Source organism: Punica granatum, chromosome 2 (genome assembly GCF_007655135.1).
Source record: "Punica granatum isolate Tunisia-2019 chromosome 2, ASM765513v2, whole genome shotgun sequence".
In the NCBI taxonomy this organism is placed as follows: domain Eukaryota; kingdom Viridiplantae; phylum Streptophyta; class Magnoliopsida; order Myrtales; family Lythraceae; genus Punica; species Punica granatum.
The window spans coordinates 16,058,128-16,202,306 of NC_045128.1; the positions used below are offsets into that span (position 1 = coordinate 16,058,128).

Below are 144,179 nucleotides of genomic sequence, written 5' to 3' on the forward strand. Positions count from 1 at the left end.
GTAAATTAAACATATTTTATTCTCTCATTATCTTTTATTTATGGAAAAGAGGCAAATATTTGGGGTGAATTTCCAAAAAGAGTTCCACAGATCTCTCTCTCACGTCATGCTACCAATACTATTGTTTTATTGCCCATTTATCTCTCATATAAGATTGAAACCAAATTCACCCACAAAAAAAAAAAGGAAAACCATTATCGGACAAAGAAGAAAAATCGTTCTTCTTACGTGCAACGCCTCTTAGTCACTCTCGGGCAAATGTTGTATATGTACAATTATTTCTTTCCAACTTTATTGATTTCAATTTATTTTTTTCCCTTAGTTTTCAATCTATGACATATCTTATTTGTTGGTGCAATTAGAACTATCAATGTCATCCTTTTGAAACGAAAAAATGATTGGGAAATGTAAGGTTTTTATAGTTTTTAAGATCTCGCATGTAATCAAGAATTAAGTAATTGGCCACCCTAATATCAAAATGTTGAAATCTCGAAAGTGACGGTGAGCGCCCATTTCCGGCCCAGGCTCGGTCGCTACCGGGAACATGCCTCGGGTACATTATCAGTCTAAGAGCGGACCTAGACAAGAAGAAAATGTAAAAGGATATTTTCAAGACATATCAGATAACTTTTCGAATGCTACTCTTAAGCATTTATTATATTCGGTGCCATTTTTAAAATTAATACATAAGTAGGCAATATTTTTGCAAGGCCTACACTCAAGAAAAATGATTTCCTAAAACAACGTGTAATTCCTGGAGATTTTATTTTTAAAACCTAACTATTCGTATTTCTCCTTAAAAATTGGGGCAGCTTAATTATTCTTGAATGATAAAAACTCAAATGCCTTTGATTCCCACATTTTATCTTATAGAGGAAGAGTTCGAGACCAAGAAATCAATACTCTCGTGTACCAAAAAACATTCATTGCGGAGTATTTTTGAAAAACGAATTTTCCATCAATTTTACACTGCTCTCTAAGAGAGAATTGCATAAAAGAAAATTAATTTCTCACGGTCAAAAATATTTTCAAATGAATTTTCAAGATGAAAATATTTTTCGGAATTTAAAAATATTTTCAGATCAAGTTACACCGGAAAATACATTAAAAAGGGTAAAAACGGATTTCCCATTTATTCTAGGGGCAAAAGATTATTTGCAGTCATGAAATCTAACTTAGATTTAGAAAGGCTACAAATTAGACCACCGGAAGAAAATGACCCTCGGGAGGCTAATGCGGAGTTAGTAACTGTGCCTCCCCTCACGTAACCGTTCCCGTGACGTCATCGTGATGCCAGCTGGTCCCAGAGCAGCTGGCGTCCAGACACACTCCCAGAACAGCGGAAAATCAGTTTTCGACTCCCGTAACTTTTAAAACATTACAAAACAGCCCCCAACTCCCCTCCCTCTATAAATAGAGGGTGGTTTTCATTTCAAGAGAACTTTTGGCAATTTCCATGTGCTGGAGCTCTTGCTAAATGACACCTAATTCCTAAATTCGACCAAGTTCAAGCATAGTGGAGTAGGAAAATCGAAGGATATCCACCCGATTCCGATCTTTAAGCTCGATTCCTCCAAAACGACTTGGATAAAGGTAGTTAAGGGCCTCCAAGGCCACTGTACAGTCCGGGATCCGAGCTTTCTAGCTTGATCTCGGGCCAATTTCTTCTTCTTTTCTTCATCTCTCGGCTTTTCCTATAATTACATAGTATAACATCGTGTCTTTCCTTTCATTTTTTTATGTTTCGAGTTAATATTCAGAAAAATAATGATATATTCTTGATAATTTCATTGCTAAGTCACTCCCCATGTGACTCTTGATGCCGATGTTCGGCAAGGGATATGAGTCGGAGTGTTGCAAATTTATGTTTCGGTAAGTGTACATATGTATATGCGCATATATATATATATATAGCTTCACTCTCTTTTCCTTTCTATCCTCCTCTTTAACATTCCCCATCGTGATCTCTTGATATCGGAAATTCCGATAGAGGAAAAGTGATTGGAATGTTGAGGATTGTTTTATTTCTTGTTCTTTACATTATCAGTTAATTCACGTTGTTAGATTAGATTAAATTCCAACTCGCTTGTCATTTATTTTGTTTATTAGAGCCGAACCTAGGTTTAACCGGTGTAGTATCATGCTTACGGTGTTCAAGTCTTACTTGATCTTCCATGTCTTGCTTTCAGGTTTTAGTAGTATAAGAATGGCCGAATGGTTTTGATTGTTTTAAACTGGTTAATCGTGCTCACTCAACTTAATAAATTGCTTGATAACCCTCTAGTGGCATGATTAGGCTCTGTTACATCCCGACTTGTGCTAGAACGGGCTAGGATCGGTTAAGCAAACTCGAGCATGGTTGAATTAGCTAGCAAAAATCGCAATGATATTTAATTGGTTAATCTAGCTAGTTTAGCTTTCGGCCATACATAGGAGTAAATGTTTAATTTGTTATTTTACTCATTTTTATCATGAGATTGAGAATGGAAGCTCTCGGTATTGTCCCTTGCTCTCGGCTAAGTGGGATTAGAGTGTCATTAGAAGTCAAATTGTTTAATTCGACAATAATTGGATGAATTTGCCTAATTAAAGTCACGGCCACTTAGGATTATTGACTAATTTGGGCTCGTGTGGTTTAGCTAGCTAAGAAAAAATGGTGAATGATCATTCTGTGCTTTGCTTTTGAAGTGGCCGAATGCATGCTTGTGTGCCTAAGAGTCAAATTGAGTCTAATTTGTCGATTGAAGTCTAATTTTGTTAATCATGTACACAAGACTCTTAATTCATGGGGTTTTGGGGAATTAATCACCCACTTAGACAAGTGACCTAGGGTTAATTGAAAGATCCAAGTGGTCTTGAGGGCTTAGGACTCTTAGAGTCGGTAATTAAATTGTCTCAGTCTCATTTGGCTAAAATGGGCATTAATTAACACAAGAGTCCAATTTGAGTGGTCACATTGTCTAATCAAGACTAAAATTGGCTAATCACTTCAAGGCGACATTTAATTTCATGATTTTTGGGATAATCCACTCATTCAATGAGTCATAGGATTAATTAAAAGGTCTCATGACCTTGTGGGCTCTAGGATCCTTTCTTTCAGAATTTTGGGGGTTAAATTGAATAATCACTCACATTTGGTTCCAAATAAAAATGAAGAAAATGAAAACAAGTAAAATGGATAGACTAAGGACAATTAACATAAATTTATCTCTAAGTTAGGGGCCTTGGGCTCATTTTCTCATTTTCGGGCTCTAGGCCCACTTTTCTAGGTCCACTGCATTGGGCCAAATAAGGCTCATTTTGCACAAATGTGACGAATGGTGGTGAATGTATGTATATGGGCCGAATGTGTGTCTCTCATTACTTGTAAATACGTATATGTATGACTAAGACCTAGACTCATAGCTGCAATAATTCGACTTCAATTACTAAAATCAACAAGTTAGAAAATTTAACTTATGGAAGGGTTCCATTTTAGGCGAAACAATTGCTTGTGAGCGATAGGATCATAATAGCGACCCCGAATTCGGATCACTAGTTCAAAGGCCGACAAATAAAATCCCTAGGTGATTAGTGTCTCGACTCGGTAGTGAATTAATAGGTGACTCACTGGCCTATAAAAATGGCAAATGACAATTACAAATATTTCAGTTATCACTATATTCAAAATTTAACATTGCTTTTATTTATCTTTTTATTTGCAATTTTCTATCATCACTATGAATTACTTAGTTTTAATATTTTATAAGACCAAAGTAGACGGTACTTTTGCACCCACTAGTTCTTGGGTCCTGGATTCGCCCCTGCCTGCACGACCATGGACCAAGAGGGTGACATTATTATTAAAGGGTTTCACCCTAAAGATACTACGGTTCCTATCAATGCAAAGGGGAACATATTGGCTCAAGGAATAGATAAGGAATGGATGTCGGAGCTTGGCAATTAATTCATATGAGCCTTAAGCCAGAACTCTCAACTCGATGGAATGGATGGCCTGAAAGCCGGTCCTAAGAGCAATGCGACCCCAAACCCCGAAAGTTTCATAGTGCGTGGATCTCGGCCTCACAAAGCCAAGATAAGCCACACCTAGATTCGGAAGCCTAAGCTCAGATGAAAGCCTATTCCTCACCCGGGAGCTCGAAAAGGGGTAGAAGAGATAGGTGTCGAATGATCGCCATTGACAGGATTTAGAGGTGCATGGTATTGAACTACGGGCAAGGTAGATATGTAAGTGCAATTACAAGGAAAAGTAAAGATACGAGAAAATAAAGGATAAAAAAAATGTAAAGATAGGTTGAAGATGCACGTTGTCTTGTTGTGTCGAAGGGGGACAAAAGAAGACTAACTCGGTATTTATAGACCTAATTATAAAAGGTGACGCCCAAAATACCGAGATTAGTAAACGTCTATTCAAATGAGTAACTAAACTAATGAAAGTAAATCCTATGCTCATGGAAAATAATATTCCACTTATTATCATCCTAATTAGAGCAACCAAGGAGAATTAAATCTACACTAAACATGGATGCCACCTTGCTGTGCATTGACTTTGAATTTCCCCGTAAACTCCTTTATATGCATTTCCTTAGCTAATTTGGAATCTGCCATTTATTCTATCTCTTGCCATATATATAGTCTCTTGCATGACAAGAATAAGGCAAGATATTCCTCTACCATCTTGAGCTCGTGAAGGTCAACCTTCCAATTCCTCCTCTTCTCATATTTGCAATCAAAGGTATCTCTTGCAAAGGAAATTCGTCAAATTGAATGCAATGTCAAGTGTGTAAGGATTGATGCCTGCCTAGAGGCAATATGTATTAATTCTGTATTATGACATTTATATACCATGAGGCATTTCTATGATTGTATGGTTGCGCTATCATTTTTACACGATAACATCCTTGGAATAGTATGTTTGATGGGCATCAAGTATGATTCGATTGTGAAATCCTTATCAATGATGAACACTGTTCCTAAACGTCAGGGGTCGAAGTATTATCATTAACTAGAATGATGGTAACACAGTGAGACTAGTGTGGTGGTAATTGATGACCAAGTCTGACAGAGAATGGATGTTGAGACATCAAGTCACACCACATGTATGCATTAGGAATAATGCATACTGGACTGACCCGTCATGAAACTTCTATATGGGTCATTACGAGATTGTCATTAGCAGTTCTCATAGTGACTATGCTGCAGAGGTCCCTTGACTTGATGTCATCATTGATCCCTACATGGTATGCCATATACTTTGATACTATCAAACGCCAACTATAACAGGATGGTTATAAAGGTAGTAATTGGGTATATGTCGTAGAACATAGTGATGAATGTGAATGACCAAGACAGGATTTATCCCTCCTTCATAACGGGGGATATATCTAACTGAGCCCCTTGGTGGATAAAATCTAAAAGTGTATGCGCATACCCAAATGAGTCAATATAGAGATATCAAGCTCATTTGTTCTGACAGACTTACTTAGCACCAAGAAACGAGATTGAGCCATACAAGGATAACAACGACCATACTTTGGGCTCAATCGAGATACAAAGGACAAAGGGATCATGTTACGCGATAACATAGTCCATATGTTTGTCAAACAGTTGACTTTTCGATTACTTGGGTAGCAATGATACATTGTTAAATGTCGATCACTGTTTGCAGTGTCCAAATGGAGATTTCGGCAATACTGCCAACGTAATGCGGAACGTATAGGGTCATACGCAACAATCGAATCAACGGGTGATGAAGGCAACCTCATCGAATAGAGATTAGATGAATTTAAGCACAAGTTGGAAATATCAAAAGTTTAATGAGATTAAACTTCCCAATTGATTGGATTCTAATTACTAGATTTAAAGGATCGAATAACGGGCGAATGGCGACAACACTTGGTCCAATCATATGATGACAAGTGGACCAACACGTGGCATAATCATACTATGACACATGGCACGATATGGTTTGACACTTTGCGAGTTCATATGATGGCAACTGGCCTTATTAGAAGTCGACATGTGGCGAGACACATTATTCACACCCAAATTACGGAGCTCGTGAGAAATGTGTCAAGCAAGATGGACTTCATCAACATATTTGGGATTATGAAGACAGGCCACGACCTAATGGATTGAGCAAGCAAGGGCCCAAACATCAAAGTAGCCAGTAAATAATGTTTGACATGTAACTCGACCCAAAGCTCACAACATAACCTAATAAGGACAGCTAGAAGTGGGTTGGCGAGATTGTAGGTAAGAGTTGTGGATTTCCTTCCAAATTAAGGCTAAGAATGAACCTAGATAGCCGAGTATATGGCTGCAGCTCAACAAGATAGCTGAGAACTACTTCCTCGGTTAAGCATGGATATAATTGGAAACTTCTCCAAGATTGGCAGGACATACTCTTCGTTGGAGCAACTTCTTTATTTTAGCTGGTCTTTCATCTATTTCCTGGACTTGAGTTAGCAAATAAGGGCACCACCTATGTTACTTCCCTCGTTTGTTATTTTTCCTTGTTATGTAGAATAAGATTGAATGCAAGAAAGGTCATCGATTGTACCTTTCCCCGCGACCACACGCACAACGACTCTACGTCAATTTCTCTATCTATCTTACCTTTCGATATCTCTTATTACATGTCATCTACATTCCCGCACTTCTATATCATGCACTTCAATACTATGCACCTTTAATTCTCGCACAAAGTCGATCTGCCAGTATCCTTATCTTTTTTGCACCCTTTACCTACAATACACTAGCTTTTCAGAGCGTCTCGCTGATCCGTCGGTTTTATCCTTTCTACCCCATTTCGACTATTCGGGGTTAAAAATGGTTTTCATCGAGTCAAGGGTTCCAGCCTAAGACTTACTCTTTCGGCTACCACCAGCTAAGATATGCTATCTTCACGGACCTTCAGAGGACTGTGAGCCTATCACTCGAGCCGAGGCTCCCAAGCCAAAGCTCGCCCTTTTCGGCTACCACTAACTGAGACTCACTCTCATTGATCCTTTAAGAGGCATGACCCTTATTCTCTAGATCGGCTTCCGAGCCATCTCGAGACACAAAGATTGGCTTTCGGGTTGTCTTCATATAAGCGTTGGATAATGCATCGCGCGCATGTCTGGGAGAATCTAAACGGCTTAACCCTCGAAACTGTGACATCTTCTGCAACAGTTCCATCATTTCTAGACCAGCATCATCATCAACGAAAACCTAGTCGCCATCTAGTCCTACGGATCTCAAGGACAGTAGTGCAACGCACTAGCTCGTGAAGATGGCTAGTGGTTTTACGCCTCCCTCACATCTTGGGACCTCGCCCTAGCATGCCTGTCAACCTAACCATCACATGGCAGCTGGAGAGTGGGTCGTGAATTCCAGGCGAAACACATGAATTTCACTTTATCTAAGACAGCCTTCCGCCTGGAGATATTTTTTAATAGGGGATGCAAAAGGCAGAATAACATAATAAATAGGAAGACTCAATATGTACTTCATGATACCCACGAAAAAAATAACCTAATCTTGTTTGAACCCAATCTCATTAACGAACAAAGCAAACAAGGGATTTTATTTCCCTCGGTACCCTTCTCCTCCCAATCCTTCACAAACCCCACCTGACCCCACCCCTTCATTCTTGGCTATCCAAACAAGTGTTAAAAGAGTCATTTGGTTTCGAGAACACATTGAGGCTGACAAGCTGCATTGATCGTCGTGGACATTCAGAAGAGGAAGGGCTAGAAGGAGAAGATTTTGCCATTGGACGAGGATGAGGACAAGCTATAATTCTCTTCTTGCATTAGCAATACACTGGTGCTTTTGCCAATAGAGCAAATGAACTCTTTCCAATGTAATTTTCACGATTTTATTTATTTAGTCTTTTTTTTCTAACATTGAAACAATTATAACTTTGCTATAATTGATGATGTTAGAGATTACTTAGTGATGAGGGTGCGTTGGTTGCTACTTCTACACAATTATTATTCCCATAGCCAACCATTGATGACTGAAGGTTGAGCCAAGTCCGTCAAAAAAAGTGTTATGCAATCATAAAACATAAGCCTAATAAGGCGTTTGGTATGGGTTATCGCAAAAGGATTGCCAGCAATTTTGTATTAAATTACTTGGGCCCACAGCATTACCTTGTTTGGTGACACCTTAAATTTGGCAATCAATCTTACAAAGGTAATTTACATAGCCACTAAAGTGGTAATCTACATTGCCTTAAGGGGTGTGCGATGTGGATTGCCACCAAATGGTAATCTTAACTTTCAAGATTGCCCTCATCTTCAACACTTCTCTTTCTTCTCCATAAGCACAGGTTGCAGCTCCGCCAATACCCATCTAGCTCCTTATTCTTAATGAAGTAAGACAGCTGCCATCACCATGGCCATCACAGCCACCATAGTTGCCATCCCAGCATCACCACCATCCTAACACTACCGCCACGCCAAAACACTTCTACTGCCTCCAACCTCATTGTCCTGGTCTCCATCTTCTTCTTTCTCCACTCTACAAATCCTAATTTCGAGTTTCCGTTTCTTTTTTTTTCCCTTATGATGGAACTCGAGTTTGGAGACTTCGAAATCGAAGCTTCTCCCCCTAATCGAAGCTCTGTGCTTCGATTTTAGCAGCAACAAGGGTCGCAAATTCTTCAAACTAGAAAGGATGTGGTAGAGATGTGGGGAAGAGCACTGAAGTGGAACAGGTTCCGACATGGAGGCATAGAGAAGAGATGTAGGAGGTGCTAGATATGGCTTTATAGTTTCTTGGATGCGGCTGTGGTGTTATTACAGATAAGAAGAAGGAAGGGGAAAGGGGTTGTCATTGAGCATTTTAGGAAGTTTGTCCTTAACTTTTAGAAGAGTTAATAAGCAATTTGGGCACTGAGATTGGGGTGTTACATCAATTGAGTCCTCGACTTTTTTTACATCAATTTAGTTTCTTAAATTTGAAAGTTACATCAATTGAATCATTGACACATCAATTAGGTTCCTCAGTTTGCATAGACATATCAATTTAAAGCTTGAGTTTATAAATTTGTATCAATTTGATCCTATGGCACATCGAATAGGTCCTCTTTTAATGAAAATACATAAAAAGATTCTTTTTGATACATCAATTAGATCATTCCATTATGAAGGTGTTAAGTGAGGACTAGGGGTGTGTACGGATACCGAGTATATCCGGAACCGGTCGAAACTTATCCGTTATGATAGGATCCGGGTAACTCGTATTGAAAATAAGGTAGGATTCATGTATTAAAATAAAAAGCCGGTGAAAATCAGTCCCGGTTCCAATTCCTGCATATAGGGTATACAGAACCAAAACCGAAACCAGTACTTAGACCCGATAATAATTTTTCCTAGTTATATTCAAATATATTTCTCCATTTTACTTTATCAATTTCCCATCCCTCTCTCTCTCTCTCTCTCTCTCGGTGGAAGTTTCGCATTCCTTATCGTCGGTAGCTTTGGTTCGATGATCTCGGTGTATCCTCGGTGAGGCCTGATCGTATTACGGATGTTTAATTTTGTGGATGGATTGATGAGACATATTACTCTTTGTTGTAGATGTATTGTGGATTAATCTAAATCTATGTCGACATTTTATTTTGAGTAATTACTGATAATGGATGAGATATTTTCGGTTTTATTTAGCGAGACAAAAAATTTTTACAAGTTTAAACAGGGTACCCGGAACATGTTGTATAATACAGGTTCCAGGTAGATTCTGGTTCCATGACTCAACGGGGTAGGGTTCGGTTCCAAAATCATAGAACATATTCCTTACAAGGCAGGGTCTAAATATCGTGAAAAAAAACATAGTACCCGAACACCCCTAGTGAGGACCATGTTACATCATTTAGGTCATTCATTTTCTTTTCTTTTTTTGTTTTTTTATAGAAAATTTTTAGGAAAAAAAAATTGGGGGGAAAGCAGCCCCAAATCGAAACTCCCCCCTTTCTGGTCCCTCTGTCTTTTCTCACCTTGGGGGACCGTCGGAACTTCCCCCTCCGCTCCCTATGTTTTTTCGAAAACAGAAGGAGTACATGGGGGAGCTCCAGTGGGGGTTCCCCCTCTTTTTTTTTGTCACACAAGAAATGAAGTCGTTCTAACAATCCATATCAAAACGACGATGTTTCTTGCTGTAATTTTAAGTCTTTAAACGACGTCATTTTGATTTAGATAATCAAAACGACATCATTCGTCGTTTGACAAAGGAAAAAAAAATCGAGGGGGAGCTCCGGCATGGGCTCCCTCAATAGCGACCTTCCCCCAATGCGAGGTCGCCGGAGGGTATTAGACTCACCGATCAACCTCACCTAGGGCGAAGGTCGTCGTGGGGGAGCCCCCATCGGAGCTCCCCCACCCCCCCCCCCCCCCCCCCCCTCTACTCCCACTCTTTTCTAAAAGAAGGAGCAAAGAGGGGGGAGCTCCAATTGGGAACTCCCTTACCCCACCCCCCCCCCCCCCCCCCCCCAGGCGAGGTTGACTTGTAGGTCCAAGACCCTCAGGTGATCTCGTTTGGGGAAGCCCCCAATCGGAGCTCCTTTACTTTTATTTTTAATTTCTATTGAAAAAAAAAGGAAATGATATAACTTGATCTTCATTTAACACCGTCATAATGAAAGGACCTAATTTAGAGAAAATTATCACCGTCATCCCTCTGCTTTCACGTTGCCACCAATTTAGTCCATCTTCTAATTTTGCCACCATATTAACCCAAACGTTTGCCTTCCGCATATCAAAATGGTCCTTGACGTCAGACGAGGTAACGGAAGTCTTACGTGGCTGTACATGTAGACTAAACCCAATTAAATCGTTTTTTAAACCCCGAACACGTGTCAAAGTCAAAACGCCACCGTTTGAAAGCAAATCAGAGAACACATGCTTACAACGCCACCATTTTTAGCATGCCATGAAACTCTCCAGTTTTGAAGCGTAAAATCGATTGCAACCCTAATTTCCCAAATCAAGCTTCTGATTTGGAACCCTAATTCCCAAAATCCAAGCCATTTTCTGTCGATCAAAGGCACGTCGAAGACGAGGTTAGCTTCTGATTTCGAACCCTAATTCCCAAATTCTTCTTATTCCGAACCCTAGTTCCCGAAATCCAATCCATTTTCTATCGATCCCAGGCACGTTGACGGCGAGGTTGGAGCTGACAATGAGCTACCACTCTTGATCCGACTCTCCTTGGTGTAATTTAGGAGATTCGTATGAACGGAGTAGCTTGAGCGTCACAGAAGCACAGGCATTCTTCTGCAATTGCGGGTGAAAAGCTGTGAGGATGATTTCTAACACCTATGCAAACCCTGAAAGGCCATTTTATTGATGTCCATTTTGGAAGAACGACTCAAAGTGTTATGGCTACTTTGAGTGGGAAGATCAATTGATGAGCGCACCAAATTTATCACAGGAATAGAAAGTGATAAATCAATTGAGAGGAGGAATGTGCATTACGAGATAAAGGTGAAGAAACTTACTTGTGTATGTTGGATTATGGCAATGCTGGTGGTGATGTTGGTGATGTTGCTTGCCATTGTCGTTCAAGGCTGTGGCATACCGAGGATGGCAGTTGTTTGGTTGGGCTTGAATGGGTAAAATAGGTTGATGCTACTTCATGTTGGTGCTTTGGTAGTTTAGAAATTATTGTTAGGCTTTGTCTCATGCAATAGCTACTTAGGTTTTACATGTTGGTAGATATTGGTCGAATGTTGGAATAACTGTTAATGCAACTGCATATTCTGCAAATGAGGCAGTATATTATTGTAGGCATTCCAACTGTGATATGTAACTTGTGACCAAGTAATGGAAACCGACCATTTGGTGTTGTTCTTTTACCTAACCAGTTGCAATTCTGATATTTCATTATGTTCTTATATTCTGATATGTAACTTGTGACCAATTGCAATTTCATTCTATTCTGAGTTGAACTTGCCTGGAATCTATGTACTTACCACTGTACTGCCTAGAAGGCAAGCAGTACTCATATTCTGTTCTGGTTTGGTCTGTTTCTGTTCTAGTGCAGTATGTTTCTGTTCTGGTCTGGTATGTTTATGTTCTGGTGCAGTTGGTCTATTTTTGTTCCGTTCTATATTGAATTGCCAATGGAGTACAGTCGGTGCTACCTGGGCTGTTTCTGTTGTGTTTCAGTTTCTGTTCTGTTCTATTCTGGTTTATTATGTTTCTGTTATGTTTTGGTCTGGAATGTTTCTATTCTGGTGCAATTGGTCTATTTCTGTTCTATTATGTATTGGATTGCCAATGGAGTACAGTCAGTGCTACCTGGGCTGTTTCAATTTCTATTTTTGGTCTTTTTTGTTTTGTTCTGTTTTGGTCTGGTCTGTTTTTGTTCTGGTGCAGTTGGTCTATTTCTGTTCTTTTATGTATTGGATTGCCAATGGATTACAATCGGTGCTACCTGGGCTATTTCAATTTCAGTTTATGTTATGTTCTGTTGTTATACCTTACCATTTGGCATTCTAGTGGTCTGAACTGGCTGTTTTGTTCTGTTATTTACTTCTACCTAGCCAACTGCTCCAAATGTGTCTGTATGGTTATGCAAATAGACCATGAACAATCAAATGCAGTTGAGGGACAGTTACATAATACAGAAAAGACCTTAAACAATTCTTGTTGGCATTTCAATTGTCAGTCATATGCAAAAAGATGATATCAGATTACAGAGAACACAGTCATATACATAATGTTGTCATTCCAATTGCTAAGAATACTCATGATGCGATTCCCATTGGCATTCCAATTGTCAGTCATATACAAAAAGATGATACTAGATTACAGAGAACACAGTCATATACAAAAAGTTGCCATTCCAATTGCTAAGACTACTCATGATGTTCTTGCATTCCAATTGTTAACACTACTCCTGATCCTTCTGAGATGCTTTCCTACTGGATCTCCAATCTGTGCTGATGTGCTTGCTGGACTTGGTAGAAGATTCTTGAATGGAAGAACCTATCTTTTTCATCATACTCGTAGTGAACCTGCTTGATGCTAAGAAAGTCTCCCTTGTGACACATTTTTCCCTAGGGAACATAGAAGATGCAGGGTTGATTCTTGATGGAGCATTTGACACTAATGGAGATACTGCATTGCTGAATTGTGACAGTTGGATTTGAGGACTCAAAAAAGGAGAATGAGGCCTGCGTGGTAGTGGTCTTGTTGCAGGTAGGGATGGGAAGCTGACATGAGGAGAAGCTGACGATGCAAATACAGATCTTGGAGTGATATGACCTTGACATGGTCTGATTTGAAGAGTAGATCTACTATGAGGTGTTGGAATGAATATAGGGACTTCTTGCACATATTTGCCCTGCACCTCGACAATGTAAATGTATTCAAACACTAATGAAAATGTGTTTTCATTCGGGATGTAGCTAAACAGATTTGCCTTTACCTTGTCATGTGATGGTATGATATTAGAGATATCACTGGACTGATGGAGCTGAGATCCTGGTCCATTTTCTTTGATAGATATTACCATAATAAAATCTTGTCAAAATACATTTACTCTAATCAAATTTACAAATTACATTCAATTTAAAAGCATAGAGCAATACATTTTCTTTTGGATTATTGTTTGTCATCTTCCATTTCTTTCCTTTTGTTGTTCTGCCGGTGCACCTCCTACTATTATGGCCATTTGCACCACACTTTCCACATGTTTGCGGTTTGCTCTTCTTGGCCATGAAAGAATTCTCTGGAACATCATTGCCCTTTCTTCTTTTCTTCTTAGGCCTGCCACCTCCCATGTTATACATTAGAGGTAAGATAGTCTCGTGGCCAGTCTTATTCTACTGATTTTCTCCTCTAACTGACAAGATGAATGGCATTTATGTAGTTTGTCATGTCTCTTTGGAGTAATATTGGTGGACATAGACTTCAAGGTCTATATTGTTATAACATAAATATGCGACTGCATGTTGACATGGAATCTCACAGAGGTCCCATTCTCTGCATGAACAAGTCTTGTCTGTCAAGTCCACCACATACTTCTCATCATGGCTAAAAATATGCTGAACCTGGAACACTGTATCATCTGCATCTCTAGCCCAAAACGCATGCAATGAATTACTGGCCACTTTGCATTGCTCTAGCTTGCTTTGAGTAGCAAGAGTGATAGGACCCTGATACTTAGCCACCTGGTTCCTACTTTTATTCATCTTTGACATGAGATATGTCCTTATGTCTTCCAGCATGGTCGGGATGGGCTTGGCTCGAAACTTCACAATACAACCATTAAACCACTCGCATATATTGTTGAGCAAAGATTGGTTCTTGCTTTTTGTAGTAAATGTTACCCTTGTCCATGAGGTAATAGGCAGAGTACTCAAATAATTCCAAGCAGCCATATTCATTTGTTTTACCTTATCAAAATTCCTCCAAAACTTTGCCATTATCTTAGATTTTGCACAATCCCACACTTTCCTTCTCAAATATGCTTTGGGCCAATGTTTCCAAACAATAGCCTCTAGGCGCTTAACACAAAACCTATTATTAGCTTCTAGGCATAACTCATGCAATGCTCCTTTAATTCCCTGCAAAACAAAACAAAACAAAAACATAGGCAACTTAGACAAATAAATTATCTACATTTAATACTAGCATAACATTGACAAATATGGCAACACATATGAACTCCCATTCAGTTACCTTCTGCATATCATAGATAAACTCCCATCTATGTGCAATTGGGTTTCCTATATCCTCAAAAAGTCGTGTCAAAAAGAAAGTCCAAGTCTCCTTTGTCTCATGTTCCATTATGGCATATGCAATCACTTAAAATGCATGATTTGCATCTTGAGTGACTGTTGTTAGAAGCTGGCCTCCATAATACCCTTTGAGAAAGCACCCATTGAAACCTATCAGAGGTCTACAATCCCTTAAAGCCCCTCTCTTGGTTGCATCAAAGCAGATATATAACTTGTCAAACCTTGCAGGGGACGAAAGATCTGGTCTCTCAACTCCTAGCTGAAAAGTAGAACTCGGATTGCTTCTCCTAAGTTCTTCACAATAATCCCAAAATTTTGAGTATTGCTCCTTCTCTAATCCATTTATAAACTCCTTGGCAATATGTAAAGCTCTATATAGCTTAATTTATGCCACCTGAATCTGGTATGTGGTTGCCATGTACGCATAGGCATCAGCTGCAGTCATCTTGGGTGTTAGTCTTAAGATATCCACAAGTTTCTTTACAATCCATTGCATGTCTGCTTGTGGGAGTACCATCTTCCTGCTGCATGTATTATTTGGATTAAAATACTTCACCTGGTAACACCCATAAGCTTCAGCCCAAGAACATAATATCTCCCAATCACATTCCTCACTACCGCACCTCACCATGCATCTCACTTTGTCATTTTTTGGAAATTGTATTGGTCTTCCTTGTGCAATAATGTAGTTCATCACTGCTTCTTTGAACACATCCAAGTTGGGAAACAACATGTACAGCTCCAAATAAACATTACCAAATGCTGCTGCTTCATTAAACTTGAGAGGCTTCGACTCTTCCTCCTCATCTTCACTGCCTTTGAGGCTTTCAAGCTCTTCTGTGTAGTATTCCTCTTCTTGCTCAGGAACTTCCTCAGTCGCCCCATCAGCCCTCTCAACTAGTATTGCAATATCATCCCTTCGACTTTGGCCCAGTCCATTCTTGGGCTTTTGATTATGGGCCCTCCATTTAGGCTTATTCCCACAAGCATATACTTCATTGCTAGACTCAGAACTTACTTTACTATTCTCCAAACCATACACCTCAGATTCAATATTAGTATCATCATCCACATCCTCCCCCATCATCCCCTTCATAATCATCATATTGATATCATCATCCCCATCATTCCCCTCATTCCCCTCATCACCATCACTCTTATCATCCTCGCCGTCATCCCCATCATCATCACCATCAGCATTTCTCTCACCTTCCGTTATAGCCTCATCTACTACTTGATGCTAAAAAAAGAAATATACTTCTCTTTCTGCTAGATTTGCATTTCTAAAAACAGCATACAAAAGTCTTACATATGTGTCATTCTTAAAAGAACTTAGATCATCATTCATACCAGACCCAGGGTACAACCAAAAGCAGTTCTTACAGTTCTCAAATTGATTTTCCCCCTAATGCTCTTCGTATAAATACTTAATCTGTGAGACGGACACATGGTCCATATCCATCATATCCCAAGCATCAACTTCTCCCCCAATGTAGGCCACGTGGGGTTCAATTTGCAACACACCCCCATGATGAAAAACTAAAGTGTAGAAGTCAAACCTATCTTGCGCCATTCCAATTGTCATACATAGACAAAATCATAAACAAACAGTTAATCACCACCACATTGAAGCATCCGGAACCATAAGCACTACATAGACAAAATTCGCAGACAATTTGTTCAATCACCACAACATTTAAGCATTCGGGACCACAAGCACAACACAAACACAGAAAAAAAAAATCGCAAACAAACCGTTAATCACCACCACATTGATCTGAGACCACAAGCACATCTCCTTTATTCATTTCACCAATAAAACACTAAACAATGAAAACGGGCAGTTCACTGACCTAGATTTGTCCAAAGGTCGGTTTCCAGTGAACAGAGAGTCCAATTCCTCCCTCCTCTCCACCAATTGTGCCGCGATTTTTAACTTACAGATGTTGATGAGCTGAACAATGACAAACTAAACTTCACTGACCTAGATTTGTTCAATGCTCGGTTTTCAACAGACAGACATTCTGATTCCTTCCTCCCTTCCACCAATTGTGCCGCGATTTTTAACTTGCAGATACTCATGAGGGGTTTTTGTCAGCCAATTCTCGCGACAGCCATGCTCGAAATCCAGAGGATGGGGGACTACTGCCACCCTTTCGCGCTCAGCCAGCCTTTATACTCATAAACGTTGTCGTTTGCATCTGTGCTTTAACTCATCCTTCTATTAGCTAAACAAGGTCGTTTCCTGCATTAGGCGTCCATTTGGTTCAAACGCTGTCGTTTCAAACCAGGCACGTGTTTGAGGTTTAAAAAACGATTTAATTGACGTAGTTTGGTCCACATGTGCAGCCACGTAAGACTTACGTTATCTCATCTAACGTCGAGAACCATTTTGATATGCAGAAGGCAAATGTTTGGGTTAATATGGTGGCAAAATTAGTAGAGGGACTAAATTGATGGTAATGTGAAAGCACATGGATGACAGTGATAGTTTTCTCCCTAATTTATGTATAAAAAATAATAACTTAATACAAATTTATAAACTCAAGCACTAAATTGATATGTTTATGCAAACTGAGAAACCTCATTGAGATGTCAAGAATCCAATTGATGTAACTTTCAAATTTAAGGGACTAAATTGATGTTAAAAAGAAAAAAAGCCGGGCACCCAATTGAGGTAGCACCTCAATCTCAATGACCAAATTGCCTATTAACTCTGTTTAAAAATTCATTATAAAATCAAATATTATAAAATAAGACAACCAGTAATGTCAATTGGACACCAACGTAGCAATATAGATTATCGGTTATTTAAATGCCGACAATCCATCCCGAGGTAATGTGGATTCCCGGTAATTTGATTTCCGACAATCCACAAACGCCACCTAACAGTTCTTATGGATCAGGAAAGGTAGAATGAGGACATGCCTTTTCAAAAAAAACTGATCTCGATAAATTACTTCAGCTCTCAAGTCGATCATGTGATATAATCTCTACCAGTACGATGCATATGGCCATCGACGTGCAGTTCATACACCGTTCTGTCCGTAAGAGATGATCCATCTCGAGATTCATCAAAATCTTAATAATAGTGCATGTGACGATGAGGGAAGCAAGCAAATGTCAGATTAGCTCGTGCACTCTCAGTAGTTACCAACACAGCCAGATCAAAATTTCCCCTCACTGTAATGTGCTGTTACAAATCACACAATCATCATTCGTCTGCTTTGGAGCGCTTCGACTTTTTCTTCCTGAATGGTGGTTCTCCAGATGTTGCGATATATGCCTCCGGGTTGATATCTTCGCTGAACTTCTGCTGACCAAACTCCTTGGCCTTTCTCTGTGAAATAACCAATTCAAGTTCATATGATGCATTAGACATATGTTACAGTGATTACAAGTACACATTTAGCAATTAATATATTATTATATATCAAAACAATCGGATCCCGGCTAATGTTCCTGAGTATGTAAATTAGACCTTATAGTATAGTTTCCATTTCAAAATTCGATTAAATGCATTTGAACAAACTGATTAGACGAAATATCAGAAGATATCAAAGTGTTTGAATACATATTCTCTGCCACATCAAGAGCATACCTTCAGGGACTTGGCCAATGCAGCAACCTCACTGTTGTCAATGCCGGCTTCTTCAGGTATTTTCTGTGTGGGCTCCTGGACCAGCAAAACCATGACCAATAGTTAGTAACCCCTCCAAGCTGACAGAGCAAGAACATGAGATGAGATGTTCAAAGGAACCCTAAAAGAGTTTGAACACAAAACCTCTGGAGGAAGAAAGGCAGCCTCTCTTTTCCTTTTGTTTTCTGCAGTTTTCTCGGCCTGCTTCTCCTGCTTCTCCAGCCATTTCTTTTCAAGCTTCTTTTTGTTGGTCAGGAAGTATTCACCGCTCTCCAGTTGCAAATCAATCTGAAAAACATTATTTTTAAACGAAATCACCAGTGAGTCTCCAACAGATAAAAGACTCCACGTGAGCATTATAAGGTGCACTGATGAATCTCCACTCCTAAAGCAAGATACTGAAGTTGCAATAGTTAACTAATGAAAGCCGGCTTACCTTGCTAGGTTGCGGAGGAGGAGGAAAGGGTGTGTATGTTTTCTTCTCTTTACTTTTGACCTTCTTGCGTTTGGCAGTCTTCCTGAAGTTGTTAATCCAATAACTAGGGTCAACATAGAACCTGATGACAGCCTGATGATAATAGACAAATATATATACAGCAAAGCATACTTTTTAAATTTTGGAAGAAACCTATCCCAGTTCTCATTAGCAAGGGCTGGATCTTTCTCCAGTTCCTTCTTTATCATGAGCACCTGAAGATCAAAGGAAAATGCTAATCTGAGACTCATCGAATGCAGTTGAAACATTAAAGCATGAGCCTGAAACCATCCTAGATTACCTTGATGTGATATATAGGATGCATTTTATTCTGCATGCAGTCTTCTACGATTCTTCTAATTTGCTTTAGTCCCTTAAAAGACCCCATCGCAGCGACCGTACTTCCCTGCACGACAAACAAGCAAAACAAATCATTCATATCCCCATAGAACCGTGGCAAGAATAAATAACACCAACATCGTATACAAAGAAGTGGGATGAACAAACTGAGACAAGGTAAGAAGTGATTTACCAGTACCACTATATAGCACCCAGTTAAGATTTCAAGCGCCTGCATAAGACAGACATTGTGTTAGACTGGAATGTAAGACTATAAAAGCATATACATTCACATCAGCCTGTTAATGACGAAAAGCTCCACAGGAATACTAATAACAGGATATACCTTTAGAGTAGAGTTATTTGGACCAATAATTTGTTGCCGCCTTTTGACAAATTTCTCCTGCATAAGGGCACAGTGATTAGGTCAAGGTTGCTGCTATGAAGCTTGCAGTGAAAGAGACCGAATTAGGGCTCTGTATACGTCGGAACATATATAGAAAGATAAACAGCACTAAAATTGAGATAAAAGTAAGCACCTTGTTTCTCACTAAGCTAGCAATTTTTATGATGTCGCACTGCACTTCATCATCCAATATTTTTATTGCCTGTAGTCCACGGAGATAATAAAGGTGGTAACCAAGAATAAGATCGAACTAATATCATAAAAAATCGGCATCTCACATAGCATGTATTGTCGATGAGAAGAAAAGAAGAAGGCTGAAGCATCACAAATGAAAATAGCATTCCATGAAATGCTTCTACTTTTCATTTTAAAAGATTAAAATTGACAAAAGAGTTAAGGAAGAGTACATACATGAGGAGCAGGAACACTTCTAGAAAGGAGTCTAATAAGATCCCTAGCTTTAATTATGATATAAGGGTCCTTCGTCTTCCTGGTCGTTGAAACTGTCATGGTGCCTTCATTCTGATTCGAATTGGGAAGGAAAGGAAACACAATGCCTGATTAGTATGAAATGCCATGAATTAACTAGAGTTTTTTCAGGGAAGAGAAACCATCCAAAGAGTTCACATTGCCACCATAAAATGAATAAGGGCAATTTGATTTGCATCAGTAGCCTGATTGAATATATACTGCAAGCATTTGACTTACAAGGTTCAGCTCTCCAACAATGCCGTACTCTTTCAGTGCAGATTTCACGGATGGCCATACCTCTGGCAATTTTTTTTCTGGGCAAGGCAGTGCAGAGTTAGAGATATGAAGACACAAGCTGGGATGACAGAAAATAAGAAACTAAATCGGCAGATAATACAGTTTACATTATAGCCAACTTCGAATTGACGATTGTAATTATGCATTATAAGAAATAAAAGCGCCGACTTATTTTACCCCATGCAACATGACATCAGAAACAAAATGCATTCAGTATCTAATTCTGATTCTAATCATTGAAAAAGATGAGATAGATAAATTAACCCAGGCAATTCTCAGTATCTAATGAGACTCCACTGTTCCAATCATCCGAAAAAACAAACTCCACTGTTGCGAGGCGCAACTAGTAGTAGCTTCTATTTTTTTCCTTCTGATATCGAATCAAGGGGAGATGTTTTCTAAATCTTTTGCACGACAAAGTAGTACGTTAGATCACGAGACCAAATCAGAATCCATCACAACAGATTCGGTAGCTTCCGGACGAGCCAGCCAACCAGCATGAGAGCACCTCAGTGATATTATACGAGCAGAACCAGGCAGATTACAGAGTGAACGGGCTACGATGCATTAGCAGCAAATAAGAACAATCAAATGAGTATATTAGCTTACCTAGATATTTAGGGAAGAGAGTGGAGAAAGAGCTAACTTCGAGCATGCCGCCTTCGTTCCAGGAAGGATCGAACTTCTCAATCTTCCAGTGATCGATGTTGGGGTCTTCGTCCCATGGCTTGGGCTTGTCGTGCTTCCCCTTGTGCTTCCCCTTCTTCTCCACCTCCTCCTCCTTCTCACCCATTCCTCCTTCCCTAACTTCTCACTCCGCTCACTTTCACTAAACAGCAACAACAACTCCAATCACGGTTTCCCTTCGATAGACTGACTATAATCCTGGAAGAACTCAAATGAAAGCTGAGTGAGCGGTGAGCGATGTTGCACGTACCTGCCCCGACGAGAATGGCGAGCTTCCCAAAAGGGAGGGCCACCTATGCCGGCAATGGAGCGGATGGTACGCGACCGGATCGACGAACTAGCCCCGCCGGAGATCGCCGAGTTCAGTTCTAAAGCCGAGAGAGAGAGAGAGAGCGGAATCGGAGAAATGATCAGCGGCGAGATGTCAGGCTTGCGCTTCAGCGTCGGCTCCAATGGTGAGCTGAGCCTCTCCACTTAATTAAGCCCTACCCTTCGGAGCAGAGAGTCGGCATGTCAAACGGGCTGTCAACATTTCGGACCGAAAGACAAGACCGAAAACCTTGCTGAGGGGCAGAGGATGTAATTAGATCAAATTGTAGGGGCAAGTGTTAGTCCCCGCATCCTTCCTCTTCGCTCGTTGTCGGCCCATTTCGTGTCAGACAGATTGGCCCACTAATGTCTTGTAGGCTGCCCAAGAAAGAAGATAAGATGAACATAATTCAGCGAGTAAATTACATGGTGGTACAAAATTTATTATAAATATAACATTTTGATATAAATTTTATAAAATAAGACAATCAAGTAACAAATTTGTTTCAGATTATAAAAATCAATTTCAAACCGTTAATTTGGGACGCCGTTAACTTTGTGCTATCGTGGCTATGGACGTGTCATATTCTTATGACGTGGCTCTTGCGAAAAGTAACACAGATTCACTTTATTACTTGGAATCTTAATTCATGATCAACTTGTTAATGTACTCCATTTTTTTCTAGGCTCTGATGCAAATGCCAATAGAACCATGCTTAAAAAAAAAAGAAATTAAATTAGAATTATAAATTAATTGGGAGAAATTACTTACCTTGTAAATATTATGCTCAAATAGATAGGAATACCCGAACCAAGAGTTTGTATTGATATCGGTAAAATACCTCACCGCATGCATATGAGCTCCAAAATCGGTTTTTATAGAGATGTCCATGCAATTAAAATAATTTCTCTTAATTGTGACAAAATTTGTTATTTCTTTTATCAATTGATGGTATTGGTGGTAAATTTTAGATTGAACTGGCATTGATATACAATAATATTGTGAGGCCATTTAATACAAACAATTAGTGGAGTTTATCATTCATAACCAATTTACTACTATCAAGAGGTGGAAATTAATGATTTTCATATTGTAATAATTAAAATGATAAAGTTATTGATCATAATTTATATTTTTTCACATATATATGTAATATGTATCTTTTCATAAAGATATATTGACCATAAGACATATATATATTCTATTAGAATAGATTTTACTTATTTAATTTTATCCTTCTATCTATTTATTAGGAGGAAGTCAATATATATATATATATATATATATATATAGATGTACTTATACATATGCATGTAACTTCACTATTCATTGTGTTATTTTTACTCAAATCTCATATATTAAGCTTTGTGAATTTGAATAATTTTCGCTCGATGATTCAATTATTTTCGTGGGAGATTACTTAATAAAACTCTTATGATTTTAGATATAATTTTAAAAATTTAGTCGTTAAGTTTGAATTTATATAATTATGAGTATGCTTAATTTTTCTAAAATTATAAATATTTATTTGCTATTAAAACCAAAATATGTGATTTGAGTTCTTCTTAGCCGCTTTGAATGTTTTCTTCATTTACATATATGCTATATAGTAATATATGTTATTATTTATTTTTTATTTATATGACTATAAATATTCATGATTTTTATAGTTTTCATAATTAAGTGATTTGAATTAGTAGTTTCTTCATTTTCATATTTGTTATTATTAATTACAATAATATGTATCATTATTTAATTTTTTTTATATAACATATTAGTCTATGTTATATAATATATAAAGATAGATATAGATCGTGTTGTATCATATTTATGGCGTCTCGGAGCCCATTTATTTTAGACAAATACGATTAATAAGGAGAATGCCCATTCAACTACTGCATGTAACGGATAAACACACATACGGAGTGAGTGAGGAAGATAATTACCGATACTAAGTAGCAGCAAAAAATTTGTATCAATTTTTCATGAGATTATGCATGGATCAAATATATCACGGCGAATTCTTCATAGCCAATCAAGAACGTCTTGTTCAAGCATATCCATTACGTGTTGCTCCCCGGACCAATTTCCTGACCTGAGCATAAAAGATCACTAACGGCACATCACTTGCAATAGCAGTGGTCCAACAAACAGGTGCAATGCAGCTCACTTTGACGAGTGGTCAAATGGGCCTTGAGTGCTTCTCCAGAACAACGGATCCCATAATAAACTGACACGTGATGTGCGCCCAGTCTAAGCCCAGGCCCATCAAAGCTCGGGCTTAAGTAGTAGTGGACTGGCCGGTGTATAAAACAGGACCTAAGAGAAAGGCCCATCGACAACGAGAGGCAAAAAATTAGCCCAAGACCAAGGAAGACCAAGACCGGTCACGGTGACCCTCAACGATATCGTTAGATGATAATGCGCCCTTAAGTTGGTACGGTGGGTGCCGATCCATCTGGTATTACCCACCTGACATATTTAGTTGATATAATCTATGTCACCGCACAACTTAATATATCTGCTATGGTTACATTCGACATGATGCATTTGCAATTTCGATTAGGATGCAAACCTACGGATCTAGAACATCTCAGTTACCGTGCGTTGCGTTGAGGTATACAACCCTGCACAACACCCTTTACAAAAAAAATGTGCATGCACTACACCCTTCAAAAAAATGATGCACTTGCCCCCAGGGATTTCATAACTCAGCTCGTTAAATCACTGGCATTTGCACTTTCAACGGGAGCTCCGTCCAGTGCCCGTTCAATTTTTACTGGATTGCACGTTCAATCAGCAATATAATGGCTCGTCTAAAGGTTTCCAAATAGTCATATAGTCGCACCATCAAGTCGATTGAACTGTCAACAGTAGCAGTAAATATCAATGTACTTCGCACCGACAAAAAATAATAAACTCCCTCGAGGAGGACTTGCTATTAGTGACCTAAATTGATGATTGATTGATTGATTTATTACCGTCTCCATTGTGCCGGCTGAAGGGAGCTAGCTGCAAAGTGCAAGTAACCATCAAGCCCAAGTCTCAGACAACTGCTGATCATTTTCACTCCAAAGCCTGTAACCCCGACAGTTCGTACAATGAACTGAAACAAACTAGCATGTAAATCGGAACCAAAATTACAATGTGCAGGTAAGTTGCCCTATCCTGGATGATTCTGTCTGTGCTCCTCCCTCAGATATGGTCCCCATATGTTATGGTCCTAGCATACACATACAGACAATTGCAAGAACCACCTGAATCTTGTCCAACTCCAACCTGCTGCTGCTTATCTTCTAAAGGCGGCGCAGCAAGCAACTCATCATGTTCATGATTGCCGTACAATAGTCCAGTCCTCAGTTACGGGGTTCTGATCTATTCACCTCAAATGACAACCCTACAACTCAACAGACAGAAAATGCCCCCAAAAACAAGAGGCACACTTTTGTCCCACCTGCACGTTTTCTTTGGTTCAGGTTAAAGAAAGCTTAACCTTCACCCCTGTGTGACTGGATTAGTCAAAAGCCCTTCCAATGTCAGAAATGTGTTTGGGGTTATGTAACTAAACCAACCACAAAAATTAAAAACAAAATACACAGGATACTTTCTCAAAAGGTAATGTACAACGGGCCAGTTTTAAGAAAGAAATGTCGGAAAATACTACTCCTTATCCTTTTTGGCTACTTTCAACAGAAATAAAACGAACAAAAAGAGTCCACCACCCCTCCACAGAGAAGCTGTTCTGTTTAGGAGCTTACAGAGGGATTCTCAGTAGCAGTAGAAAATCGGATTTCGAAGACCGTCTTTGTTCAGCTGATAGATAGTGCAAACTACAGATGATTTTGTAATGAGAATACTCTCATAATGTTCAGAATTTAAAAGCAAACACTTGAAAACTGCAAATATTTTAGAAGTAGCCAACCGAATGTAGTACTAGGGCAAAAGCAAGTAGCAAAAACATTAGCTCCTTTTGATGATTTAAAGATTCTAGCCTTTGTACCAATCACAAATACTGCTTTTGCATGAGCTCTTCAAACTTCAGAACAACCACCGATGCAGTACTAAACTGATCCATCAGATCTGCAAAGTGAATAAGTAAAACATAAAAAGAAAAACTTTTGTGTTGTTAAAATGCCTTCAAAGCTGAATCACTTCAAACGAATGTTGCAGCAAAAAATAAAAGGATTTGCCTTTTCAATGACCCAGCAGTTTCAACGTCTTAGTAAGATCATTACTTAGAACTATCTCAATAGGAACAATTATGGGAAAATCAGAATCAGATTAACCCAAACCATAGCCGGCGTCCTGAATTTCAGCATGGCTTGCGAGTAATCCTTCAGGCCTATCATTCAACTAATATGCTACAAAATGCATTAGAAAATAACAATTAACAATATATGTTCGATAATGCAGTATATTTGGAGATGCCACCTGATTTCCTACTTGGAAATTTGAAATGACAAGATGACTCTTGAGAGAAGCATGATTTGAATGATAATCAGTGAAGAGTCCATTTTTCCAACTTTGAACCTCCCGGACCAAAGTACTTGACCAAGCTAGTTGCACGCAAGACTTAAACTATATTTGACTTTTTCATTGGTATACTTTTACAATTCCAACAACTCATTCTGCAGACACCATGTAATGGGCTTGAAAAAGGGCATGAACCAAGCCATGCTAAATTTGAGGGTCTTCTTTCCCCCAAAACACTACCCTTCCTCCAAAATTGAATAAAATTCATTTTTAAAAAAACACATTTTCTGAATAAACGCCTTTTAAGGTCGGGAAACTAATCCTAGAAATAGGCACTTGTTTTACTAATATTTGACTTTTTCATTGGTATACTTTTACAATTCCAACAACTCATTCTGCAGACACCATGTAATGGGCTTGAAAAAGGGCATGAACCAAGCCATGCTAAATTTGAGGGTCTTCTTTCCCCCAAAACACTACCCTTCCTCCAAAATTGAATAAAATTCATTTTTAAAAAAACACATTTTCTGAATAAACGCCTTTTAAGGTCGGGAAACTAATCCTAGAAATAGGCACTTGTTTTACTAATAACTAGTCACCCACATGTAACAAACTAATACCATGCAAAACAAATGGATGAGGGCAGGAATTTTAACCAAAAAAGAAAAAAAAGATTTTCATAGATGGTAAGTGCGGTACCTTATAGGGTCTAGTGACCCATATATGGCCCCGTGCCTGGATACTGTCCAGAATGCTGCCCTCTCGGTGGAGCAGCTTGCCCAATCTGCTGTTGCGTTGGATACGCAGCTTGAGTTCCGTAGGCCCCAACCACTCCTGGGCTAACCTGGCTCCCATATGCTGCCTGCAGTCCATGTCCCGCACCTGGCACGGCTGGGTTCACCGTTGTGGCTGTTCCAAGGGTCCCTAGCAAATTACCAATGCCCAACCCCGCCCCCTGAGTTGCCAGCAGAGCTGTAATTGCCTGTCCTAGTGCTGGGTTCAGAGCTGGTGCTGCTGCTGTGGCCCCCTGACCAATCCCAATTGGTGGTGCACCAAATTGGCCCACTGGCCCAGCACCGTAACCTAAACTATCAGCCCTCCGAAACTGAGAAGTCTGTCCATTCTGCTGTTGCTGATTGTGGTGAGACTTCCCAGGTTTTGGCCCATCGATGGCCTTCTGACAATGCAAGATATGCCCCTCAAAGTTCTTGTGGGGCTCCTCCAGAGCTTTCTTTGCACTCTCCACATTCTTGTAGACAAACAAGCAGAAACCTTTTGGCTTCCCAGTCACCTTGTCAAGCCCCAGAGGCCCTTCCTCAACCTCACCGTACTTGGAGAAGAACTCAGCCAGTTTCTTTGGGTCCAATTCGGCTCCAACATTGCTGACATAAATCTTCCTTTGGGTGTACTCCGACACAGGCTGTGCAGGAGCTGCAGCCTGTTGATTGGTGGGAACTGGCCCAATAGATGCTAGCTGGCAAGCAGTCATGCGATTTCCGATCTTCTTCTGGGGCTCATTGAGGGCATTTCGGGCACCACGGCGGGCCTTGAAAAGAATAAAGCCATAACCTTTCGATTTCCCGGAAATCTTGTCACAGACAGCCTTGCAATCTTCAATCTCGCCATATTGCTTAAATGCGTTGATTAGGGTTTCAGTGTTGGTATCCCAGCCCAGCCCATGCACGAAGACCTTGCGGTGCACGGGATCCTCATCGGCCATCTTCCTAATGCGTTTGGCAACATCTTGATGTCTGTTAGCAGCTTCAAGGAGGAGGGTAACCAGCTGGTCCTTGCTGAAAGGTTCAAGGAGCTTCTGAACAGGTTCTTCGTCTTCATTGCCATCTTCTTCTTCTTCTTCTTCTTCTTCTTCTTCTTCTTGCTCGTCATCACCATCCTCCTCCTCCTCCTCCTCCTCCTCCTCCTCTTCCTCCTCCTCCTCCTCCTCTTCCACTTCCTCTTCCACTTCTTCCACCTCTTCCTCCTCTACTTGTTCGTATAAGTATTTCTCTTGCTTGGGGTTTTGGTTCACTGCAGCTTCCTGTACCTGCTGTTTCTTGACAGGTTCCGTGGTTTCTGCAGTGGACTGCTTTCTCTTCTTAGCCATTGCTGATCCACCCACCAGCCGAAAGGGGATTTCTTCTCACAGAAGTTCAAAAGCAAGTGATTCAGCAACAATTAGAGCAGAGATATTATTATGGTCAGACAGAGAAAAGAAGGCGCAAAATCGTAACATCCATGACAACCTCAAAAGCGCATTCCTTCGATCCACAATCATTCAATTCATTTAACAAAAAGAAAAATTACAACAGAAAATTATGTAACTCTTCTCTATCCACACTCCCTCAGTCAGTCATTCAATCCATCCAAAATAGAATAAAATAGGGACCAAAAGAAAATCTTTTCTTCAAGATAAAAACCCAAGAACAGATCTTTCTTCCTTCCTAATCAAACCCAACAAAAACTTCAGCCAATTTCGATCGAAGCATAAAGAGTGAGCAAGTTTGAGTGATGGGTCGCTCGAGCTCAAGCAAGCACGACCGACCAATCAAACTGAAAATGAACGAATTAAGATGACGATCCATTCATGAAAGAGTGAGTGAATCGCATAAAGTGGACTGAAGAATAAATCCACCAAGCAATTGACTCACAAAAGAGACCAGAGGAAAGCTCGAGTTCGGAGGAAAGAATATCGCGTCTGTCTTACCAGAAAGAGAGAGAGATAGAGAGAGGAGATGCGGCGAGGGGAGAGAGAGCGGCGCCGGCGAGACGGAGTGCGCCGATATATGCTTTCAGAGGAAAAACCCTCTAGTTCAGAATGCATGTATGGGTGTGTCCAGAGGTATCGTATCGTATACATATATATATATATATATATGTATATATATGAGATAAACTTCCCGAGGCTCCTTAAAATTATAAAATTTTAATTGATGATTCCTTACTTATAATAATGTGGTGAGCAACCACCAACGAAATTACTTTGATTAAAAGAAATTTACTGCAATTAATCGAGTGATTAAAATTTATTATTTAATTTATTACAATTTAATTGATACTTTTTTACATCACGTAGCGAGGTAAAATTCCAAAAAATCTCTTTTAAAAAAGAGTGTTTACGGAAATCAATCGGACCGTGCCACGTCGTAGATTATCGGGTAATTGTCGATGTCGAAATAATAAGAAATTTATTAAATAATAAAAAAAACTTATTATTTTGAAAATATTAAATACTTGCTAGCAAGACTATTGTTGAATAAGAAATTATCTTGGTAAATAATAAGAAAGTTTTTTCAAGCCTCGATAAAACCCTCTTTTAAGGAATCTCCATGCCCTAGCAACACTCTATATATGTAAAGATGATAATATTTCCCTTAATTTGGAGAAATCCCAGCCCCGTCAAATCAACTGCTAGATATATGTAGGTTGCGTTTGGTTTCATAGTAGGATTTTAAAATCAGATTTTGATTTTGATTTTGAGTGGAATAAATGGGGCCCACCTTTGACTTTGTATGAGTTATGTTGTTTTGTTATGGAAAAAAGTGGTATAAATGGGGCCCACTCTTTGATTTTGTATGAGTTATTTTGTTTTATAGTGGGTAGAGTTAAAGTTAGAATTGTTATTCTAAAATACTATTCTAAAACCAAACAAGCCAGTAACTACTTTTTTGTCCGAACAATATCAGGTTTTCTCTGATCTTTTTTCAGTAACTTTTATACTCAAAATACACATTAAAAGAAGAATGTAAATATGAAAATAGATGTCATTCATATAATGTATTGGATATCATATATTACACAAATAGTAATGTCATTCCTCAAATAATATTTTTTGAAATAAAGTTTTAAGTTTCTAGATTTGTACTAAATATCTTTCCTCAAAATTAAGTTTTTTTCTTTATTATGTCGGTAATTGTCTCATTATACTTTCATAGGTGGAGTTACAAGCCAGATCCTTAAAATAATTTGCTTGGAACTTATTTTTATAAATTGATTCTTCCATACATCTCTAGGAAATATACTAAATTTGCTAAATAACTCACCAATTACTGAGTATGCGAATTCAGTAAAAATAATGAAATATAGTGTACCGTATATACCCATATAAAAATATAATAAAAAGAGTTAATAACAAAATTTACATGTTAAATCTGTTATCATTACCAAATGTAAAATATTATAAGAATGTGATCGGAGCTACACGCAGAATGAAGATAATGTCAATTTAAAAATTTATATATTGAGCCAAGTGTATTATTCTATGAATTATACTTTGTTTATTATCTAGTATCATATTAATATATTAATGTATTATTTCAATATTGAACCATGTACGGTGAATTCTATGTATTTAGCAAAATTAAAAGAAAAAGTTGGTATATTGGATAGGTTTATAGGTGTAGAGAGAGAAGAAAGTTCGAGAGGAGACAGTCATTGGAAACTAGAGAGTGGAGAGGGAGGACAGAGGAGAGAAAAAGAGGGAGTGGAAGAGAAAACAGAAAGTCGGTGGTTAAAGAATATGGTTAATTACATCAAAGATATAAAAAGTTTATAAAATGTAATACTTTGAAATAAAAAATATTATTTAATTAAGATTTGATACAAAACGTTCGAATTTGTAACAATCAAGTGCACTCCGTTATGTATCATTTAATACCGTCGCGATTTACTAATATGGCATTATGACGTGTCACAAGTATATCTGACATGGCTCAAAGTTTAAATAAAAAATTGATTTTAAAGTTTTTATTATAATATAATGAATATAAAAACATAATATCAATTAATAAGAATATATATTTAAACTTATTGGTATTTATATTGATTGAGATTTATTTTCATTAATGTTCATTTTTTCAGGAAAAAGTATATAAGTAATGAGTTTGTGCTTTTCCAAACAATAGATTTATATAGTTATACTCATATAGTTATGCTTTTCAATTTTTATTTTGTTAGATCATAATCTTTTTAACTTGTGAGATATCAATTTAAATGATATTTATGAATTTATGTTTACAAGACGAAAAATATAACATTGAGTACGTGGTCATCAGTTTTCTTCCTTGGAGCGAGCACACCATGTCATAAGGGGAACACGTATTCTAAACATTTATTTTTTCTACTTTTAAGTAAATATTTTATTTTGTACATATAACTGTGTTATTAATATTTTTAACCAAGTAATAGGATACTAGAGAAAATATATTTTGTACTTAGACATAGCATTTTTTTTCTCACTCGCTATAGAAGAATATGGAATTTTTAGAGTAAATGAGAAAACAAGTTTCAGATGGGTAAGTTTAATGCATTAGATAGTGATTTAAGGAGTCTATCCATATTAAATTAGAGCAATTAATGTGCTATGAGGACATTTTGGTACAATGGATAACAATTGGAGTGGATTATAAAAAATAGGATGTGGAAATAGCCCCGGCTCCCAGCCAATATATTATAAAGTAAAATGTAGTTTGCCCTCTTCCCCCCCTCCTCCCGAGCTTTGAGCCTAGTGGTAGAGTGCCCCTTAACCAAAGTGCACCGAGAATACTTTCCGATCACTTTTTCTAAGAAAAATTTATATTTTATTAATTTATTAAATTTAACAATTATGAAATAATTTCAAAAATAAAAAATGAAAAAAACAAGAACATAAGATCGTCATTTAGGGAGAGGGAAGAATCTCTCCCCAAATCCTTGAAACCAAACACCCTCAATCAATTTCTTCGGTGAAGTTGCTCCACGGTTTTGCCGAACTTTCATGCAAATCTGAGAGCTTACAGTTCATAACAATTCCTCGAGCTTCAAGATTAAACCTGTAATTTCCATATAATCCAATAGTCTGTTGTCTTTTGCTGTATCAATTATGTCCCAAAATTGGTTATCGGATTTGTTCATTGCCTCCATCTCTCTCTCACATCTTATAAAGGGGAATCGATTTTGCTTATTTGAACTAATTGTCGCATGAGCATGTACTGTGATGGGATTGTTGAGGTAATGAATGGATCTAAAAGCATAAGGAGCCATGTTGTAATGAATTGTTTGCCCAAATTGTTGTCTGCTTGCAATTTGTATGATAATACTCATTTGTTCTGTTTAAAGAATAATGCGTATGAATTGTTGGGTTTGTTTGTTGCCTCTAAACGACGTTCTTCTCTTATGTTCCTCTTTTCTTTTTATTTTTGAGACTATTGGTAAATGTTGAATATCAATAAATTTAAAATAAATAAATTTATGCTGAAAAGTAATCGGAAAAAGTAATCAGGGTGGACTTTGCTTCTTTTTCGATAGGTTGGGTGGCACAGTGAAAAATTTTAAAAGTCAAAGGGCACTTTGCATCTAAGTTCAATGCTCAGGGGAACGCTTATAATATTATTAATATATATTTTATCTACAGTTAAATCGTGTTGAGGTTTATATATGTGTGCCTTATTTATTATTTGAAAAAATAAATATAAAATTCATGTATTATATTATTATTTATATATGTATGTATTTTTAATAAATATTTTGCTAATATAAATTACTTATATATATATATATTTACAATTATCCCATTATTTATTGGATTGTAGTCAAGTTTACATACATAGGGAGATAGATAGATGTATGTTTCATAAAAAAAATCACATAAATGTATGTGTATATATATATATATATATCAAGAGAGGATGTAGTGTATTGGCGGACGCGCTTGTCTGTTGACCCAGACCCCATTTGTTTTTGCATTGTAGTCAAGTTTATATACATAGGGAGACAGATAGATGTATGTTTCATAATATATATATATATATATATAAACATATATATCAAGAAGATGTAGTGTATTCGCATATGCCCTCGCATGTTGACCTAGGAGTCGCAGGTTCAATATCTGGTGAGACTATCAATGTCCCATTATTAGTTATGAAGTATTCCTATTTCGTTCTACGAAATTTTGTGCCTCATTTATAAACAAAAAAAAAATATGTAATGCACATACATACATACTGAATAAGGAAGATATTTATTTATAACTTATATATCGAAAAATGAATATTAAAAGTCCAGTGCTATACTTACGCAAAATTCCCTCTATTATCTCCTTTATTTGCGTTTTTTTAGTAAGCAAATTCTCAAAGGTTTCAAAAGTCGAGTAAAAACTATTGGGGACTGGATTTGGGCCTTGACTCGATCAGGCACATGAAGCCCGGTGACATTGGACAGAGCCCAGCAAAGCATAGTAAGGCCCAATACGGTGAGGTGCGACGCAGGCCTAGGTCCATTACGCTAATCCCGTTAGCTGTGTTGATCCAATTGCTTATTAGTCCGACAATTAAATATATCAATGTAATTTATCCCTAAACTCTCTATAAGTACTTGTTATGTATTTATATTTAAGGCTAATTGACATCTTGCACTTTTTCCCTCACACATAGGACTCACACTAACTTGAGCATCGAAGAGAGAAATCAAGACACCGATCACAAAAAAAACCTATCACAAAAAAAGGAGAGTAATTCAGCACGTGCGAAATGTGTATAGAAGAATCAATATTTATTTATGAAAGAAACCTATTAGATAAATAATAAATTAAACCTCTAGATTTCAATGAAGTTCAAATAAATTCACTAATTTAGAGATTTAAGATATTTCTTGGACCTTATGTTTTCTCATTCTCTCTAAGTAATTAAGTTATTGTGATCACGATAATCTCTTGTGTCATTCTATATATATGTGTGTTATTGTTGATAGTTGAACCCAACATGGAAAATTGAAATATATATGTGTGTGTGTCGTATATATATATATATATATATATATGTGTGTTATTGTTGAGAGTTGAACCTAACATGGAAAAATGAAATAGAAAATCACGAGTTTACAAGAGATTTGATATCACTATTTATTAGTTCGAGTTTTTTGATTGAAATTTGGCTCAGTAGTTTACGTGTGGGCTCCGCATTACACCAAGTTCAGTCCAGTTTCGAGATAAAGTGCGCCTCAGATGTCACTTGTGAGTAAAAAGTCCCAAGCATGGAAGTCCAAACCGGGCTTGTAGTAAATTATTGAGATGGTATTAAAGTCCACATGACACATGTAGATGAAGTGTCATAGTCACGCGTTGCCACATGAGGGCGAATACTGAGAGTTGAATCCCACATGAAAAATTGAAATAGAAGATCACAAGTTTATAAGTACCATAATCTATCAGCTGGAGTTTTTGGGTTGGATATGAGTACAATTGTTTATAAATCCAGTGAAATTTTTTACAGTTATCGTACATGAATAACTAAATTTCTTTAAAATTATATATACAATCAAAAGATAATGTAGCACAATGGTGTACACTGTTGTCTGGTATTCAAGAGGTTCTAGGTTCAATACTTATGGGACTATCCGTACCATTTATTAACTATTATGATTTTTATTCCATTGTGCTAGACTCACGAGCTTCTTCTATAATCAAAAAAAATTATGTATACAAGTATAAATAATAATCTCTATCTAAATAGGAAACATTGCCCTTTTTGAATAGATAGATCTGCCATAATATATTTTACATTTACTAATTTCCTCTTTTTAAAATAACAAATTTTCCTTTGGGCTCCTAAATATTTGTTTACAGGACATTATGCCAGCTCTTCGCCCTAGGTCTAAAAACTACATAAAATGATTTGAAGTTTTATGGATAACTTTAAGTAATTGAATATATGATGTATTTTAATAAAATGAAAATGTTCTCATTTTATGAATTTGTGAAAAATAAAATAATAATATAATCAATTTTCATGATTGGATCTTTTTATATGGATAAACAGTGAAAAAATATTACTTATAACACAAAAAGATTAGTGTATAAATATAATTCTCAAAAAGATGCAATATACAAGAGGAAAATCTATCATTGAAAATGAATAATACGGATTGAAATGAACATATAATTGATATTTGTGAATGTACGGGATACACATATTTTTTTAGAAAACGATAATAGATAAAGAGAATAAAGTAAAATGCTTAATGTCATCCTATATTATTTAGGAAAAAAATGAGAAGCTTCTATATGATGGGGACGAAAAAATGTGAAAGTTTTACATGGAAACGTTGGGGATTTGTTTCCATAGGTGACATTATTTGTATATATATAGTAATCGTAAAAATAATGTGGGAAATCTCTTGCATAATAGGGACAATCTAGATAAAAGTTGGAGGAAATTTTTTTTTCAAAATAACTAGTACCACTATGATTGACAGGTCAAAGTGATTCAATCATCTCATCGTGAAATATCAATTGTTTGGTAAACCCTGTGATTCACATGAAAGTATAATACTCCAAATTTGGCAATTGAAGAGTTTTATAAAACATGGATATTATAAAAATAATAATAATGCACTCAAGAGAGAAATGACTTCCCACTCGTAACGAAAAGTTAAAAGAAAAACAATGCATATATATCATAATTTGTGTATTTCGCATTTTTATACAAGGTCAATTTTAATTTTCTAGATGACAATTGGGGTAAAAATATTTTTCTTGAAAAGAACTGGTCTAGGCCAGAATAATTAGATTATTTATGCCGACGGTTTAATTGGATTACCTACTATCCTGTCCGAATTGGGTTTAAAAGCATAGAAAAGAAGGCAAATTTTTTTAAAAAAATGTAAAAGTAGAAAAGAAAAAAAGAACTTGAAATTAAGGTAAAAAACCGGGTAGTGGGGAAAAGTTCCCCTCCCGCCTTCTGGTCTCAATATGTGAGCAGAAATCATATCTTTGTGCATGCTATATTCATTCCAATATGGGAGCAATTGCGGCTATTCAAAGCTTTTCTTTACCAACAATTATACAAATATATGTGTCATATACTATTACTTTTTTCTTAATTATGATATGCTCGTGATAGTATATTATAGACACTAGAAATTTCCGTTTCAGTATTCATATATGTTTCATTAAGATTAGAATATACACATATAAGTATATATACATATATACACTATGGAGATGGCCTGTGCTATGCAGGGTCATCAATGCCACTAATTATAGATCGTAAAATATAAATATGAATGATATTCTTTATTTATTATTTAAGTAGTGACAGATCATCAAAGTTTATATGGAATTCATATAATTGATATATATTCATTGAAATAATGATTGCATCTTATATTTGAAAAAACAAGAAATAATTATTTTACTCATCTAAATTTGGCATACCGTAATAGTTCTTTGAACTGCATGACTTTCTTTCCGTATACGATCATAGCTTGTTCCAAACTCGTAGAGATTCTCTCCATAAATCTCTTTGTATAAGGAATACTGTTGTTCATGACCTGTAAGAGAAAATCATGTTGTTAGAAAAAAATAGTAATAAGAATGGATAAAAAAGAAACTCTCTCGACAACAAAACACGAAAAAATGAAGAATATGTGGTTGTGAGGCTCATATATAGAGGTGTAAAATGGTATAAAATATACATGTTAAAAAATATTGGATTGCACACATATCAATATACAATTGCATGATAGTAGCCTTCATGCATATTGATAGGTGTATTTTGTTAAGAAAAATACATATTCAACTCGGATATGTTTTAAAGTGCCAATTCATAGAAGATAGTCCATTTTGTAAATAAATTTATTTTAAATATTGTATATTTTATTTCACTTTGTAATTTAAAAGCGATACATTACTTAACTATAAATTAATTAAATGCGACGAAATTAATTCAAATTTACTATTTTATAGGTAACTTTTTAAGAACAATGAACGATATATTAATATTATTCACCCCACAATTAAGTAAACACATATGTTATTATATTATTTCATACTTTATTATTTACTTCCTCGTTAAGTAATGTATATATTTTTATATAAAAATTTAGGGGAAATTATTAATTATATATTGCAAAATGAAAATTTTTAATTTACATAATAAAACAAAATAGCAATTTGAACACATATTTCTTCCTTTCTTTATTCATCGAAATTTGAATAGAATATATTATAAGTAATATAAATTTATTAAAATATACTAAAATATAAACGAAAATGAATTGTAATCTAATGTGAACGCATTTATTTCTTTCATTTGTTTATTCATCGAAAGTCGAATAGAATATATATTATAATTAAAATAATTTTATTAAAATATATTAATAAATAAACGGAAATGGTCGCACGAATGCAAAATTCGAATCATACTCTCCCCAATATCGCACGAAATAGCTCAATTAATGAAGTTAGTAATCATTCTCTTTGAATAATATCAAAGTTAATATATCTTTAGTAAGTAGCAAAAAACAACACATTTTGTAATTTCTGGAAAATTATCTGAAATTTATATATTACTTAATTTTCAACTAAGTAAATGTGACAAATTCAATCAAAATTTATTATTTTATCCAGTAAAATATATAGAAAAAAATTGAAATTATGGGTAATATAGAATCCATATTACCCATAATGCCTTTAACCCCAAAACCCTAAAACACTATGTCATAATAGATCCTAGCACATGCCCTAGAGGGGTAGAATGAGATCCGTAGTACGTGAGAAAATCACCAGCTTGATCAACTATGCTACTAATCAATTATAGGATGAACTTCATGAAAACTCATAGAAAAATAAACAACATATTATATTATTTATTTCATTGTAAAGTAAACGTATATATTCATATATTATTTTATAATATTATTATTTACTTCCTTGCCTCATAAAATGAAATAACAGTGTGAACGCACTTATTATTTTCATTGGTTTATTCATCGAAAGTCGAATAGAATATATTATTAGTAAAATAAATTTATTAAAAATATAATAAAAAAATAAACAGAAATGAATCACAGTAGCAAGAATACATATTTGAATCGTACTCTCCTTAACATTGCACGAAATAGCTCAAGTTTCATGTAGATATATAGAATATAGATATAGATATATAGATGTAGATAGATAGATAGATAGATATAGATGTATAGATAGGGAAAATTGCATCATCAGCACAAAAAGTTTTGCAATGTCTAACGATTGGTACAAAACGTTTTTTTTCCTCACTATTGGTACAAAAGGTTTGAAAATTGTAACAGTCAAGTATATTCCGTCAATTTTGCATTAATGTTGTCAATTTCTGCCATTGTTGCAGCTAACGTGGCGCAAGGCTGCTGATGTGGACAAATTCAACCCAGATGGTGAGTAGCGGGAAAAATCATGACATGGCAGTGGTATTGTTTAATTGATGTGACAATTTGATACAAATTTTTTTTTGCATTATAATTTGTTAGTACAAAATATTTTAATGATGTAACTTATTAGTACAAAAAGATTTAGCAGTGTAACATGATAGTATAAAAATTATCAAGGCAATGTAACATATTAGCACATCGCAGTTGAAGTTTTTGTATTATTTTTGCAGGCTTTTACACAGAGTTTGAGTGAAAATATTGTGGTAAAGTAAAACTTTGCCCATTTGTTTCATATGGACTATAACTAGAATTGAAGAGGAAGAGTTTGACAGATAGTTAACCAACTTAAAAGGATTGACATATCCTTGTAGAAGTCTTTAAGAGGAGCACACAAGGTTGAACATATAATCACATCATTTACAAAATCCTACCACAATCTTCAAAAAAGGGATCATACATATGTTCATAAGGATGATAATACCATTGATACTACCTATTAGTCACAAAATGAAACTTCAACTACGATATGCTAATATGTTACACTGCCATGACAGTTTTTGTACTATCATGTTACGCTGCTAAAACTTTTTGTACTAACAAGTTACATTACTAAAACATTTTGTATTAACAAGTTACAATACAAAAACTTTTTGTATCAGATTGTTACATCAATTAAATAGTGTCACTGCCACGTCATGATTTTTCCTGCCACTTGTCATCCGGGTTGAATTTGTCCACGTCAGTAGCCTTGCTCCACGACAATTGCCATGTTGGTAGAAATTGACACGAAGATTAATGGAATGTACTTGATTGTTACATTTTTCAAACTTTTTATACTGCTGGTAAGAAAAAAAAACTTTTTATACCAATCATGAGACATCGTGAAATTTTATGTGCCAATGGTACAATTTTCCCTATATAGATATATAGATATAGATATCTTAAATGCTTATACAAAGTTGTTCGATTTCAAGCAACGTGAGAGAGCATACGAAAACATTTCATGCTCTCACAATTTTGTTTTTTACTTCTTCATTATTATAATATTTTATTATATTATATTATATATTTCATTTAATTTTTATCTTTAACGAATAAAATAAGAAAAGAAAGCAATTATGTTCGTATTCCTAATTTTGTTTTATTAGGCAATTTAAAATTTTAAATATATTGTTTAATTAATAAAAAAATGAAATAATCAATCTATTACATTTTCTTTTTATGCTCGATCCTCTTCATCACTTTTCTCCTAAAAAATGAAAAACTAATAATAGTACATGATAGATTTGAGATGAGTTTTAGGAAATTTACCATAATATTTATTTTTTTCTCTGTCCTATTCTATAAAAATTGATAAATATATTTTTTTATTTTGAATATTACAAAAAAACTTCATTTGTAAATTAGTGAGATAAAAAAGAGAATATATAGTCCACACGTGAAGTGAAAAAATAGTGTTGTACCTACCGTTTTACTTTATATTTAATATTTTAGTTTAGTATATTATATACTTTATTCAATTTGTAATGAATAAAAAAAGAAATTTTTTCATTTACGCATGTTGTTTTGTTGGGCATAAATTAAAAATATAAAAGAACTATTTCGTACCGAGATAAGAAAAATGAATGAGACTTTTTATTTTCGTAAATATTCTTTCTTTCCGTCTTGATTAATTAATTGATATCATAATCACTGCTTTTTATGGGTATTATTTCCGATCTTGAGAGAAATTTTCTTTTTTTCTTTTAATTTTATTTTATCATTACTTTGGTTATTGTTAATATTTCGTAATATTTTGTTAATATTTTAAAATATTGTGTTGTCTCTTACAATTAATTTTTATAATCAATTAAAGCAACTCATGGCCATCTGCACCTCTTAGGAGTAAGCTCTTAATATTAAACTTTGCACAATTAATTGCGACAAACGATTCACTGTAAATTAATGTACTAAAATGTGAATATAAGAGTACCATAAATACCATATTTATAGATGATAATATCACCCGTGCAATTAAAAAAAAATACATGCACGGGCACAATGTTAGGATAGATATACCCGATATAGATTGGAATATAGGGCCGAAGCCCGATGCACAAAAAGTAAGATTTACAAATTCAAATCCCAGCGCAGATGCAACCCCAGGAACAAATATATCCACCTCCACAAACTCCATTATTAATAAACTTGGAATGTGTCGAATGACAGTCTTTAACTTTCCAAAAGAGAGAGAAAGAGAGAGAGAGAGAAATTAGCTAGTCTGCAATATATCTTATATTTTATTTGGACAGTTCCTCATATTGTAATTGTCACAGTATTTTCTAAAATTGACTTTATTATTATAATCACAAGCTTTTTTTACTTTCTCATGTTTAAGGAAAAGTTTAAAAAGCAAAAAAAAATGGAAAGGAGAAAAAAAAACTCACGTTCTTATCACCTAATAAATGTTGACTTTATTATTTACACTTACTGATACCCATGCAATGCGCGATAATATTTCAACACATGCTATTAATAAATATAAATAAAAATATGCATGTGTCAAGATAATAAGTGGGATAAAACAGTGAATTGTGATAAAAATAAATACTTATTGTACTCTTATAAAAATGTGAATTGTAATACGAATAGAAAGAAATCGTCTATGACTTAAAGGAGTAGGGAAAAAATTCATGCTGGGAGAGTTTTGTCCTTAGTGTGCTGATCCAGCTCGACTGGATTAGTCGGAACCCAATTGGGTTTTCGGATACCCATGATTCATGCCGAGAAAAGGAATAAGGAAAAAATGAGTAGAAAGATCATACATGCGAAATGAAATATGTCATCTATTTATGGATATTTAATGTATTGAACTTAAAAGATATCTCGTATTCAAGGAATTTCTATAAATTATATAAAAACTTTTGATTTTTTGATAAAACTCATAATTATATATAAATACAAACAAATATTATGTACAAATATAAAAATTTGTTGAATATAGGGCAATAAAATATTGTAATAATTCATTTAAATGAAAATAAAAAGTCCACTAATGTTGAGCTGTGAGTTTTACGATTAGTCTTACATGGCACAACCACATTCTGTGCCCCTTATTTAGTATGTTGAATTTGGAAAAAATATTTCATATCTCAATAAATTATTGTAATTAATAAGATTTTTAATTTTTCAAGAAGGTTCATGATCAATATATACAAATAAGATAGATATATATCCGAAATTCGTTGAATATAATTAAAAAAATATAAAACAATTCATTTAATAGGAATTAAAAAGTCATATATACAATTCTTTCAATTAAGAATTAAATTATCCAAATAATCTAAAAGACGATTAACCACAAGCTAAGGATTTAAAGAGCCACGTCTCATAAGCCCTCCTCATCTTTTACATATATTATAATTGACACTTTTTGTAGAAATATATTCTAAATTCTACTAATCATCTAATAGATTTAGTCGGAAAATTAGTGTACACACTCATACATCTCAAAATCAGCACCGCACCCTCTAGTCACGGGTAATAAAAATTATACATAAAAAGTACTGTTGTGGGCAATGTTCCCAATTCACGAAAAACCTAAGCTCAAACTCGGTCTGAGTTACGGATTCGTGGGCTCAGACAAACTCGGATGTTCCAGGTATAACTGCAAGGACAAGGGCTCACTACTCATGGACTTGATCGGAGTTATGAGGGGAGGTTGCTGCCACTGCTTTGTGTCTGTTGGGATCCACAATGATGCAACGTCTTTACTTGAACCGGTCTCTGGAAGGCCACGGAAATATGCAGTTATCTCCCACCTGCAGTCTGTCCCACGATAATACAAGTCAGTAACCAATAAAACCCATGATAATCCACAAATCTTAAGTACTACTGTAAATTCTGTTGAAAGGAACGACAGACAAGATTGGTGGGAGGGACAACAGTCTCGTTGATTATGCCGCATCCTGCAAAGAAGGCTACAACAGCAAAGGACAAGCTAGTATATCCTGTATTTGGAGTCTGCCATTGTGTACCTCGGGAAACAACCTCTGTTAGTGATCCCGATGCTGGCAACTTGATTAAGAACGACCGAAGAGCAAATTCCAGGTCAGCATCGTCCACCTTTGAGCCGTAGGAGGGATTAACTGCGAGCTTGAAGATGAATCTCTCTACAGGGACATTGTTTTCGTCAGAGAAAATAACAGCTACTCTCTCCACAAGTCCCTGCACTGAAAGGGACACTGTGACTATAAGATCATGAATTACCAGTGTCGCAAAAGAGAAAGTTCGGGCCATTACTTGAATACTCGTTCCCAAACATCTTTACCACATACAACAGTGCTGCAAAGTTTTCAGTTTCACTAATCTAACTCAGAAAAGAGAACTGCCATGGCTCTTTAACAACTGAAGCAGCATGCTTTGTTTTCATCATCGGCACTCTGAAGCCAATATACTGAACTAATCCCAATATGCGACATGAAAACAATCCTGGGCTTCATTATATATTACCACATTGACAGCATTGAATCTTGCGTTAAAATTTTCCAAATGATCGAACAGCTCCAACCTAATTACTGAGGAGCATGTATGCTCTCACAAGTTCATCTAACCAAAGAACAGGTTTATCAATGCAATTCGCTAGGGTAGGATTTCCAATACGTCCTCATGATTGAGCATATAACATTTGCTATTGAAACACATGAGGTGCATCATAGGAAAATAGAATAGTTCCCTCCCTCCTGCAGAGGCTGACAAGACAAAAATCCATTGCCAGATAATTTTAATTTCCTAAACATCTGCAAATGTACATCAAGTAACCCATCAGATAATTAACCGTTTCCTACAAACTCAATGTTTAGAGCTTATGAAAGGGGGCATCTGATGCACAAACAAGAACTTCCAGCAGCCGACCAAAACACTTGCGCGCGCGCGCATACACAAAGGGCTCAAGTATAGTGATTAAACTGTTGATCAAGTGTAAGCAGAAGCTAACAAAGAAATGAAGACAAAGAAAACACCTTCTCGATGTAAGGCAGAAGCCCTGAAACAGCAGAATGTATATAGTGGGAGAGCTGAGGATGGCGGGCCCTGTGAACCACCAAGTTCTTATATCTCCTTCTCTCAAAGGCACCTGGAATACCAAGAGCATGCCAACCTTCATAACTAATTATTCGTCATGATTCAAGAAAGTGTTTAATGTCAGAAGCATTCGGGAAATAATGGGGACCGGAGGGATAGACGCCCTTGAGGAAGACAATGGAAGTGATGGCAACTTCGAGGAATTCCACCAGGATTCGAGCTACCTCCCTGTCACAACCCGAACCCAAAGCATGGCCAGCTGTATCCTGTGATATCATTATCACAAAATAAAAACCGATTATAAATTACTCAAATCATCCCAGTACTGAAAATAGGAAAGAATATAACATCCTTCATTTGGAAGAACTCTACTCTTTATTACAGAAAATTTCTTCTTTATAACCATGTATACTTAGTGTAAAGTAGCTTCAAAAATAAATTGACATCTACAATTCATGCCCTTAAAATTTCTGTAAAACTTAATATCAACCATTTGAAATTTTCTCGAAAATAAATTCCTGCTTTTGGGAAAGATTCAACTTTTTAAATCAGAAAATGTCCTGTTCACCATTCTGTAAATATATAAGATAAAATTGTTTAAACATCAAAGAGTTACATACACAAATCAGAATCTCCAGCCCGTCTACATCCCAATAAAATCTCCAATATGTCTCAAATTTCATCTCCACTACATCAAGATCATTTGAGCCCCGGTCTAGTAAATTCACAGCCAAGTAAGACACACACCTTGATTCGAGAAATCATTGTAGCATTCTCCTTTCTGTCACCCATTTTCTCCTGAAAAATGTAAAAATAGAGTTAGCTTAAACAGTTTAGCAGCTTTCACCAAAATAAACACGCTACTCCAACATTCCTCAAACAGAGGCTGCTAGGTCAAGAAGTCAATGGGAACATCTCGAGGCTAACAGAAATATTTCTTATCATTCTATGACAAAAGGATAACTTTAGATAGAAAACAAGCAAGTCGACCTAAAGAAACTAAAATACACAATCAATTATCCATAGAGACAACTCGATTCACGGCAAAATGACTCGAATAAACCTGTCATCCCATCGGTAAATAAAACACGGAGCGCCTCTCAACAAATAGAATATCACTAATTACATCAATGATCAACAACATAAAAATCACAAAAGATCTTACAAGCATAAACATAATCATAGCATTTCACTTCTCATCAATGACAAACTTATAAGTCCACACTCACAACAGCCTCATTCATATTTCCAATTGCACAGCCAAATGCATTTGGAAATAATACCTGAAACAAATTATCACCACAGAACCTCAAAATCAATTCTGTCACAGCAAGTTAAATCCTCAATTTCGAACATTCTTTAGGCCAAATTTGAACCCATTAACTGAAATAACCGAGGAAGCAAGAAGGCACTTCGGCAGCTGATCAAAGATAGAAACAAGACAAAGGAATTCTGCTGCTTTTCGGGTTGCTCTGCCTCTCCAAGCTCGGCCGATTTCTCACCTCCGTTCAGCTGGTGAGCAGCAACCAGAGAAAATGATCGAGCAAGAGAGGAGGGGGACAGTGCATAAAGAAACGGGAAGGAGAGGCGCAAACGAGAACGGAAATCGGAGCAACGGCCTTGCACGGATGTGGAGAGTGGGCTTTTGGCGCTCTCCGAAGCTTCTCCCCCCTAATTCTGCTTTCCCAGTCTCCCCCCGGTTCTGTTCCAAACGAAGAAAACTAAATGGGAAAGAAAAATAAATAATGAAGAAATAGCATGAGGAAAATTCTAAAATGAAGATTGGGGCAGTGGCTGTGGCTGCGGATGCAGAAAATGTACGTTGCGAGAAATTTATCCTTAGTGAGTCGACTCGCCTCGACTGAATTAGTCGTGATCCAATTAGATTTTCGAATACCAAGGTTTATACCGAAAAAAAGGATGTTGATCAATTTTAGCCGCTTGTTTGGATCATGGGTTTAAGAGATTATGGATGAGTGGGTTTTAAAGGGTGATAATATTGCTCCATTTACAAATTCCATATGGTTAAGATTACCCCTTTTATGGTAAATGGATAAAATTATCCTTAAAATGTGGACACTACAAGATTGGATTTTACAGAAAGATATATGGTAACTTTGTCCATTTATCATAAAACGGGTGACTATCCATATATGGTGTGTATTTAGCCCCACCATGATAACATATAGCATATATCTATATATAATATATAATTATTAGGGTATTCCCTGTTGTACACCATTTGTTCAAAAATTCGAAATGAGGACTTCCTCATTCGCCGACTCTTCGGATGCTTAATGTTTCAATAACTTCTTCTAAAATTATTATTATTATTATTGGATGTATATAATTATTGTTGAGCCAAATTGAATAATTGTTGGCGAGATTATTATTATTATTATTATTATTATTATTATTATTATCAAATTTGTATATCTATATATAATTGTTATTAAGCCAAATAACATAATTATTGGGGAAGTTATCATTTTTAATTTACACATTAGTTAAAAATGATTAATAAAGTAAGAATAAACAATTATTATAATGAGTTATCAATTGAAAATTCTTTTGATAACGACTAGGACAAATCCCATGCAATGCGCAAGCTTTAGTTAGGAATAAGATTAGGTCTGGGACAACCCACTATAAAATAGTTAGGTTAGGGGTTTTTACTTTAAATAACTCATGGTTTATTCATTTTGTCAAATCTATCATATGCTTTTTTTATCAGATATATCTCATGGTTTTGCATCAAATTTATCCCGGCGTTATCTTTTCTGTCGACATCTAACGGTCGTACTGACGTGGCACGTGGAAAGATAGTGGGCCCCCACTTGCCACGTGGGCGCCACGTCAGCATGACGGTTAGATGTCGACAGAAAAGATAACGGCGGGATAGATTTGAAGCAAAATGTAAATCATGGGATATAGCTGATAAAAAAGATAGCATATAATAGATTTGACAAAACGCGTAAACCATGAGTTATTTTAGGTAAAAATCCCGTTAGGTTAAATACTCAAACTTTAAATAAAATTGCTCCAAGCCAAAATAAGTAGTTACTAGATAGTATAAAGGTACGTATGATATCTGACCATCGAGCAAAAAAAAAAAAGTATGATATCTGGCCAGAAAATTTCACATTACAACCTCTATCCTTCAAAGACAAATGATTAGAGTGTAAAGGCATCCTTAATTGAATATAGTATAAATTTCGAAAAAAAAATCGAGTACTTTTATAGCCAACATTAAAAGGTTTTGTAAAATAAACATGGATTTTGAAATTTTTCTAAAATCTGGTCCAAAATTAACGCCATTATAATTTTGATTGAATTTTTCCACGTGTCACAAGATTTTCTAATTCTTATTAGTTTAAAAATAATAAAATGTTGAAAGATAAAAAATTAAATGAGAAAAAGAAGAAAATCTGAGGTGCACAATAGGGCATGACCCAACCAACTGGTCGACGTTACTACAACGTCATCCAATGGACGTGTCCAACTGCAATTCGCCACGTGTCCAATTTTCATTTATATATGTTTATTTCTAATTTTTCAATTAATGCAAGGGAAAAGAATAGGAATTTGCCGATTGTATTGAACACGGCCATGATATGTTGTTACCGTCACACCAACCGATTGGCTAGGGCATAGCCAGATTGGATACTTATGATCGTACTTTTCAATTAATAAAAGAAATAAAAACCATTTTTCTAATTTTTTTTGGGTAAAATTGGAAGGTTTATTGGTTAAGCACAATGAAATAAAGATCTTAATGGTTAATAAAGAGAAGCAAATAAATCTCATCATGATAATCGAACCTGAAATCTCGTGATTACCAGACAAGATTGTACGTCACCACACTGCACTTATTTTATTCATTTTTCTAATTTTTAAAAATTAATAAAAAATCAATTTGTCCAATAAAATAGTGGGATGTGGCATAAACTAATGGAAAATTTTAATGGTATTAACTTTTGGTTAGATTTTGAGTCAATTTTAAAATTCGTGCTTTATTTTACAAAATTTTTTAAATTTGGCAAAAATAAAAATTGAGGCAAACTACGCACATGTTTTCCCCCATTATTTCCCATAAATTTCTAATCAAATAAAAGAAATTCTTAAAATCAAAAGTTCTAAAACCAAAAAAAAAAATTCCGTGCCCAAAGAAAATTAAACGATATAATAGCGGGATAAGGAAGCTCCAAAAATGTCCCCTAATAGAATAGGACCAAGACCATTAGGAATCGAACAAAGAAAATGAATCCCGCGCGATTGCTCTCCGAACAAGCAAATCTACACAGCAATTTCCCTCGCAGTACATGTGTAGGATCCTGACCTCACAGTCTCGAGCAAGTAGGTTCCTAACAACTGGCAACAATGGTCGAAGTAAACAAGTCCCGATCATTTGATGAACGAGAAGGTCTCGAACATTGGCTGAGTCCACCTCGAGAATAAGTCTCCGGCATCCTAAAGACCATGCAAGGTCCAGAGTCTCCAGACCCAAGCAAACTCTCCAAAGTTCCGCCATCCTAAAACTAAAATTTTAATTCTTAACTAATACATTAGTCCCAAATAATTACTAAAAATATATTATGTAATTTAGACTCATTCTATCGTAGCTCACAAGAGCTCTCCATTCTATTGATGAAGGGGTTTTGATTCGTAACCTTCAGCTTCGAAACGATCGACCCTTCGCATCCTTTATGCATTAATATATACCTAGATTTTTCACATTTCCATAATTAATTTATTTTTCGAATTCACAATGTATTTATATATTATATATTTTCAGGGACATTATTTATTTCAATTTTTTCCGTTATTATAAAATTCGTAAATACAATAATATCAACATAAAATAAAAACCGTAAAAAAGTTCGGGCAACACGTGGGTTAGATGACTAGTTTAGGATCTCACACTTTCCTTCTTTGATATGTGATATATGTACTTTGCATGTCGCGATGGTTGTATATTACTATGGGGATTTTGATGGATCTCGAAATGGACCATCACTACAAAAAAGGGGGACGATGCCGACACACTTTTAGTTTTTTTTCAACGTAAAAGTGCGTCGGCATAGACCGATCGACGTGTCTCACGATGCAATATTTTTTGTCATAATAGATAGACTTGTCAACGTACCTCAAATATGTGTAGGCAGAAGTTGACCTTTGCCGACGCAAAATATGCATCAGCAAAAATCATAACTTCTTCCGACATATTATTTTGGGTCAGGAAGCACATTTTAAGGAGAAAAAAATATGTTGTGCCGACTTTTTTTTAAGGAAAAGGAGCTAGCATGCAGCTTGCAGCTGCTTGGCTACTGCACTGCCATTAAAAGGAAAAAAAAAAATGAAATGCAGCGACTTGGCCGATCCTCCTCCTCATCTCTATTGCTGCTCGTTGCCCCTCTCATCCTCTTCTCGCTGTCCTCTTCCTCCTCATCTCTGCTGCTGCTGGCCCTCTTCCTCCTTCTATCACAACTGCTCGATGCCCCCCTCCTCCTCTTCTTCTACTCACCTCTCACTGCAGTCCTCCTCTGCTCGCTGCCCTATTCTTTTGCTCAGCTCTCGCTACCATCCTCCTCCTGCTCCTCCTTTCAGCTGCTACTCGCAACCCCCCTCCTCCTCTGCTGGTTGCCCTCCTCCGCTCGCCTCTCTGTTGTTTGCACTCCTCTGCTCGCCTCTATCTTGTTGTCATCCTTTTCCTCCTCCTCCTGTTGCGACAGTTGCTTCTCTTCCTCCTCCTGCTATTGACGTGACCAACCTCAGGAGGAAAGAATGAAGAAGGAAGAAAGTGGGAAGATATGATTTTAAAATTGATAATGTTTTCGAAATAAAAAGAGTGGGGAATTTGAATTATTCAAATTTTATTTTTCCTGCTTAAATTATACCTTTCCCGACGCAATTTGGTGTGTTAGCATAGACTTCAGCATGCTCCGACGCACAAAATTGTGTCGCCTTAAACCACATATATTGCCGACATCTAACTGTGCTTAGCATAGTCGACTGTGCGTCGACATAGCCAAAAGGGAGTCAATATTGATCGACCTTTTCCCAACACAGTGATGATGTGTCAGCAGATGCTTGTCTTTCTCGACACAAATTTTTTCCATTGGCAAAAACCTTTCTTAACGCACCGATGGTGCCTTGGTAAAAAAACGTTGGCATAGACCTATTTTGTTGTAGTGCATCTTGAACAGAGGTATAAACTGCACATGTACATCATTGGTTAGATGCATTTTTCAGTGGCGATTGTCATATTATAGAATTTTCTTACACAAAGTCAAGTAAACAAGATTTTAGTTTCTTATTTCCTTTTATTTTAGGAAAAATACACCATCTAGCACAAACATGTATGATATATAACAGATATACCACATGTCATTGTGTTACATGACACAAAAAAAACTATTTTTAACAACAGTTTTTTTGGGATATTACTATAAACCAAGAGGAATTGGGGAACCTTATTGGTTTGTGATATCCGCAGTGCCATGTGATATAATCGTTACCTACAAAACTTTCTCGTATAGCACAATTTAGCGACTTCTTTCATGCTACAACACAAATTGAAGTAATTTAACTACATAACATGAAAATCCAATTTTTTTCAACGCTACAACACAAATGAAGACAATTTCATCATATAGTACGGAAATGTAAAATTTATTTACGTCGCAGAATACTGTTTATATTCCGTCAAAAAATGAACGATACGCTAATGCAATGGTTTTTCCTGGGCAGTATTTTCATGGAGAAAAAGTTGAGGGACCCAAAACAAATTAAAACAAAATAAAAAAGTGCAAAATTTACAAAAAGAAAAGGGACAAGAGAAGGGGCAGGGCTGTCGTCGCTAGCCACCCAACTCTCGATCGATGTTGTCAGCTGGTTTAGACCTCGCGAGAGACATCGATCCAGGTGTGGATGCCAGGGGGTGGGTGGCAGGCGAGGGCACCCCCACCCCTTATCCTATCCCAATTTGATTTTTCTTTTTTTACTTAACCTTATGTTACTTTTTATTTAATTTGTTTTGAGTCCCACAAGTTACCATATGGACAAAAGTTTCCAAAAAAAAAAGCCACCACGTCATCTTTCCATCCTTTTCTCAGCGCAATGTAGACCGCATATTGTGGCGTGAAAATATTTTATTTTTTCATGCTATATGGTGAAATAGTTTCTATTTGTGTTGTAGCGTAATTTTTTTTTTTTACTTTTTGTGCTATATGGTAAAATTATTTCAATTTTATGTTGTAGTGTGGGAAAGATCGCCAAACTGTGCTGTGTAATTTTCCCTTTTCTTTTTCATTCTATTACAAACGAGATCTAATGACCTAGGAGGGGACAAATAGGAGAGTGGAAATAAATGGGTATGGAAGATCATATGTATCAAATACAGTTTCTCTTGGTATAAAATCAAGGTAATGTTATTGCACCAAACTCCTTTTTTCAAGATAGTTTGTTACAAAAACTAAAAAGAAATGTAGTCGGTCCTCATCTTTCCCAAGCCATAACTGTTATGCAGAAACGAATGTGCCATTGACTGCTCTATTATAGGTATTTAACTTCTTTGTTTTGGTGAAATCGGGGCCAAAGTCCAAGTGCATTAAATAAATTAGCCGATGGACCCACACGTTGCGCAAGTTTAAGGAATTATCCGTTTAATAATAATAATAATAATAATAATAATTTCCCATCAATAATCCCATTTGATTGATAACGGGCTTACGAAAAAATGTTATTCCATTTGATATAGGACTTTTGAAGAAGGAGCAGTAGTAGTAATTATCATTTGATAATAATAATAATAATGATAACCCAAGAAATTATCTATTTCATAATAGTAGTAATAGTAATAATAATGATATTATTATTTTTCCAGCAATTATCCCATTCGATTGATAATGGTCTTACGAAATAATAATAATAATAATAATAAGTTATAGAAATGTATTAAATGTGGCATTGCAAAAGTCATTTAATGAGAGTCTTCCATGATTTTGCACAAATGGCAAAGAATGGTGAATGGCCTAACAATCATATTTTATAGATTGATTGATAACGGGCTTACAAAATAGTATTATCCCATTCGATACTGGACTTTCGAAGAAGAAGTAGTAATAGTAATCATCATTTGATAATAATAATAATAATAACCAAAATAATAATAATAATAATAATATATTATTATTATTATTATTATTTTTTTTTGTTTTCAACAATTATCCCACCATTCTATTAGTAGTAGTAGTAATAATAATAATAATAATTTATAGAAATGTATTAAATGTGGCATTCCATGAGTTGTTTAATGAGAGACTTCTATTTGTAGATTTTGCACAAATGGTAAAGAATGATAAATTCGCTAGCAATTATATATTATATATAAATGAATAATAAGTAATACAAAGACGAGGTATGATGACCCTAGAGGTATCTTTCAACAACAATAAATCAAGACCATGAGGACGGGGATTAAACTTATGAACACCGATGTTGAGCGATATAGGTATGACTTATTGGTATTGCGCTATAGCAAGCTTCCATTTGTGTAACTAAAATGTGACACATCAACACTTTATGAACTTTAGAAGCATCTAAGCAATTGATTCTTCATTTTCTTACATTTAGTTTATAAGCCCAAAAACTAATTAAAATGATGCCATTCATTTTCCTGCATTTAGTTTTTACGCCCAAAAACTAATTAAAAGAGGAATACGTCATTCTTAGACAACGTTTTGGGTCTGGAATCCGCCCCCTTTATATAATAATTCAAATTACAGTCGGAATTCTCCTTGCGTGTGACAAGTCTTTCACATAAACGTTTTGGACAAACCTTCAACTCGTGGTTGATTATCCATTCATGTCTCCCCATTAATATATACCTCGATTTTTTTTTTTCAAATTTCCATTTCTAATTTTCAAACTTTTATAATATATTAATTTAATTGGATGTTTTCGAGGAAATTATTTATTTCATACCTTTTTGTAAACATAACAATATCAACAAATTCATCAAAAGAGTATTAATATAAAATAAAAATCGCAATAGTCCGTGCGACGCGTGGATTATATGACTAGTTACATAACTATAATGCCAAAGCAAAATGTACCATTTCAGGGTTTCCAATTCAGTCATCAAAAGCTATGGGAATGATAAGAAACTGTCTTACTTAACGCTGTAAAAGTTTTACCCATTAATAAGTTAATCTGGCTTGATGGGATTAGTCGAGACCTAATTTGGCTTCCAATTAGCAGAGTTTACACTGAAAAAAGAAGGCATTAACATAATCGGTGCATGAACAATAACAAAAATACATTATTGGGACGGAAAGGTAATCTCTAGCACCATCCACAATATATATAGGATAAATTTTCATATGTCATGCAATGGTTTGTTCAATGTAAAAACGACCATTCCACGCAACCAAATATATTTAAATATTTGAATAAAACTACAGACAAAAAAAAACCCAAAGAATTACATTGGAAAATGTTCATATACAGAGACAACAACACAACATAAATAAACACGGCAACTTAATTAGCAAGATGCACTGAATCAGTAGTTGGGACGGAAAATAAGCAATGAAAAAAACAGGCCAATTATCAATATGAGCTGGTTGAAGCGATTCAGTTTTTGTTCCCCTGAGTAAGGTCTAGAGTTCGAATTTTGTTAATGGCGAAAATTCACATTGGGAGAGCTTTACTTTTTAGTAGGCCGATCCGACTCAATTGGATTAGTCGGAACTCAATTGAACTTCCGCATATTAGGGCTCACGCCCAAAAAAAAAAAAAACCTGGCCAATTGATGCAGGTAGATCACAATAAAGGACATCAATAATACTAGTTCAGTTTTCAGCAACCACCATTTGACCTAGAGAGCCAATACAGGCCAATTTATGCGGGTCAGTAGATTTGCGTCAATTATTCTTGTGCCGAACCCTGGCCCTAGGGGATTAAGGTAGATGAATGGTACTTCTGAGACATTGCATGCTAATATATATCGATGGGTGGTCTAACATATACATGCGCGCACAAACATATATTATTACATTTTTTTATTGATACTCTTGTGAATAGTGATAGGCTGTATGCCAGACCTTAGGCAATTGTTTCCTAGTAACGTATACTTCATTAGGATATTAGTTACAAAGCGAAACTGCAACGCAACAGGTTCTAAAACTCTGGTTAAACCAGGAATTGCTGTTTCAAATTAAAGAACCTTGCTACAACCCGTCGAATATCCTGGAAAAATAGAGAGACTACTAATGCATATATATTTACATGCGGGATAAGTCCAATGCAAAATCTACAAGAGATCTCTCAGCTCATCCCAGGTCTCATCAGTGAAATGCTCACCCGGACAATCAAAATTACTATAACAGTAGTTTGAAGTGGATGCTGCAGATGTCGTAATTTGTTGACCCACCAAACTAGACTGACTGCCTCCATTAAATTGTACATATTTCTCGTTGACGTGTTGATCATGATTCACCAACATATTGTTCAGATTCGCCTTACCAGGATAACAAGGTACTGATGGGGCAACGTTGAAGCTGATATAGCCTTGATCTTGATAACTGTGGTTTGATTTTGAACTTATCCCACAAGTCTGATTCGATATTCTGTCCATTGCAGCTGGAATCTGCTTTGCAGCAGGGAGCTCCCTCCAGTCGCCGGAGTATCTCTTGTGGCAAGCATTTCGCTTAAAAATTCGACACACGGTCCACACTTCCTGCATGATATACATTTCCATGCACACATAGCACAGAATTAAAATCATATATCGCTCTACAAACAAATTTAAATTTGTTTAATAATCCTAAGAATTAAAGAAGGTATATATGTGTACTGTGTCCATATATATAATTAATTAGTATTAATCAATATTGCGCGCTTACAGTTTCTTGAGGATGAGGAATGCATTTATTCGAAGACGTTGGACCGTCACTAGGGAGGCGAAATTCATGCATCATCCAATCAGTCTTAGTTCCTTTCCCTGCGCATCCACGGTAATAAACTAATGTCTTCTTCAGTCCAATAACGCACTGATCACGTCTGTCTCCTCCAAGAGCATTACTATAAACCGGTTTATCGATGCCAGTAGCTTTCCAAAAGCCAGAACCTGTGACTCTGTTGGGTCTCACGCTGTTCCTATACTTTCTTCCCCTCTTGCAAAAGAAGTAGCACTCCTTATTATCACCCCCATAATTTTCTGTTCCTGTAAATCATTACCCGGACCATAAATGACTTGCAAAAATTGCTAGGGAGGGAATCACTCAAAGAAGAATTCCTTTTATCATTATTTTTTGAAAATATGATAATTATCAAGCAACCATAATTTCATCTGAAAATAATACAAAAGAAAGTTTTTGTAATAACATCACATCTGTGTTCCACATATTTCATTGATTATAAAGTAAGTAATGTAAATCGAAACTTGAGGATAATGCAAAAGGAAAATTGTGTGACAATGAAATTTGAACAACGCGATTAAAAGTTAAAAATAAAACTTAACGGAACATGATTCATCAAAATATTTTACAGACGATTCACTTGACTTTCAAATATAATTAACTGGGCACCTTATACTACCAATTTGAATAGTCGTGTTTTATCAGTCATATTAAAGCATTACCGATATATATATTTGTTCACAATAATGTAAATACTTATATATTTCATTGCATATTTACTGAATAAAATTATGCACTAATGAAACACGAAGTATACTTAATTTCAATCAATTCCAAGCTATCAAAATATTATTACCAAATCCAAAAGCTAGACAGGGTAGATAAGATGGTTGGTTGACATCCACCGAAAAAATGTAGGTGTAGATAAAATTAAAAGTGTGGATAGGAAACCCACCGAAAAAATGAAGGTGTAGATTCGAATGCGATAAGATGGTTGATATCTTTCCGAACTCTAGAACTAAAGATAAATACTTTGTGATGACTGAACCTGAACTTAATTTGGCCATTAAATTAAGTTCGATAGCTACATAGAGATACAATTTTGATCTCAATTACATTTGAAACCATGCACAAAGCTAGATAAATATATACCAACATCTAGGGTTTATATACCAGCAACTATAGTTTGGACTTTGGGCACCAGTGGTTCATCAAGTTTTCAACGAATCAATTGAAATGTTTTCGGTGATATGAAGTCTTAATGGAAAAACCACTTCTAAACATATCTTTTTTCCGAAAGATGTAAAGCCAAATTCCCGCCTGTATATGCATGAGTTAAAAGCATAAATTAAAGAGCTCTCTTGACGCAGCCTATTATCAATAATGAAAAAGACCACTCTTGATGAATGATTACAGATACAATAACAACATAGCTAGCAAATTAGGTTCATCAAGTAGAAATAATCTTACTCGGAAGATCCCAGGGGTCGTGCTTGTAAATATCGATTTGCTGGATGAGGTGATCAATCCTCATGGGCTTCTTGTCCACCTTCCGACACAGGTAAAAACTGACAAGCTCCTCATCCGTGGGATGAAACCGGAATCCTGGAAGTGACCGGACTTCATTGTTCTCGTCTACCTTCATGTTGCTTGTAGCTAGAACTAGTATGGACTTCCCTTGCACGATCGATGTGTCTACAAGCAACGGTCCCAGCAGATCGTGAATTACTCTTAGCCTTTGAAATTAATGGATGATTATATATATATATATATATATATATATATAGATAGATAGATAGATAGATAGAGAGGGAGAAAGAGTGAGAGATCGAAAGCAAACACCGAGCTTCGTGATTCTTTCAAGGTCAAAGTCAATAAAGCTATTTTGCCAAAGAGAAAAAGTCAGTAGAGCTCTACATATATGATGACTCTGATCAATGCGCCGTAAGCTTTTACTGATTTGAGTCTTTCAATTTTGTTGGCGCTTCCAGTGCGAACCAATTGAGACCATATACATAGACATATACATATATATAGGTGTAATTTTGTGAGTGTCATGGCACTTTTCTGAATCAGCTGGTCAAACCTTCATTCATCCTACCTGTAGGAGCAAGATTTTGTGCAAAAGACTATTAACTAATTCCGGAAATTTTCACGACTCCATACTACCGTTGGTGATAGAGTTTTACACAATCACTTAGTTATGTGTATTACTCACCCATTATTTTCTGGGTTTGGATGGCAAGGCAGCTCGCCATTCAGCCATTGGTCCCTTGTTTTTGTTTTAACAGTGAACAAGAAATATTCTATAATTATCAAAAGAAAAGAACGAGAATTAATACACAACATTTTCGGTGAAAATATGGTTAATCTCAGCATATTAGTTGGGGCCGTCCGCTTGGCTATTGCCAACTGTCAAGAAGTCATTCTATCTTTGTGGTGACAAATACTGATGGATAAAAATAATGTAGTTAACATATATATATATATATATATATACGCACACATATTTGTATATATGTATATAGGACTTGGTAGCTAGCACAACAGTAGAGATAGATTTTGTGAGAGATCATCTCTAGCTAATTATTGAGAAAGAGCCACTTGTTACACGCTAGGTTTCATATATATATATATATATATATATATATATATATATCTACACATACATACAAGTGTGTATGCATAGGGCGCTCTGATTAGGGCTCCGTCAACGATATACATAATTCATAAACTCGGTTACTCAGCGAAAAAAATTCATAAACTCAGTCTATACAAGGATGAACTGGGGGAGTTTAGGGGATAGTCTTCTCCTAAAATTTCGACGTTTTAAGAAATTTGCATATCGTTTGTAAAATTTATCGGTTCATCTTCAAGCAAAATGACTCTAAGTTTCATTGTAAAAAACATATATATATATATATATATATATATATGTAAGCCATCCATCTATACATGTAGCTGATGGACTTATCAACTTGCAAATGCTATGTCCTACAAATTAGTGTGCTTTTGCCATGACGATGACGAATAGATAGGCCTTATCCTTGTATATAGATTATGAAGAATAAAAGGTTAAATGAATCAAAAAGGATTTAGCGTATTGACAAGCGCTCTTACTTAGTAACCTTTAAATTTTAGGTTCGATACACGTGATAGACTATCCTTGTGCAGTGCCCTTTATAGCTACTAGGATTTCTAGGACTATCCGTGTGCCGTGCCTTTTATAGCCACTGTAATTTCTATTTCATTACATTAGATTAATGAACCTCCTCTATAAACAAAAAGAAAACAACAATAAGATAAATCCAATGGTTTACATTAAAAATATATATTATATTATAATTTTTTTTCATTACGAGGCTATAACCTAATATAAGAATAGAAATAGCAAAACTAATAAAAGGACACGAAAGTCCTATTAACGAGGATCGAACCCAAAATCTCATAGTTCCGAACAGTAACTTGTATCACTGCACCAAATCCGCTCCTTATTATTCTACAGCTTAATTAATTATCTGTTCCTGTAACCGAAGCACGTGAATTTGAAAATGAGGGGAAACAAGAAAGAATTCTTCCTCGGTTTTTGAATTGTAATGAGACAGAAATTGTAAATAATTTATTATTGCCTTGTCTGCATATATACACGAAAAGGGATATATATTTCTTTCCAGAAGGATTACGTAGTAGTTTATGTCTGACCAGTATATGTATTTATTCAACATTGCGCTCCCAAATTCAAGGGGGTCAAGGAAATGTCAAATTAGAGAAGTCTGCGCAGGTCTATGTCAAAATAGTCCCCGGTATATCACGTGTTATGTATTACAAGTCAATAATTTTAAAATAAATAGTTATGAAGCTGTCAGACAGTACTATTTAACAAAATAATTTTTTTTTCTTTTGTTAAGTCTTATGAAATGGTCCCAAGTGATATCTTCATTAAAAGCAAGTCTTTCCCCTTCTTGCATATCCACATATTCCCGTCTCCTCAAAAATGAGATGATCGAGAAAAAATCATACTCTGTCCCGCTAATTAAAATTCAAAAACCAGGAAGGCCGAAAACTAGCTAGCTAGCAAATAGCAAAGACAAAAAATGCATGCCATGGTGGGATATATATATACTCTCTTTTTTGTTTTACGTGTATCCGAATATTCATATGACCAATTGATCAATTGAAGATAAATTTCTTCATTTACAGAAATTCGATCTCGAAACCTTATTCAAAAGAAAGTGCCAAACCGTCAAGTTAGATGGGCGGGGTAAGTAAATTGATCCATGCATATATTTTATGGAAATGGAAGTGTATTGCAATGGCATATGCTTTCGCTTAATCTAAAGGTTTCATGTTTGATATCACAGAGAGCTTATTCATGATCCTTTATTAGATTTTTCATTTGCTTGTAATAAACCTATAAGCCTCCCCGTAATTGAAAAAATCTTGCCGGTTTGATTTTTCATAAGGTGACTATGGATCATTTATAAAGCATGATCATATATATTATTAATATTCTTATATAACCTTTCTCGATCTTTCTAGTAGAAGATTTGAGGGCTTTCTCTTTCTTCCTAAGACGATCATGGTGTTAATAACACCGGACAGACTTGTTAAGATGTTTTTCTTTTTTTGGGTAGGTTGTTAAGATATAATTTATTTGATTCTTTTAGGAACAAAAATTAACTATGTACGGAGATATCAACGAATTATGCAGAGTGAGACAGAGAGCTAGCTAGCCGATTGATTGAGTGTCCCAGAAGTCAAAAACTGGACTTGAAAAATTGAATTTGATATTAAATAATTAATTAGTATTATAAGACTATATGCATAATATATAATGTATGTCAAAGCAGTTGAAACAAATTGATGTTGGAATTCAACGAATAAATTGGGACTCTGTCCATTATATTGATACAGCCGGACCACGTATACCGCCACAAACTAGACAAATAAAATAAAAATGAAATTCCTTATTCAACCAAAAAAAAAAAAATCCTTCTGTAGCCATTTGAAAATCTAACTTCTATTCTTTATTAAAGAAAAGAAAAGAAAAGGTAAGAAATGAGATAGTATTGGTCTATATAACATATTGACCGGCTCAAAACTGATTATCGGGATTAATTATTTAATACTAATTATATGCATATATGTATACGGAAGAAGGTTATTGGTAGCGGTAGACATCCCCCGCAAGTTCCTCTCTGTTTCTGATATCTCTCAACCCAATTATTGTCCAGAAACCATTTCCAGGTCAACACAAACTCGAGGAAGAAAGAGTCCACGTCGAACAAGAAAGAAATCAAGCGCCACGTACTGTTTCTTCTTTCGATAATTGCCAATTGATATTTTAATATTATAATATGTAATTACTAATTAAGAAAAGTCAAAGGTCTATTGGTCAAGCTGAAGAACTCTTCTCAGAAGAGAAATTGTAGAGCCTTCTTCTAATCTATCCGCATTCATTACATAAAATGATGTGTAATGCGTTAGAATGGTGTCACCTAAGGTGAAGTTATGCTTTGATTGAGTGACTTTTCGAATCACAATGAATGAGAATGCAACAAATATCACAATACCTTTGGTGCCACCGTACCTCACTATTATGTGAAATTGAGAAGTCTTTAAATCATAGAAGTCTAAAAATTCCTAACTCATGTAAATCTATGAGATCCTAATTATATACATGGTAGTAAAAAAATCCTAACTCAAGGAATTGAAGTCCAAAACTTCCTATCTCTGAGAAGTCTAAAATTTCTACATAAAGTGTCGAATATCTCCTATTTTATAGGTTTTTGTTGCCTTGATTTTGTTTAAGTTTGGACCTCTCTATTGCTGCAAGACAACTCAAGGTTCCTATATATATATATATATATAAAAGACGTGGTGCCAGTCGATTTTTCTGGATAATTTTTAAGGTGACGAGGTTAGAACTTAATCTCTTAATTTTGTTGATGGTGAATTTCTCTATTACCGATGAAACACTTCGTATTTTTCTAGGAAAAAAGAGATGATGGAGGTGGACTTCTCAAATATTGAGTTTACTAATTTACATATATACAGTGATTGCATCATCGAAGAAACGTAGATAGAACAAAGTTCAGCTATTTGAATAGAAGAATTGAGAACAGTAGACAGAATCAAGTTGAGCCATTCGAATAGAACTCAGAACAGTAGAGAGAGGAGATTGAACGATGAATATTTTTCTTGACTTAATTTCTGTGGTTACATCTGATACATGTATACACTCAATCGGAATAATTGAATCAGTGGAAAGAAATTAATAATGGACATATAGATTGATATCCCTACAAATATGGACAGCACTTATTTCCTTCACTTGCTTTCCTCGTTTGAATCGAGTGTCCAGGAATTCGGGTGGATCAGGACCGGATTTTCCTCCTGATCAATAGCTATAATCTTCTCCTTGACCATGGTTGGATTGCCTTCACTTGTTTCCTTAATAGTCCCCGCTCAAACTGGTCTGCGGTGGTTGCCAGAGACCAAGTCTGCTTTGAAGTGTCACGAACATATCCCGTGAGAGTGCCTTAGTAAAAATATCTGCTAGCTGGGAACATTAGGGAACATAACATGTAACAATTGAACCAAGGGCGACCTTCTCCCGAATAAAGTGATAGTCAATTTCAGTCCATTTTGTCCAAGCATGGAATACTCGGTTTGTAGTGAGATGAAGAGCCGATATGTTATCTGAAATTAACAAGGAAGGCTTCGACTGTGGAATGCCAATGTCCCGAAGAATAAATGATAGCCACGTTAACTCAGTTGCCGTGGATGCTAAGGCTCCAGCCTCTGCAGTTGAGCGAGCAATTGGTAGACTGCTTTTTCGCACTCCAAGAGACACAATTGGCTCCAAGGAACGTGCAAAAACCTGAAGTTGACTGCCTGATAACCTTACAACCAGCCCAATCGGCATTGGTGAATGCATATAAGTCGAGACTACTGTGAGCCACAATTCGAAGTCCAAGACTCAAAGTGCCCCAAATATATCTGAGTATCCGCTTCATCATTTAAAAATCAATATTAGTGGGTGAATGCATCCGCTGACACGTAGAATTCACGGCAAAAGATATATCCGGCCGTGTGAGTGTTAAGTACTATAGAGCACCAACCACGCTATGGAAGAAAGAAACGAGTGACTGATTTAATATTGGCTGGGAATTGAGGTAAAAGTGAGAAATTTTTATTTTGATATCGAGATATTGAATTGAAAGTGGCCCCGTTTGGATTCCAAGAAATTTAATTTTAACTTTAACTTTAACTTTAACTCAACACACGACACAACAAAAATACACATTTCTCAAGTCAAATTTATAATTACATTTCATTTGTCATTTTCCACAATCAAAATCAAAATTAAAATCAAAGTAACTTTAACTCTGAATCCAAACGGCCCCTCCCAGATTAGCACTGGTCGAGATCTGAGAGTACACGATGTAATTGAACCAATCGAATTTGATTAATCATGTGGGATAGTTAGGTGTTCTCCTAGGTAGGGTCATGACATGAAAAATTCTCAAAAATGCATGTAGAATAAATTATGTGCAAATAAATATTAGGCTAATTGGGCTAAAGGGGAAATAAATGTGTTTGGGCCTAGGGAAGGCCCACTATTATAATTGAATTACTTTTGCATATTGGGCCCATAGATAGCTCATTTCATTTACATATACTCTTGCACGTTCATTTGCACTTTGGGCCTATATGAAGCCCATTTTACTTAACAGTCCACTTACACATGCGGGGCCTATTACACTTGCATGTTGGTTTAGTGCCTTTGTTCATAGAGTCTACATAAGGCCCATTTCATTTAGGCCCGTCTTGAATTATTGTTCAAGGCTTAGGCCTGTTCCATATGATTAAAATTAATTCAAATTGGATAAACTGATCATGCATTGTCGTGCGAGCCCATGAATCACTTGACAAGCAAATCAAAATATGGAAATCCATAAGTAAATAGAGTACCGAAAAAGCGTACGTGTTTAGCTCTAAGTAATAGAACCCCTGAACCTTAACTCTATTTCAAGACTGACTTTATAAGAACCTAGGTGGTACGGTATCCTATACCTATCTAAACCCAGGTAACTTATTGGCCCAATACTCTAATGGCCTAAAACAAGGAGGGCGATTCCCATCCGGTATCGATAAGGTCCAAGTGCCAGATCTAGGTCCGCGCTGCTTAGCGACTTCACTGGAGACTTAGAGGGTTCAAGCTCAATCCCACTTGCTTGTATTTTTACCTTATTTCAATCGTTTGTCGAGTTATCTATTTATTTATGGATTTTACTTTCCCATTTGCATTATGCATCATATTCAAAGTATAGGTACCCGGCTCGAGACCCACTTGCCACTTCTATGGGAAACAATAGGTTAGAAAGGGGAAGAAAGTAGGGGAAATGACCAAAGTGGAAGTTCCGCTGGTATGCCCTCGAAACCTTATTTGCTTAGCTTGAGGGATTTAATCTCCCTTTGTCGAGAACCCATATCCCTACATAGAACCACCTTGTAGGCCCCGGTCCACATGAATGAATAAAGCCTCCATGTTGTACTGGCCTTCACGTATTTAACCGACCTTACTCGTGTCTTGTTGAGTAGGCTAACAGGATAGAGTCTGTAAGCACCTCATTTTCGGCCCGAACTATGATAATCGCTTGAGGAGCACATCGAATCAGAGAGCAGACAAAGCACCTGGGGATCGCACATAAGAAGATGAAACTTTCAAGAATAAACAGATAAGTCCTCGATGCTAGGTACTTAATTTTAACTATTTGTCCTTATTTTCAAAATTATACGAGTTAATTGGCATTATTTCTTTCTCTGTGGACGGTTGTGTAAAATAAATTTCGAAACGTGACGCTCACTTTCTGGAGATCTTCTCTTTAAACCCAATTTGCTCGTATTCTTAACAAAAAAGGCATGTCAAATTTTCTATAGTTAAAAGCCTTTAATTCATATATTTTGCTCAACAAGATGAGGGCTTGAGACAGAGAAATCGATATTCTCACGTTGTGAGAATATATTTGTGTTGGGGTGATTTCCAGTTAAGAAATATTTCCTAAATCCGAGCGTATTTTTCGATAATTTTTCTCCGCCCAAATATGCTTTAAAATCCTAAAAATGGTGAAAATGAAATGGTTTTACAAGTTTGAAAGCAAACACATTATTTTTGCCCGACCATATCATTTTAGTACAACTGGTTGAAGTGAGCTCCCGCCAAGGTGGAAACTTAGGACATGTGGGTTCTAAGGCTTCACTAGTGTAAATGGCCACACTTGTGTGTATATGGCCGAATTTGTGTGTGATTAATCGAGTCAAAATCGGTCAAACTGTGAAATCGTTATACTAATTTGTAATAATCATGTACACTAGGCTTAATCACATGGGTCTAAGGGTAATTAGATACTATCTAGAGTGTCTTGGGCTATTAGGAAGGTCCTTATGACCTTGAGGGTGGATCATTAGGACCCGGGATCCATTAAACCAGTTAAAAGTCAACCACTTGACTTAATTGGATTAATAATTCGATTTTGTGCGTAAATGGATTATAAATGGTTAATCACTTATAGTGACACATGAATCACAAGGATTAATGGTAATAAACCCACTAATTGAGTCTTAAGATCCAAATCGAAGGTCAAGTTGACCTTGAGGGATTTAGGATTATTTTTATAATTTTTTGGGGATTAATTGGCTAAGTTATGTAAATTTGACCATATTAATAAAATCGAAAGATTGAAAAATCATGAATGAAACATGTAGAGATAAGAAATAAACTTAGATTTTTTTTAGGTTAGAGGCCCTAGGCCCATTTTCCTCTTTTTGGGCCTTAGACCAATTTCTAGGCCTACCTGGCCCACCTCACGAATATCGGCCTAAATGTATGGCCCGTGTATGTATGATGGCTTGAATGTATAGTCCATTTATTCTTGGCCTGAAGTATGACCCATTTATTTTTTTGGTCCGAATGTGTAACTCATTCTTCAGAGTCGGATTGTATAATTGTATATAAGCACGTGTATCGTGCGAAGTCTGTAATTTATTCTTTACTTCCTCATACATTTACGAATAAAGACCTTGACCATAGGATTAAACAACTTGACTTTAAAAATAAAAAGTGTTAGAACTATTGCGGGCCTCTAATCTCGTAACAAAGCTCCCCGACTCATTTCTCTAGTTGGAAGACTGAGTCAAATTAAATCCTTAGGCGATTAGTATCCTGACCTCGTAAGTGACTTAAGTGGCTCACTGGCAAAACAAAACGGTATAGTGGCAACTCTAATTCGATTAGGTCCCAGGCCACACAAACTAACTGAATTCTGTATCGTGGCGGAGGCCTAAAAATCACTCTATGCAACAGTCTGACTACTCCACTGGGATCAACAAGAGGGCTTAGGCCAGAATCCCCGGTTCTCAAAGAGTTCTAACACTGACTTTGTGTGTATTAACTCATATTGGCACTACATATCAGATAATCCCGTCGACCACGGACCGATGATAGGAACCCCTTAGGATTAGATAGGGAGGCTTAGTATGGGTACGCCCGTGTGGGGGTTCCCACTGGAAACAGTCCTGAACGACTTCCGCTCAACCCGAAAGTCTGATGACCCATGTTTTGGGGCGATTGGAAACTACAGGCCATGGACCTGTACATATAGGTAGCACTCAACCATAGAAAGCCGTAAACCTATCATTCACATATTTCTCTATTGTATGCCTAGTGCATGTGCTTGTTTAAGTCACTTACTAGTGTAAATGGTAGACAATAGGAAAAAGTCATTTGTTTGCATCTTCCTATTTATTCGGATAGATATGAATGTATAGGTAGGAAATAAATGTCATTGTATATTGTATAAATGAGATCTCTTTCCTTAACCTCTTTCGCATATCATGGTTTTCAAATAAAAACCTTAAGTATTAGTTTGATTCCCTTGGCCACTAAGTTGATTATGGCCACACGTGTCTTAAATCCTGAGAGATGGCTGGGGTGATCGAGTCATCTCTTATGGTGGGATGACCTATAAAAATTAGGGAGACAAATACGATAATTGTCTCAATTCGAACACAAATGTCACGCCCATCAAAGATTCGAATGTCTGAGGCATAGTGGTGCAAAATGAGGCGAGACGCCACTCGCTATGTTAAAACCCGCTTGAGGTCACGTGAGCCATTGGATGAGACTTAGTGGGATTATTTTAAGATCGTCACCATCTTTCAACGAACAAGACCTTACCAAGGGAATTATGCTAATACTTGGGTCACCTAAGGAGAAGTCCTGAACTTACTTAACATATCACATGACATATTTAAAAGTACAGTGGCTTAGATTATCATTGGCCTTTTCTATACTCGGGTGTTTTTTTTTTTTGTCTCTTTTGGTATAATGATGATAGAAATTATTTAGCTTGGTTCATAAAAACATAAATGTGACTTTGATTGGACAATAGTTGAAGGTAAGTGGTGTTCTTTTCTCAAATCGGGTAGAGGGGTTAGAGCCTTAGTGGTTAATTACTACTTAATTACCACAATAACTTCAATATAATTATTCAAAGAAATTTATGTAATAACAGTATTTTGGAGAAGCAAAAGTGACCATATGAGAATTTTTTACTTTATATATTAGTATAGATCACATATTTAATTTGAGAAAATAAAATGTAATAGATACGTCAACTGGTAGAGCATGAATGTTTATCATGCCCTTAATGATTGAAAGATAAATAGTTTTTTTCATATATATTATTTTTCATATATAAAAAAATTATATATCAATACTCTAGAATAATGATTGTTAGAGATTTAGGTTTAATAGTTTAACACATAATTTTCATAATTTATGTGAAAAAAAATGTCAATAATATTAGAAAAATTAATTTCTATTTTCTTTATTAAAATTTATAAATTAAGAATAATAAAATCAGAATTGACCCGCAACGAAGTACGAGCCTTTCACTAATATTTATTATTTTTTATCATGAGAGTGCCACGTATATGTAATATTAGGTACAAGAAAGTGAAATAAAGGGATATAATAATCTCATTAAGGAAATTTAATAAAATTCGTGTGCAGCTTGCATTCAACTAGTTTTTCCAAATGCGGAATATAAAATGGGCTATGGTGATATGGGCCCGAGATAATAGAGATTCAGGTCCAATGGGTTTTAAATAACAATCAGTTGGGCTGGGAACCTCGTGGGCATTTCAATATCAATGAGATAGAATCAGGCCGGAGTTATATATATATATATATATATATCAAGTTATTGACAGGATAAGTCCGCCCAAAAGGTTTACTGGCATCGACCGAAATAAGATGTCGTCGGAGTTGCCCCTCTTTTTAACCGTTCTCATAGAAGATCGTTACAAAGATAAATTTAGATCCTCAATTTTTGGGCGATGAATTATATTTGTATTTGATTTTAGAGTTAAGTAGAGTTGAGTTTTAGTTTTAATTGATTGTAATAATTGTGTTGTTGAATTATGAGAAAAAATGTGAAAAAATAATGAATAGTTGATAGTAAGTTATTATTATATTGAATTATGGAAAAAGTAATGAATAGTTAAAAGAAAGTAATAATTGTATTGTTGAATTGTGAAAAAAATAATGACTAATTGAGAGAATTTAATATTAAAAATTTAATTGAATGGTTAAAAAAATTAAAAAAAATAATAATAATTGTGTTGTTGAATTGAAGATAAGTGAAGTTAAGTGGAGTAGAGTTAAAAAATTTTATAAAACTAAACGGGCTACTATCTTTCAGATCGTTACTGAGCGTTTTTGAAAGGTACCAAAGAGGTCACGATCTCAAGAATGAATTCAAGCAAATGCAAGCAAAATGTTGGCATTGTCCAAAATGAGATGTGCTCGTAGAATCATTGTACGATCAAACCTATGAGACAATGTACTTGCATTGACAACATTACTCTGTTGTTTCAACGCATATGATAGCAACTGGGAGCACCAAACATGGAAAATGAGCAATGAAAATCAACCTTGATAGGTACACTTTGATCGAACTAATGAGGCAATGAAACGTAAAAACAAAAACTCGGTCTCCAAAAATAAATGTACTTAGACTAAAGGTCTATCTCGGTTGAGACGATATATGATACGACTCGTGAAGCATAAGTTTTTGAAAATAAATAATAAATTAGAGAGAACGTAGAGTGTGCTAGCAAAAGTCATATAGAAACGCCTAAAGATGCGAGCAAAAGTCCTATGAACTAATTGACCTTTAAACTTTCAAAGAAATAATTCGACTTAAAAAACGACTTACTGGCCAGTAGTTATCCCAAAACCTTTTAAAAAATGATAGAAATCCTCAAAGAAGTAATGAAAATAGTGAAGAAAGAAATAGTTATGTTGAATAGAGTTCAACTCAACAGATTTAATCCGCGCGTGTATGTGGACTTTTCATCTAGTTAATTTTCATTTACAAGAAAGAGTCGTAAGCCTATTAACTAATACGATAAGGGGACATAGAAGGGTATGGTTAAAGTCCCATTAGTGATAAATTTGATCTCAATCATCCTAGTCGAGGGCGGGTGGCACAATTCATGAGATCGGATGGTCCGTAATCCATTTCCAGAATCTTCCACTTGAGAATTGGTCACAAAGACAGCCTAAGTTGGAGATAAATTAGTAGGTCCTGCTGTTATGTACGTACTTGGAGATATAGTGGCCTGACTTCTATTATTGCTGATGTTTCCTTTAGATATGAGAATATTTAAAATGCGAATCACGCTGAAACTAAACAATTCATATTTAATTTTTTTCTTGGTAAATTACGTGGGTACAACCCGATTATTCAAGTCCTTCTAGAAGCGGCGCATTCAATCACCATATGAGGTCTTTGAAGTGAACTCCATAGTCGATTTATTGGATCTACAGTGCTTTTCTTGAAAGATCTGTAGGACCTGCACATAGTGTATATGCTGCTGTTATGCCTGCAATCTTCGACTTCGAGATCAAAACCGAGACGTATTTAGCAGACTTTGGGGAGGAACGGAAGGAAAAATTCCACGTAACCTTCGTTTCATCTTTACTTCTGTGTCCAGAAAATGTGACACGAAATATACGTCGCCTATTATCGGGCAGAGAACAGTTTCGATGCTTCTTGCAGGAAAATTCCAGTTTCCCTTAGTTGTCTCTGATGTAATCCAACATGGACACATAACAGCTTCTGTTGAAAGTACTAAATAAAGAGAGCAATGTTATTTCAGACATGGACACCTCAAGTCACAGGTTATATAATAGAAGTTTGATGATTTTGATGGTCAAACTGTGACAGAATTGTACAGCTGCAGCATGAAAGTGCTTGTCATTGTAGTTAGGGAACTATTTTCAATGGCAGTTGGAATCCCAAAATAAAATATGTTCTTTCTCCCTTACATTCTTTAAAAATTGGGTTGTTGCAGAAGTTTCCTATCATTACATGTGTATAGATGCCATGTACATTAGAGCCTCTATATAATAAAATTGTAAACATTTTAATTTTTTTTCCTGTAACATATATATTTCTTTATAATTACAAAAAGAAATTTGAGCTTAAAAAAGAAAAATCGTGCTTCATGCTCCTCTGTCAATTGCTTGACTCAGAAGAGCTCCTTGTGGAATTCGAACCGTGTTGATGTCCTGTGACTCAGCTCGCGTGACAACTTCCGCAACTCCTTCGCCAACACTGGCATCCCGCAATAAAACACCCCTGCAACATGAGATGTCTGATGTTTTCAAGCATTGTATTTGGAGAATATATTGCCGTTTCTCCTTAATTTTTCGGATAGATTTACGTACCTACTGTGGCGTAAGGGTGCTTGGAAGCTACCTTTACGAATACTTCTCTCCAATTCGGCCTTCCAAAGTGTGTCCTTACCTGCAGAAACAGAGTTCGATGCCTTAAATATCTCATTTTTTTTCCTTTTAAATAAAGAGTTAGCAATATGAGTAGGAAATTATCTTTACGTACTCGAGTGCCGGATAGGATGTCCACGCCATGTTTGGCATGGTTTAGAGCTTGGACCATAGTGATCAGGGTAGAACGAGCATCGCCTTCCTCGTACACACTAGTAAGATAATTGTGCATCTCGATTTGGCCCTGTAAAAGACTAAAGTTTAAGAGCCATTTTCCATGTCCTTTCATATTAATTAACAGGTGGAGAGGATGAAAAATGAACGATAAAGACGATCGCAAGTTATGAGTAGGATTACTTTGTGGTCCATTCCTGCAACTTCATCCATCACGCCCTTAAACCATTCGAATGAGCCAGATTCCCGGGTGACCCAGTAGAAGTGAGCCCTTGAAGCCCTTGGCTTCTTCTTGCTGCTACCTGGTGTCAGATTTGAAGATGTGTAGCTATTCATGCTATCATCAGACCTACTGGTTTCCGTGTTGGAGTCCTACAAGAATAATATCAACCCAGTCATAAAATGAAACAAACTAATGAATTGCAGCTGGTGCGGAAATTAATCAGCAGTATAGGAAGTGATGCATCTTTCGAGTCTATTACCTGCATCGTCAGTTCTTCGACATTTTTCGTGTTGCTTAGGAGATCTCTAAGGATGCTTACAAATGGGGTAGCTCCGATCCCGAGTCCGATGAGGAGCAATACATCGTAGTTTCTGTAGTCTTGTGCAGGCGCCCCATAAGGCCCATCAACAAGCAGTCTCGGCTGGCTGCAGGGTTGGTAACTAATGTTACTAATCCTTTCCATCAAACACCATCACGGAATACAATAGCTAATTCATCTTTGAAATTAGATTTGCCTTTTTAATAGACTCGTGTAAACATTGCATCGATGTCAAATATATGAAAGCTTTATGGACCGGTGCAACAGCTAATTCATCTCTGGAACAAGTCAAAACGATCATCTCATTTCAACTTTCATTAGGTCCGTCTGCACTAATTCAAATATCCCTCCATAAATTTGCATCAGAATAGGTTGTGTAAGAAGGAACTTCTAGCCTGCATAAGATTAAATTACCCTGGCTGATCGATATTGCCGAATTGTGTAAATTTAGCTCGGCCTATGACACATGATGAATCAGTGCCTTCAGAGAATATCCGCTTCAACTCTCGAGTCCAGTCCCCAGCAGTTCTGATGTGAACGCTGAGGTAGTCGTCCCCTGGTGCTGAAGTGATAGAGAAAGGGTGCCTGATCAAAGCAATTAATATAAACTTAGATAATTATAGGGCGATCACCAACTATAGCAGAAAACAGTGGAATTCAGGCCGACCATTCGAATGGGGAAATTGCAGGACACTGCAGAAATATGTACTGCCCACTCTTGTACTTGAATCCTTGCGGTTTTGACATGACTAGGCTGAAGACATTCCCTGGTAGTACAGAAACCTGTAGAGACTGGACATTCTCGTAAAAATTTCCTGTACTCTCATGTATCTAGGATTCAACTACGGAATCCAGAACTTTTAATATTTTCTACCTTTAATAAATTCTAATCTGCAATAAATTCTACCTTTAATATTTTCACTGTGTAATGTTTTGATCTAGTTGTCCGTAGGCTTCTCTCCACAATGTAGAGCAGCAATGGAATGGAAATATACATCCATGTCTGCAAGATAGAAGAGATCCATTAGAAATTGGTATATAGCAAGGTACTTTAGACAAGAAGGCCATGATTGGTGTAGAGTGGAACGGAATGCAATCAGCACACAAGAATCATCTGACTTTGTACGATGATTCCACCTCCGCTTCTATTCTTATCTATATAAGACATAAGAAAGATCCTATAGTCTGAAGCTTCTTACTGTTTTCATGTACCACTTGTGCACCAAGAACAAGAAAGTCCCGTGGACGAGGAGCAAGACATAGACGAGCCCGAGAAGGTGGTGAGAGTACCAGAACGCATTGAAGCCTGTTAGTCTATTGAATGGTGAGGGAAGTCTCACAATGTTTCTCCGGAATCGATGTGTCGCGAGGGTAAAGGAGATAGCCATTAGAATCAGCATGCTTATTCCTGTCAAACCCTCAACTCCAGACAGGAGTTCTGGGTAGGTAGGCTGGTTGTGGTTAAAATCCGAAGATATGAGAGCAAACTTCTCCGGGGACGCATTTGTCAGGCGGGGAAAGTCACATGCCAGATGGTTCCCTGCATGAAGGAGTATCCCCACCACTATGGCACAAGCAATGATCTGCAAGGAGTGCCAGATATATATAGTCCGATTTATCTAGATGCAGCTTCTCAATATAAACAACTAATTTGATATAAACGCAGATTCTTGAATTCCTATTACCTTGTGGAAGTTCAAATTGTCATCGAGTGGCATGAACACCCTGGCCCTGGTGGACCGAAGCCACGTGAGTGTGTTTCGACAGACTGGAAGGAGGACGAGAGCCATGTTGAACTTCAGAGTTTCGGCAGCCCCTTTGGCAGTAAGCAGGCAGTAGCCCATCACGTGAAACGATGCCTTGTTCCGGTACTGGATGAACTTCCAGGCAAACAGGCCAGCCATAGCAAGGACCCACAATATGAGAATCCAGCCACGCTGCCAGTTCTCAAGTAGGAGACACCGAAGAGAGTTGCTGATTCTGCGGACCACATTTCTCGGGCGGAACGAGCTTATGTACCCGACACTGGCAGTGCTGAGTGGTCGACTGTAGTTCATGTAAGTGTCCCTCTGGAGCAGGAGAGTTTCCAACTGCCATAGCTGGTGAAACCGGGCGCGGAAAACAGTTTTCCAGTTAGTTTGCTGTAATTTACCTCTGTTTCTAGTAGAAATCTTTCAGGTCCATTTAGAAACTGTTTTTTTCCCCTCTGCCGGCAGGGATTTGATTTTTACCTCAATATATCCGAGGCCTTCGGGGTCGAGTTCTTCCATGATGAGGGAAGCATACTCTTCAGCTTGCTCTTTGAGCTTGGACAGCTTGTTTGCAGAGGCACTGAGCATGAGAAGCTGTAATTAAGCCATTGATTAATCATGAAGCCCCAGTGTGATGTGATGATGCACTTTTGGCTTAGCTTTTTTCTCTTATTCATAATTAAATAGTCCGGCAAGAAAATAATTAGCATATTTTTTTTCTCTCTATATTATGCCCATGAGCTTCTCGTATAATCGAAGAAAAGAATTGACTGGAATTTTCTGAAGCACAAATGTAATATAAGTATATAACTATTACGATGCAAATGGCACTTTAGCCACTTTTAATAAAGCACTTTTATGTAAACGAAAAAAAAAACAAAAAAAGCATTCTTAGGTTACCAAACTTGGCCTCCTTTCTTATCACAAAACAACAGTGGTTTTTTTTTTTCCTTTTCTTTTTAGAGTGAAGAAGAAAGAATGAAGAAAAGAATTTATTGCATGGTTCTCATTGGTGAAGAAAGCATGTCCTACGTCTTGAACTTCTGCCCTAGTGATCTTCCCATCTCCATTCCTATCGACCCTGAAATATAAAGATAAAGCATGTAAGCTCCTTGTCTACCTAAACATGGCAAGGTCCGAGTTTATGCACATTGCAACCCGAATCTGATCATCACAAGGTTAAACAGATCATTCAAACACTCCATCTCACAATCAAAACAAAAAAGTGCAGTGTAATTTCGCGCACAAAAGCTTAAACTTGCCCTCTCTGCTTTCAAGTAGAACTTGTAACATTCGTCCAAATAATGTGATATTTTTTAGTGTTTGTTTTTTGTTTTTTATGATGTAATTTGAAACATCAGCAAAAATTATGCTTCATTTTTTTTTTAGGTAGATAATTATGCTTCATTTAGATCATAACTTATTGAATGAGGTAAATTTTGTTGGAGCTTTGATTTAGCACCACAGCTTGCATCACCGTAAGCGAATTTCTCCATCCGAACATCCTAGAAAAACAAGATCCCATGTAACAGTTGACCCATCTCATAAATTTCTCTCGGATCCCTCAGAGAAAATTTAATGAACTCTAAATAACAAATGATAATAATCAAATTAAAAAAGGGAGAGAGAAAGAGAATCCCCAACAACCAATTAAAGAAGTAGCAGGTAACAAAACAAACATGCAATTAATGATATCCCAAAAACACGAAGTGGCGCACGCCTTCACCTATTGATTTAGAGATCGCAAATTCGATGTTTAGTAAAATTTATTCATGCTCTTTTATTAATTATTTAGAATTTCTCTTTCATTATACTAGATTTTGAATTTCTTTTGTAATCGAAAAAAAAAGAAAAAAGTCAACTCTCGCAGCGGTCCGATTTGCATAACACGTTAACCAACGTTTCCTTGGATCGAATCAAATCAAAATGTTATGATAGCTATCGAGGCTCGAAAATTAATCCCTCACCTTTTCTTACTGTATAAGCAGGAACGGAATGAGTTTCGTGACCAGGGTCGACATTCCAACGAAAATGAATGGGGTAAGAACATTCATGGTCTTACTAAGAAAAGAACCGATTGATCAAATTAATTAAAGTACTGGACTAGTAAGGAAGAAATGGTTCATTAAAACTCACATGTCGAAGAAAATCTGAAGGCGAGCATCGAAGCTCTGGTCTGAAATCTGCAACCAGAAGTCGTAAAGCTCCTCTTTCGTGATCTTCACAACCCTCTGCCTCCTCCTTCTTGCCAGTGCATCGAACATCCCTACTGCAAACTCCTTCGAATCCACCATCCCTTAATGAGATCGAATATTAACATATTAATCACAGCACTACCACCTTACGCTTGTACATATATTTGGTTTCTCCGATCACTCTTTTACGAGGATACACATGCTCGATCAGCTCGTCCGGTTTGCAGATTAAAGAAAAAAACAAAAAAAAGAAGAGGAGAGATAACAGTAATTGCACGACACATGAAAATGCTAACTAACATCATCAGCGGTTCATGAAAAAGTAATTTCTTACCTATGCATTCCCCAAAATCCTCTCTTGCTAGAAGCCCATCTTTTTCAAGGGATTCGAACCTCTGCTCGACCTTCCTCCACATCTCCTCATTGCCATTCGCCCCTGCTGTTGTCTTGCTTATAAACCTGAGGCCCCCAAGTGCCCTCTGCGCGCTCGACCGATTCCTGTCTAGCCTCGCCCTGACCCTTCTCACCTCCCGGGATGATAAAACTGCAGTCGGCTCCCCAGCCTCAGACGATGCTCGGGACGAGCTCGACCTTATCCATGGGAACTTCTTCCGTATCCTTGCTGTTATTGAGAGATTCCGCTCGAGGACTGCATCTCCATTTTCGACTTCTCTAGAAGCTTGGGTGGATCCACATTGTCCCTGTGGTGTCGGGGTCACACTGCGGACGATGATGGAGTCGTCATCGATGTCTAGGGTTATCTCAACAAGGTCCTGCTCGTCATGGTGATGCCGGTTCTGGTTGTGTTGCAGGTCGCTGAGGAATATAGGGAGCATCGCGCCGCCGATTGTTTTTGGGCTTTCGTCGAGGTCATCCTCGGGCAGCTCGAACGACCTAGCGTAGGAGGATCGCTTTGAGCTGCTTCGGGATGATCTCATTTCTTCATTCACCTGTATCAACTGATCCTAGCTTCTTCTCGAAAAAGAATACTTTCCTCAAATTAAGGAGGAGAGAAAGCAGTGTAGTACTAGAACGTACCACCTTCCAAGAAACATGTACCTGCAAAACTTGTACACACATAACACACAGTACCCGTCCAGAATAAATTGAGAACCGTGATCGACTGGATGAACGATGGCTGATGAGTTAATGTCGTTTTTGGTATAAAAGGGAAGGCTTTGATCGCAAGTTTAAGGGAGTTAGAGCAAGCAAGTTTTGGAGATGCAAATTGAAGGGAGGGATGCTATCGATGGGTAGAAAATGAGAAAAGGCAAGACAAACACCGCTCAACCGATCAATACACAGTTTCAACGCTTGAATTTTGCGTGAGTTGTGCCCTAGTCGTGCTCTCTTTTTTTAAAATGGTAGTTGGGATTTTGCCCATAAGCCCTTTCCCACATATATTCCAAACAATAATCAGCTTTCAACAGCTATGTATGTGTGTGTATATATAGCTATATGTGTCATGTATATATATATATAATACTTATGTGATGTGTATTTTTTATTTAGCTATGTAGAAATATATATATACACTTTCGGTCGGATTACGGGGTGTTTTCAGTCTGCAAGCTGAAATTTATTTACGCATCTGTTTGGCCTTAGTCATAATGTATTCCTAGCGAATTTTGAACTCCATAATTTTAAGTATAATCCTCCTGCATGGAGAGCAGTTTGTTATAAGTACACCACACCTTGTGGATGTTGGAATATATGTATACTTTATGAGGTATGCAGGCATTTGTGTAATTATTTTATAAGTAATTTGGGGAAAGCGGAAAGTAACTATCTTTATCTCATCTCGTTAATTAATAAAAAACAAGGGGTTGATTATTTTTGGCTGTACATTGTATTATATGGAAGAGCTGCCTCAGCTGCTCTGCCCGAACGACGGCAATGATTTCGCCACCTAATGAAGTTAAGATGATCTTTTTTTTTTCCTTTTTTTTTTGTTTGAGAAAGTCTCTCGGTTATACACGAAGGTTTGTAAATCTAGTACAATAAAATAAAAATCACAATACAGGTAGTTCCCAATGAATATCGAACTTCAAACCTCTTAATTACTAGGCCAAGACATATATCACTGCACTATATTCACTTTGATGAAAAAGTTCTCTTTTGTTGAAAGTAATTTTAAATCTTTTTCTATTAATTTCCATATTTCTTTCTTTTTCTTTTTTTCCTTATTGATTTTCAAAACGCAACGTATCATCACTCCCTATCGAATGACACGGCCTATTCCAATCATGAATTTATTGGCTATTGCAAACAAGTCCTTGATTTTTATTTATTTAGGCTAATGACCCCAAATGTGCTGGTCCATTAGATTCATGCCACGTGGCATGGGTGAAAAACTAATTTTGTACTGACAACATAATTTCATAATAAGATAATTTCCGGACGATTTATCAATGGAGTCTCTACCAGAAAAAAGTCGGAAAGTTTAGGTAAAAAAACTTTTAAGTAAATAAAGATACTTCTTCGGCAAAAAATTCTTCAAAAATGTTATAACTTTCTTAAAAATTAAATTTCTAATAAAATTTTCAATGAAACTTCTATCAAGAAAAACGGAAATTTGATAGAATTCGTGATGTCATTCTTAAAGGAATTTTTTTAAACAAATATTATTTAGTTTAAATAATAAAATATAGTAGGTTTAAAAATAAAATGTCGACCCAAAAAAGTTTTAACATAAGATAAACTACAGAAAGCATAAGCTAAATGATAAAATTGTAAGTTTATAGGCCAGTTGGGATCATCACTTGTCTGGTGCACTCGATGATTATTGTTTAACTATAGATTCCAGTGAAAATTTTAAAATTTTAAAAAGTTCATGGAAAATCTATCAGAAAAAGGCAGGGATTTTTGATTAATTTTTCCAACAAAAATTTACATCAGAAAAAATTATACGGATTTCTGACAGAGAAAATGGAAATTTCCAATAGAAAATTTACCAGAAAGATTTCCAAATGAATTCTTTCTCAAATGTCAAAATTTAATGTTTTGAGACAAAAACATTTCACTTTTTCAAAAGGAGTGTCCCTATTAAAAAGCAAATTTCCTTGTAGTGAGAGTCTAATATTCAATTTGGTGATACTTATTTTTTCAGTTATAAAGGAGACTCATGGGTCTATTTCAATAAAATGGAACTTACAATCCTAAGGGCATGAGTAGTCCCACAACCAAGGTTGTCAGAATCGCGATTTTACTTAGAATCGGTCGAGGGTAATAGAATCGTGAATCGTAAGATTGTACATATAATTAAAAAAAACAACATATATATTTATGTAGCATACTTTCCTGAGCAAAAAAAATCAATCATTGTTCCTTTAAATAAAGACCATAAACCAACAAATCAACAATAAGTCATAAAAACACAAAATATCGTTATAAATTATCGAAATTAAAGGTCCAAATCATAATTCAAACTCTTAAAATAAAAAGTTAATATAAGTCATAATATAAAATGAATAAACAGATCATATCTCATCCAAATCTTCATCGTCACCAACGACATCATCATACAAAGCATCAAACTCATCTGATATGTTAACAAAATAACATCCCTGATTCCAATCTCCAAGCCAAAAAAACAGAGAGAGACAGCACTATACAGTATATAGCAAAACTTCACGCAACTGAGACATAATTAAATATAAATATGGCAAAGCTCGGCCTATTAAATGGAATTGTGTAATTTTTTGTACGGTTTGGGTTTGGGGGTGGGGCTCAGTTGTGTTTCTTTAGCAATTTAATTGCTTTATCTTCAACTTGTGGCATCCAACCACAAAAAATGTATTGGTAGTGTTACTGGACGCCCAAACAAATGGCAGTTAATGCATAGTAGACACTGTCAGCATTTTCCATTAAATCGTGGATGAAACAACAATCACCTACAGATCCCCGGCACTGTAGACCCTCCGGACCGAACCAGAGTCCAAGTCGGTGGACTCGCAACTCGCAGGGTACCGACACAATGAATAATCATATTGCCCGTTATGATGGAAGCTCGGAGAAGTAGGTGGATGGAAGATTTAGGGCAGAAATCGTCGAAGACTCGAAGATTTAGGGGCAATGGTCAAACGACAAGCTCGAACTGGAAGGAATAAGGATCAAGGATGGAAGAAATTAGGGTTACAAACTTACAGTTAACTGAAGAAAGCATTCCAAAAGAAGGGGGAGGGGGGAGAAAGAAAGAAAAGAGGGCTTCAATATGGGGTCGGGCTTCGGCCCGCTTCTGGGCCCGGGTTTGGGCTGAATCTGGCCAATTCTGCGATTCCGGGGGTTCCGAGCTCGATTCCAACCCGATTGCACCATCTCGATTCTTCCGGTGGAATCTGAATCGTAGACCCCCCTTGAAGATTCTACGATTCGAATCGCGATTCTGACAACCATGCCCACAACGATTATCTTATTTGAAACTCTTGATTAATTACCAAGCAAAAATGTGCGATACTATTTTATACAATTTTTGATAGTAATACTTGCTTTTCATACGATAAAAGCTTCGATTTCATATTATTAATGTGTTTGGGGAACTGGAGAATGATTCTAGTTCTTTAACAATAAATAGAAAAAAGGTTCTGATCTCGTAAGGTGGATAGACTATTGTTAATGCTTAGTGGATTTCATCAACTTCCTAATGAGTTGAATTATTATACGTCTATCCAAGTAAATACGTTAGTTTAGTATTATTTTTTGTCCCGACGTTCTTCGTGGGTTACTCTAGGATTGATTCGAAGCGTCAACATATTTATATTTTTATGTCTTTGGACATACCACCTTAAATTGCTATCAATTAAACGTAAATGTTATTCATGAGCAGCTATTCATTTTTAAATTGAAAAGCATTTATTTAATAAGCTTATCCAGAGATTGACCAAGGATGGCAGTAGCCCCTTAAAATTTTGACAATATATGGAAAATTATAATTTTTTTAGTGAAATTACTTATATTCATCCCCAAACTCGACAAAGTAACTTTCCATTTTATCCCCTTGAAGACTCGCCCTCTTCTCGACCAAAATCTTGGGTCCATTCCTAAGCACATCCTTACCAACTTAATGGACAAGCTTATCATTTTACTGAAGAAGTATGAAATTCATTTTAAGAGAAACACAAAACTAATCATATGCTTTTCATTAATGGTTCTCAAATATTCTATTTATACATAGATGCACTTGTTATTTCATATAGCTCCTCTTACTCAATTGATAAGACAAGGTAACGCATTTCGATTGAAAATATAGTAGATAAACTCTATGAAGAAGAGGAACCAACACTAGCTACTAATAAAGGTCATATAGTTTCTTTTTTATATAACTTTATAATTCATTAATTAAAACCACAGGTAATAAAAGAATAAAATTGAATGCTTATTTCACTAATGTATAGCACCATTCGCGTGCAACGCACTCGTCTACCAATTAGACCAGGGGTAGTTTGAACTCACACGAGCGCGCAGAAATATAGGCTGCTCTGATACTATGTAAAATTTTTATTAGGCTTATAAGTTATTGGGCTCATCTCCAACTAAAAAGTTCTAGTCGATAAGTTATGATACCCAGATTATAATAAATAAATAAAATATAGTCAATTGTTTTTTAAAATTTCATCGTATCTATATATCTATCAACATATATAATTTTTACTCCCACTCAATTAATAGGGGTAAATATTAAAAAAACTCAATCTTAGGATTTAATAAGTGAAATATAGTCAATTGTTTTTTAAAAATTCATCATATCTACATGTTTGTCAACATATATAAGTTTTACTCATATGGGTTAATATTTATATAATAATAAACTTAATTTCATATATATTTTTCTTCAAATATGTGTATATACACATGTATTTATATTAAAACGTCACAATTTAAAATTATTACGTCAAGCTTCCTTTTTCAATTTTTTAAATTTATTGAATGTGAATTATTAAGTTTATTAATCAACATAATATTATAATTAATTGATTATTAATCCCATTTTAAAATACATGACATCCTTTTAACTTTTTTAGTTAAAAATACATTCCAAAGAATCTATACTCACATTTCTTGATGCACATAAATAAAAAGTGCAAAAAATGAATTAGTTTGCAATATTAATTTGACCCTGCGAAACAAATTTATCTAATCAACCCTTTGCCCGAGCTAATAACTAGTATATATAAAAACTTGACTACATAATATTTTAAAATGGGTGTAAAGTAGTCATTAACATATTAATCATAGGTTTATTGCTGTATAGAAATTAATAAAGTAGTATTATTATTATTATTATTATTATTATTATTATTATTATGTTGTTGTTGTTGTTGTAATAATACTATAGATTATATAATAGAAAAAAAACCCTCGAAGAAGTACTAAAAAGGAATTCCCATTTCATCAGTAAATAAATAATAAAAAAATCTTAAAATTATTGTACAACTAACCTTATTTAAACTTAATTAAATATTTCTTCCATCGAGTGATTGGACCATTTTATCTAAAATTATTCAAATTCATAAAACTTATTTATGTAATGTGAATGGAATAAAGTACAAGCATATACTAAAATTATAAAACTTTGAATATTCTATAAATATTTTTCTTTCATAAAAAAAATTAAAGATTTGAAATTTTAGGATTTTTATATTATATCCATAAAAAGACAGATAATAGAAATGATGCATATGAATTTATTACATAAATTCTTTGATTATAAATTGAATATATATTCAAATACGTACACCAAAATTTACCTTAGTAAAATTTATAAGGAAAAGTACAAAAACTCCATTATGGTTTGAGGTTGGGACAAACTGAATCTTATGATTTTTTGAGAGATAACTAACACCCTATGGTTTATTTCGTGAGACATAAGGGACATCACTATTAGTTTTTTGTTACTTTTGGTCTTCAAATTTTTTTTGTTGCCATTATTATCCTCAAACTTTTAATTTTTAGCAATTTGGTCCTAAAATTCGAAAAACAAATGGGGAACAGGTTGGGGCAATCGGTCGACTACCCCGACTCCACCACCGAGGTCGCCGACACCCACAAAAGACACCGGAAACCTTGAGGGTGGGGTCGGCGTTGCCGATTAGCGGCCCTTGCCCCCGAATCGACTAGAATCTCAAACTCAAGATCCCCATCATTCGAGGTTAATATCGCCAATCGGCAACCCCGATCCTACCTCCATGGTCGCCAGCATCCTTTGTGAGTGCAGGCGACCTTGGTTAGGAGTGTGCACGGATACCGGGAATACTCGGAACCGGTCGGAAACTACCCATTAGGGTAGGATCCGAGTAGCTCATATTCAAAATATGGTAGGGTCCGGGTATTAAAATAAGAAACCAGTGAAAATCAGTTCCGGTTCCTCCATGTAGTGTACCCAGAATCGGAATCGGAATCGGTACCTGTATTCCAACCCGGTTAATAGTTACTAATAAAATAAAATAAAATAAAATAAAAGTTACCGAAAGAGTTTCACAAAACTAAACGAAAACCTCCATTCCTATTTCTCCTCTTTGTCTCTTCTTTAAGCTCCACCATTCCCCTTTCTCGATTTCGAGCTCCAATCCAATCCAAGCGTATCCAATCTCCATCTTATCTATCTCTCGCTCTCTGTTTTCGGCCTTCTGTTCTGATATGTGCTCTATCCCGGCATCCCCTACTCCAAGCTAGAACCTCCCGTACTCCCGGCGTCCCTTGCTCCGTCCCAGCATCCCCTGCTTTCTTGGCTCTGTAGACCGACCAGCGACTAGTGCAATAGCAAGCACTATGTACCCGAAACTACATAGGGCAAGTGGAAGGGGAAAGAGGAAGGATGAGAAGAAGTGTCCCATAAGCAAAGCTCCGATACACAGCGCGCGAGGAAGCAACCCTACCCCCAAATTCCTTTCTCTCTCTCTCTCTCTCTTTCCGGCGTAGATTGGAGACGGAACTCGGAGCTGAGAAAGGATATGGACAATAAGAATGTCAGATTAGGCTCTAAGTTCCCGCTGAGCTATCGGGATGTCGCCGAGGCTTCCTTAGTGCTTCTCGGCTTTGCTTTGGGCCTTCTCGGGGTTTACCTTACCATGCCCGCCTCCTATTACAGCTTTCTCAAGCTCCCCCGAACCCTTGATGATCTTCAGATCCTCAAGTACCACCTTATCTGTCTATTGAATTTTAGCTCTAGATGTAACAATGATTACCTTAATTTTTGTCATGCGTAGAGGGCTGCATTGTAATTGCGTGATCTATCCCCTAAATCGAGTATATTTCAAAGCAGAACAGAAAAATTTGTAGGTTCCAACATGATACTCGAAACTTGTGGTAGAATATAAGTTCCGGTAGGTTCCGCTTCCAAGATTTAACAGGATAGGGTCCGGCTCCAAAATCTTGGAGCCGGTCCCTTACATGGTAGGGTTCGAATATCGTGAAAAAAAAACAGGGTATCCGAAATCGATCACCCCTAACCTCGGTGGTAGAATCGGAGTCGCCGACTGGCAGCCCCAGCCCCAGTTCCAGCCCCTTCCCCCCTTCCTTTTTTTTAAAGACCAAATTGAAAAAAGTTGAAAGTTTGAGGGTAGTAATAGCAAAAAGAAAAGTTTGAGGATTAAAAGTGATCGAAAAACTATCGGTGAGGTCCCTTATATCTCATGAAATAAATCACAAGGTATTAGTTGTCCCACGAAAAATCACAGGATTCATTTTGTCCCAAACTCAAACTATAAGGGGTTTTTGTAATTTCCCAAATTTTTATTATAAAAATGAACTTTTAGCAAGTTAATATAAACTATAAATTCATATCAATTGCTTTGTTTGGTTTTTTTAATAATAATCCAAATTTACTCAACTCAACTCTACTATTCCCCAAATTTAACAATATAGTCATTATTGTTTTGACTTTTTTTTCTATTTAATAATACTTTCTCATTCATATTTTTTTCTTAATTATTAATAATATTTTCATACTTTTTCCTAACCACTTTTAAAATCAATTTTTCAATAATAATTTTCTCTTATACTTTCACATCTATATATAGATATGTATATATATTCTCACATATCAATAGTCTACACTTGCAATAATTGTACAAAATCAATTTGAGTTGAATCATTTATCCAACTCAAAAACCAAACGCAAGCTTATTAATTTCATATTTAACTTCTAATTATGAATTTTTTTTTACAAAATCAGTTCAACGCACGGATTCAATAACCTAATAATATATATTTTTGCACTTTGAATTTTAAAGTATTTTATAATTTTTGAAAATACTTCGACTTTATATTCCACTAGGTCTCCGGTATACTGTACCGGTTATCCCTTAGTTAAAAAAAAGCAAGGAAAAAAAAAAAACCTCCCGCCTTCCAATCGCTGGCCCTTCTCTTCCCAAATGTAAACGGACTGTTCATGTCAGTCCTCCCGCCAAGAACTCGGGGGGTAGCTGCGAAAATGGCGGCTTCTTCTCCCAAAACCCTAATCGATTTCTTCCAGCAACCATCGAAGCGCCTGAAGGTAACATCTTCCACCTCCTCTCTCACTGCCACGGCCACGGCCACAGCCATGGCCACCAACGCCACCTCCTCGGATCTCTCAGCTGCTCAGAGAGGGCGCATCGAGTTAAACAAGCTGCTGGCCAAATCCAAGCGAAACCTCAAGATCTGCTCCGAAAGAGTCACCCTCTCCAAAGGCATCCCATCCCCGTCTCTGGAGGAGCTGCTGGTGGAGGAGACGTGGCTGGAGGCTCTTCCCGACGGGGAGCTCCGCAAGCCCTACGCGCTCAGTCTCTGCGAGTTCCTCCGAGCCGAGATAGGTTCGTCTCCAGCGGCAGTGTATCCGCCTCCGCAATTGATATTCAATGCCCTCAACCGCACCCCATTCGACCGGGTGAAGGCTGTCATTCTGGGGCAGGACCCTTACCATGGACCCGGCCAGGCCATGGGCCTCTCCTTCTCTGTTCCCCATGGCATCAAGCTCCCTTCCAGCCTCGCCAACATCTTCAAAGAGCTTCAACAGGACGTGGGCTGCCCCATCCCTTCCCATGGGAACCTTGAGAAGTGGGCTGTTCAAGGCGTCCTGCTCCTCAACGCTGTCCTCACTGGTGAGGCTTTCACCACACCTCCCCCCTCTTGATTCCTGCCACTGAGTCCTTTAGGCACGGATAGATAGCTACATTTCTCGATTCATTGCTAACGATCCTGATAAACTGCGAGTGTAAGTTCGTGGTTCCCCTTGGTAGTGTTACTCACTACATTGCTTGCTATAGTCATTAGATTGCGAAGATGATTTTTGTCACTGTCAGAGAATGCCATATGATAGAAGGACTCAGCCTGCCTATTTACTAGACCAAGATATCATGGGGGCATTTGCAAGAACTGTTGATATTCGGTACTTGATAGGCTCTACTGTTCACCTTACTTGTAGGATGGATTAGGATATGGACATAAAAGCTTGATCTTGTGCGGTAATGGGGCCATTCTTTCGTAGATTGGTTCTGTGTCTTAGTTTGATTGGGGTTTTCATGGCACATGCCATCACATTGTGGCACATCAATGCATTTTAACTTGCAAAAAACTTATGCCTCCTAAAACTCTGCAGTCAGAAGTCATCAGGCAAACTCTCATGCAAAGAAAGGATGGGAGCAGTTTACTGATGCTGTAATTAAAACTATATCGGAGAAGAAGAAGGGGGTAGTTTTTCTACTTTGGGGGAATTCTGCTCAAGGAAAACTGAGGTCATAATCTATCTCCCTCTCTCCCCTGTTTCTCCCGTTGCGTTTCTACCCTCTCTGGTTGCTAAGCAGAAAAGTTGCTGTCTTGTCCTGTCTTGGCTGAGTATTTTATTTATCATCTACCTGAACCTGATATATTCAGCATTGAAGTTACATCTAAGCAACACCTCTTAGAAATTCCTCCCTCTTCATATCTAAGCAATTTAGGTTGATATAGTTAGGGTGTACTGGAGAAATTTGAGTTTGACAGTGAGTTGAGTCTTGTTGACTGAATTTAATATGTCCTAGGTGAATCTGATTTTCGCATGTTCTCTGTGGATCAAATTTTAGGTGCCCTACTTATCCAGGACAGGTTCTGTTAGCTGAGACCAAATGGAAAGAATAGCTGCTAGCAAAGCTTTCTCTTTTCTGTTTCAACTCTGACTTATTCTATATGAATCACATAATGCAGATTAATTGATGAGACAAAACATCATGTACTGAAAGCAGCCCATCCCTCTGGTTTGTCAGCAAATCGAGGTTTCTTTGGATGCAGGTCAGCTTTTCTGTACAAGTATTCTACATGTATTAGTAGGTGCAAACAGCCACACACATATGTTATGAGCTAATAATGTTCACCACGGTACCACACTGTTCTCTTCGTAACATTTAAGTCTATTATCTTTATCAATTGAACAAAAAGGTCATTTAGTATTAGTGGATCAAAAGCTATACATATTGTAGAAAAATGTATTGGAGATGTATCACGATTCATCTTGTGGAGTTGTCGAAAGAATTTTTCTCGGATGACTGGATTTAATTTAACTTTTGGATATTTGAGAAAACTGTCTGTCAGAGCCTCACATTGGTTGTACAGATGGTAATAATATATTGTCCTCATGCGCAACATGCATCAGGACGATGATTGACCACATAAAAAGATATAAGACTGAATGGCATGAATTCGAAGAATCGTGTCTAGTTTTTAACCAATGTATATTCTGTTCTGTGGCTTAGCAATTCATATTGACTTACGGTGTTGTTTATAATTCAGTCAGCGATGTTTGAGATGATTTCATGTTTGTCTAGTAGAAACTGGCACATTGAGACATCAATTTATCTGCTGGGCCGCAGCTAGTTAGTTGCTCTGGGATGAGAGACTAATTCTTAAGGGAATAGAAATGATGTGGTTATTAGTGCTACGTTCATAACAATAGTAGTGCCTAATCCTGTCTTACCTGTGTACTCTAGAATCATTCAGTTGTTCAAAGCCTATTAGAGTTCCAACATTTCAATTAGGATGCCTAAGGTTTAAACTAGATAGGAAGGAGGCTGACATGAACTTTTTATTGTGGGGATGGCATTTTGAACGCTCTTTCATGTTGTATATTATGTTCCAGGTTATTACTAGTTTTATTGCCTGGTGAGATCATGTAACAATCCAAATAAAGACCTGAATATTTCAGAAGAAGGTTTCCTTTGCTGATTGTTGATTATCCTCTATGATGAAAATGTGGCAGGCACTTTTCTCGGACGAACCAGATATTGCAGAAGATGGGAGTTCAACCCATCGATTGGCAGCTATAGTCGGAGCTGGTGCTTAGGTTCTAGAGTGGCACGACCTTTTGCTATTTAGCCCATAGGCTGCCCAAGAAGCTCCAACCCATCACTATGCCTCACCAGATCATTTTAACTTAATATGTAGTGTAAATCCGTCAGATATGGGAATGGACATGGACATGAAATGCCTGCGTTGTTTTGAGAAGGAATATCTTGCTACTGGTTTATTCCTTCCTTTCCACTAGTATATATATATATATGTATATATATTGCAATTGTTGCACGTGATATATTACATGTGCGACATTTCGAATCATTTGATATCATTGGTGATAAACTACTGAAGAATATCAGCACAGAGAATGTTTTAAAATCTTATGTATATATAATGTAATTTACTACTTCATTGTCTTAATAAGTTAAAATTTATTAATTTTTGGGTCTCATGCTGAAAAAAAAGGAACTTTACAATTTATATCATTTCTAGCACAACTTTTTGAAAATAGCATAGGAAAATAATAACTATTAATTTTGTATCACATTTAACATGCTGTCACTTTTTCCATCAATTTTAACAGTTTTTACTGACGTGGTACTTAATGGAGTCACGTGGCATGTGGGATTTGACCAAATGGGCCATAGTTAAAATCATTAATGTAATAATTATGAATTTTTTTTTAAAAAAAATTTTAAACCCTAAAACTAAAAGTATAAGAGGGGGCTCGTGGTGGGGGCTTCGCAGTGGCCACTAGCCCCCGATTGAGGTCACCTCACCTTAATAATAGTTGGTGACCACATAGGGGTGGTGGCGATCGCTAGTGAGGTCCTCAATGCTTCGAATTATTAAAAAAAGACAAGCTTTGAAAGGGGAAGAGAGAAATGGCTAGGTGGTGTAGGCCTTGTCGGCAGCCACCAACCGATCAATTAGGGTGACCGACAATAGGGGTAATTACACTGGTGGTCTAAAAAGTTTCACTAATGTATCAAGTTGGTCCAAAAAGTTTTTTTTGCTACTTGATGGTACAAAATATTTCAAAAGTGTAACATGATAGTACAAACCATTATCTCACCATTGACACTATCAAGCGAAGCTGACGTGGCCGACACGTGGCTCTGATATGTTTTTAGGAGTTGGTGGAACCTTACATGATGGTTCAAACTCTTTTGAAGTTGTCACTTAATGGTCCAAAATGTTTTACAGATGTAACATAATGGTACAAAATATTTCTTTAATTAACTTAAAGGTCCACCCATGTCAATGGCGAGATAACGGTTTGTACTATCATGTTACACTTACTTTTGAAACATTTTGTACCATCAAGTAGCAAAAAAAACTTTTTGGATCAACTTGATACATTAGTGAAACTTTTTGGACCACTAGTGTAATTACCCCCCGACAATATCAATTGTCAACGGTAACCTTCACTGGGGTGGTGGCCGTGCCCGCTAGTTCGAATTAAAAGGAAAAGAAAAGAGTGCAATGGCACTTAAGGAGTAGCAGAGCTATCGAACAAGGCCACAGTAATGGTCTAGTGGTTACAAGCTTAATTTTATGTGATTTGGAAATTCCAAGGTTCCAAATTCGAATCCCCTCTATCCATTTGTGTCAAAACATTTGCTAGAAATGTATTATTTGCTTGGGCTTGAGGAACACAGGTTTCTGTGAACTATACTAGGCCTTTGGTGATGTTGCGTTGGGGAGCTAGCGTTTCATTAGTTATTCAGTTTGTCAGATATGTTCGCAGTTGAACACGAGAGTTCGAACATCGCGTAGCGGGGGTGGTAAGGTTACCATCACTTCTACCCATCATTTTACCTATCAAAAAACGAAAGGGTTGTCGTGGGACAAACACCATGCTAAGCTGAGTATGAAAGCTCCAATCAAGTCATGTAAGGGTACGAGCATGCGTAGAGCTTCCCGCGCCATTGTAAGTGAGCTAAATCACTTACCATATTTCATACATCAACACAAAAAATCTAGACAACAATCAATAAACCCCACCAGCACTCGCACTGCTAGTCCCCCTTCCTCTTCCTACACTTTCAGTTCTAGGGTTTTGAAGTTTTAGTTTAGTTCATTTTAAAAAAATATAATTATTTCATTGAAAATTTCAATTGGGGCCTACTTGGTCAGCTTGTGCGTGCCACGTGGTACCGTTAATTGTTAAGTTAGAAAAACCTGTCAAAATTAATGGGAAAAATGATGGCATGGTCAATGTGATACAAAATTGATAATTAATGTTTTCTTTCACTTTTCTTGTTTGAACCATGTTTGAAATCAAGCCTCTCCTTAAGAAGGTGAGATCTAATACAGATCCAACTTTCTATTCACTCGTGGGATTAGGCAGTTTGGGGGGGAGGGACCACCATGACTCCTCTCTTCTCGATAATCCATACATCCCTTATCAGTGTATGGACAACTATTTCTCGAGCATAGGTTTAGGTTCGGCCTTAATGGGAAAATAAAAGGGAGCACCTAATTGTCGGTTTCTATACCATGATATCATAGGGTTTTGAAAGTTAGAGTTCGTTTGGGAGTGCGGTGGGAGGATCCATGATAACTTTTTCTTATAATCTTAAGCATATTTAGTATTTGATGAGAGTTTTTAAAACCATGATTCGGGTTGAATTGCGGCTGCAAACGTGATTTTCTCAAGCAGGTTAATGCTTATAAAATCTGCTTATGCTTATTTTGTTTCAAGTATTAATAATTGTCTATTTTACTTTTAGCAGTTTTCAATTATTACCTCTCAAACGTTTTTGCTTATTCTAAAATCAACACTTATTTTTCAACAATTATACTTTTGCACTTTTATTTGAGCAATAGCACTCCCAAACCAAGCCTTAATAGGCAACGAAATTGCCTAGGATCATCAATCATACGAATATGCATCAACTCACGCAATCGTTTCATTGGGTTGCTTCGTTTCGTAGGTTGTGATCTCCACGAGATAGTCAATACAGAGGCTGGTGGCATAGGCTACTCAGGGTCGTCCTGAACCTCTGGAGAAGTTGGGGAAGATGGCTGGTTGTTGGCCTCCTTGCGCCTTGCTCGGCTATACGTCCTTGTTGGCATGCACAAATCCGATCGTCGTCTCGATCGTCGCCGGCCTATACCCGAACTTCCTCTTTATCCTCTCTCACTCTCTCTATGTTCTCCACCCTGTGGATAGTGAAATGCGTGAGTCTGATCAGTTCTCTAGCACACCCAAAAGTCTCTTCTCATATGTTATATATAAGAGTAAATGAGCCAAGCCCAAATGGGCCTTACTTAAGGCCATGTCCAAACTTATCATCAGGCTGAACCAATCACATAGAGAGTATGTACCAATGTACCAGTTAAGAATGAGGTTAGAGGAGGGACCTTATACATGTTTAACCTGGCTTCTAGAATGACCAAAATGCCCCTGCCAACAAATAGCACACTAAGGCTAGTGTAACTCTGGTTATTACCACTACATAAACAGATTCGTACTTCGGAGTTAAACTGTACATTAATTACAGAGGCATGTCGTGTCGAGTACAACCATTGTTCTTGATCTGTAAGTGTCTCTACGTGCTGCCTTTCTACGTAAAAACCGTAACCGGAATCATGTCCCAAATGGCTATCACCTCCTCAATTACATCTTATCCTTGCAGTATCTCATTCAAAATGTGAACATTCCTGAGTGTCTTATTTGCCTCCCTCTGGCCAATGGGAACTACAAGTATCCAACACTCGACATGACCCGAAGCCATCACTAAGCGCTTAGTTTCTGGATGATCAACCAAGGCAAGCCATCCCCGCATACGTAGGAGACCCTCAAGCTATAACCTTGATGAAGTGTCCAACTTCATCAACCAGTTATGAACATTTACTCTAAGGTCAAGTATCCATGACTTATACCTTCCACACGTCCATGTATATCCACCACGTGCATAAGTCACTTATTTGATCCAATATACCTTATACATGCACACATAATAGAATCTGTTATATTTGCTCAATTAATGAAAAACACACAATATCAATAACCAAAATGTCAAAGCACAAATAGTCTTTAGGATATACTGTACTGAATTGGTTCTGACCAATTATAAGACTGGATAGTACCAACGGATCAAATCCAACATTCTCCCACTTACACTAAAGACTATGACCCATGTGCCTAAGACCATATTCTCCATGTGAGTCTTAAAGACTCTTTCTACCATAGGGTAAAGGGATCTACCAAGTGCCAAGTTATTGACTGGAGCAATCTACTTGACCACCACCTCTCTTCACTGGACAAAGTCCCTGATCAAGTGGTACTCTCCTCGATATGCTTCCCCTTACTAATTCCCCGAATTAAGCCTAATTGAGCCACGAATCATTTATTGGACTCATCTAAGCCTAATTTACCAAAAATTATAAAATGTACACAAGTTCAATTTCAGGCAGATTTTGATTGAATTAAGCAAATTCTAACCTAATTACTCGTAGCGAAGTTCGTAATTAGTCTGATTACACACAACTTGTGTCAAATTGAACCTAATTGACCACCAATTGGACCTAATTACTACATGACCAGAATGTTATCACAAGTAATTAAGCAGATTAAGCCAATATAGAACCTAATTAGCATGCCACTACTCGATTAATCCTAATCAAGCACTAATCAAGCAAAATCAACCTACTCATCAAAAAAAGCAAAATCAACCATATTTAGCACGATTAAGTTAGTCCTAGTGTATGTACACGGAACAAACATCCTAATCATCGTCTAAAACATCCTATTAAAATGATACTACACACATAAACAATCATTCTAGCAAGATCTTATCCTAGAAGCACGAAAAGCCGATTTTCCTTTAGTACTTTGCAAGAGAGGAAGAGAAGAGGTATGAATCGGCATTAACCCGAGCTGGAGAGCTCGAATCAATACCGACCAGCCTCTGCTACGCACGAGTTTTACTTTGTCTTCCACAAATCTTCGGGAATCAGGCTCCAATCGACTAAGTCGAGGCTTAATTGGGGTTCTACTTACTAATTATGGAAGATCGAGGCTTAGTTTAGGAATTTTGAGTCATTAATTTGGTAGAATCTTAGCACATGAAGTTGGTCAAAAGTCCTTTCTTCAGCAAATAACTCTCTACTTATAGGCAAAGGGGAGCCGATGACCATTTTGTAAATAACGAAAGCTTAGAGGCGAAAATGAAAGATTTTTTTTTAATTTTCTGTGGTTGTCGAGTGTCAGCTAGCCATCTGAAATGAGGATGGTAGTGACTGCGTCCCCGTCCTAAATTTCACATTTTGGCAGAATTCAATTCAACTATTTCGAGCTAAACTAGTTTTGCTGGGAATAATAGCGTGTCTGCCCTCAAACTTGTTTAAAACTTCATTTTCACCCTTATCGGGATTTTAGAGAGCATTTGAGCAGAGAAAAATTAACGAAAAATATCCTCAGGTCCAAAAAAATAGTTTTTGACTGGAAGATACCCCAACATGAATATTTCTCACTACGTGAGATTATTGGTTTCTTTGTCTCGAACCCTTGTCCTTACTGAATAAATTATATGAATCAAAGGGTTTTAATCAAAGAAAATTAACGTGCCTTTTTTTTTTCGGTTAAAAATACGAGCAATTGGGGTTTTAAAGCAAGGTCTCTGGAAAGTAGGCGTCACGTATCAAAACTCGTTTTACACTTGCTTTCTCGAACAAGGAAATCTTACCAATTATCCCGTATTTTTTTGAAAATAAGCATTGAAGGTAGAAATTAAGTACATAGCACTCAAGAACTCATTTGTTTAATTTCGAAAGTCCGTCTTCTGAAGTGTAATCCCCAGGTGCTTTATTTGCTCTGTGATCTGATGCGCTCCCCAAATGATTGTTCTAACTCGGGTTGGAACAAGGGACTAACTGGATTCCAAGTCGGAGGTGGAGGCCTAAAAACCGCACTTATCGCCCCCACGGACATGGTGAATCAGAGCTAAATCCGATAAGATGAACCTATGTAATATCGACCAAACCAGTTAATAAATTGGATGATGAGAATAGAGAGCAAGACATCCCAAGAACCGAGCCCAGCGGTGAGGTGTCCATGCAAGGGGAGCTCTTGCCTCCAAGGTTGGCATCCTGTTCATGCCAACTATGAAGCATGGATGGAGATTGTTGATGGGTCTGAGATGGTCTGACCAAAGGGCCAAGTAAAGAAAATAATAGATCCAACATAAAGAGTGAAGAAGCTTGATTCATCTGACGGTGCAGACAAATGGTTATGAAGGGGTTCGTCTATGCAAATTGATGAATGTCAAGTATTGCTCGTTTGAAAGAAATAAAACATAAAATTATATGAATAAAACAGAAAAGTACAGAGCATATGAGAAAAAGGTAGCACTTTATTTGTGTTGGTCAGAGAAAGGAATGACTCAACTGGAATTCAGTGTACTGGGCGGACACCTATTCAAATTGAGGGGAGGAGCACATTAACTTTCTCATCATTCTTCTAGCTATCACAACTATAATAGATTATGAAAATAGAGAGCAAGATGAAGAGCTAACAATCTTCTGCTAGCATTTCAGAGACAATTACTAGTGCAAGCACTAACTAATATATCATGCAAACTATTTGGTAAAGATATGTTGGGAAGGGTGTGCTCCGCCAAACAACAACGCAGCGATTAATCTTGAGTCAGGTATGCTTTTGGTTCCTGAAAGATACCAGTGCCAAGGGTTTGGTCCCTAAAAAAAATTTGCCTCGATTTTAGTCCCTGAATCACCATTCCGTCAGATGTTTTAGTCCTGCCGTATTCTTGCACGTGCCAACCGTGACGGAAATCTCACGTGGCGGCTGAGCTGGACCTAACTCCGTTAATGACCCCCCAAATTGGCAAAAACGACGTCATTCCCTTCCTCAATGAAACCAGTTTTGCCATTCCCCGCCAAAATCACTCTATGATGTTGTCGTTTGGGTTTCTAGGTCAAACAGAGAGCCCCAAATATTGTAATCGTTGCACAATTTGATTTGGGTTTGTTGTTATTCGCAAATTGAAGAGGCAAAAATTTCAATTGAGGTAGCAGTACACTCAATCGAAGCAATTTGGGGGTGATTCTGTTCCGTTTTTTGGCATCGGTCAGTCAAAATTCCCTTCCATTTTCACTTTTTGTTGTTGAATTGCAGTTGGCATATTTGGGAATGGCAAAAAGCCAACTTTGGTTGTTGTCCCATACAGTTATGAAACAAATGTTGTCGAATGGCAGTGGGGAACTTCCAATTTGTTGTCTGCTTTTGTTTCTCCCATCACGACCTTTTACCCTTTTTTCTTTGCTTTGTGGTCCCTTCTTGTCGTCCAATTTTTGTTCACTGCTCTCTGTTATTGTCCCATTCTTGGTTGTTGTCGTCACTTTTTCTTTGAGGTCCCTTCTTCTTATCGTTAACCGTTTTGTTGTTCACTGATTTTGGTTCAGAGCAATACTGATGTTTTTTTATTTTTTAATACATGTACAGATAATGGATGAAGACTTGTACACGTTGATTTTTCACCATGGGGGTGAGTTAGTCTCTGAACCCCGTGTGCAATATGTTGGTGGAGAAATTGATGTATGGGAGGATGTAGATATTGACCTAGTATCAAAACCCACCATCGAGAATTTATATGTTGAGCATGGATATAGAAAACCAAAGAAGATCTTGTGGTTGGTTCCCAATTTAGAAGTGCATGAAGGGCTGAGGGATTTTGAGACGGACCAAGATGCTCACGCACTGTATGCATCTGTTAGAAATGTAAGAGAAATCGAGTTCTACTTCATCCAAAATGAAGAAGAGATTATTGTAGCAGAACTTGCAAATCAAGTTCAACAATTTATAGTTTCTGATGAAGATGACTGTGAAGATCATAATGAAGATGAAGAACAAGATGAAGATGCATGGGAGCTTGAGTATGATGGTTTAGATGATAGTGATTCAGATGATGCATGGGTACCAGGGCAAGATGGGGATGAATATGATGACTGTACCAGGGCAGGGGAAGGTGGATGGGGTGCTTCAGTGGATAAAACAGTGGAAATTGCAAGGGAAGTTCAAGCTACAGAGGAAGTTCCAGTTCGAGAAGCATGGGAAGAAGTAAGGGAAAAAGGTGGAGAAGGAACTAACATGGTTGAATCTTCTCGTGTAAGAAGACCTAAATGGAGAGCTTGCAATGCATTGAACAGAACAGCTGTGGAAGAACCATCTGATCATCAAGCTTATGATGAATTTGTAGAGGAGCAGGAGTATCACTCTGAAGATTTGCAAAGTCTAAGGGAAGTGATGATGAATCTGAAAAGAGGCCTGCATTATTTCACGAGAATGCAGAACATGGTCAAGTGCAGCTACAACTGGATATGTTATTTCCTAGCTTGTAGGTTTTCAAAGAAGCTGTGAAAGATTACACAGTTTCCATTGGGAGAGAAGTGGTTATGAAGAAGAATGATAAGGTAAGATGTAGATTCAAGTGTCAACCTGCTTGTGAGTTAGAGGCATTTTGTTCTTGGTAAGACCTTATGGGGCTTTTCAGCTAAAGAAGTTTATTCCCAATCATAGTTGCTCCAGGAAGTTGTAGAATAAACAAGCAAACAGCAAATGGATTGTTGAGAAGCTGGTAAACCAACTGAGAAGGATGCCTAACATGATTGGAGGGGATGCATATAAATATTTATCTGAGGTATACTCCATTAAAGTTAGTGAATGGAAGATATATAATGCCTTGCAGATTGCAAAAAAGCTTGTTCAAGGCTGTGAAGAGAAGCAATATGCCAGATTAAGAGATTACTGTGAAGAGATTATAGCAAGCAACCCGGGTTCCAGTGCAGTAATTGGGGTTGACAGACCAAACTCGAGCTTGCCTCCTATATTTGATAGGATATACATATGCTTTGATGCAAATAAGAGGGGGTTGCTAGCTGGGTGCAGACCACTGATAGGATTAGATGAGTGCTTCTTGAAGGGCTACTATAGAGGCACTTTGCTAGTTGCTGTCACTCATGATCCAAACACTCCTTCTATGTAATAGCATATGGAGTTGTCGAGCAGGAGACTAAAGACAGTTGGAGTTGGTTCTTGGGAAGGCTACTTGAAGACATTGGAGATCCAAGGGAACATGGTTGGGAGTTCATATCAGGCATGCAAAAGGTAATTGTTTTTTGGTTCATATTATAGTTTCAGTTTCCATATCTTTTTGTATGGATCTAACTATTACTCTCTATATTTTCTTTGACAGGGCCTTAGGGAAACAATTAAGGAATTATGCCTAGACACAATTCACAGGTTCTGTGTGAAGCATCTAGAAGCAAATGTTCGGAAAAATTGGCACCGTGTAGATCTTAGGAAAAAGCTATGGTAATGTGCCAGATCAATCACCATGGGAGAGTTTGAAAGGCATTTTGAGGAGCTTAGATGTATCAGTGAGGAAGCCTATGAATATCTCTAGTTGTTGGACAAGTATAGCTAGACCAGGGCAGCCTTCAAAGAACATACCAAGAACCAAAGCCTGTGCAATAACATGTCTGAGCAGTTCAATGCTGCTATTTTGAAGTATCGAGGAAGACCTATCATCAACATGTTGGAGGAGATCAGGTTATATTTGATGAGAAAGATGAACTCTACTAGGAATCAAATTGCAAGATATGGAAGTCCAATCACACCAATTGCCCAGTCAAAGTTAGAAATAGCAAAGAAGGATAGTCACAAATTGCATGCTATTTGGGCTGGAGACCCTGACTTTGCAAGGTTTCAAGTCCAAAATATATACAGCAGCAACCATCAACATGTTGTTGACTTGAAGATATCGACCTGTTCATGTAGAGAGTGAGATTTGAGTGGGATCCCTTGTAAGCATGCAGTAGCATGTATGCATGTTGTTGGCATTGATGTAGAGAAGCATGTCAGTCCTTGCTATTCTAAGGAAACACGAGAGATAATTTATGCTCCGTATATTGCACCACTGAGAAGTGAAGATCAATGGATGAAGTTTGATCTAGAACCTATTGAGCCTCCAAGATTTGGCAGTGGTGGTGGTCGTCCAAAAAAGAGAAGGTCCAAGGCCAATGATGTGCCTCAAAACCCATATAAGTCTAAAAGGAAGTATAAGGAAATACAATGTGGAAGGTGTGTTGAGAAAGGACACAATGTGAAGACATGCAAAGGTACAATATCGAAAGATAAGCAAAGGAAGAAGGCTAGGACTGATACCAGCCCGAGTGCCTCAGCTTTACCATCTGAGACTAGGCTTACAGGAGAAGATATGCATGTATGCTGACTTCAACTCTATATTGTCGCTCTTTATATTGTTGATTTTGGAAATTGACCAACTATTGTTTTTAGGGAGTGGCATCCAGCATGGTCGAACAGCCAGTGATGATGTCTCAACAAGTAGACAACATATCTCAGCTTACCATGCCTCATCCAGCACCAATGAGACCTCAGAAGCTAGGGATTAGATCATTGAGGCAAAAACCAACAACCTTAAAATCGAAAATGCATAAAAAAATCGGTGGATTTAAAAAATCGGCCGATTTTTCTATAAACCCATAGAACCCATTCGAACCGGCCGGTTGGATGGGTTCTGGATTTTAAAAGGAAACCCGACTTGAATCTCTTGACCCAAATTGAAAATCAGCCTAATTTTGGATCTGCAAAGTGGAAACCCTAGTTCAGTCTTCACCTTCGACTTCCATTCCAGCTCGGTGACTCAGTCAATCTTCATCTTCGAGCTCCTTCCCATCCCTTCGAGGCTTCGATTTCTAGCTTGGTGACTCGCAATCGGACGACTGGTGCTCCACCCACAAGGTCGTGAAGTCGCAGTGCAAGACCGAGGAGGTCGAGCCCGGGAATTCATCAAGAAGTGCGAGAGGACGGAAGAGATCTTCCGGAGCTGCATCGGAAAGTAATTCCTCCCTCCTTCTCACTCTGACAGTTCCAATTCCATTGCTATTATTTCAAAATTAGCTTTTTTTCCCCAGCTCTTGCATAATGATGGGCATATCAGAAAGATGTTGATTCCATTCGTTTGGATGAAAAGTTTAGTTCTTTAGGTGTTGCGAGGCTATTTGTGTATCAGTTCTATGAGCTCCAGCTTTCATATGGATTATAGGTAGCCTATGGAGCTGGTGTATTGCTAACCCCAAAATTTTGCTTGAGTTACATAGGATGTTGTTATTGTTGGTGTGCGGATTCTTCTTATTCGCAATCGTTTATTTTATGATTAGTTGGTAATGTTACATTGACCTACTCGTTTTAAGGAATATTCATTCAACTGCGGAATGGGACTTCTTGTTTGAATTTTCAGTTCATAAATGCAGTCTAGAGCTGCCTTAGACCTAAATTCGAGGATCCAATCATATTTGGGTTTTCAACAGACTGCTTTTGTTCTGTAGTTCAATTGTCAGCCCTATTAGTACATGCCCATGCTTTAGTATGCTTGATATATGGGAAGACCCTACCTTTACTTGTCCCAAAAAGGAAAAAAGAGGACCCTGCCATTACAAAATTAGTTCTGTGTATGTCACCCAGCTCGGTGACTCAGTCAGTCCATTGACCCACCAGTGAGAGAGATTCAGTGGTATGTCTGGTCTTGTCTAGAAAGAAATTGAACAAATTCAACGGATTCAGCCTGAAACTCCATCTGGTTTTCTGCAATTTCTGTATTGGTTTTCTGCTCTTAAACTGAAGACATAGAACTTTTGATTACTGATCTTGTGAGATTTGGTTTGTTTGCGCCTCTTTTGTGTGGTTGGGTTATTACTGCCCTGTTTTTATTTGCTGAGTAGCCTGAGCTGGTCTTGATCTGTTCCATCTGTTCATAACTTCATATGTTCTTGATCGATAACAGTTGTGAATTTTTTTTCATCATTATAGGCTGCTAGCTATACAATGAATTCTACTGGTGCTAGCAACAGCAACACACCCACTCCTACGCCACCTACTAGAGAATTCACTCCAAGTTCTTCGATACCAAAAGGCATTAATAGAGGAAAATATGATCCGGCATGGGCACATTGCAAGGAAGTGCCGTCAGCAAGTGGAAGGAAGGGGCTGCTATGCTTGTATTGCTCAAAAGTTCTCTCCGGTGGTGGTATAAATCGGTTTAAACAACATTTGGCTGGATTAAAAGGGAATGCAGAGGCATGTCGGAAGGTACCAGATGCTGTTCTATTTAGAATGTAGGAACATCTGGTGGGGCACATGATGGAAAAGAAAAGGAAGCGCGATATGTTAGATGAGCAAAATCCATATGCTCCACTCTCCGAGCATGATGAGGAGATAGTAGAAATGACACCTCTCCATTCAAAAGCAAAAGGGAAGGCAACTCAAGATACCCAATCAAAGGCAGCGCCGTCAAACAAGATGAAAATTAATTAGTACTTCGAACCGAGAACAACACCGGGAGCTCAAAGGACACTCAAGAGTGTTTTACAAAGCAAAGAAGTCACCGAAAAGTGTGATCTTGCCATTTCTAAGTAGATGCTGGCTACAAGTATACTGTTTAATACGATTAATTCTCCTTATTACCAACAAGCAATCGATGTCATTGCTAGCATGGGGGCAGGTTATAAAGGTCCGGGCTTTCATGATCTTCGGGGATACTTATTGACAAAAAATGTTGAGGAGGTGAGAAAGTATGTTGATAGTTACTGAATTACTTGGAAAGAGACGGGCTGCACGATAATGGTGGACGGATGGACAGACCAATGCAGGAGAACTTTGATTAATTTTTTGGTTTATTGTCCTAAGGGAACTGTTTTCTTGAAGTTTGTCGATGCTTCAGATGCTTCGAAGACTGGAGAGATGCTTTACAAATTATTCAGAGAGGTGGTCTTATTTGTTGGTCAAGAGAACGTCGTTCACTTTGTGACTGACAATGCCGCTAACTACGTGGCTGCTGGTCGCTTGTTGGAGCAGGAGTTCAAGACAATATTTTGGTCTCCTTGTGCGGCTCATTGCATTAACTTAATTCTCAGTGATATTGGTAAATTGGACGAGGTGAATGATATTGTGACTCATGCTTCGAAGATTACTAAGTATATCTATAATCATTGCTTTGCATTGAATTTGATGAGAAAATTCACTGGTGGACGAGAAATTCTATGCCCTGCTCCAACTCATTTTGCTACTAATTTCATTGCATTGCAGAGTATTTTGACACAACAGAATGCCTTGAGGGCTATGGTAACATCTAGTGAATGGACTAGTTCAAGCACTGCAAAGGAAAGTAAAGTAAAAGAATTTGTGAAGCTGTTATTTGTGGATTCTTTCTGGTCTGAATGTGCAGCCATAGTGCAGATTAGTGAGCCTCTTATTCATGTGTTACGTATTGTTGATAGCGATGAAAGGTCTGCTATAGGATTTTTGCTTGAAGCAATGTACAAAGCTAGGGAAGAGATGTTGAAAAGATTCAATAAGAGAAAGAAGAAGATTGAGTCATATATCAACATTCTTGATGCTTGATGGGATAGGCAACTGCACAAGAACTTGCATGCAGCTGGGTTTTGGTTGAATCCCAAATATCAGTATGACTTGACCGAGATGGAGAAGAATAGAGGAACGGTTTCCGGTTTGCTGGATGTCATAGAGAGATACTCTTATGGGAAGTCCTCATTGCAGACAAAACTAACAAGTGAAATGAAAATTTTTAAAAATGCTGAAGGTGATTTTGGACGAGTATCCGTAGTATCCGATCGCATCGTGATGGCCCCGGGTATGTTCTAAACACTGGTATTTTCAGTCATTGTGATTCTGGTCATTTTCTTATTCTTATTTTCTTTATATATGTCTGGATGAGTGGTGGATGTGGTATGGCTCGAGTGCACCAAATTTACAAAAGTTGGCTATTCGTGTTTTAAGCCAAACTTGTAGTGCCTCGGGTTGTGAGCGGAATTGGAGTTTGTTCGATCATGTTCATTCTAAGAAAAGGAACCGACTTGAGCATCAATGGTTGAATGACCTTGTTTATGTCCATTATAATTTGAAGTTGCAACAAAGGAACATACAATTGCTTCTCTCCATTTTTTCTTGCTTACTTTACTAGAAATTTTGTCTCATATTTAGATATTTGCTTTGTTTTGATGATCTATTGCAACTTGCAACATATAAATATACAAGAGATGTTTGTTTTGCAGGAACTACTTCAAGGGTAGAAATTATGACCCAATTGACTTCGAGAAGTATGCTTCTTATTCTACATGGGTATTAGAGGATGAGCCATCGGCCCTATCAAATGAAGAATTGCGAACATTTAGACGGGATTTGCAAATGTGATTCAAGAAAATGGAAATGATGGTACTAAATATTCTTATTTCATTTCGACTATTTTCATGATAGGTTGTATATTGTCATTTCATTTTTAGTAGTTATATTCCTCGTACAGATTCGTTGGATTTGAATTTGGAAGATCTTGATATGGATGATGGGGCCGAAGATAATATTGATGGAGGGAATGTCAATGACCAAGTCCAAGATAATCTATTGTTTGAAGCTCCTGAAGCACCACATGATGTTGCAGCTGAAGACAATATCTGTGGAAATTATGGTGGAGATTAGAGTGCATGGAATTGCTAATGATATTGACTGATTAGTTAGTCCTTGTTTGGTTTGATTTATCAACTTGTGATGGTGAACTGTGGCTTATCTTTATATTTTTTTCGTTGTTAATTTACGTGTGAGTTGTGTGAAGGTTAGACTGACACTTGTGTGCTGAGGTTGTTGTGGTCTTATGAGTTGTAACTCATGTGTTGTATGTTGTTTCCAATCCATTCTCTCTTTAGGCGATTTCTTTTGACATTGGAAAAGTTTCAACTCTTAATTAATTGAGCACTGTCAAATGACTATCAGTTCTTTTCTATAAGTCATTTACAATCAGATGTAAATAATTTTTTCTTATATTTTTTTGGACACATTAATTATTATCTAATATATATTACCATTTTTTTTGTATTTTATATTATTTATTTTAAAAATAAACAAGCGGTCCGACCCATCGAACCCCTGGTTGAACCCATGAACCCATGAACCCATGCCTCGGCCGGTTCGATGTCCGGTCCGGTTCTGATAACACTGGCACTAACTACATTAGTTCATAATATTATTGTGCATGTGGGTTTTTGTTCTTATGTTATTGTGCTTGTGCTAGTGGCATGATCTTTGGGCTTGTGATTGCGGATGTGCTTGTGGTTGTGCTGGTGGTTCCTGTGCAAGGAAATGATGTGTTTATGCTTGTGCTTTGCAGGGAATGTCACTATCCATGTGTCAAGAATTGGCTAGTGGCCCCTCCAGTGCTCATGTTGACTCAGCACCAAGAGAACCTAAGAAGCCAGCAAACAAGCCAAAAAAGGATTCAATGAAGCGAAAAAAGTAGCTCATTTTGTATAAAGAAGATTGTGGTTTGAGAATATTTTTGGCGATGTTAGGAGTATTTGTGGCCATTACCTTTTGATGGCATTTTGTATAGAAAACTGTTAATGAATGATAGCACTGTCCTTATGTATCTATGGCCATTGGCTTTGGACCATAGTGGGATTTTTGTCCACCATTCTGGTGACTTTCAATATTGACAAATGTATATAGCATATGATGTATTCCATCATTTCTGCAATACAGTTTTTTGGTGCATATGGTTTACAAATTGCAAGTTGGTATATTGATTGCAAGTTTCATATGGTATGCAGATTGCAAGTTGCATTTGCTATACAGTTTTTTGGTTTAAATGCCAACATGGTGCTATACAGTTTGCATATAGTGAAATCAATGCTTTATAGATCAAGTCATACAATGTAATATAGTGGGCACATATGCCAACATTTGCTAACCAATGCAAGTTCCAGAGCAGTGACACAAAATTGCAGATGGAGATGGACAAATGGACAAGAACTTGACAAATGCATTTCATTACTAACATCAATACAGATCAAGTCATACATAGGGCTGAGTTGGATAGCAACTTGCAAAAACTTCCAACTCACTGCTCTAAAACTACCACGGCAATGCAACATATCCTAGTTAACTAAAACTACCTATAATCCATCGATAAACAAGCTCAGAACCACCCCAGAACAATCCTTACAACCAACAAGCTCAGCCGAGCATCACAAGCTCAGAACACAGACATCCTCACCACCAACACACCCACTACAATTGTCAAAATCCACCACAACCGAGCCAGCTTCTTCAATTGAAGCTCACACTCTAGAATCCTGCTTTTTAGCAACACCACATTCCTCTGAAGTTCGTCTTCAACTGAAGATATGTTTTGAATTTGGTCTTCCCACTCAAAATACCCACAGGTATGATCTTCATCATTTCATAAAGGACACCTGTAAAATGGTCGATCAGGATTTACAATGGACTTCGAGATCATCCGACGTGCTCTTTGTCCACAATAACGAAGAATCGACCTAGCTCCGAAAATGCTTGAACTGCAATTAGAATGACAGCTCATGCTCAACTTCCGATCTTTGTTCATCTCTTTACACTGCAATTGAATTGTAAATGCAGTAGCAAGTGATTAAGGCTTACCTGTAACTTATTACTTCCTCTGTGATTGAGCTGTAATTCCAGAGCCCAGCCTCCAACTTCTTCCTCCAAAGCCAGAACGTCGTTCTCCACTGTAATTGGAGTGGCCAACCTCGAACTTCTTCCTTCCTCTGCGGTTGAATCGTAAATCGACTATCCAACCTCGAACTTCTTCCTGCAAAGTCGCGAACCTCTTCCTTCCTCTGCACTAGATTTGCAATTGGAGTTACAGTTTTGAATTTAGGGGTGCCGAATCGCAATTAGGGCTTGTAATTGGCAAATTAGGGGTTTCGGGTAACAGGTCTTGAAGGAGGGCTTCGAACGCATCGTTTTTTGTTGTCGAGTATATGGGAGAACAATGTCGTTTAGGGCGAGCAGGCAACGAGGAAGACAACGATGCCGTTTTTGGTAATTTAAGGGGTGGTTAACGGAGTTAGGTCCAGCTCAGCCGCCACGTGAGATTTCCGTCACGGTTGGCACGCGCAAGAAGACGGCAGGACTAAAACATCTGACGGAATGGTGATTCAGGGACTAAAACTGAGGCAAAAAATTTTGAGGGACCAAACCCTTGGCACCGGTATCTTTCAGGGATCAAAAGCATACCTGACTCATTAATCTTCATCCCCTATTAGTGTAATATAGATAGGAACCAACCAAATCAACCAACAAGCAGTAAAGAAAAAGACACCGAGAATTTTTATGTGGAAAATCCCAATGTGGGGAAAAACCACGGGACCAACTCCGAATCAACGATCCACTATGAATGAAGATCACACAATGTTTTTCATCAAGGATAAACCCTTAGATCACCTAACTCAAGAGCCACACTCTCTGGGATCACCCAAACACCAAAATTCGTCATCCACATGGGTGGTTTACAAAATCAGCAGAAACCACACCTAAAGAGCTCATATAGGAATTCTGACTGCTGAAAACTTAGCCTCACGTGTCGAGAAGCTGCTATCAAAATTTCGTCTCAATCAGAGTTCGTTTAATATCTCGATCGAGGTTTGATCTCTAGCTGCACACTGCCCTCTGTACCTGAATTTCAACTCTGTTTCTGTAGCTTCTCTGTACTGCAGATCAGCTCTTGTTTTGTTGCCTCTGTGCTGAAAAATAAACCCTAACAAAAATGGGTCATTGGGCCTACTAAAGCCCGATAAAAACCCAATACGATTTGAACCCAACTTCCTCCAAATTGGAGGGATATACAACAAACTCCCTATCCTGACTATTTGGAGGCTTCGAACATACCGACTATACTTCGATAAACATGTAGCTTCTCCTTAGCGAGAGGTTTTGTCATCATATCAGCTCCATTCTCATCAGTGTGCACTTTGTCTAGCTTCACCATTTTAGACTTCAACACATCTCTAATCCAATGAAACTTGATATCGATATGTTTCGACCTCGAATGGATAGTGAGATTTTTGCAAAGATAAATGGCGCTTTGACTATCATAGTGTAGAGCACACCTTTCTTGCTTCAAGCTTAACTCATGCAAAAACTTTTGCAACCACAACATCTCCTTGTTACTTTCGGTCACCGCAATGTATTCGGCTTTCGTTGTAGACAAAGCGACGCACTTTTGAAGCCTTGATTGCCATGAGATAGCTCCCCCTGCAATAGTCATCAAGTATCCTGAAGTGGATTTTCGGGAATTGATATCTCCTGCCATATCCACATCCGTGTAGCCCACTAACTCTGGCTTACCCATGCCAAAGTGCAAACACACCTTGGAAGTTCCTCTGAGATACCTCAGGATCTACTTAACCGCATTCCAATGTTCTTTCCTTGGATTGGAGAGAAAACGACTAACTACACCAAAAGAATGAGCGATGTCTGGTCTTGTACAGACCATGGTATACATCAAACTCCCTACAGCTGATGAGTAAGGGACTTTCTTCATCTCTTCTTTCTTCTTCTCACTTGTAGGACATTGCTTCGAGCTAAGTTTGAAATGAGAAGCAAGCGGTGATGAAACTGATTTAGCATTACCCATGTTGAACTGATCCAAAATCTTCTCGATGTACTTCTCTTGAGAAAGCCAAAGTTTTTCACTTGATCTATCATGAGAAATATGCATCCCAAGGATCTGCTTTGCTAGTCCTAAATCTTTCATGGCAAAGGACTTGCTTAGCTCTTTCTTCAACTCTGTAATGTTGCTCATATCATGACCAACAAGCAACATATCATCCACATATAACAGTAAAATGATAAAATCGCCATCCGAGAATCGTTTCACGAACACACAATAATCTGAAGTGGTCCGTGTGTAGCCCTGGCTCAACATGAAGGGGTCAAACTTTTTGTACCACTGCCGAGGTGTTTGCTTAAGCACATACAAGCTCTTCCTCAACCTGCACACCAAATATTCCTTAACTTTAACTCGGAATTCTTCAGGTTGCTCCATATATAGTTCTTCTTCCAAGTCACCATGCAGGAAAGTTGTTTTAACATCGAGCTGCTCGATCTCCAAATTCAGACTAGCTGTCAATGCGAGAACAACTCAAATAGATGATATCTTGACAACAGGGGAGAAGATCTCTTCGAAGTCAACTCCTTTCTTCTGGTTAAAGCCTTTCACTGCTAGTCGAGCTTTGTATCGAGGCCGCGAGTTCTCTGTCTTTAACTTGTAGACCCATTTATTTTTCAATGTTCTCTTACCTTGCGGTAGCTTCACTAAGTCATACGTGTAATTCTTAGATAAGGAGATCATCTCCTCATTCATCGCCTTCAACCAGTGCTTCTTGTGCTCATGTGCCACGGCTTCATCATAGCACTCAGATTCTCCCCCGTCAGTCAGTAAAACATACTCATGAGCCGGATATCTTGTAGAATGTTGTCTTACTCTGTCAGATCTTCTAGGTAAATCATTTGTAGGCTCTAACTATGACTGCGAGCCTGTATCATCCGCAATCACATCATCATCTACCTGAGGAATCTCATCCCTAGTCATGGTTTCTTCATACTCACCAGGTACCTCTTCCACTGGATGCTCTACATCAATCGATACAAGAATAGAGATCTCATGAGAACTGCCTACTCTGGCTTTCTCTAACTTTTGCAAATCCTCGATTGTCTGGTCTTCAAAGAACACAACATCCCTGCTCCTAATGATCTTCCGGCTATCAGGATCCCATAACTTGTATCCGAACTCTTCATGCACATAACCCAAGAAGATGCATTATTTTGCCTTAGTATCAAGCTTTGATCTTTCATCCTGAGGAATGTGAACAGATGCCCTGTGATCCGCTGCGAATATATATAAAGATAAATGCGACTTCTACCAGCAAGTGCACTGGGTTAGATCAAGTAATATAGTGATGAATAGAGTATCGATTCCACGAGGATTAATTAAGCACTAAACCTATATTAGATTCTATTATTATCTAGGCAATCAAATTGAGGGAATTAACTAATTAATTACTAACCAACCTAAATCGTCACAAAGAGTAGAAAGAGAATTGTATGAAAATATATCAATTGGAAGTGGGAAAAACAAAATCCACCCCAGTTTCTGCTAGTTTCACGGGGCCTACGGAAGCGTAAAAGGAATAGAAATTCAAAATTTCCTATCCGTGAAACTAGATTCCAAGACCTACTAGTAGAATGGGAATAGATAAAGTGTACCTAGAATCTTTAAACCGTCGACCAAGCGTCTCACACGTGACGCCTTTACCGGTATCCACACCGATTTCCTCGACGGGACTTCGAGATCGACGGTGCTAGCGGCCAACGCTCGAAGGAAACACCGGTGCGATTCCGATCTTTATTAGATTAATTGACCTCTTCGAATCGAACAATTCGATTGAACGTTCATACACATATATGCATACACACTTACATAAGAGACTTACAAATGCATCATATGCATTTTTTGACCAAAAAAAATCACGGCGATTCTCCATCATGTATGTATATATATACATGCAATGGAGTTGACCATTTGCATGGTCATGCACCGTGGCCATCAAATGGCCTTCCATGTGGCCATGCATGCATGCCATTATATGGCCGTCCATGCAAAAGCCAAATGGCTTTATTTCGTGCCACCGTGCGTCTCTACTTCGTGTATAAATCGAGTCCAATTAATCTAGTAAATCGGGTCTAGTTAATCGGTAAATTAATCTCATTAAATATCCGATTAATCGATTACACCTTAAATCATCTAATCTCTATTAGACGATTATAGTGTTTCGAAAGTATCTTGTCGATTTGGTCGTAGTGTGTGACCCTACAAGTTCCCAATTACGTTGACAGTAATATCGAAATCTCTATTTCAATATTACAAACAGTGAGCGGCATCTAGCAATGCATCACTGCTACTCAAGTAATCGGAAAGTCAATTTCTCGACGAACCTTGTAACCTATGTTACCGTGCAGTATAATCCTTTTGTCTTCTATATCTCTATTGAACCCAAGGCATGGTCGTTGTCATCCTTGTATGGCTCAATCTCTTTTTCTTGGTTTACCGGGTAAGTCTATCAGAACAAATAAGATCGATATCCCTATATCGACTCATTTGGGTATGCATACACTTATAGACTCTGCCCACCAAGCGGCCGTGAGATATCACTCCCATTACGTAGGAGGGACAAATCCTATCTTGGTCACTCACATTCCTCTCCATGCTCTGTGGTATACCCAATAACTGTCTTTATAACCAGCCTGTTACGACGGCGTTTGACAGTATCAAAGTATACGACATTACATGTAGGAAACTATGATGACCTCAAGTCAAAAGACCACTGCACCATAGTCACTATGAGATCTGCTAATGACAGTCACGTAACAACCCATGTAGCAGTCTCATGACGGGTCAGTCCAGTACACATTACTCCTAATGTATACCTGCGATGTGACTCGATGTCTCCACATCCATGACCTATGAGACTTGGTCATCAATCTACACCCACACTAGTCTAACCGCATTATCGTTGTCCTAATTAACGATAATACTTTGACTAGGGACATTTAGGAATAGTGTTCAGTCATTATAAGATCTCACAATCAAGTCACACTTGATGCCTGTTGAACCTACTATTCCAAGGACGTTATTGTGTAAAATTAATATTCAGCGCAACCTACACAATAACACAAATGCCTCGTATTATAATGAAATATATGTCATATTACAGAATTGATGACAGATTGCCTCTAGGGCATACACCAATTCCCAACAATCTCCCACTTGCACTAGAGCCAATCTGGCATATCCCTAATGCCTAAGGATCTAGTGTGAGCCTCGTGCTTGCGCTGTACAAGAGGCTTCGTAAGTCGATCTGCGAGATTCTCATCTGTTGGTATTCTGCATATCTTCACATCTCCTCTGTCGACAATCTCGCGAGTGAGATGGAAGTGCCTGAGTATATGTTTGGATTGCTGGTGAGACCTGGGTTCCTTAGCCTACGCAATGGCTCCATTGTTGTCACAATAGAGTTCCACTGGGTCTGCGATGCTCAGAACCACAGCAAGTTCTGTTACAAACTTCTTGATCCAAACGGCTTCTTTTGCGGCGTTAGAGGCAGCGATCTACTCGGTCTCTGTGGTAGAGTCGGCTACTGTTTCCTGCTTGGAACTCTTCCAACTCACAGCACCTCCATTGAGGCAGAACACATACCCTGATTGCGATCTACTATCGTCCTTATCGGACTGGAAGCTAGCATCGGTGTAACCTCTTACAACGAGCTCTTCTTCGCCCCCATATACCAATAACATCTCTTTTGTCCTTCGCAAGTACTTAAGGATGTTCTTTACTGCGATCCAGTGTCTCTCACCTGGATCTGATTGGTACCGACTCGTCATGCTTAAAGCATACGAGACATCGGGTCGAGTGCATAACATGGCATACATGATGGATCCAATAGCTGATGCATATGGAATCCTACTCATGCGATCCCTCTCCTCCTGAGTAGAAGGACTCTAAGCCTTCGAAAGGCTTATGCCATGTAACATGGGTAGCGATCCTTTCTTAGAATCCTGCATGCTAAAGCGCCGAAGCACTTTATCTACATATGCACTCTGACTTAAGCCAAGCAGTCTCCTGGATCTATCTCTATAGATCTTGATACCTAACACATAGGTAGCTTCGCCTAAGTCCTTCATGGAGAAACACATTCCCAACCAGATCTTCACAGACTGTAGAGAAGGAATGTCATTCCCGATCAGAAGTATGTCGTCTACATACAACACCAAGAAGATCACTACGCTCCCACTAACCTTCTTGTAAACACAGGGTTCATCTTCATTCTTAATGAAGCCAAACTCTTTGATTGCATCATCAAAGCGAAGATTCCAGCTCCTAGAAGCTTGCTTCAGTCCATAAATAGACCGTTGCAGCTTACAAACCTTTTCGGCACTTTGTGGATCGACAAAACCATCAGGTTGTGTCATGTACACATCCTCGAGGAGCCTTCCATTCAGGAAAGCAGTTTTGACGTCCATCTGCCAGATCTCATAGTCATAGTAAGCTGCAATTGCAAGCAAGATCCTGATAGATTTAAGCATAGCCACCGGGGAAAAGGTTTCGTCATAGTCAACACCTTGAACTTGTCTGAAACCTTTCGCCACTAGTCAACCCTTAAAGGTAATCACATTACCATCCATGTTTGTCTTCTTCTTGAAGACCCACTTACACCCAATAGGTTTTACCCCTTCAGGTGGATCAACCAAAGTCCATACTTGGTTAGTGTACATGGACTCCATCTCAGATCTCATGGCCTCCAGCCATTTCTCGGAGTCTGGGCCTGTTACGGCTTCCGCATAGGTTGTAGGCTCATCATTATCTACGAGCAATACATCATTATCTTGAGTCACGAGAAATCCATATCTCTCGGGCTCATGATGTATCCTACCAGACCTAGGAGGCTCCTGTGTCACCTGTGTAGAAGATTGTACCACAACACCTTGTGGTTGTTCTGCGACCTTACCCGTCGATTGGTCAATGTCATTTTGTGGTAGAACTTCCCCAAGTCCTAATTTCCTCCCACTTGTTCCTTTGAAGAGAAACTCTTTCTCAAGGAATACCGCAGTTCGAGCGACAAACACTTTGCCCTCAGTGGGATTATAGAAATAGTATCCTCGTGTTTCCTTAGTATACCCTACAAAATAACATTTATCCGATTTAAGGCCAAGCTTATCCGAAGATAATTTATCACGTAAGTTTCGCAACCCCATATCTTTAGAAAAGACATATTGGGACGCCTCCCATACCACATCTCATATGGTGTCTTTTCAACTGATTTCGACGAAGCATGGTTTAATATGAGAGCCGCTGTCTGTAGAGCATATCCCCAAAAGGAGTCTGGTAAGTCTGCATGACTCATAAAAGATCGAACCATATCTAATAATGTTCGATTCCTCCTCTCAGCTACACCATTCCACTGTGGTGTACCAGGTGGAGTTAGTTGGGATAGAATCCCACACTGTCTAAGATAGTCAGCAAACTCATAGCTCAAATATTCACCTCCTCGATCTGATCGAAGAACTTTAATAATCTTACCCAACTGATTCTCCACTTCATTCTTAAATTCCTTGAACTTTTCAAAGGATTCGGATTTGTGTTTCATCAAATACACATATCCAAATCTACTGAAATCATTAGTAAATGTAATGAAGTAGAGATACCCACCTCTAGCAAGCTTGTTCACTGGTCCACATACATCAGTATGTATGAGAGCTAGAAGATCACTAACTCGCTCACCCTTTCCAGTAAAGGGGGCCTTAGTCATTTTCCCCATTAAACAAGGTTCACAAGTCTCAATTGATTCAAAATCAAACGAGTCTAGTAATCCATCCTTATGAAGTCTGGAGATGCGATTCTCGCTAATATGGCCTAAACGACAATGCCAGAGGTAAGTCGGGTTCGAATCATTGGACTTGAGCCGTTTGGTTTCCACGTTATAAACAGACGTGTCTAGATCAAGAATATACAGACCATTACTTAAATGTGCACTGCCATAAAATACATCATCCATGTACATAAAACAACACTTGTTCTTGACAGTGAAACAAAATCCCTTTTTGTCCAAACAAGAAACATATATTATGTTTCTACTTATAGCAGGCACATAATAACAGTCGTTAAGATCCAGTACAAGCCCAGTAGGCAAAGACATGTGAGAAGTCCCTATAGTTAATGCAGCAACCCTTGCTCCATTTCCAACTCGTAGGTCTACCTCGCCCTTTGCCAACGATCTACTGTTTCTTAAATCCTGTACATTTCCACAAATGTGAGCACCACACCCGGTATCTAATACCCAAGATGTAGAAGCAGTAGATACATTGATCTCTATAACATGGATACCTGAAGTGGAAGTCTCACTTCCCTTCTTCTTCTTCAACTCCTCTAGGTATACCTTGCAATTCCGCTTCCAATGGCCACTGTTGCCATAGTGGAAGCAGCAATCATCCTTTGCCACTTTGGCCTTGGGCTTCAATGCACCCGAGTCATACTTGGATGCGCCCTTAGCCGTCTTGCCTTTGCCCTTTTTCTTGGTCCCTTGGACCATCAGAACATGTGTCCCTTTGCTGATATCCTGCTCAGCTGTTCTCAACATGCCAAGCAGTTCAGGCAATGGTTTGTTATAGTCATTCATATTATAGTTCATGACGAACTGACTATAACTGCTGGGCAACGGCTGCAGGATTAAATCTGTGGCCAACTCTTGACCTAGAGGAAATCCTAGTCGTCCCAGAGTCTCCACGTACCCAATCATATTGAGTACATGAGGACCTATCGGGCTGCCCTCAGTCAACTTTGCCTGAAAAAGTGCATTCGATACGTCGAACCGCTCATGCAGGGCCTGCTCTTGATAGAGCTGTCTGAGATGTACGATCATATCGTACGCCCCCATGTGCTCGTGTTGCTTCTGAAGCTCCGGATCCATGGTGGCTAGCATAAGACATCCGACGCTCACGGCATCAACTTGATGCTTCCTATAAGCATCTCTCTCAGCTTGGGTGGCATTATCAGGCGGTGGTGTAGGAAGAGGTTGCTCCAAGACATATAACTTTTTCTCCTGAGTGAGAACGATTCTCAAGTTGCAGTACCAATCCAGGAAATTATTCCCGGATAGTTTTTCCTTATCAAGGATTGATCGCAAACAGAAGGCACTAGATGTGTTTACTGCCATGGAAACTACCACATAAATACACAGAATAAGTATTATGACATAACAATATTTAATGAGGACTTTATTAAATATTGCTCCCACTATTTTTATCAAATCAATGACCCTCACCATTGATTCGGAGAATCTCATTCTCATAGCGGTCCAAGATCCATATTTCATAAAGTTCTGAGTCAGCGAGGGCTGAAACTCCCAGAACTGGCTATTTAGGTAGGGAACCCTCTTTCCCAATTGCATCACATGCAACTCTTAGTTAGTTGGGTGAATAACACCTTATTCCAATCTACCTTGTAGATTGACGCCTAACTCCTTACCTCTGAACTCCTAATCCTATTAGGCTTGCTCAGTTAAGTCCGACCCATCGGTAAACACAACGCCTTACTAGGATAGATGATGTCATCCTGCGAGGGCTAGGTCTACACACTTACCGATCTTGGTCTTGCAAGCGTTACACGATGGAAGGCTATGGACTTAATATTATTGAGGGATTTTAACAATATTTAAATCGATCTCACCATTTACTATTATGTAACCATTACATAATAATTCATGTGTATAACAATTATACCACTAACAGTCATGCAAGTACAACCATTATACTAACACAACTATAGCCTAGTCGAGGTCTAACAGTCATGCTAGTACCAAGCACACATGTAACAAGCATAAAATCCTATTTCATGCTTCTATCTATTCAGATTCTAACTAGCTAGGCTCTGATACCAATTACTAGTTTCACGGGGCCTACGGAAGCGTAAAAGGAATAGAAATTCAAAATTTCCTACCCGTGAAACTAGATCCCAAGACCTACTAGTAGAATGGGAATAGATAAAGTGTACCTGGAATCTTTAAACCGTCGACCAAGCGTCCCACGCGTGACGCCTCTACCGGTATCCACACCGACTTCCTCGACGGGACTTCGAGATCGGCGGTGCTAGCGGCCAGTGCTCGAAGGAAACATCGGTGCGATTCCGATCTTTATTAGATTAATTGACCTCTTCGAATCGAACAATTCGATTGAACCTTCATACACATATATGCATACACACTTACATAAGAGACTTACAAATGCATCATATGCATTTTTTGACCAAAAAAAATTCACGGCCATTCTCCATCATGTATGTATATATATACATGCAATGGAGTTGACCATTTGCATGGTCATGCACCGTGGCCATCAAATGGCCTTCCGTGTGGCCATGCATGCATGCCATTATATGGCCGTCCATGCAAAAGCCAAATGGCTTTATTTCGTGCCGCCGTGCGTCTCTATTTCGTGTATAAATCGAGTCCAATTAATCTAGTAAATCGGGTCTAGTTAATCGGTAAATTAATCTCATTAAATATCCGATTAATCGATTACACCTTAAATCATCTAATCTCTATTAGACGATTATAGTGTTTCGAAAGTATCTCGTCGATTCGGTCGTAGTGTGTGACCCTGCAAGTTCCCAATTACGTTGACAGTAATATCGAAATCTCTATTTCAATATTACAAACAGTGAGCGGCATCTAGCAATGCATCACTGCTACTCAAGTAATCGGAAAGTCAATTTCTTGACGAACCTTGTAACCTATGTTACCGTGCAGTATAATCCTTTTGTCCTTTATATCTCTATTGAGCCCAAGGCATGGTCGTTGTCATCCTTGTATGGCTCAATCTCTTTTTCTTGGTTTACCGGGTAAGTCTATCAGAACAAATGAGATCGATATCCCTATATCGACTCATTTGGGTATGCATACACTTATAGACTCTGCCTACCAAGCGACCGTGAGATATCACTCCCATTACGTAGGAGGGACAAATCCTATCTTGGTCACTCATATTCCTCTCCATACTCTGTGGTATATCCAATAACTGTCTTTATAACCAGCCTGTTACGGCGGCGTTTGACAATATCAAAGTATACGACATTACATGTAGGAAACTATGATGACCTCAAGTCAAATGACCACTGCACCATAGTCACTATGAGATCTGCTAATGACAGTCACGTAACAACCCATGTAGCAGTCTCATGACGGGTCAGTCCAGTACACATTACTCCTAATGTATACCTGCGGTGTGACTTCATGTCTCCACATCCATGACCTGTGAGACTTGGTCATCAATCTACACCCACACTAGTCTAACCGCATTATCGTTGTCCTAATTAACGATAATACTTTGACTAGGGACATTTAGGAATAGTGTTCAGTCATTATAGGATCTCACAATCAAGTCACACTTGATGCCTGTTGAACCTACTATTCCAAGGACGTTATTGTGTAAAATTAATATTCAGCGCAACCTACACAATAACACAAATGTCTCGTATTATAATGAAATATATTTCATATTACAGAATTGATGACAGATTGCCTCTAGGGCATACACCAATTCCCAACAGTTTCATTAATCAGATTGCCATCATGTTATACAGATTAATAGCTATGTAGTAATTCAAGTGAATTTATTAAGCCTTTAAAATTAAAGTCTTAAACTCCTAATTAATTAATCAGCTCCCGCATCTCTAATTAATAATGGACTCTAAATTACAATCATACACCTTCTAGTGCTATGATTGCCTAATGCCCTAAATTAATTATCCTAATGTCTTAGGAAATAACTAACTAGAAACATTGCATTAATCGTTGGATAATCTCTAATTAAACTAATTAATGCAGCTTCCGCATTTAACTAATTAGTCTAATCAAGAATTCCTAACAAATCCTATATCAACTCTCGTATCAATAGTGTTTCTAACAAATATAACCAATTAAGAATTATAATTGAAATTATAGGAATTGCAATCATGAATCATCCACACATCTATTGATCCTATAACATGGCTACAATCATCATATTAGCTACTTAGGGTTTCATCATATTCCCACAAGAGAAGCTTAGAATATCATGGAATTGAAAACACAATTATAATTCAAATGAGTCATTACAATAAAATTCATATTCAGCAGTAAACTCAAGATATTGAATTGCATAAAACAATTAATAGTTCATAAATTAACAATTCAATAAATCAACATTGAATCCTAAAACAAAAACCCAACAATTCCTTTAAGGAATAGTTTCTTCCACAATGCTTTTCTTCAAATCAATTGATCAAGGTGATGGCTCAAGAACAAGACTCTCTCCGGGGCTCTCTAGGTTAAAAGAATGGTAAAAGATAACTAAAAAATTGGTCATCACAATCTTGTCATAAGGAGTATTTATATCCAAAATAAAGAAAGATTTCCGAAAGATATAGGCTGGCTCCAAATTGCGCAAAACTCCCCAATATTGCTCGTAATTCCATCTAAATCCTCAAAGACCTACAATATCAAACTACACATAATTAAGCACAAACTTCTTATAATTTCTATAAACTTAATAATAATTTAACATGAATTGCACAATAAAATATGAGTATAATATGCCCTTATCAACTTCCCCACACTTGAACTTTTGCTTGTCCTCAAGCAAAATAAATAAGACCAAGGAAAGAACTATCATAGAGAGTACAAATTTTCATATTCACAGATTTAAGCATATGATATTTCACAATTTATTACTCTCTATTTTGTGGTGCCCATTGTTCAAACCAAACTGGAAACATGTGATCAGAGTACTACAGTTGAAATTAACCAGCTAATCTAGAGATAACAAATTTTAATCCAAGCGTTTAGCCTAAGATTTCTATTTCAAAAGTAGATATTCAGTCCTAGAAGGAAAAATACACATTTAAACTTCCCAGCTGTTAGCAGACATATGATCCCTCTAATTATCCCTCTAAGCAAGTCAACAAGATAGTGAAAGCATATGGTATCTGCTTCGTCCCTAGGTTTTCTTCCTTTTTATTGCAAGTCTTAATTCATTTTTTTTTGTTTTTGCATTCAATTTTTTGTTTTTGTTTCTCAAGCAATTTTTTTTTTTAAGTCCAATTTTTGTTTGAACGTTTGCCTTTCCGCCCTTCTCGTTATAATGAGTTCATTGAGTCGGCACATCCCGGGCTCATCACCCAAGTGACCGGGTTTTAAAGGGACCCCTACGAACTCTTTCTCACTCTAACATTCAAGTTAGGATACTCATAACTCAATTCTTGAGTCATTGGAGTAAAGGCTATGCTTGCTTTTTTTTTGAATGCTCATTAACACTTTTCAGACTTCTTTTATAGGAATCACTAAGTACAAAGCTTCTTCTACCTCTTTCACTAAATGTTAAAGTGCTATTAGAACAATTAAAAAGATGATATACTAACTAATTTAGCCTAGAAGTAGACCTATTTATTTTTCACTTAAGGACTTGACCGACTCTTAAACTTCAAACTCTAGTGCTAAAAACTAGGTAAATTTGATTTCTAAATATTTGACTAATTAATTTTAACTAAGTACAAAAATCACAACAGTGGTGAGTAGGACGCCTAAGTGAGTCAATTTTTCAAACAATTCCTAAACAAAATGCTATCAACAGTATTCTTTGTACAATCTCTAGATTTCAATCAAAAATTTTGGAAAAAATTTGGCCTAACAATTGCCAGATAACTTAAGGACAATTATAGTTCAAGGTGACAAGGAAGTAGAACCATTTATCAACAAAGACAGACATCAGATGTCATAAGTAACAAATTAAATTATAGAATTTCGACATCAACACTATATTCAATTTTATATTCCATATGTTTAGTATCTCCTTTCCCCACACTTAGATTAAACATTGTCCTCTCTGTTCCTAACATAGCTCTAGTAAAACAAAAATCAAAATAAAGAACATTAGAGAAAAAAAAGATACTAGTACTTCCCCAGTTTCGAAAAATTAAGCTGAAGCAATTGGAGTTCCAACCGGTATAGCAATAAAGAGAGTCAGCAGTTTTTATACACCCTTTTTGTCCTAGGACTGTAGTGAGCACCATGTGCTTCCTCGTTCCCTACTCCTCAACTGTAATCTATACCATAAATCGAAAATCTAAAATAAACTAATGTTAGAGAGTCAGTAAAACAAAATAAAATTATTTTACAACAGTGTTAAACATGGGTTGCCTCCCATGAAGCTCTTAGTTTATAGTTGCTAGTTCAACTTTTCCAGTTCTTCAACCGGATTTGCTAGCTCCACCGTAGTGGCATCACCATCAATGTTTTCCCCTTCAAAGTAATGCTTTAGAAGATGACCGTTTACTTTAAAAGTGCGGTCGTCTTCTGACTTCAACTCAACTGCACCATAGGGAAAAACATTAGAAATAATAAATGGTCTAGACCTGTGTTATCAGAACCGGACCGAACATCGAACCGGTCGAGGCATGGGTTCAACCGAGGGTTCGATGGGTCGGACCGCTTGTTTATTTTTAAAATAAATAAATATATAATATTTTAAGAAAATAATATAAAATACAAAAAAATGGTAATATATATTAGATAATAATTAATATGTGTCCAAAAAAATATAAGAAAAAATTATTTGCATTTGATTGTAAATGACTCATAGAAAAGAACTGATAGTCATTTGACAGTGCCCAATTAATCAAGAGTTGAAACTTTTCCAATGTCAAAAGAAATCGCCTAAAGAGATAGAATGGATTGGAAACAACATACAACACGAGTTACAACTCATAAGACCACAACAACCTCAGCACACAAGTGTCTATCTAACCTTCACACAACTCACACGTAAATTAACAACGAAAAAAATATAAAGATAAGCCACAGTTCACCATCACTAGTTGATAAATCAAACCAAACAAGGACTAGCTAATCAGTCAATATCATTAGCAATTCCATGCACTCCAATCTCCACCATAATTTCCACAAATATTGTCTTCAGCTGCAACATCATGTGGTGCTTCAGGAGCTTCAAACAATGGATTATCTTGGACTCGGTCATTGACATTCCCTCCATCAATATTATCTTCAGCCCCATCATCCATATCAAGATCTTCCAAATTCAAATCCAACGAATCTTTACGAGGAATATAACTACTAAAATTGAAATGACAATATACAACCTATCATGAAAATAGTCGGAATGAAATAATAATATTTAGTACCATCATTTCCATTTTCTTGGATGCACATTTGCAAATCCCGTCTAAATGTTCGCAATTCTTCATTTGATAGGGCCGGTGGCTCATCCTCTAGTACCCATGTAGAATAAGAAGCAAACTTCTCGAAGTCAATTGGGTCATACTTTCTACCCTTGATGTAGTTCCTACAAAACAAATATCTCTTGTATACTTATATGTTGCAAGTTGCAACAGATCATCAAAACAAAGTAAATATCTAAATATGAGACAAAATTTCTAGTAAAGTAAGAAAGAAAAAGTGGAGAGAAGCAATTGTATGTACCTTTGTTACAACTTAAAATTATAATGGACATAAACAAGGTCATTCAACCGTTGATGCTCAAGTCGGTTCCTTTTCTTAGAATGAACATGATCGAACAAACTCCAATTCCGCTCACAACCCGAGGCACTACAAGTTTGGCTTAAAACACGAATAGTCAACTTTTGTAAATTTGGTGCACTCAAACCATACCACATCCACCACTCATCTAGACATATATAAAGAAAATAAGAATAAGAAAATGAACAAAATCACCATGATTGAAAAATACCAGTGTTTAGAACATACCCAGAGCCATCACGATACGATCGGATACTGCGGATACTCGTCCAAAATCACGTTCAGCATTTTTAAAAATTTTCATTTCACTTGTTAGTTTTGTCTGCAATGAGGGCTTCCCATAAGAGTATCTCTCTATGACATCCAACAAACCGGAAACCGTTCCTCTATTCTTCTCCATCTCGGTCAAGTCATAATGATATTTGGGATTCAACCAAGACCCAGCAGCATGCAAGTTCTTGTGCAGTTGCCTATCCCATCGAGCATCAAGAATGTTGATATATGGCTCAATCTTCTTCTTTCTCTTATTGAATCTTTTCAACATCTTTTCCCTAGCTTTGTACATTGCTTCAAGCAAAAATCCCATGATAGGCCTTTCATCGCTATCAACAATACGTAACACACGAATAAGAGGCTCACTAATCTGCACTATGGCTGCACATTCAGACCTGAAAGAATCCACAAATAGCAGTTTCACAAATTCTTTTGCTTTACTTTCCTTTGCATTGCTTGAACTAGTCCATTCACTAAATGTTACCATAGCCCTCAAGGCATTCTGTTGTGCCAAAACACTCTGCAATGCAATGAAATTAGTAGCAAAACGAGTTGGAGCAGGGCGTAGAATTTCTCGTCCACCAGTGAATTTTCTCATCAAATTCAATGCAAAGCAATGATTATAGATATACTTAGTAATCTTCGAAGCATGAGTCACAATATCATTCACCTCGTCCAATTTACCAATATCACTGAGAATTAAGTTAATGCAATGAGCCGCACAAGGAGACCAAAATATTGTCCTGAACTCCTGCTCCAACAAGCGACCAGCATCCACGTAGTTAGCGGCATTATCAATCACAAAGTGAACGACATTCTCTTGACCAACAAATAAGACCACCTATCTGAATAATTTGTAAAGCATCGACAGACTTCAAGAAAACAGTTCCCTTAGGACGATAAACCAAAAAATTAATCAAAGTTCTCCTGCATTGGTCTGTCCATCCGTCTGCCATTATCGTGCAGCCCGTCTCTTTCCAAATAGTTCGGTAACTATCGACATACTTTCTCACCTCCTCAATATTTTTTGTCAATAAGTATCCCCGAAGATCATGAAAGCTCGGACCTTTATAACTTGCCCCCATGCTAGCAATGGCATCGATTGCTTGCTAGTAATAAGGAGAATTAACCATATTAAATGGTATACTTGTAGCCAGCATCCACTTAGAAATGGCAAGATCACACTTCTCGGTGACTTCTTTGCTTTGCAAAACACTCTTGAGTGTCCTTTGAGCTCCTGGTGTTGTTCTCGGTTCGAAGTACAAATTAATTTTCATCTTGTTTGACAGTGCTTCCTTTGATTGGGTATCTTGAGTTACCTTCCCTTTTGCTTTTGAATGGAGAGGTGTCATTTCTACTATCTCTTCATCATGCTCAGAGAGTGGAGCATATGGATTTTGCTCATCTAACATATCACGCTTCCTTTTCTTTTCCATCATGTGCCCCACCAGATCTTCCTGCATTCTAAATCGAACAGCATCTGGTACCTTCCGACATGCCTCTGCATTCCCTTTTAATCCCGCGAAATGTTGTTTAAACCGATTTATACTGCCACCGGAGAGAACTTTTGAGCAATACAAGCATAACAGCCTCTTCCTTCCACTTGCTGACGGCACTTCCTTGCAATGTGTCCATGCTGGATCAGATTTTCCTCTATTAATGCCTTTTGGTGTCGAAGAACTTGGAGTGGATTCTCTGGTAGGTGTCGAAGAACTTGGAGTGGGTGTGTTGCTGTTGCTAGCACCAGCAGAATTCATTTTATAGCTTGCAGCCTATAATGATGAAAAAAAATTCACAACTGTCATGGAAGGGGGCAGTTAGCAACAAAAAATGACCCGGACAGAAGATCTCGAAACTCCTGAAATTCGAAAAACAAAGTAAGCACTATGACAGCTGATTAGCAAGCAGCATCTGCTCGATCATCAAATCAGATGCTCGAACTTTTGTTCACTATAAAGTCATTTTACACCGCAACATTCCCCATTTTCCTAGTACTCGATCAAGAACATATGAAGTTATGAACTGATGGAACAGATCTAGACCAGCTCAGGCTGCTCAGCAAATAAAAATAAGGCAGTAATAGCCCAACCACACAAAAGGGGCGCGAACAAACCAAATCTCACAAGATCAGTGAATCAAAAGTTCTTTGTCTTCAGTTTAAGAGCAGAAAACCAATACAGAAATTGCAGTTGAGGATTGCACGCAACCAAGGAATTCATATTATCTCACATCAAACTTTCAGACAAGCCCACCAATAGAAAACCAGTTTCACCCAGTGTTAATATGACACCAGTTTCACCCAGCAGTTGATAACACTGGTTTCACGGGCCCAGCAAGATTCAGAGGGCGATAATCTACTCTAACCCAGATGGAGTTTTAGTTACACGTGATTGCCTAGGGCAAGGATCGGAGAAAAGGGGCAGGACAAGAGATGAGAATCTAGGGTTTCAGAACAGGAGTGCTCGTAATGTTCGTACAAGGCCTCCCCGAAGAGAAATGAACCGCTTTTTCCACTTACCAGATGATTGAAGAACAACGGGAGAAAATCGAGAGATCGAGGCCACCGATGACTGAGCAAATTGAAGTCACTGAACAGAGAAGAAGAGTGAAGATTCCGCTCGCAATCCGGTCACTGAGCTCGAAGATGAAGAGGAATCCGATGAAAAGGAGCTCGAAGATGAAGATTGACAATTATCACAAGCTGCTTTGGAACCTAGAACGAACTGGAAGACGAAGGTGAAGAACTGAAGATGTCGAATGACTCGAATTAGGGTTCCAAATTTTCAGATGCAATCAGATTGATTTTTCGATTCGGGTCAAAGAGAGTCGGTGGGGTTTCCTTTTAAAAATCCAGAACCCATCCAACCGGCCCGTTCGAATGGGTTCAATGGGTTTGTAAAAAAATCGGCCGGTTTTTGGGTCTACCGATTTTTTTATGCATTTTCGATTTTTAAGAGAACCGGACGGGTCATATGCCCGATTTTCGGTCCGACCGATCGAACCGGCCGGTTCGGTCCAGTTCTAATAACACTGGTCTAGACCATCGAGATTGTAACTCACCTGGGAACAACTTCAGGCGAGAGTTGTATAATAGGACTTTCTGACCAGGCAAAAACTCTTTCTTTAGTATGTTCTTATCATGTGATCGCTTGGCTCGCTCCTTGTATATCCTAGCATTTTCATATGCTTCCTCTCTCATCTCAGCCATCTGATTCTACTGAAGCAACCTCTTTTCACCTGCAGCTTGTAAATCAAAGTTAAGGTATTTTATGGCCCAGTATGCTTTGTGCTCAAGCTCGACTGGTAGGTGACATGATTTCCCATAGACAATCTTTTATGGGGACATTTCTATAAGGGTTTTGAAAGCTGTCCTGTAAGCCCACAATGCATCATCAAGTTTTAAAGACCAATATTTCCTAGATAAATTAACTGTTTTCTTTAAGATACGCTTTATTTTCCTATTGGACACCTCAACCTGTCCACAAGTCTGTGGATGATAAGGGGTGGCAATTTTATGAATAATTTCATATTTTGATAATAATTTTTCAAACTGCCGATTTCAAAAATACAATCCCTGATCACTTATAATGGCTCTAGGGACCCCAAATCTTGAAAAGATGTTTTTTTTTCAAAAATCTGATTACAACTCTGGCATCATTAGTTTGTAGAGCAACTGCTTCTACCCATTTTGAAACGTAATCGACAGCCACAAGAATATATTGATTTGAAAAAGAAGAGGGAAAAGGACCCATAAAGTCTATCCCCCACACATCAAAAAGCTCAATTATAAGAATGTTATTTTGTGGTAATTCATGCCTCCTAGAAATATTGCCAGTTCTTTAGCATTGAGCATAAGACATAATTTAATTCATGTAATCATGAAATACTCTAGGCCAATAAAATCCACAAGATAAGATCTTAGCTACAGTTCTTTCCACACAAAAGTGGTCTCCTTCTTCCTTAGAATGACAGTGCTATATTATGTTAAGTTGTTCAGTTTCAGGCACACTATGTCTAATTGCTTGGTCAGCACAACATTTAAACAGATATGGTTCGTCCCAAAAATAGTATTTCACATCATGCAAAAATTTCTTTTTCTGTTGAGATGACAAACCATATGGTGTGATTTTGTTGACCAGGTAATTGACTATATCAGCATAGCAGGGTAATCCTTGGATTTCTACTACATGCAATTGTTCATCAGGGAACTTTTCATTAATGGGTGGATCTCAACAATTAGATTCCAAAGGGGATAAATGATCAGCCACTACATTTTCAGTTCCTTTTTTATCTCTAATTTCCAGGTCAAATTCTTGCAGCAGTAGAATTTAGCGAATTAGCCTAGGTTTAGCATCAGCCTTAGCAAACAAATATTTCATGGCAGCATGGTCTGTGTATACTATGATCTTAGAACCTATCAAATAAGGCTGAAACTTGTCACATGCAAATATGACTGCTAAAAGCTCTTTTTCAGTTGTGTAAAAAATCTATGAGCCTCATTCAAAGTTCTACTAGCATAGTATATTACATGAAATACTTTACCTCTCCTTTGCCCAAGTACTGCTCTTACAGCATAGTCGCTGGCATCACACATCAGCTTAAACGGAAGCTCCCAATCAGGTGCAACGATCACTGGTGCAGAAGTGAGCTTCTCCTTCAATAAATTGAATACCTGCAAACAACTATCATAAAAAACAAAAGCAAAATCTTTTTCGAGTAAATTATAAAGAGGTCTAGAGATTTTAGAAAAGTATGTGATAAATCTCCTGTAGAAGCCATCATGTCCTAAGAAGCTCCTGACTCCTTTTGTTGAAGTAGGTGGTGGCAACTTCGCTATTATCTCCACTTTTGCTCGATCAACTTCAATCCCTTTCTTTGACACCTTGTGACCTAAGACTATTCCCTCTCTTACCATAAAATGACATTTCTACTAGTTCAAAAGCAGATTAGTCTCCTTACATCTTTTAAGCACACAACTTAAATTTGTCAGACATGATTCAAATGACTTCCCAAAAATAGAGAAATTATCCATAAATATTTCAATAAAATTCTCTAACATGTCAGAAAATATAGACGTCATGCATCTGTGGAAAGTGGCAGGTGCATTACAGAGACCAAAGGGCATTCACCTAAAGGCAAAAGTGCCATAGGGACAAGTAAAGGTAGTTTTCTCCTGGTCCTAAGGTGCTATATGAATCTGATTATAACCAAAATAACCATCTAGAAAACAATAATAATCATGCCCTGCAAGTTTTTCTAGCATCTGATCAATGAAGGGGAGGAGGAAATGGTCTTTACGGGTAGCATCATTCAGTTTCCTGTAATCTATACAAACTCTCCACCCAGTCACAGTACGAGTCGGAATTAATTCATTAACCTCATTCTTAACCACAGACATACTACCCTTTTTAGGCACTACTTGAACATGATTAACTCATTTACTATTTGAGATAGGATAGATAATACCTGCATCCAGCAGTTTAAGCACTTCTTTCTTCACTACCTCTTTGAGAGTTGGGTTAAGCCATCTCTATGTTGCACTGTGGGTTGCATTCAGCTTCCAACAGTATCTTGTGAGTGCAAATCAAATGGCTGATCCCTTTGATATCTACAATGGTCCATCCTAGTGCCTCCTTGTGCTTTCTTAGCACGCTTAAGAGATGTTGCTCCTGATCACCTATCAAGGAAGAAGAGATAATTATTGACAAAGTATCATCTACTATGAGGGCATTGGGGGTTGTGTCAAAGATGGCACTGGTTTTGTCACATTGGTGCCCAGCTCTTCATAGTAGCGAGCCTTGATTTCTAACACCTTATCTACACATTCTTCCTCAGGCTCATGATCATCACTCCAATCATCTAGATCCCTAAGGACTGATTCCATTATATCCACACCAGCTTTCTCCTCCACAGATTCAGAGATAAGCTCATCAATAATATCAATGGTGTAACATGATTTGCAATCATCAAATTTCTTTATGACATCATAAACATTAAAAGTTATTTATTCATCTATAACTCTTAAAATGAGCTTACCTTGTTTCCACATCTATTAATGCTTTACTTGTCGCAAGGAACGGTCTGCCAAGTTCATGGGCACCTCTCTGTCCTCCACTATCTCCAGGATTATGAAGTCGACTGGAAATATGAATTTGTCTACCTTCACTAGGACATTCTCGACAATGCCCTTTGGATGTTTGATACTCCTCTCAGCAAGTTACAAGGCAACATGAGTTTCCTTGCATTCTCCAAGTCCAAGTTTCCTAAAAGTAGACAGAGGCATTAAATTTATACTTGCACCTGAATCTATAAGAACTTTCTCAAAATGGAAATTCCCTATAGTGCAAGGGACAATGAAACTCCCTTGATCTCTTTGTTTGCGTGGTAAGTTAGACAAGTCCTTCTAGAGAATCATAGAACACTCCCTTGTAAGCATCACAGGCTCACTCCCATCAATCTTCCTCTTTTTGGTAAGCATATCCTTCATGAATCTAGCATATGAAGGCATTTGCTGGAGTGCTTCTGCAAATGGAATGTTGATTTGCAGCTTTTTAAAGACATCCAGGAATTTAACAAATTGGGCGTCCAACTGCTATTGCTTCAATCTTCCTGAAAAAGGGACAGGAGGAACATACGGTTTCACCTCTGGTGACTTTTGCCTTGGTTCCTCCACCTTTGTCTTTTTCTGGACTCTTCTCCTAGGTTTGAGCTTTTCTGTTGACTGTGTCCAATTCCTTGCCACTCCTCAGCATTATAGAATTGACACCCTTGGGATTCTCCTTCGTGTTGCTGGGTAAAGACCCTGATGGTATATTACTCAACTGTTGAGAAATTTGACTAATCTAACCCTCTAGGTTTCGAATAGTGGCTTGTTGATTCTGTAGCATGGTGTTAGTCTTTTGCATATAGCTCAACATGAGCTCTTCCATTCTAGACTGATTATGCTGAGGTGGAACATTCTGAGTAGGGCCTTGCTTCTGGAATCCATGTGGCGGTTTAAGTGCATTATTCTCATTCCTCCGTGAGAAATTAGGATGATTACGCCATCCTGGATTGTAAGCGTTCGAATAAGGTTCTTGATTACCCCGTTGGAAGTTGTTAACAAAGTTCACTTGCTCTCCATTGGGTGAAGCTGAGGGATTTCCAAACATGCATTCAAGAGTCGAATGTGGTCCTGAACACAACTCACAAAAAGCAACCTGATTAGTATTAAAAGAATGTGCTGAGGTGAGTTTACTTACCTGGGTAGTGTGAGCAGAAATCCGGGCCGTCAAATTAGCAATAATGTCTATGTCATTGACTGATGTCACTCTTGATTTACTTCTCTCATTTTGTCAATTATGTGCACTGGAGGCCATCTCTTCTATCAAAGCACTTGCTTCATCATAATTCTTACCCATCAGTGCGCCTCCAGCTGCAGCATCTACTAGAGACCTAGATGTCTCATCCAGGCTAAGATAGAAGACCTCAATTAGGAGATTATCTGGCAACCCGTGATGTGGGCACTTTCTGATTGCCTCCTTGAATCTCTTCCACGCCTCATAAAGTGATTCACCACTGAACTTGGTGAAGTTAGTGATTTCGTTCCTTAATCTTGCAGTCATAGCTTGTGGGAAAAATCTCCTGAGAAACTTAGATGAGAGGTCGGCCCAGGTAGTGATGGACTCTTGTGGCAGTGAATTGAACAAAGCTCTCGCTTTATCCCTAAGTGAGAAATGAAAAAGCCGTAATCTAATATTATCATCAGTGACATTATTTATCATTACCGTGTTACAGTATTAGAGGAATCTTGCAATATGCTCATCAGAACTCTCGTTAGGATATCCTCCAAACTGATTTGATTGAACCATCTGGATGAGTGTCGGCTTCAGTTCAAAGTTATAAGCTGGAATAATGGACCTTCTGATTGCATAACCCATAATAGTAGGTACTGCATAGTCTCGAAGTGCTCTGGTAGCACCTTGTATCTGGCGGTTGATGTCATCGTCTGCCATCTCAACTGCCTGCAATTCTTCCCTTCTTCTGTTCTCTCTTCTCAACTGGTGCAAGGTGCGCTCTATCTCAGGATCTAATGATAGAAGTTCAGCACTTCAACTCCTGCTCATACAATACCTGCGAAGTGAACAAGAAACAAACACACAATAAAGTGCGCCTAAAATAACAATAGAACTAAAGGTGGTCTAATATTAAGTTAATCCTCGGCAACGGCGCCAAAAACTTGATCCGCTGCGAATATATATAAAGATAAGCGCGAATTCTACCAGCAAGTGCACTGGGTTAGATCAAGTAATATAGTGATGAATAGAGTATCGATCCCACGAGGATTAATTAAGTACTAAACCTATAATATATTCTATTATTATCTAGGCAATCAAATTGAGAGAATTAACTAATTAACTACTAACCAACCTAAATCGTCACAAAGATGAAAATATATCAATTGGAAGTGGGAAAAACAGAATCCACCCTAGTTTCACTAATTAGATTGTCATCATGTTATATAGATTAATAGTTATGTGGTCATTCAAGTGAGTTTATCAAGCCTTTAAAATTATAGTCTTAAACCCCTAATTAATTAATCAGCTCCCGCATCTCTAATTAATAGTGGACTCTAAATTACAATCATATATCTTCCAGTGCTATGATTGCCTAATACCCTAAATTAATTATCACTAATGTCTTAGCAAATAACTAACTAGAAACATTGCATTAATTCCTGGATAATCTCTAATTAAACTAATTAATGCAGCTTCCGCATTTAACTAATTAATCTAATAAAGAATTCACAACAAACCCTATATCAGCTCTCGTATCAATAGTGTTTCTAACAATTATAACCAATTAAGAATTATAATTGAAATTATAGGAATTGCAATCATGAATCATCCACACATCTATTGATCTTGTAACATGGCTACAATCATCATATTAGCTACCTAGGGTTTTATCATATTCCCACAAGAGAAGTTTAGAGTAGTTGGTTGCATTCAACTTGAACATAGATCCCGTAAACTCCTCCATCTCGAAAATACCGAAAAACTCAAACTTCTATAACCTAAGGCTTTGATACCACTTGTTGGGAAGGGTGTGCTCAGCCAAACAACAACGCAGCGATTAATCTTCCTCCCCTACTAGTGTAATTGAGATAGGAACCAACCAAATCAACCAACAATCAGAAAAGAAAAAAAATCAAGAATTTTTACGTGGAAAATCCCAATGTGGGGAAAAACCATGTGACCAACTCCGAATCAATAATCCACTATTACACAATATTTTTCATCAAGAATAAACCCTTGGATCACCAAACTCAAGAGACACACTCTCTTAGATCACCCAAATATCGAAATTCGTCATCCACAAGGGTGGTTTACAAAATCAGCTGAAATCGCACCTACAGAGCTCAAATAGGAATTCTGACCGTTCAAAACTTAGCCCCACGTGTCGTGAAGCTGCTGTCAAAATTTCATCTCAATCGGAGTTCGTTTAACGTTCCGATCGAGGTTTGATCTCCAGCAGCGCACTCCCCTTTGTACCCGAATTTCAGCTCTATTTCTGCAGCATCTCTGTACTGCAAATCAGCACTGTTTTGCTGCCCCCGTGCTGAAAAATAAACCATAACAAAATTGGATCATTGGACTTACTAAAGCCTGATAAAAGCCCAATACGATTTGAGCCCAACTTCTTTCATATTGGAGGGATACCCAACAAGATATCCCTTGATTTTAAGGAGTAAAATCGGAAAGCTACATCATGGGAATGAAAAAATAACTGAGTGCATTGATTTAGAGACATCCTAGGATAGACGGAGTACCAATTCGGTGAAAATAACCCTTGATTTAAGGAAAATAAGGAAGCCATTAAAAAAAAAAACAAATCTAACAGGAGACGAGAGAGAAATAGAAGAAAAGATCAAATTGGCCACCCTCCAATGAACTCGTGTGCTCACGGCCGTTAAAATTTGCTAACGTGATCGCGGGGTTTATTTTGGTGGTGGCAGTTTTAGGTCATCGAGAAGTCACGTTATAAGAATTGGCCATCCCTCCATTGGATGAACTCCAACGGTCACTGCCGTATTAATTATGGAATAGGGCGTCAATATGTCGAGAATTCACGTCATAATAGAGATGTTGTCGGGTTCATGGAATCATTCAAAATTAATCTAATTTTATTAATATTAATCAATATTATATAATATTTTATTGTGTTAAGAAACAAATATGTGCTCAAAAAAATTAGACTAACTGTTACAAGAAATGATTTTTTTCATAAGTATGATATATAAACGCGTTAAAATGAACATACACAATTCAAAGGATATAAGCTATAATGAAAATTTAATTGATCATATATTGTAAAGAATCTTCAAAAATTATGATCATATAAAAGAAAAAAAATTATTGATATAACGCTATGAGGCAACTAGTTTCAAATTATTATTATGATAATAATTAACTTACTCTTATAGAAGATTTATAATGATTTTGTGCAACACACGGGACAAATTGACTAGTTAATAGCATGATTAACTGGATTGGCTTAGGCAATCGCCTAATTATTAATGGAAGTAAAAAAGGAAAGGGAGGCAAAATATATTCGACATATAAATCTATTTTTGAAATATTATTTTCCTAATTTACTACCTACTTATTAATATTCTTTATTATGTTGATGCCCGAGCATATGCGTGGGTCATTCGGCGCTCATTCCGTTTAAGTAAGATCTCGGGGTTCGAGTACTAGTGGATGTATAAAATTCACGTTTAGAGAGTTTTATCTTTTAATGAGTCGATCCGACTCGACTCAATTAGTTGGGATTAAATTACTGTTTCGGATACGAGGTTTGAGGTCGAAAAAGGAAAATGAAGATTGGACATTTGGTGCAATAACTTTTCGATCTCATGAAAAGCGTTGGGAGACGGAGAGGAGCGGGGGAAGTCATCAATGGTACAAACCACAGAAGAGAAAACAGAGAGATCGATCGTTCGTTCTCTCGTACTCTTCCCCTAAACTTCACCCTCTCCAAAATCAAAATCTGTCCGCAGAATCAAATTTCTCTTCACCATAATCTCTCTCCTCTCTCTCTCTCTCTCTCTCTCTCTCTCTGTGTGTCGGAGTTGGCCTCTGTGATCAATCTTCCAGAGCTCCCATCCAATGGCGCGCGTCTCTTTGTGGCCCTGCTTCCACCTCCCCTAGCGCCTCCGCCATCTCCTCGTGATCAGGTATCCTATTTCCCTTCCACTCATCGCCGGAACGAACTCGAAAGACGGTGAAACCACATGATAAATTCCTTATGAACTCCGTGCAGTTGTGGATTTTTCGTGCAAAGGCATGTAATTCCTCCGTTAACAGAGCACTATTCGTTCCCGTCCCTCGACGTCTGGAGCGTTCTCTTGGTTTGATTGTGAACTTGATTTGTGACATATTCCATCAACTTGTCGAAAGGTCCGGTTCGTGGAAGCTTGAATTACTCGAGCGGGTTGTCCTTCAAATCGTTCATTTGGAACGCGAAAATGATTCAGAATCTGACTTGCTGGATGACCATGCTATGCTTTCAAGCCAGATATTAGTTTCTTCCTGATTTTGCCTGGGAATTTTGATTTCTCGGTTATTTCCTAATCATAATGTAAAGTGTACAAACGAAATTCTCCGGACATGAGATAAAGAATTGGGATTGCATGGGCGAGGATTTAAATCGTGGTTGTAGGGTCGCATGTCTGTCTCGCCGCGATTATGATTGTTTGGGCTAATCGTGGTGTTACCTAACGGTGTCGCGGGTGTTGCGGCCAGAGATTATAGTTTGGATTTAAAAATGATGATAACTAGAAGTCTCACACAGCGTGGGAGTTCTCTGGTCGCCCCTTAACGATTGATTAGCTTTCTGCATGTTAACGTCTTTGAATGGTAGGAACGGTATTGAATTGACTGTAAAATCTGCTTCCGGAAGTAGACGCGTGATCTGATATCATTGTAAGCTGACTTATATTCTCCTGAATTCCTGTACGTGATGCCACAACCCCTTACACTAACAGAAAGTGAAGCAAGTTGAGGGTTAACATATGAGAAGGGAATTACGACTGTGGCTGACGAGATTATGAGAAAAGTACCTCAACTTTTGGTCTAACTGAATGATATGAAGATAGGTGGCTGCCATAGGTATTATTCATTGTTAGCTGGCTTGGAGGAACTTGAATTATGTGTACCGCCTTTGGGTGGCCGTGGATGTATATATGATCATATCTTAGTCTCTTTCTAAAGCATTAGAAAAACTGGATTAGTGCCAATATACTCGTTCCTTTGGATCAGAACAGCAAAAATCATCACCGAACTCAATGTCCTGTTCAGTCTTCTCTCGTAGAGTGAAGTTTTGACTGATACTGTAGGAAGATAACGTGCCTGCTGATGGAAAAATTATCTTAGTCGTTTTAATCTTTTTCTCATGGGTTCTATGTTTCATTTTCATGTAAAACCAAGCAGGGGATGGAGACCTGATGAGATGTATTAATCTAGATCCAGACATTGAGAAATCAGTTCGGAGCTTTTCCCAACAATTATAATACACATCTTACGATGGATGACAGTGGTGCGACCAAATTGACTGGTATACGGCAGATTGTTAGGCTTAAGGAAATGCTACAGAAGTGGCAATCTGTCACGCTAAGCCCAAAGGGGAACGCCCCCACTTCTACTAGCGAAGCACGCGGAGGCATTTCGACTTCAACTAGTAAGAGGTTAACGGACACGTCCACCGGTGATTCAGACGAGGAGGGCTGCCCAAGCCCCGAGCCACCAGACGTCCCAAAAGGGTATTTGGCAGTTTATGTGGGCCCGGAGCTTCGGAGGTTTGTTATTCCCACCAGCCATCTTAGCCATCCACTCTTCAAGGTGTTGCTGGAAAAGGTTGAGGAGGAGTTTGGTTTTGATCATAGTGGTGGACTCATGATCCCCTGTGAGATTGAGACATTCAAGTATCTCCTCAGGTGTATGGAAAATCAGAAGAATATTCATCCGGGTGATAGCTCAGGTACTTCGTTTCTTCTACTTGTTTTGTCAACTTTTTTGGGCTGATGAAAATTGGTGCCTGAAATATTTTGATAATTTGCAGATTATGCTGAACTTTAGTTAGATCATCTAGAAAATGTTGCCCCTTCTGTTCTTCTTTAGATGGGAGATATCTGCTGTTGTTTTTCAGGAGACGTACGTCTATGTTTACTATGAGGCCACTGTAGGAGGTCGTTGAGGCCTTCATGCAAGATTAATGCTCATTGAGGAAAAAGATTGTGCTTAATTCATAAAATTGGAAAAGCTCCTATTCAGAAAGAGTTGGATTTAGGGTATTTTGTAAAAGGCCTCTCGTGGTCCTACTTGCAGAAACCATGGAACCTGTCTTATTTCACTAGATGTGGCTGCTTTTTTGCCTTCGATTCTATTCTCAATTGCAATCTAATTCACTCAACTTGAATTTACTTGGCGATTTTGCAGCAGGAGATCAAACAACTGCAGAAGCATGATTAGCAATTTACGGCTGTTGGGAGCACAGTTACTGACTTTCAAATGTAAAGCAAGGTCCCTTAGTTTAGCAGATATATTGACTTCCTTTTTGGAAGTGACAAGAGTTAGGAACTGTAGCCGGAAGCTTCGTGTGTCTGGCAAATTTGGTCCTCGGGACTATATTTGACATGTTAGATTCTCGTTGCCCAGCTATAATCTATGTTTAATGGATCTTGAAAAAGATTTTGTCTACGGATAAGGGGAAACAAGAATTCCAATGCTAATTATCTAATAGTAGTTGGGGAGTATACGTTTATTTGTTTTATTTTATGCGGATTACCTTATCTCCCTCCTTTACAAATACAAATATCAGTGGATAGTGTGGTCCAAATAAAAGGGAAAAAAAAAAGAGAGTAAAGAACAAGCATGAAGAATGTCGTCTTCAAAAACCACCTCTGCCCTTCTATATCAAGTCTTTTCATTTCCATAAGTTTAATGTCGTGATGGGGAATGCAAGTGTGTGATCTTCCGCAGAAGCACTGTCTTCCTCATATTGCTGCAGCTCGGGTGGGCAATGCTGTCCGGGACGTGTTGAAATTCATGGACGGAAGATGATGAAACATTGGAAGCACTTCAGCTTTCTGGTATGATCATTTTAAACATCCATTCTCTTTGTCCACTAGCCTTCGAAATTGCTGTTGTTTTGACCCGTGCAATATAGTTTTTTTACTTTTATAAATAACAAAAAAAAAAGTATCAGTAAAAAAATTCACATTAAATGATTTGTTATAATAATACAATTGAAGAAATTATTCTTTTTATGTATAATCCTACATCCATTGACAAAAATCATATATCACGAGTGTGTTTTAGCTTTATCAGGCAAAAGAGGGTTAATAACCCAAAAAAAAGCGTAGACTTTTCACATTTTATTAATTTTAGTAAGAACTTTTTTTTTAACTTAAAAATATACAAACTATCAAATTGATATCAATATTAATACGATGTCATATTTTTTTATCACTGAGGCCTCAACGGCGGTCACTGGCCCTCAATCGAGATAGCATGTGATGACACATGTCCCCGCCGATCCCAATTGTGGGGTGGTGTCCGTTGATGAGACTCTCGCCGCCGACCCCTCTTTCTTTCTTTCTTTCTCGAATTTGCTTTCTTTTCTTTTTTTTTTTTCAAATTCAGGCAATTAGGGCTTCACCAGAGGCCATCACCGCCCTTGTAAAGTCGCTAATGACTAAGGTGATCAGTTAACGTGATCGGGGATGGTGACCAACAATTCTTGTTTAAATTAACAAAAAAGTTGGTGCGTGCTGATATTGATATCAAATTGATATTTTGTGTACATTTAGATCAATAATATAATTGATAAAATGAGAAAAGTTTGTAGTTTTTTAAGTAATTAACAAAAAAAAAAGGTCATTTAGCTTTGTTTTGAATGGTCCTTGATTCTTATTGGATAAATTCATATTATCAACTTTATTGGAATAATAAACACTCAACAAATTTGGAGTATAATTAAAGTGACGCAATATTCACCTATATGGGATCATGTTTCTTGATTAGATAAAATTCTAAAATTTGGTAATTAACTGAATGACTATAGTCACTACAGAACTTGCACCTCAGCATTTGTGTAAAGAATTGATCCTCTGTATCATTTCCTGCAATGCATAGTATTCTAAACTCGAATTTGGTTCTTTAATAAAATACTTTTATAATGTCATATTATATGTTATCTGCTGAAGTGGCGAAGAGTTTTCTTTCTTCTTTTAGCTTGCATTCGAATTTTTTAGAGAGTATAATATAATGATTGATGTAATCTCTTAAACTATACACTTTTCTTAATATATAATTTTTATAGTAAAAAGACCAATTAAAAGAAAAGGCATTGTAGATTACATTTTGAATTACTAATGGTACTGAACGTGCTTTGCACATGAATGTATTAATCTAGTATGTTTTTTACACTAATTCCAACATTATACAGTACAAATGATATAATTACATGCCACAATTTACATATGTAAGCCATCAATCAGTTTTCTTAAATAATTAGTTTAAAATGGTATATTAGTTGAGCGATGGTTAAGGAAATTGCAATTGGCACATGTATTGAATTTTGGGCCCTTGGTGGAGGCTTACAAATATATTCTTTCTAGTATACTAGAATAATCTCACGTAGTTGCACGTGAGAGCTTGTCTTTTATTGAGAATATATATAGTAAATTAAAATAATATAGCGACATAATAGATAAAGATACACATAGTTAGATATATAACGGAAAATTAATTATATAATTTCAAATTTTATTTATATAAATTAGTGTAGAGATTATATATATATATATATATATATTAACGTTTTAATTAAGAGATACAAATTTTTCTACACTAACATAAATAAATAAATAAAAATTCAAATAAATATAGTAAATTAGAAATTAGAAATGATGCTAAAATAAAATAAATAAAAAGTTTGCAAAATTAAATAAGAGAGAGAGAGAGAGAGAGAGAACAAATTAGCTGGAAGTATGACCCTTCACGAGATTCCGACAATGTCTTTCAACTTCATCAAGAATATCGTAAGGAATCTTAGTGGATTGCATTGTGAAAGAGGTACTCGAAGTCAACACAAACTTCACAAGTTTTACTAGGTCTGATAGTGAAAGAGTTGTTGCCAACCAACCTAATAAGCGGGCCTTAACATGTTCTACAATATGATAGATAGTAGGTGAGTTTAGTCACTTTCCTATGCAATATTGGCACCCCAAGATATCTGCCTAAATCCTCCGTAACCGAAAAAGCACTATGATCTTGAATTTGGCCCCTCAAAAATTGATTAATGTTCCTCGAAAAATAAAGCATCGTTTTGGCTTCGCTAACCTTCTGTCTTGAGGCCTCACAAAATCTCCTTATTATTGCCTTGACCACCTGAATATGCTTGATCGAGGCTTCTGCAGAAAGGATCAAGTCATCCTCAAACATGAGAAGGGGTCGTAACGAACCTATTTGCCCAAAACTAATATGCTTCCACTGACCTTGAGCCATGCAGTTGATAACGTGTCCCAGCCTCTCAATGCGAAGAACGAACAACGGGATAAAGGGCACCCTTGGCAAATGCCTCATCCCATAGGGAATGCTTCGATTGCGTCGCCATTCCAAACCACCTGAATAGAGGGCGTGGTTATGCAATCTGTTATGACAGCACGAATTTTATCATGAATTCTTGCCGTCCACAGTGAATTATCGAAGAAATCCCATGAGAGGCTATCATAGGCATTCCCCCCACAAAGGTCAGTGATCGTAATATTGAGCTTCAACTTCTGGTCATTTCACCATACTTATTTCAGCCCATCCAATATGTGGTAATCAGTTGCCTGCTTCAAGATCTCCTTCCTTCGACACTCCTTTCGATATGTGGGCCTTTTCAATGTTGTTTTTTGGGGTGTACTGCTGAGTCGTGCTCGACAACTTCAGGATGTGCCGCATCAGGAAGCAACATCATCTGCTTTAGCTGTGAAAATATCGATGCTGATAAGTGTCTGCGTGATACTTTTGGAAAAGATATGGGCTCTATTTTGAGCTCCCCTCCCTGCCTTTTCTGCTATAACGGCCATCCTTTTGTAAGATAGAAGATTTCTGTATTTTTTAATCTTCCCACTGACTAGTATGTCTGAACGAGCATATCTGCACTTTGAGATGTTCAGTTGGATTTTTCCTTGTAAGTCTGAATCGTTAAAAATCGAATTTGGAATCTTTCTTCTTCTTCTTCTTCTTCTTCTTCTTCTTTTTTGTCATTCACAGCTCTTGCACATGACTAGTGTGCTGAGTTTCAAAATCCAGAGTGTAGTCTGTGTTGTGCTTTTAAACGAGCGTGTACCCACTTCCATGATCCATACCACATTCTTACCGCTCCGAGTCCTGGGCAGTCCCACAATGAAATCTATAGCAATGTCCTCCTACTTCATTGAGACATAGAAGGTGGCTGCAATTCTCCTTCAAGTCCTTGGTGCTCAATCTTAACTTGCTGACAGACACGGCACTGGACCACAAACTCGCAATATCCTTCTACATTCCATTTTATCATGAGTGTTCTCTCAAGTTTTGATACATCTTAGTTCCACCAGGATGAACCATGTAATGAGTATTATGTGCTTCGCTCAAGATGTCCTTCCTTAGTTCCTAGCCATGCGGTACACGCAACCTACCTCTGAGAATCTCAAGGATTCATCTGCAAGGATGGCGAACTCTGGCCTGATGCCATATTCAGCCTTCTTCCTGAATCTCTCCTGCCGAGAATCCTCCTCCTGATTTGTCTTAATCCACTCCAAGAGAGTAGGCTGAAGTCAAAGACTAGCCAATAGCCCTTCGAGTCCATGAACTCTCCAGGCGAGAATCCTCCTTCTGGCATTGTCAAGTGAGCATCATTGCAAGCTTTCTATATTCCTTGCATGACAAGGCATGTGAAAAAGAGATGATCTTGGGTCTCTTGTGTTAGTCAAATTGCTTTCATGAGATTTCTAGAAATTAATTAAATTTAGGTATAAAAAGTTAAAATTGAAAAACTTATTCCGAAATTTATGATAAAAATTTCATAGTTAGATTTAATAATTCTTTGGAAATCTCGTGAAGAAAATTACCTGATCAGTATAGATCCCTCTTTGCATGTCTTACCACTGAGCTCACCACTGATCTCATGAAGATTTAATTATTCTTTGGGGACGGCCTACCACTGAGCTACCTTGCATTTTTTTTTCTTCTTTGCATGTCAAGTCTCCTACTCTTTGTTTGATTGTTTTATTTTATTTTATTTTATTTTTCATGATTTTCACTTTAAATTTTTTTGATCTTTTGTGAATTTTCTTCTTTTTGATTCTTTTTATGCATTTTCTTTAGAATTTCTTTAGAATTTATATTTTAAGTTTTCTACTGATTCTTATTTCATTCTCTTTTTCTTAAATTTTATTTTTTGGATTTCATTTTTTATATTTATTTTTTGTCTGAATTTTTTTTAATATGTTCTAATGTTTTTATGATTTTTCCGTAAATATTTTATTTTTCTAAGTTTTTCTATTTTTAATTCTTTGAATTTTTTCTTTTTATAGATTGTCTGAACTTTTTGATCTTTTCTAAAATTTTCTAATTATCCTTAAATTTTTTCTTTATTATGCAATTTTCTTGTCATTGTTTTTATTTTTTTAAAATTTTCCAAAACTTTTTAAACTTTCCTATAATTTTCAAATTTCTCTTTAATCTTTCAGAATTAATTTCTTGTGCATTTTATATTATATTATGAATTTCTAAATGTCACGTCAGCAATGCATTCGTCATGCCAGCAAATGTAACTGAAAAGCGAACGGATGCTAGATTTGGGAAGAAATGAAGTTGTATTTTCATGATAAAGAAATAGTTTACGCTAATTTTGGGAAAGAAAATGTAAATTTCATGATTTTTTTCCCAATTAACCCTTTATATAAATTGGGGGTATTTTGGTCCTCTTGTATTAGGTTTGATCGGATTTATCATCGATTCTGAAATTCGACCAAATGCCAATATTCAATCGGAATCTCAATTCTTATCCTGTCGAAACCCAATTTTTTGTTAATTCTAATCCTCCTCTATTGCGATCCCACGAGCCAAACACTTTGCTAGTTAATGTGGAATTTTGAGATGTCACATCCAAACACCTCGTAAGTTGGGGCGAGGGCTAGAATAGCTTTCGAAGACCCATCCCGTGAAATTAATTAAATGGAAGGCATACGTATGTGTAGTAGTTCATCGAACATACACTTTCAATACCATTGAAACTTTGATATGTCACAATTATCTAATTTATAAAATTAACCATATTGCATACGGCATAATTTATTTATTTATTCACTACTTAACAGTTCTATAAGAACCAACATTTGCACTAGATATAATATTAAAATCTTCGTTTCGTCGTCATCAATAATATCTAGTCAGTTTTTAATTAGACAAACAATAAGTCGTCGACAAATTACTAATGCCAATTATACATATTAAAAAAAATAAAATTACTATAGTCGGGATGATTCTAGATTGGTCAAAACACGTCAAAATGTTTCTCCTGAGGCATGCAAATGTAGGCTGGCATCCATAGGGTGTTTCTTTCTTTTCATTTCTTAATTTGTTGGAAGTAGGGAAATTACCTGGGCACATTATGTGGAGGGGATTACATATCGAATAACACGCCAGCTAATAGAAAAAAGGTGCTGCACCTTTTTACTTTCTTTAGCTAAGTCCATGGATTCCCGTGTGACCTGGAAAAGAAAGAAGGGAAAATAGAAAGGAAACTAAAAAAAAAAAAAAACAGCTAATATATACGGGAGAACTTTCAAGTTTCAAGTTTCAACGGCCGATGTGACCATACTACATTGTAGCTTTTACGCACACCTCGCAGACAAATTAAACCTTTTCGTTCTATATCAGTAAAAACGACGTGTGTATCTCAAGTGCAAGAGTTAGAAAGTCGATGAATTTCCGATCCAAATTACCGAAGGGGCTAACGCGGAAATGAAGAGCTCAATGCCTAAACGAGATAGCTACTGGAATTCGGCGCGAAAAGGTTCCATCTCGTGGTCATATATGCATAGGTAAATTAGAAATCTATATATATATATATATGTGTATGCGTGTGCATGTATATATATCTACATCCACATCAGTGAAGAAATCATCAATCTATATTTTTATAAATTCTTTTTGTTGATTTCTCCAATCAAGACCCATACCATGCGTGCATGCACATGTGGATTTGAGAACGTATTGGAAAGACATGAAGATACGAATTTTTTGTGCATTCCCTCAATTGTTCAGTGCATGTGCAGATAATATATATTTTTTTAATTGCTTTTCGTTTTAAGATTTTGTAATTATTGCTCGATTAAATTCGTAGACAGAAATTCCAATGGTAACATGGGCTCGGGGCATGGGCCCCTACGAGAAGCAAAATCCGATTTTACGACCCAATCTCGATTCTCGGCTGAGCGGCCACGTGGGTTTGTCTCCGTCATCTCACGAAAACAGACATACATGATACATCCCTTATAAAGGATTCCCAAAAAAAAAAAAAAACACCAGAGAGAGAGAGAGAGAGTGGCGCATGGAAAGACCAAACTGTCCCTGAAGACTCACGGTAAGGACAAAGCTGTCGTGTCAGATGATCACTGGGTAGTATCTTTCACTGAAAAGCCGCTAAAGGTGGACGGCTGCTCCCTCAAGCCAACGCTAAACTTTGTCTTATTCGACCGAGACAAAAAGCTTTGGTCTTCTCCTGCGGTAGGATGCTTTTGCATGAATAAATGGCATTTCTTTCCACGGTACTCATATTTGTAGTTTGTTCATAGCAAGATCCTTCTCTTTGTTTTTTTATTGATGAGACTATGGATATCCTCGAGGTAATAATTGGATTAGAGGCTAATCATAATCTTCTCTCTAGCTGTCCAGGTCCATGTATCTTATCGTGTTGAGTCAGTGTTTACCTCACATCTTTATAATTACTACTAAAAAATCATAATCTATAATAGGCTATCGCTGTCACTCTCCGCATATTAAATTGCCATCATTTTTGTCACTAATATAGTTTTATTACTAATTAGCTCTAAACGTTTTCATTTTGTCTAATATTTATATCCCACAGTTAATCCCGGTAGTATAAAATATCATGGACGGCGTTATCTTCACTTCGGATGCCATGTCATTTTTCCGTCACGGATGTCAACGGAGGGGTATAAATATTAGACGGAATGGAAATGTTTAGCTAATTGGTGACAAAAATATGTCGGTGACAAAAGTGATGGCAATTTAATAAGTGAAGGGCGACGATGATAGTCTACTCCATGATCTACTACTGAGATTGTCTCTAATACGACACAATCCATCTGTATGGCTGATAGCTTAACGTAAATTTACTTGGGCTTGCACATTATCTTGTTTGGTAACATACTCTTAAGTGCTAATCTGTGTTGCTTTGGTAATCTATATTGCCATTCAAATGGCTAACCACATTTCTGAGGGGAGTATGGCCATGTGAATTACCCACTTAAGTGGTAATCTCCGAAGAAAAATTCTTAATCAAATGCCTACAGCTTTAATAATTAAAAGTTCTACAAATTTAGATAAGTATTACATAATTAAATATTTAATTACTTATACATAAATATTTTTAATAAATACTTTTTAAATTATTAAATATTTAATTACATAACTATTTTACCTAATTTAAATATTTGAGCGAATAAAACTTAAATATTTAACTAATTAAAAATTAATAAGTATTTACAAATGATTCATATTTATAAAAATTTTAATTTAAAATAATCTGTTCTAGTTAATATAAAAACAATTTATTTACTTAATTTTAAAAATCATTAATTAATACTAACAATAATAACAGTACAAATTTTTATATTAAATAATTAATTAAAAAATAATTCTGTTTAATCTAAAAATAATATAACCAGTTAACTAATTTTGTAAATAACTTTTTAATTCTCCATTTTTCAAATTGTATTCGAGTCAAAATTGCCTAGCTGTCTAGTAATATGAGTTCAAACTTGACAGTGGAAATCCATGGTAATATATGTCCAATATTCCTTTGCATACCAAACATAACAATGTGGATGTCTACAATCCATCGGGTGGGTATGCACCGAATAAGCTAAATCTAATGGGCAAGGCTAAGCTACAGCCATTGATAGGTGATTCAGCTGTGATTGAACTACATGCACTTGATTTGACGTCGACAAAGCCAGCATAAAAGCTACATATGCATAGTCTAGACGCCAGCCTTTACAAAACAAAATGGTATTAAATTATCCAAATTAAGTATTGAAAATAATTTGGTTCATCTTACTTGATAAATTCGAACTAAATTGATTTAACTTAATAAATTAAGTTAATGAAATCTCTCAATCATTAAAGTAAGTGAAAACCTACTTATTTCTAACTTAATGCAAGGGCTATTTTCCTTATTTGTAGCGTTGCCCCCATATTTCTTGCATAATTACAGAGACGTCCTATTGATGTCATACAAAGGGATGAGAAAGAGAGAGAGATCTGCTAGACCTCGATGAGGAGCATCGTGGAGGACTCAACAATAGCCACCATTAACCAGGTCAGGTCCATAGCCTTCGGCATCGACCTTGCTTGGGTAGTGCCTAGTGGCTGGCAATTGGGGCCTCCAATGCTTAGGACTGTTTGTTTTGAGAGTTAAAATCACTTTAATTTTAATTTTAATTTTAAATTAACACATTACATAACAAAAATACACATTTTCCAAATCAAAAATTTTAACTTTAACTTTAACTCAACACACTACACAACAAAAAATACACGTTTTTCAAGTCAAATTTATAATCCCAACTCATTTGTCATCTTTCACAATCAAATTCAAAATCACTTTAACTCTGAATCTAAACGCACCTGAATCTAAACACACCGTTAGAATCCTCATTCTCTCTTTCAAAGAGAAAAGAGAGGGAAATTCATGCTGTGGAGACTCCAATCCCGACAATCATCTCCGCCAAGGAGGTCACTTGTGGCCTCTAATTTGGTGCTGGCAATTCCAAAATGAAGTTCCAGATTATTTTTGTTAGTGTGATTTTATTTTATCACTTTATTTTATATTGTCCATCCGACCATAATAGGCTTACCGTGTCCATATTTCAACCGGAATAATAAAATGAAATTTGACTATTTGGTAATTCAAAAAAATTCTAAAAAGTTTGTCGTCAGACTCGGAAAATTAATTTATTCCACAGCTACCTCATGATTGACCTCTAAGGCTTTCGAAAATTTAATCTGATCAGGGATGACCCCAAATGTGTCATCTTATTCTTAATGTCAAAAAGTACTCATCGCACTTCCAACTTATTAAGGCAAGCGTAAAGCGCGTCCAGGTTGCTAGAGACAGTACTAAATAAATAAACAAATAATTGATGTATACCTTTTTTTGCTGGATAATAATATATGTCTGCTATTATGATCATTAGCTATGAATGTCTCCAAATCAGAAATTAATAATTAAAATAGTTTACTATAAAGATTGGCTGTTGCCCTTCTTAAATAATTTTTTGAGGTTAAATCTTATAAATGAGAAAATTTATAACTGGAAAAGATTTATTCTTTTAATAAATCGACTGATTTAATTTATTTTTCTTGGATTCATTAGACTTTTGAACAGTAGGGTCCGCATCCGAAAGATTATAAAGAGCTCTTCTTTGAGTCTGAGTGTGCAGAGAATAAAATTTTGAAATTAAAAAAAGGAAAAAACAGAAGAAAGAAAGAAAGAAGGAGCTTCTTCAGACCGATCAATTCATCATGCTAGCTAAGCATTTCTACCAACCTAATCATTAGCAAGCACGCATGTATTAAATAAAACCCTGCAGATTTCTTCATCCTGAAGAATCAATATTAACATATATACAATAGTCTCTTCCATATATAAATTAAAAGAAACTGTGATATATATTAATTAGTGTCTCCTCAGAAGGATATATGTATACGATTATATATGTATGTTTTATTTGTACAAAATGGGTTCTCCCTAATATTGAATTTGTTGACTTTTTCTTCCCCATAATGTTTGTGAATTTATAAGCCCACTTTTGAATCCTTAATTATATACGTTAGTCAAGTATAATGATTGGTTGTTGATCAGCTTGATGATTAGTCCCATTAAACATACAAAATGGATGTACAAAAGATATACATGTATTCATACATGAAAACCCTTAAAATGTTGACAATCACTTAATTAGTCGTTGAGTTCAACCAAAAAAAAATAATCGTTGAGTTCTAGAAAGCTACTAATTAATAATTAGGTCAGTGCAGCTGCATTAGCTAGGTGGCGTATCAAGAACTCGAAAGTTAAGTCATCTCGCACTTTGTTCTCATCATCATAATAGGCACGCTAATAAGTCGTATCCGGATGAAGTGATCAGCTTCATTAAGGCTACTCAACACGGTCCGGAGCTATCAGTACAAGTTCCAGCTTGCGAAGACAACAGACTCTGTCTCAGTGACAATCTCGAGGATATATACATATATATATATATCTATATATATCTGCTTTCATCGAACTCTCAAAAAATAAATGTATGATATCTTCAAGTAAATTACTTGTGTTTTTCAAATAAATTACTTGATCTCAATTAATTTAGTTATATTACTTTTCATATGATATATCTGATTTATAAGTAAATTACTTGGAGCCTTTTTCGGAAATGTAGGCACATCAGATTCATCTATTGATTACATAAAGCATGTACGTATATATATATATATATATATGCATTTTTTAGTAAATGCATCGTAGAACTTTCACTTAGAGAAGGCAATGCTCTAGCCAATGCAATAGGGCTAATCTATATACAAGCTGTGTATTCCATCCTCGTGTATGCTCCTCTCATCTCTTCTGCTGCAGTCTCTTGGTGACAAGGGCGTTCTTGGCCTTTTGTGTTGTATATTTTTCAAAATATATATACGGGGAAATATTTACAGTACGTAATAAGAATGAGATGGTGATAATAAAATACATATAGAATTTATAGAGAACATATATATGTGTACGTATATAAGAGTTTATCACCGGAAAAGTAATAAATGTACAGCAGAAAAAGACAATTGTGACTAAGAAGAACAATTCTAGAGATTAGCCGGCATGAAAATGGGGTTAACATACATGATACATCAATGACTCTCTCCTCACGGCTTTTTCTCTCTTCTCATAAAATTACACAATTTTCTACACCGCCTAATCTTTAGTTATTCACGTAACCGTAAACCTTCAATCGAATCTAATTAAGAAATGAAGTATATGCACAGACTAATACCGAGTGAATCGAATGCCGGCCGGGAAGGTATATTCTGGCCCAAACCAGGTTTATGTACGTAAATGCCGGCAGGCAAGAATTTGCTTGGTCATATGTAGTAGTCGATGATCAGCACGCATAGAAGTCCACGAGCTGTCCATCCATGGACTCGTCCGCATTCTCCAGCATCCACAGCAGGTGTTCAAACAGCACCACCTCGCAGGCCACCACATGGATCGAGCTGGAGTCATCTTCACTGTGTCCTCCAGACCTCTCCACAAGTTCCAGGAAAAGTGGATGGTGGACGACCTCCGGGCCCACTAGGTAGCGGCGGCGAGATTTGCCAACATACACGGGACGGAGATCTTCGAAGGAATCTGAACGGTAGGTTGTTGAGTTGTTGGATTCGTCATCTGAAGCAGCAGCAGCAATGGCGGCAGCAGCGGTCGGGGAGACGGCGTTGTTTTGGCGGCTTAGGCGGTGGTTGCCAAAGGAGTTGAGCTTCTTGAGGACTGACTTGAACTTATTGAGCTTGGGACCCTTTGCCATTTGTTGCACAATATAAATATTCAAGGTCGAGAGAGAGAAGGAAAAGCTTTAGAAACAATGAGATGATGGATGTATAGAGAGGTGGAGAGGGAGGAGAGATTTTGGGGTTTGAGAAGGAGCAAGGGAAGGTTCCTTTATATATAAAGCTCAGGTAGAATTTTGGATATAGATTTTCTATTAGAATAAAATGCAAATTCAAATATATATGGGAAAAAGGTTATCCACGGATGTTTCTCAGCGAATATATGTTTTTCGTA

General features: G+C 37.2%; 8 protein-coding genes and 1 non-coding gene across 15 annotated transcripts; 3 read left to right on the forward strand and 6 right to left on the reverse strand.

Moving 5' to 3' along the window:
- Positions 1-17,666: 17,666 nt before the first annotated feature.
- Positions 17,667-21,539, reverse strand: LOC116197979 (KRR1 small subunit processome component homolog). 2 transcript variants are annotated; one of them, XM_031528270.1, is made up of 13 exons: positions 21,303-21,539; positions 20,975-21,194; positions 20,306-20,382; positions 20,009-20,119; positions 19,731-19,799; positions 19,538-19,594; positions 19,391-19,423; positions 19,154-19,258; positions 18,985-19,067; positions 18,814-18,895; positions 18,522-18,665; positions 18,339-18,413; positions 17,667-18,077 (listed from the first exon to the last, which is right to left on the reverse strand). In XM_031528270.1, exons 2-13 carry the CDS (start codon positions 21,156-21,158, stop codon positions 17,952-17,954), a joined length of 1,146 nt encoding a protein of 381 aa, XP_031384130.1. In that variant the 5' UTR covers positions 21,159-21,194; positions 21,303-21,539; the 3' UTR covers positions 17,667-17,951. The 2 variants fall into 2 exon arrangements, with proteins under 2 accessions (XP_031384130.1, XP_031384129.1); XM_031528269.1 differs by having other exon boundaries at positions 19,385-19,423; positions 21,303-21,537.
- Positions 21,540-24,407: 2,868 nt separating this feature from the next.
- On the reverse strand, positions 24,408-28,696 carry LOC116195558 (UBP1-associated protein 2A-like). Its single transcript, XM_031524813.1, has 3 exons — positions 28,540-28,696; positions 26,535-27,971; positions 24,408-25,442 (listed from the first exon to the last, which is right to left on the reverse strand). Exon 2 carries the CDS (start codon positions 27,937-27,939, stop codon positions 26,545-26,547), a length of 1,395 nt encoding a protein of 464 aa, XP_031380673.1. The 5' UTR covers positions 27,940-27,971; positions 28,540-28,696; the 3' UTR covers positions 24,408-25,442; positions 26,535-26,544.
- A 12,710-nt stretch (positions 28,697-41,406) lies between these two features.
- LOC116193507 (DNA polymerase zeta processivity subunit) lies at positions 41,407-44,785 on the reverse strand. Of its 3 annotated transcripts, none has more exons than XM_031522236.1 (6): positions 44,443-44,785; positions 43,806-43,856; positions 43,207-43,324; positions 42,998-43,110; positions 42,014-42,203; positions 41,407-41,804 (listed from the first exon to the last, which is right to left on the reverse strand). In XM_031522236.1, the coding sequence occupies exons 2-6, from the start codon at positions 43,848-43,850 to the stop codon at positions 41,599-41,601; spliced, it is 672 nt and encodes a 223-aa protein (XP_031378096.1). In that variant the 5' UTR covers positions 43,851-43,856; positions 44,443-44,785; the 3' UTR covers positions 41,407-41,598. The 3 variants fall into 3 exon arrangements, with proteins under 3 accessions (XP_031378096.1, XP_031378095.1, XP_031378094.1); XM_031522235.1 differs by having other exon boundaries at positions 44,342-44,785; XM_031522234.1 differs by having other exon boundaries at positions 44,561-44,783.
- An 8,467-nt stretch (positions 44,786-53,252) lies between these two features.
- Positions 53,253-55,704, reverse strand: LOC116197461 (transcription factor JUNGBRUNNEN 1-like). The gene is made up of 3 exons (XM_031527613.1): positions 55,451-55,704; positions 53,966-54,285; positions 53,253-53,799 (listed from the first exon to the last, which is right to left on the reverse strand). Exons 1-3 carry the CDS (start codon positions 55,623-55,625, stop codon positions 53,374-53,376), a joined length of 921 nt encoding a protein of 306 aa, XP_031383473.1. The 5' UTR covers positions 55,626-55,704; the 3' UTR covers positions 53,253-53,373.
- Positions 55,705-68,328: 12,624 nt separating this feature from the next.
- LOC116194575 (respiratory burst oxidase homolog protein E) lies at positions 68,329-75,233 on the reverse strand. Of its 2 annotated transcripts, none has more exons than XM_031523425.1 (14): positions 73,837-75,233; positions 73,444-73,603; positions 72,340-72,388; positions 71,788-71,901; positions 71,242-71,655; positions 70,756-71,139; positions 70,464-70,559; positions 70,224-70,348; positions 69,971-70,141; positions 69,497-69,662; positions 69,198-69,386; positions 68,956-69,084; positions 68,784-68,862; positions 68,329-68,694 (listed from the first exon to the last, which is right to left on the reverse strand). In XM_031523425.1, the coding sequence occupies exons 1-14, from the start codon at positions 74,438-74,440 to the stop codon at positions 68,585-68,587; spliced, it is 2,790 nt and encodes a 929-aa protein (XP_031379285.1). In that variant the 5' UTR covers positions 74,441-75,233; the 3' UTR covers positions 68,329-68,584. The 2 variants fall into 2 exon arrangements, with proteins under 2 accessions (XP_031379285.1, XP_031379286.1); XM_031523426.1 differs by having other exon boundaries at positions 70,224-70,339; positions 73,837-75,231.
- A 7,582-nt stretch (positions 75,234-82,815) lies between these two features.
- LOC116193476 (uracil-DNA glycosylase, mitochondrial) lies at positions 82,816-86,058 on the forward strand. Its single transcript, XM_031522190.1, has 4 exons — positions 82,816-83,581; positions 84,079-84,214; positions 84,663-84,746; positions 85,711-86,058. Exons 1-4 carry the CDS (start codon positions 82,891-82,893, stop codon positions 85,775-85,777), a joined length of 978 nt encoding a protein of 325 aa, XP_031378050.1. The 5' UTR covers positions 82,816-82,890; the 3' UTR covers positions 85,778-86,058.
- A 39,464-nt stretch (positions 86,059-125,522) lies between these two features.
- On the forward strand, positions 125,523-125,629 carry LOC116198306. Its single transcript, XR_004155244.1, has one exon. It is a non-coding gene; the product is annotated as a small nucleolar RNA R71 (small nucleolar RNA).
- Positions 125,630-128,914: 3,285 nt separating this feature from the next.
- Positions 128,915-131,846, forward strand: LOC116197636. 3 transcript variants are annotated; one of them, XM_031527822.1, is made up of 4 exons: positions 128,925-129,252; positions 129,339-129,475; positions 130,508-131,054; positions 131,513-131,846. In XM_031527822.1, the coding sequence occupies exons 3-4, from the start codon at positions 130,601-130,603 to the stop codon at positions 131,539-131,541; spliced, it is 483 nt and encodes a 160-aa protein (XP_031383682.1). In that variant the 5' UTR covers positions 128,925-129,252; positions 129,339-129,475; positions 130,508-130,600; the 3' UTR covers positions 131,542-131,846. The 3 variants fall into 3 exon arrangements, with proteins under 3 accessions (XP_031383683.1, XP_031383682.1, XP_031383681.1); XM_031527823.1 differs by lacking the exon at positions 129,339-129,475 and having other exon boundaries at positions 128,915-129,252; positions 131,516-131,846; XM_031527821.1 differs by lacking the exon at positions 129,339-129,475.
- An 11,282-nt stretch (positions 131,847-143,128) lies between these two features.
- LOC116194998 (auxin-responsive protein SAUR76-like) lies at positions 143,129-144,027 on the reverse strand. Its single transcript, XM_031523942.1, has one exon. It carries the CDS (start codon positions 143,920-143,922, stop codon positions 143,503-143,505), a length of 420 nt encoding a protein of 139 aa, XP_031379802.1. The 5' UTR covers positions 143,923-144,027; the 3' UTR covers positions 143,129-143,502.
- Between the last annotated feature and the right edge of the window lie 152 nt (positions 144,028-144,179).

What these genes read in the sequence shown, in the direction of transcription:
- LOC116194575 (XM_031523425.1), bottom strand. Translation starts at nt 74,440, where the DNA reads ATGAGATCATCCCGAAGCAGCTCAAAGCGATCCTCCTACGCTAGGTCG. An exon ending in GGATTTTGGGGAATGCATAG is followed by an intron (nt 73,604 to 73,836) that starts GTAAGAAATTAC and finishes GATCTCATTAAG; the next exon opens with GGATGGTGGATTCGAAGGAG. An exon ending in AAGGCCTCGGATATATTGAG is followed by an intron (nt 71,656 to 71,787) that starts GTAAAAATCAAA and finishes CGGTTTCACCAG; the next exon opens with CTATGGCAGTTGGAAACTCT.
- LOC116197979 (XM_031528269.1), bottom strand. Translation starts at nt 21,158, where the DNA reads ATGGGTGAGAAGGAGGAGGAGGTGGAGAAGAAGGGGAAGCACAAGGGG. An exon ending in TCTCTTCCCTAAATATCTAG is followed by an intron (nt 20,383 to 20,974) that starts GTAAGCTAATAT and finishes TGCCTTGCCCAG; the next exon opens with AAAAAAAATTGCCAGAGGTA. An exon ending in ATCCTATATATCACATCAAG is followed by an intron (nt 19,068 to 19,153) that starts GTAATCTAGGAT and finishes TTTGATCTTCAG; the next exon opens with GTGCTCATGATAAAGAAGGA.
- LOC116195558 (XM_031524813.1), bottom strand. Translation starts at nt 27,939, where the DNA reads ATGGCTAAGAAGAGAAAGCAGTCCACTGCAGAAACCACGGAACCTGTC.
- LOC116197636 (XM_031527822.1), top strand. Translation starts at nt 130,601, where the DNA reads ATGGATGACAGTGGTGCGACCAAATTGACTGGTATACGGCAGATTGTT. An exon ending in TCATCCGGGTGATAGCTCAG is followed by an intron (nt 131,055 to 131,512) that starts GTACTTCGTTTC and finishes GCGATTTTGCAG; the next exon opens with CAGGAGATCAAACAACTGCA.
- LOC116194998 (XM_031523942.1), bottom strand. Translation starts at nt 143,922, where the DNA reads ATGGCAAAGGGTCCCAAGCTCAATAAGTTCAAGTCAGTCCTCAAGAAG.
- LOC116193476 (XM_031522190.1), top strand. Translation starts at nt 82,891, where the DNA reads ATGTCAGTCCTCCCGCCAAGAACTCGGGGGGTAGCTGCGAAAATGGCG. An exon ending in CCTCAACGCTGTCCTCACTG is followed by an intron (nt 83,582 to 84,078) that starts GTGAGGCTTTCA and finishes AAAACTCTGCAG; the next exon opens with TCAGAAGTCATCAGGCAAAC. An exon ending in TCTGCTCAAGGAAAACTGAG is followed by an intron (nt 84,215 to 84,662) that starts GTCATAATCTAT and finishes CACATAATGCAG; the next exon opens with ATTAATTGATGAGACAAAAC.
- LOC116197461 (XM_031527613.1), bottom strand. Translation starts at nt 55,625, where the DNA reads ATGAAGGTAGACGAGAACAATGAAGTCCGGTCACTTCCAGGATTCCGG. An exon ending in CGACCCCTGGGATCTTCCGA is followed by an intron (nt 54,286 to 55,450) that starts GTAAGATTATTT and finishes AATGATTTACAG; the next exon opens with GAACAGAAAATTATGGGGGT. An exon ending in TTCCTCATCCTCAAGAAACT is followed by an intron (nt 53,800 to 53,965) that starts GTAAGCGCGCAA and finishes TATATCATGCAG; the next exon opens with GAAGTGTGGACCGTGTGTCG.
- LOC116193507 (XM_031522236.1), bottom strand. Translation starts at nt 43,850, where the DNA reads ATGGGTGACAGAAAGGAGAATGCTACAATGATTTCTCGAATCAAG. An exon ending in CAAGGGCGTCTATCCCTCCG is followed by an intron (nt 43,111 to 43,206) that starts GTCCCCATTATT and finishes TTGGTATTCCAG; the next exon opens with GTGCCTTTGAGAGAAGGAGA. An exon ending in TTCTGCCTTACATCGAGAAG is followed by an intron (nt 42,204 to 42,997) that starts GTGTTTTCTTTG and finishes CTTTCAGTGCAG; the next exon opens with GGACTTGTGGAGAGAGTAGC.